Source organism: Lotus japonicus, chromosome 1 (assembly GCF_012489685.1).
Source record: "Lotus japonicus ecotype B-129 chromosome 1, LjGifu_v1.2".
Lineage (NCBI taxonomy): Eukaryota > Viridiplantae > Streptophyta > Magnoliopsida > Fabales > Fabaceae > Lotus > Lotus japonicus.
In genome coordinates this window covers 35,483,006-35,627,184 of record NC_080041.1, presented here as the reverse complement: position 1 = coordinate 35,627,184, position 144,179 = coordinate 35,483,006, and the positions used below count along the sequence as shown (strand labels likewise).

Here is a 144,179-nt window from a genome sequence, read left to right as displayed (position 1 = left end):
TACGGTGAATTTGAAATCTCAGTTTTCAAATTATCCGCAGATAACTTGAAAAGGACTTGAAACTTCCACATTATTCACGAATAACTCGGCGAATCAGGATGTGGTGAATCTAGATTCAAGTTTCACAAAGGTTTCTAGTAAATAAAAGCGAGTTATCCGGCTATAACTTAGGTAATCGAGGTTCTAGTGACTCGTTTTTCAAAATAGAGTTCTAAAATTGAATTAGCAAGCGAAAAAGAGAAAGACTTATGATAAAAATGCATCAACAAAAAAAGCAGTAAAAAATCACAAAATGAATAAACAAGGAAAAAAGTTATATTAAATAACTGAAAGAAATATACATCAACTCTGTGTAGTCGTTTGTCTATGTGATCCACGTGTGGGCGTTTGAGAGTTTTAGTATCTAGTGTCCAACCCCTTTCTCAAATTACATTGGTCTTATTTATAGTTATAAAAATCAGAATAACAAATTAATCCTACAAGCAAGATTAACATAAAAGAAAACGGGCTAATCTAAGTCGTTCTCTCGGCATACCCACTCGAGCTGGTACTTCGAGCTTGGTTTTGAGCATCAACTTGGTCTGCCTCTTTCACATTCTGATAACAGCCTCCAACGTGGAAGCGTGTCACTTGGTGTGCGAAGTTTCAGGATTCCAAGATAGGGTTCTAGGAGCGGAATATCTTGGTTGTGGCCCTAGACTTCGAATTCCCCAGTGCTGGGAGGTCTATTTTTGTTTTTCTTAACTTAGGAAAAAATTCACCTAAGTGTTTAAGCATATTTTGCTAAGTCCTTCTCAGAATGTGTTGACAACTTCAACATACCTCATCGGACCTAGCTCTCTCGACGCTCCTTTTACACTTAGCTACTTTATAATTTTCTTATGATCCTTGCTTTTCATCCATCTTCGAGATACTTAGGGTATGTTTAATTACAGCTTTTAAAAATTGTGTTTAAAAACTATTTTTAAAAACTGTTAAAAGGAAAGCTGTTTGAATGAGCGGTTTTTCAATATTAAAGAAACTGTAATTTAAAAACTAAAAAAAAAACAGAAAATAATTTTTAGCTGTCCTCGTATTTTAATTTTTAAAACTGAAAATTACAACTGTTTTTAAAAACAATTTATGAAAACAGGGTGATAAACAGGTTTTTTAAATTTTTTAACTTTTAAAAACAGAAAAGATTTACAAAATTGCAATCAAACATACCCTTAAAATTTGATAGTAACACTTAGCCAACTCATCCTACTTGAATTTTGCCATTTTACTCTATACGTGCTCGAATACAATTTGAACAAAAGTGATCACTTCCGTAGTTTTCAATACTAAACCATTTTTTAGAAAACTTCAAGGTTCATTTACAATAAGAATCACTCTTTTAAAACTTAGACATTTTAATTTTTCAGTACCAACATAGGCAAATAAATAATTTCTTTTAAACAATTTTACTTATGAGGTAAATCATTTTTTTTAACCACAAGTATTGAAGTAATTTTCTACGACCTGAGGATACTGAAACTACGGGCCTGTTTGATAACCCTTTTAAAAAACTGTTTTCAGTTTTTAAAAATTAAAAAACTGAAAAACTTGCTTAGGTAGTAAAAAATCTGTTTTCAATTCTAAAATCTGTTCTCAATTTTGCTTTCTAAAAACTGAAAAATGGAAACAGGTAAAAGTAGTTTTGTTTTTCTCTCTCCAAAACAGAAAACACACTGCCTCTTTTCAGTAATGGCAAAGTTGTAAATAACTAAATATTATCAAACAGAGAAAACACTTATATGTTCACTCAAATAGGGGATTTGGGTTTAACACCCACCCCTTAGGCTCCCCGCCCCACTTAAAGTGGGGAAATTACCGGAACACCCTCCTGATTAAAACGGTAAATGATAAACTGTTCCCATAACGGGAAATCATTTGCCGTTTGCTATTTAAACTTATAACAACGACAGAGGGGTTTTGAAACCCATATGTTCAAAACCCATTTCCCTACCCAAATCGCTCCTTCTCCAAATCTCTCCCTCCCCAAATCTCTCCCAAACTTGCATTCCATACTGTAATCTCCCTCAAAGCTCCGGTCTCATCATCATCAAAGCTCCCTCAAAGATCCAGAACTCCCATTCCATTACATTCAAAAGGTAAGTTTTGATTTTCATTGATTCTCACATTTTAAGATTAAATTAGGTGAATGTTGAACACTAGGGTAGTTGATTGATGATTAGAGGTAGGTTTTGTTGACTGATATTGCATGAAACGAGTATGGGCACGAGTGGGGCACGAGTGGGTTTCTGTAAATTCGAAAAACCATTTTCCGTTTTGATAATGGAAAATGATTTTCCGTTTTGTTAATGGAAAATGATTTTCCGTTTTTCATTAAGCCAGATTTTATTTTCAAATTGCTTAGTTGTTTGTTCATTAAGCCAGATAATGGAAAATGATTTTGTTTATGGGTTTGTTCAAGTTGATTTTGATAATGGAAAATGATTTATAGGGTTGTTTGTTCAAGTTGCTATATGAGCGATGTTTGTTCAAGTTGTAATTGTTCAAGTTGTTCAAAGCTAATGGGAATTAACTGTTTTGAGAATTCGGAGCTTATTAGATAGTTGAATATTGAATAGTTCATATTGAAATAATTGATAAAATTTGATGTTAATGCTACTAAATTTGTTTGCTTTGCGTAGGTAGCGAGAATGAAGGGCGGGACGAGGTCTCGATCTTCTACTAGTGAGGATGCAGAGGATCGACATCAGCGCTTGCATGCTTCTACCCGGCGCGGCGACCATTGTGCAGCCACTCAGGCGGTAGAGTCTTCAGCTCCGGGTGCTACTATGCCGTCGCCCATGGTAGATTCTTCAGCTTCGGCTGCGGCTGCTACTGTGGCGTCTACGAGGGGAGAGTCTTCTGATGCTACGCTGGATCCTTCTCTACCGTCTCCGATGATTGAGTTATGTCCTCATACCACTCCTCAGCAGCCTTCCAGGGAGGAGACATCTGGCGATGAGTCTTCTGCATCTAGCGATGAGACATCTAGTGAGGAGGAGCTTATTCTTCAGGAGGAGCTTGATGCTGCTGATGTCGTGCCAGAGGAGGTGGCACAGGGGCGGTGTTGATGACCTCATCCAGAGGGTGGCACCGTTTCCAGGGGGCCTGATGACTTGTCGCTTATGGCGCATTATGCCGATCACAAGGCTCCCTGGACGTGGCAGTCACTCCTACGCACAGACCCACGGTACGAGGACCGTCGAACATTGAGGGTGGCCACTGTTGGGGGGAAGGTATGGAACCTCCCCTGTGATGGCGATTCAGAGGGCCATATACATGTTCGACAGGTGCTGCAGCAGACGGGTTTGTATCACCTACCTTGGTGCGGATACTCGGAGACAGACCCACCTCTCATATTGGCCCTTGTTGAGAGATGGCATGAGGAGACAAGTAGCTTCCACATGCCCGTTCGGGGAGATGACTATCACCCTAGACGACGTGTCGGCTCTTCTCCATCTCCCCATGGGGTCGAGGTTCTACACGCCGGGCAGGGGGGAGCGAGATGAGTGTGCAGCGCTCTGCGCCCAGCTGATGGGAGGATCCACCACTGATTATCTTGTGGAGTTTGATGCGACAAATGGCCAGACTATTCGGTTCTTTACGTTGCAGGCCATGTATGATTCTGCTTTGACGGGTATGTCTTAATCATTACTTTATTAAGTTGTATTTATTTTGAGCGTATTATTATAAACTATTAACTTAATTCATTTCATTGTAGAGCACCGGTATGCGGATGCTGCCCGGATTTGGCTGGTGAACCAGCATGGTGCGACGTTCTTTGCCAGCAAGAGCGGGGGATACCACACGACTGTCTACTGGATTGGGATGCTGGAGGACCTTGGTCGAGTGTCAGAGTACGCGTGGGGCGCGATTGTGCTGGCTACGTTGTACGACCAGCTTAGTCGTGCATCCCGCAGGAAGACAGCCCAGATGGGAGGGTTCACCTCGCTCTTGCTGTCATGGGCATATGAGTACATATCCGACCGCGTCATTATCAGGAGGGAGGTACCGGACTACTGACAGGACCAGCCTAAGGCGCAGCAGTGGTCCACGTCTCGGATCAGGCATGCCGGACTAGATGAGAGACGAGTCATGCTCGATGAGCTTACAGTGGATGACATCATATGGACCCCATTTGAGGACCATCGGGCTCATCGACCGCGGGATCCCAGGGCCCTCTATTCTGGCTACATCAGAACACCTTACGGCCGGTCTGTGAGCCGACATCTACCAGAGAGGGTTATGCGCCAGTTTGGCTCCATACAGGATATCCCTCGACACCCCTCTGAGATCCAGACAACGGGGTCCCTTGCTGAGACCGCAGATGCTGCCTATGCTGACTTTGAGCCGCACCTACGCCCTCAGGGGATCCCTGCTACATATCCGGGAGAGGCGGTGGAGGGTTACATGAGGTGGTATAGCAGAGTGTCACATCTGTTCATCATCCCTGACGATAGGAGGGAGGAGTTCAGTGTTGTGGTAAGTTTGGATTTGGATTCTAAACTTGTATATTATTTTTATCCATTCAATTGTGATTTTTGTTAATGACATTTTTTTGTATATTATTTTTTGCAGACTGTTGTCCGTAGGGGTGTGGAGTTGTTGGAGCAGTCACTGGAGGTGTCAGGTGCTCTTGCAGAAAGCACACAGGCCCGACTCCTCACTGATAGGGCGCACAAACTTTTTCGACGGAGTTCCTTCGTTGGTACCCAGGGAGTTGCCTTTGCTGCTGTTCGAGGAGCCGCAACTGCGGAAGGCAGAGCTCGTGGAGGCAGAGCTCGTGGAGGCAAACCCCGTGGAGCTCTAGCCCGTGGAGGCAGAGCTCGTGGAGAGGGTGATCCTGGAGAGGGTGCTCGTGGAGGTAGAGCTCGTGGACCTAGAGGAGGTCGTAGGGGTCGGGGTCGGGGAGAGTGATTTTATTACTCTTGTATATGAGACTCTTTATGTTATGAGACTCTTTATGTTATGACTCTTTTTATTTACATGTTTTCTATTTTTAGTCTTAATATTATGACTCTTATAATGAAAAAAACTGTAACAACTACGACATAAATAATCCGAAGCATGTAATGGTACATAAAAAATCCATGACAATCATTTAACAGGTTACACAACCAAATTAACCAGAAGCAACACGAAAAACAAAATTATTCCTCTGTGATATTTATGAAGTCATGGGGTCCGCAATCCTTTGGAAATACCTTGACTACGTTGGGCAATGTTATATTAAGATAACAAACAGATCCTCTAAGTGCAAACACAGCAACCTGCAACTAAAAAGCATACTTTAATCAAACCATGCATAGTTGTCCAAAATGAAGCAATTTTAATGTTTAGGTTCTAGAGGATAGACCTTTTTTAGAAAGAGAACAACAACAGTTATGTCATTCGCAAATTCACTGTGGGTAAAGGTCTTGCAATGGATGCTAGCATCAACAATACCCGTGGGGTCCTAAATTTTTACAATCGTTTGAGAAATAAATAGGAACGGTTAGAGAAGGGGGACAAAAGCATGGGGGACAAAAGCAAGGACAGGACATACCTTGTGGGTAACTTTCGTATCTCCGAAACCATTGGGAATGCAAGATTTGATAACAGCAACAACATTCTCCACCCTCTCAACGTTCGCTGTCAGAGAACCCAGCGGAGTGGCAAATCCCCACTCTTACAGGGCTGATAGCCAAGCATTTGAGTTGAAATCAGGATCGGTTTCGGTTGATCCGTGATCTAGCACACGCCTCACGATTTCCTGGGTCGGAATTAGTGGTGTGTTAGGGGTGGATCTACGGGCATACATGGCAGCCTGGATGGCGCTAGCCGGGCCAGGAATGAGAGGGCGAGAGCTGCCAGAATTGTTGCTTTGACGTTTGCAATGGCGGACGAATGGATTTGGGTCTTGTTCCATTGTCTGTTTTTTTTTGTCTAGGTTACAAGACAGGAAGAAGAGGATAAAGAGTAAGAAGAAGAGGCAAGACACAATAGAGATTTATAGCAGAATGGTCAGAAGATTTATGGTGTATTGGTGGATGGTAGAAGTGTGGTTGGGGTTGGTGATTGAGAGTAATGTCAGGGTTGGTGGTTGAGGGTAATGTCAGGGTTCTAGTTCATCTTGTAGTGGATGGAAATGACAAGACCTTCACAATGAAATGAAAATGACAAGACCTTGATAATGAAATGAAATGACAAATGAGCTATACTATTTAACGTACATCAAATTAACATTACCAAAAGCATCAAATGAAAATTAACATTACCAAAGTAACCTGTCAATCTATGATGATGTCTCCATAGTTATCCTTAACAACCTAAGGATAAGGGCCATCAAATTAATATTACAGAGAGTTTACTAATAAATATTACACAATAGAAGAACACTCAATCTGTGGTGATGTCCACATAGCTATCATGATGACCACTAAAATGCCCAAGCCAAGCTTTGAATTCTGCAGCGAACATGTCTAAACGTGGACCATATGGGTCGCGCCAGTGTCCGGAGGCAGCATCAGCATGCCATCACCACTGTGAGCAATAGGCGGCATAGGATGTCCAAGAGTTAAATGGAGCTACATTTTAGAGAATAACCATAAAATTAGATAACTTCCAAATACAAAAATTAATTGACATTTTAGTACGTAACTAAAATATTCGTGTATTTAATCAAAATATACCTGTATAAAGTGATTTATCACATGACCAATAGCTATAACAGGATACACATCTGGTGGACCGGCTCCTCTCAGTGGAAGGTATGTGTTACAACCCATAGCGGATAAGGTTACGAGAACCAATTGGAACCTTGTAGCCACAAGGTATCCCATCTCTGGCAGTTGCATCCATTTATCAAAGGTGGTCGGGTCACCATGAGGAAGAGTGAGTCGAGCATGTAAGACATCAACAATCTGCCTGGACCACATGTCAGTATACATGAAGCTATTGTTTTCAAGTTCTCCTATCAACTCTTCCCTAACCCAAGTCCAACCGTCCTCACCGGCGGAATGCCCAGTAATGCAGCAATGGATCTATAGCCACAGTTACCATCATCCTCAACATCTGTAACTATGTGAATATATGGATGGAGAAAGGATGGAAAATGACTCATGAAATGGCTTGTATCAGACTTCTTCGCACACTTCTTCCTCTTTGCTGGTTGTGAAGCCTTCTTTGCCGCTTTCATCTCCCTGTCAACAATCTCAAACCCTGATGGATCACGAGTCAAGGATCCTATTGCTCGACCCTTGGGTGGTTTGCTCCCCGTCAACTTAAGAGTGCGGTTGGGCTTTATCCGAACCTCAGGAGTACATAGTGAATTGCTTTCGGGACAATATATCGCCTGAAGCTTCCTCCTTACCATATTCTGCCCTCCAGTATCCAAAGATTGGAAATAAAGTTTCAGTGCCTCAACTTCTGGGTGCATTGCTCCATGGTCTAGTCCGCAAATATTTGAGCTGCCAGTATCTGCAACAGGTACATGCTCCCAACTTAGGCTCTTCTAGAATGGATGAATTGCTTCATACGGAATTCTTCCGTAACCTGCAAGTGCACAAACATGTCACATTCAATCACAAATATAAATAATTTGAACTAAGTTACAGGAGAGTGGTTGACCGGTAACCTGCAAGTTGACAACCGCAAGGTAGTCCATGAGTCTCTCTCAATAAGCAATCGCATCTGCCGCCGTAGGACTTCATTCTTGTCTGTTCAGCATCAATGAGTTTCAAGCATTTGTTTGACACAAATCCCCTAATATTTATGTAGAATGGGGTCTTGAAAATGTGATCAATTCTGTTAATACTGCGCTCAAACGATGCTACTATCTCAGTGTGACGATTGATGGTCAAACTATGCGACGCATCCCATGAAGTGGCTAGGTCACCCTTGCTGTTCCGCAACATCAACTTCAAGCTGGCATGTGCACCTTCAGCCCTGCATACCAACAACGCGCCTTATTACTTTAAATCTTAAAACATATAAGAATTAATACAGTAATAATCTATGAAATGAAAAACATATAACAAGTAATAACATTTTTTTTACCTGTTACTTGTTGTTGTTCCAAAATGCATCACATGATTTGTCCATGCCTTGGCAAATTTCTCCTTGTGGACCAACCCTGTAGTAGAACAATAAGTGCTAAACTTGCTGTATTTAGGCTTGCACATTTTAAACAATTCCATCTAATGCCCTTCAAATTCTGTAACTATTGGAGCATCTACCAAGTCGGCCCACTTCTCCATAACCTCTGCAGCAAAATTATCCGTGCCAACATACTCTTTGCACTTTGCCAAAACACACTTGTTGATGTGCCACAAGCATAATAAATGGGTAGTGGTGGGAAGGCTTTGTTTAGCAGCACTCAATAAGGCCAGATCTCGGTCAGTCACAATCACTGTAGGCAACCTGGATTGGTCGGAAATAAGAGACTTCATACACTCCAATGCCCAAATGTAGTCATCTGTGCCCTCACTACCAATGTAGCAGAATGCTATTGAGTATGTTTTATCCGTGGAGGTCAGGCCAACATTCTCGAGCAAGGGTAGTTTGTATTTGCTTATCTTGTATGTGCAATCCATGATCACTACATATGGGAATGTGTTGAAAAGTTTGACGGCATTCGGATGAGCCCAAAATACATCTCTAATCACTTCTGATCCGGGTTCATTTCTTTCAAAGTGAACATACTTCTCACCGTCCAACTTCTTCAGCAAGTATTGCATCTCTGTCAATGACCCACGAGCGGATTGTCTAAACCGCTTGCAAACACCATAAATTTGTTGGATGGTAGACAAGTTTGAAGAATTTTTCTCGGTGGACGCCAACATCTTTCTCAGTGCAACCCAAGTCTTAGCCTGATTTATCACGTCCTCCTTCTCCTCACTAGTCAGTCGACCAGCGCAATTGTGACCAAGTAGTGACCTAGCTGGTTGATGGATGTGTCTACCATCCATCACCTTCAACCACCATCCTCTACCATCTTTCGTACGTCGTCCTTTTAGCCTAAAAGGACAACCTGTCTTTTGTGTTGACGTTCCTTCAACAAGATTAGGATCTCTGTAGGAAACATACACACTATGCTTCTCACACCCCAGAATAACATATTATTTTCTTCCATTCACACCACTATCAGACTTTGTTGTCACCAAAACAAAATTATTTTCCATAGAAATGTCGCGAACCCATTTCATAAGATCATTTCTCAAAGGGAAACGTTGTTTCATGATAAACAAAGCATAAGGCATAAAACAAGGCATAAACAAAGCATAAACAAATCATGCAAAAATTTGTTCAATAAGTACCTGACTAGTCACATACAAATGGGAGACATCTATAGTTATAACTGGGGGTTCAAATGGTGATGGTTGCTCCTCTTTTAGCTCCTCTTGATTATCATTTTCCAATTCAGCAGCGTTTATCAATTGTGATTCACCAAAAACAAAAGAGTCCGTCATCCCTGGAAGTCAAAACGGTAAATCAATGTCTGACTACAAAACGGTAAATAAATATATGTCTATACATCGGTAAATCATTATCCGTCTCCAAAACGGTAAATCATTTTCCATTTCCACAACGGTAAATCATTTACCGAATGTGTTCGCGATACAGAGGCCTATATTACCAACTTAACTACCTAAACTAACTACTTAAACTAACAACTAACTACTTAAACTAACTATAAATAAAGTACTAAAAACTAACAACACTTACCAGGAGTTTAGAGCTTTCCCTTGGTGGTGGTGGTGTTGGTGGTGGTGGTGGTGATGGAAAGTGGAAATGTGGAGATGGTGGTGGTGGTGGGAAGGTGAAATGTGAGGGAGGAGTGGAGTAATGGTGGAATAAGGTTGTGTGGTCAAGTTATGGGGGGCTGGTGGGGGGTTGTTCATGGAGGAGTAATGGTGGAGGGGTTGGTGGAGGGAGGAGTAATGGTGAAAAGGTGATCAAACTGCCAAAAACCAAAACGGTTAATGATTAACCGTTTTCAATATACGATTCGGTTAATCATTAACTACATTTGTTCTTCGTGTACTGGGGTAATTGTGCAAAGGTGTTCATACTGGGGAAACAAAAAACGGTTAATGATTTACCGAATCGTATATTGAAAACGGTAAATCATTAACCGCATGGTACTTTTGGGATAAAAAAAAAAGATTGGGGCGCGGAGCCTAAAGGGTGGGGCGCCAAACCCAAATCCCCTAAAATAGGTTTTTTTTTTAGCAAACTCACGTTCTTCCCATTGAACTTCTGGAACGCTTTCACACCCACCTATCTGCGGTGCTGTGGATAATTGAAATCTAAGGTTGGTTTTTTTTTTTCCATTCTCTTGTAAATCTCAATTTGGTTTGATTTTTGTTGATTTTGATTCCTCTTGGTTACTCTGTCATCTTCAATTTCTCTAATCTCTATGGGTTTTGCTTTAGTTTTCATGCTTGAATATAGGGTTTTGGTTGGGTTCCTTGGGTGAGTTTTGTGGGGTTGTTGGTGGGTGAGGGGCTGTGGTTGGATTGTTAGAAGGCTTTGAAAGTTTGGTGGTGAGGTGGGGTTTTCGTTCATAGCGGTGTAGTGGAAAATAGAGATTTTTGATTTTTGGATTCATTAAATTCCAGTACCCATATGCTATTTGGTCCTTATCTCCTCTTAATTGTATCCTTAGCTGCTAGCTTGATGAGTGGATTGGAACTGTGAATAATTTTGTGGTGTGTGTGTGTGTGAGGAAATGGTTGGCTGGGCGTGGTTATACTATTTTGATTTCAGTAAGTGAGGCAAGTCCTCTACTAAGCTTCATTGAAAGACGTATTATGTTTCTAAGTGCATTGTGCCAAAGTTTCAGTAAATGATGGCTCAAAATTCTGATTTGAACCGTCGAGAATTTTCGGGCACATTGAATTAATTTTTTGTGAGATGATGTCTCAAAATTCTAAATGCATTTTGGAGTCTTGAAAAACAGGTTTCTTATTCTAAAGTTGATGACTTCATATAAATCTTGCAGGCAACGACTTATAGTAACAACATGTGCTATTCATAATTACATACGCAAGTGGAATTTGAATGATGAACTATTTAGGATGTGGGAAGAATTGGATCCCGCGGATAGCATGAATGAAGGTTCTAGCACTGCAGGAACAACCTCACATGATGACAATTTAGCAAGACTATCTGATGAAGGTGCAGCTGAAATGGCAATGCAAAGGGATCAAATTGCAGATTGGATGTGGGCACATCATGACATTGATAATTGACTCATTTTAACTTTGTATGATATTAGACCGCATTAGTTTTAAATATTATCACTTTGACTTTGTTATCAAGTTGTAATATGATAATATGACACTTTTCTTAGTTATTAGATTTTAATTGACTTTAACGTATGTAAGTGCTTTTTTTAGTTTAACTTATCTAACAAATGCATTAATATTCCCATGTTCATAAAATAAGACCAGTTCATGTTCCATTTAAATATGAAGTTCATTTAAATCTCATAAAAGAAAACAACACAATCATACAAGTTTTTAACTTTTTAGTTTTCAAAACAAGTTTTCAAAATGATTTTACCAAAAAAGTTTTATGTTTTATCATTTCAAAAACTGTTTTCAAAACTAGAATTATCAAACAAGTTTTTTCTCCAATCTCTCCGCAAAAACAATTTCCGAAAATTGATTCATAAAACTGTTTTGAGAACCCTTTTTAAAAAGGGTTAACAAACATGCCCTAAATATCTTCTTAAGAATGAGTCTTTGGAGGATCAAACTCTTTGATTATTCCTTATTTGTTTTAACGACAAGTATTGAAGCAATTTTGTTTCATTGATAAACACTTCACCTTAGTTATTAAGCATGTGTGTCTTAGGTTTAGGGGTTTGTGGACCTATTAGGCGATGTTCGAGAGACGTTGGTTGATGCAATAAAAAAAGACACGCTTATCGTTAATGCTTTTTTTTTTGAAAGTTTCTCCTTAATGCTTAAAGCTTGGTGTCATGGGGCTTGTGGACCGGTTGGGCGATCTCATTCTTGAGCGACTCAAACTCATTATTCAAGACGACATATCATTTAATGTACTTTTAGACGATCAATTGTATTTAGGATCACATTTTATGATTAAATAGGTCAAACACATGATCTCTACACTAGGACACTTGTAGTCATGTGATGATGAACGGTTACCAAGGACGGATCCACATTGGTCGCTTTGGGGGAAAATGCCCCCACAAATTTTTTATTATTCTCTAAATCTCATTTAAATACTATATATATTGTTTGTTTGTATAGCAAACTTTATTTGTATTATTTGGTCCCACTATTTTTTTATATGTGTTGAACTAAGATTATTAATGCTACGATTCTCGACACCGGTGTCGGAAAGATGGTTTCTCGACAGACGGGACCATGGTGAGGCCTGAGACTCGTCAGGTAACATCCTCCAAAGTCAAGGGAGTAAGGGAAAAATCGACAAACTCAGCGAAGGAAGCAGTTACCGAGTGATGGGTAGTTATCAGCACGTGCGTGTACCCACGATACCACGAATGGCGACGGTTACCCACGACTCAAGACCGCCCACGGTGCAATTAGATGATTAAAATCACGTGCTCAAAATCTCCGGCTGAACGTGGGGCAAGGCGCCAAAATTCAAACCCACGAAGTCCGCGTACACTGAAGAACAACCGCCAAGAACGTGGAGGAAGAGAGAACACTATAAATAGGAGAAGCATCATCAGAAAAGGGGTTCCAACTTAACTCTGAAAAATTCACTAAAATGCTCTCATGTCCGCCTCAATGAGACTCAAAGAGCAAGACGTGATGATGGAGGAGTACGTTGCAGGACCAACTGTTTATTTTTCTTGCGTTTAAGCCTGTTGTTTTGCTTGTTTGTTTCCCTGTCGAGATTCACTTCTCTTGTAGATTTCTCTTTACTGTGTTACGTTATGATCTTCATGTAATTAACCTGTGTTTAATAAAGTTCAGTTCCTTTTGAATCGTTCATCTTCGTCGAAGAATATCAACTCACACACAACACTTTGGCAAGGCGTTTTCCCAAAAAGGGCCCCGATTTTAAACTTCCCTTTAGTCGAACTAAGAGGATATTTGTTTACTAAAAATCACCGTGTATATGTGTATTTTGGCAAGAAATCGTCGATAGGTGATAGACGGTTACTATAGAAGTTTAAATTAATAAATTATGTATTTCCAAAACTTGTAAATTACAAAGCTGTTTAAATATATATATACATTTATAAGCTTAAGAAAGATTTTGGGCTGACCTGTAATGGCATAGAGGTAGCCAATTTGGCAAGGCAAAATTTCATTGTAGGTATGATTCACTACCAGGACTACAACTTTTGGCAAAGGACCTGCTGGATCTTGTCATCCAGGAGTCAGATGTGAGATCAAGCAATTGGAAATTAAGTGAGTTGACAACAGGCCAAATTAAATATGCTTGTATTAGTGCTTTTTTATCACTTAAGCTTGGCAAAATGTTAGCTTGATCATACTGTACAAGCAATTGCTTTGATTGATTCCATGTCATTTTTCCTGTCCAATTAGCAAGCAATCTAATTCTCATTCCCTTTTGTACTGTAACAACTCATATCAGCACTCTTTCCACTGCCCTACTTTCTCAGCATTATCAACATCTTAGCTTAATGATATCTAGATTCATCTTTCAATTTTCCTATGCTACTACTCGAACCAATTTCAGTCGGGTATTCAAGTAGCTTAACAGTTGAATTAGCTTGATAGTTTGGTCACTCTAAAAAGACACACTGCAACATTGATTTTACATATAAATAATACATTTAACCATCATCATGGATTTAAGATTGATATTGTGCAGCTAATGCTACATGGATCTGTCCACTTATTTAAGGATATATACAAGGAGGACAAAGAACCGTTTGGATGTAAACTAAATAGTACTTACTGGAACTTATTTAATAGCAGATAAGCTTCAATAACCCCGTGTGCAAACAAGCAGAAATTTGATTAGTACTCTACTTGGGAACCCAAAGAAGATGCCTCTCAGGTAAGACATGACACACTGGAACTGTTCCAGGCTTGACATTGAGGTCTTGGAACGATACATGATTTGGATCCCATTTCGACGTGTCTCTGTGGCACACAGCAACTGCTTTAACTCTAGCCCCATCTTCACCCTCCAAAGGAACAAAATATGCACTAGTTTTTACTAATTTATGACAAAAGAAAACAGCATAAGGGTAAGTCATGGGATGACAAACAGCAATACCATCATCAGCTAACTTCTTCACTCCATCTTTCACTAAAAAATTCTGTGATTGAGTTTCCTTTTCAAATTCCACTTCTGTTGAGATAGCAAGCACATTTTTCCCAAGCTTGGAAGCGATGAAATCCACCAAGGATTCCAATGAAGTAGCACACATTTGTTCTTCTCCTTCCATTGAAGGCAATTCACACCAACCAATTGTTTTCTCTACAATCTCAGTGTTCTTTGAGTCGGGTTTCACTACAAGTATCTCCAATATTTCTTTCAACTTTTCCAGTGAGAATGGTATCTGGTCTGCGATTTTGCGAGGCAAAATTGGGACTGCAGGTTTTCTCTTACTCAATTGCAAATCCAATTTGGTGCCTGGATGAAGGTTTTCTTCGAAGAAAAAAACACCGGCTTTTGTTTTTTCGTGCAGCAACTTGTGAAGACTAGCACCACTTTTATACCCATAAAGATTTGTGTCATCATGAAGTTGGATCTCTTTAGCGCCAATTTTATACCCATAAAGATTTGTGTCATAGCCAAGAAGTTGAGTCACATTAAACAAAAATGATCCTATCTCTTGTGGTGGAATCTCCTTAGAACCATGGAACATGTTTTGTGATTGAGTTTCGGCATCATTAACACTCTTCCCTCTGCTCACAATATCTCCTGCAAGTGCTTTTAAGAACAAAACTAAAATCATCTTTCTCAGGTTATTGTTCATCATATTTTTAAAGTTAAATATTTTCCAATTTGTCTCACAGTGATTTTAATTAACTGAATACTGAATATAATGTTTAAAATTTATGAATTCACCCATTTATTATGCTATATATAGGGAAGGGAAAATATATGAGTTTGTTCATTTCGCTTGATGGTCATTGAAGTCCACTTTTTCCGATTCCTACTTTCCTTTTTATTTTTGCAACACTTTCATCATAATCAATCCCTTGCCCCATAAAGTAAATGTTTTATTCACTTCACTTAGATAGTTCTTGAATGCTTTGTCTTGAAATTTGGAGAAGTAAGACTATAATAGACAATTGTATTTCAATATTCAGTATTTAGTATCAAATTTTCCAAGCATATGTCTTTAAATTTCTTACTGACCAAGGCTTAGTTGCTCTGTGATTGCTTTCGGAACCGGCGTAGTTGGAAGCATCATTTTCCAGTAAAGTTGAGGAGGTAAGGCAGCATAGGCTAACATCACCATCATCTACATCATGTGCAAAAACCCATCATTTCAGTTTCAAAGTTGATTACTAGGGAAAAAAAAAGTGAAGGAATCTAGCTTCACAATTTACAAAGTAAAAATGAGATGAAGCTCACACTGAGAGAAAATAATGTAGAAAGAAAATAAGGCTCCATAGCTGAACCAAAGTGCTAAGAGATGAGAAGGTGATATTGAGAGAAGAGAAACTGCAAATATTTATAGACCAGACTTAGAGGAAGAGTGAGATGTGACTCGTGTGACTTGATGCACCAATAGTTATTTAATAGGTAAGTCACTTTTAAATTTTAGGCTTAATCCAGTTTTTGGTCCCCAACCTTTGTCATAAATATGGCTTTAGTCCCTCGTCGGAGTAAAGGTGGGGATTGGTCCCCAGTTTTTTGCAAAATGATTGGTTTTGGTCCTTCCGGCCGATTGGGTCAACGCCGGAGCTCCGGCAGCTGATGTGGCCCTTGCCACGTCAATTAGTGAGGTCCAGATGGCTTTTTTTTTTCTTTTTCATTTTAAAAAAAACCTAATGAATTTAAAAAAAATAAAATTGAAAAAAATAAAAAATCTTAAGCAGAAACCCAATTTTATCTTCATCTTCAACATTTCTCAGATCAAGAAGCCCCACCCCAGATCATTCTCAGATCATTCTTCATCTGCAACTGAAACTCAACCTTCACCCCCTCCCCCAAACCGCAACTCCACCCCAACCCCTCACCTGCAACCAAAACCCCAACCCCCCACTCCTCATCTCCACCCTCTGTGGCAGATCAAGAAGCTGATCTTCGAACCTTCGATATGGTGGCTTGGTGATGCAAGCTTTGATCGAAGGAGAGATGAAGGTCGTGGTGGCTTGGTGCGGTGAGGGTTTGTCAAACGCGCACCACCGCCACGTTTGTGCTCTGAAATCGCGCCGCCACCATCATCTTCATGGAGGCCAGCCACCGTAGTGTCCAGATCTGGGTTGGGGCTTTAGGGATGGGGTTTCGATTGGATCTGGGTTGGGGCTTTGAGGATGCCATAGCCATGGTCTTTTGATAGTGAATAAAAGGTTGGATTTGTGGGAATGGGTTGTTAAAAGTTGCGATTTTGAGGAAGAATCAGTGGCTGTTGCTACCGGTCTTGTGGAATTTGATCACATTTACTCTTGGAGACATGCTTACATCTACGCACATCACTGTCTCTTCTTCTTCCTTCCTTCTAAAGTTCTCATCTTTTTTGAGTTTCATTATTTGGGTCTTCATCAATTTGCATAATCGTAGCAGTTTCTGGGATTCTTTTTCATTTTCATTTTTTTTAAAATCATGGGTATTCAGGTTTGGTTCATTAACTTTGAGGCCAAGTGCGTATTGGTAAATCATTTTGTTGTTGTATTGGAAAATCTTCACGTGGTTAGATTTATTCAGTGTAGTCCAACTGCTGTAATTTGCATCCAACTTCTTCAGTGTGCTGAAGCAACACAATTATTATTGAATCAACCTTCTGCATAGAAAAACAATTGCTTTTCTTTTTTATGTTGACCTAATTTCTAAATCAATTTAAAAAATGTATTAGTAAAATATTTATATTTAAAAAAATTAATGTTTTAATTTTTTTAAATGAAAATGAAAAAGAAAATCCAGCGAGGCTCATTAATTGACGTGGCAAGGGCCACATCAGTTGGCGGAGCTCCGGCATTGACCCAATCGGCCGGAAGGACCAAAACCAATCATTTTGCCAAAAATTGGGGATCAATCCCCACCTTTACTCCGGCGAGGGACTAAAGCTATATTTATGACAAAGGTTGGGGACCAAAAACTGGATTAAGCCTAAATTTTATACCGATCATTTCTTTTATACACAATTTCATTTTGTACCACTTCTTGATAAATAAAGAAAAAGGATATTCCAATACATTAACTCCTTATCTTATAGTCACAAAATAAAATAAATAAATTTTATGAAGAGAATATTATGTGTACCTACCACCTAGTCAGATTAAGTGACTTGCTCTCCAGCCAAGAAGCACCCCACTAGGATATTCGAGTTTGTTTGCCTCCCAACAATGTATTCACCCAGCTGGTCGGATCAAGGTGACATGCTCTTTGGCTAAAAGGTCCCCCATTATGGGTTTGTTGAGAGTTTGTTGAATTGGAGAGAGAAGATGATGTGGAGTGTTGGGAAGAGAAAAAATGGTGTTGAGAGGGGGTAAATTGTTGAAACCATTGTACATGGTCTTAGGTCATACAAGTTTCTTCGCTTTCCAAAGAGGCGTACTCTCCAGCCACCTGGTTTGATTAAGGGACGTGCTCTCCAGCCAAGATATTTCGATCGAACCCAAAGGAGGCTTATATATTCTCACAAGACCAATCAAGGGCTTTTCACCCTCTCATGACCCCTATGAAACAGTCGTGGGAACTACATGTGGCGATAAAGAAGAGGTAGATTCCGAAAACATAAGAGTCAGGAGTGACATGAAGTATAGTTTCATACGAAAAGAGAAACAATAATACATACAGAGAATGACATGAAAGGAGGAGTTGTGTAGTGGCTGCCATACCTTAAAGAAGAAATGGACAACAACATTAATAAAAGAGAAAATAAATGAGCAATTGGGCCTGAGCAAGAAAAATCCAACTAACAGAATAAAAGGAGCTAAGAAGAAAATGAGAAGATGTTAACTTGTTCACTGCATAGAGCCATAGACCATAATAACTCCACTTAGTCTTTCAGTCTATATGGTAATTAACCCTTTCAGAAAAATGCCCAAGCGATAATAGTTTTATAGTTTTAGTGAAATTAGGCTTAATTGCAACTTTGGTCCCTGACGTTTACCAATGCCACGATTTTGGTCCCCACCTAATTTAATTACATGGATGGTCCCCGACGTTGTAGGCCGTGTGCAACGTTAGTCCTACCGTTTATTTCTTAATGGAGGAGGCTTACGTGGACGTCTAGTTGGAGAGAAAAAGGAGATCTGAGGAGAGAGGGAAGCACGTGAGTATCACGTGAACTTTATATGAACCCATTATACCCAAATCTGAAACCCTAGGGATCTAAATTGCGTTACCTTCTTCGTTCCAGGGAGGTCAGCGGTTTGGGTATAATGGGTTCTGATAAGGGTCACGTGATACTCACGTGCTTCCCTCTCTCCTCATACCTCATTTCTCTCTCCAACTGGACGTCCACGTAAGCCTCCTCCATTAAGAAATAAACGGTTGGACTAACGTTGCACACGACCTACAACGTCAGGGACCATCCACATAATTAAATTAGGTGGGGGACCAAAATCGTGGCATTGGTAAACGTCGAGGACCAAAGTTGTAATTAAGCCGTGAAATTATTATATGCCTGCTGTCTTTTGGATTATTATTAATTTACTTTACTACAAAAGTAACATTAACAAAAAAATATTCAACAATAAGAATAGATGAATTTCTTGTATTCTGCTAAGAACTATTTTTAAGTTTTTAGGCATGAATTTAAGAAATGGGACTCAAAAGTACCATAATTTACGTAACTACCGGATTTTGAGAAAGTTGTAAATTAGCAGTGGGTTTCATTCCATGAAAAAGATTTGCGTCATAGTGCAGTGCAGTCGAGTCTCTTTAGTGTTGGAGCTTTGCAAGAAGAAGAAGAAGAAAATACTGCAACAGAACGAGAGAGAGCAAAGAGTTTTACCGTAACAGAAAATTTGTTATTTCACAATCTGAACTCAATACAATGAGATTCTGCTATTTATAATAGCTAATGCCAACTCAGCTTTTGAACTAGACTAACTAACGCCGTTAATTAGCAAGTAATACTAATTAACCACTTAATTTTTTTTTTGTACATCGGAAAGATAAATTGCACCCGCCATGAATCAATCCCTGGACCTTTCCTATTCAACCCACATATCCCCCAACTCCTACCACTTGAGCGATCATACGGGGGACAACCACTTAACTTTTAAATTACTATTTAACATTTAGCAGTATTATATCTAACGTGAAAAATCTTGAGATGGAACACCATCTAAAAAAATCTTCTTAAATATTAAATCCTTTTTAGACGGAAAAAAAACTTTTCAAAATTAAAAAAAAAATCAACAACATAGCCTTGCTCCCAAATCCCTCAGTTTCAGCATCAATTACAGACAAAAATGTTTTTGTCCCACTTTTTTCTCTTACAATCCTCAAACATCAATCCTTTTCTCCAAACCTTTTGAAGACATGGTCAGTCTAAAAGTTCATATGATCAACACATTCCAGTAAAGACCAGTTTGGCATTGCCAATTTTACAATCAGATAAATAAAATCTTATCTTAATCATTACAATAGTAATTTAATGGATGACATTACTGTTCTAGGCTTCTAGCAACAAGCCTTTGCAAGGGAAAAATAAAATACAAGTAAACTACATCCAAAATGATTAGATACCAGCTTTAGATGCCGCCTCACTTGTAGATTTTGGCTCAACGTTCTTCCTAAAAAAATTCAGACAATCTTTGACTAGTAGCATACCCTCGTTCTAGGCAACGAAGATAATCATCCACTGATTTTGTTTTTTGATAAGCCATATGAAATATATTGAAATGAAGTACCTTGTACTTCAACCCAACAAATCATCCACTGATATAGCACACTGTGTAACAGATGTGATGATTCCATGTGCCATGGGCTCGCTGCCCTCCTATGATGATCCCTCTGGTAGCACTGAAACATTTGTGTTTGGAAAATCGCTTTCTCCTCTTCTTGTTTAGTTGGGTCGAGTACAATACAACTATTATCTGCTACGGAACAACATGTTGCAACAGCAAGATGTTTTAGCGGGGTTTCAGCATCAATAAGTGCAGCGCATGCTGCATTTATCGCACACGGAAGAAGAGCACCGTCACCATGCTGCATTTGTTTGCAGTTCATGGCTCATGATTTTGGGTGATAAAATCTTAGTATGATGCCTCCCAGTAGTAATATTAAGATACTTGTTCAATTATTTTCCTATTTTAATTTTTTAATATAAAAAATAAATATGAAATTGCCTTTCTCAACCTGTTCTCTATTCAAATGAAACCGAGTTATTATGTTTTTACTCCTTCCATGAGAAATTGGGTTCTTAGCAAGATTTATGGTTGATTTGTCGTCAATCCTTAGCTTTATTGGTCTCTAAATCATCACTCCTAACTCATGTTAAACAGAATAAATCCAAACTGCTTGACAAGCTGCAAAACAGCCTAGTATGTATTCTGCCACGCATGATGAAAGCTCTACCACTGGTTGTTTCTTCAAGATCCAAGAGATTGGAGCTCTTTGAAACAAAAATACATAGCCAATAGTGCTCCTCCTATCAATTTTATCTTCACAAATTTGAGAAACCAACTAGCTCATCTTTATCTTGCTTCACTTCAGCTAGAAACCAAATATCATGCCTCAAAGTGCCTTTGACATATCTCAGTACGCAGCTCAGCAGCTAGAAGGTGTGATTTCTTTGGTTCAATCATGAATAAGCTGCTATAATGCTAATATCAGGCCTCCTGTTACAAAGATACCTCAAAGATCCAATAAGCTGCTTGAACTTAATTGTATTAACATTCCCTTCACTTATCAACCCTTCCAGGTTCAGGTTAGTTTTAGTGGGTGTTTTGGAGGGACTGCACAGTTTCATATTGAACTTACTACAGTCTCTAGTAATTAATAGATTATCAACATATAGGCACACCAATAGTCATCTTGTCATTTTCCCTTCTTACATAAACACCATACTCTACTGAGCATTTCCTGAAACCATGCTCCACAAAGAAGGAATCTCCAGGCACTTGGTGCCTGTTTAAGTCCATACAAAGCCTTGTTCAGCCTATACACCATATTTTCTTTACCTTTCGGCTTAAGCCCTGGTGGTTGAGTGACATATACCTCCTCTTCTAGAGGTCCATTTAGGAGTGCTTATTTTACATCAATGTGAAACAGAGACCAACCTCTTCTACAAGCTAGAGCAACAACCAGTCTTATAGTTTCAAGCTTGGCAACTGGTGCAAACACCTTAGAATAATCAAGTCCAAGTTTTTGTAAAAACCCTTTTGCCACTAGTTTGGCTTTATGCTTCACAAATTTCCCCTTGGGACTTAACTTAATAAACCTTGAAGATTGAAGACTCATTTAACATCAATAGACTTATTGTCATGAGGTAATTTTGACAGTTTCCAGGTTTGATTCTTTTCAATAGCTTTCAATTCTTCCACCATAGCATTCTTCCAAACTTGCTCTCTCAATGCTTCTTTATAGCTTATTGGTTTTGAATCTGCTACCATAGCAAAGTGAATTAGATCTACATCCTCATCTACTGCATTGTCTGAAGTTACTTGAAACTCATTCAATTTTGTAGGCAATATTCTCAGCCTAATTGGTCTTGGTTTTGTCTGAACTTGATCAATTTCTTCAACCCCAGAATTATTGCTTGTTGCGTCATCACCAGACTCATTGTTGATTGCACCATGGAGTGCATTTCATTTTCATCTTGAAATGGCCCAGGTTCATTAGTCCCTGGTTGATCATTTTCAATTCCAACTGGGAAAACTTGGCTGCTACTCACTCCCCATTTTCCAGTTCCATTCTTCAATTTCTCTTATGATCAAATCTTAGGGTACATGCGTAACACCTTTTCCACAATTGCTTGTTTAGACAATTCTTCATCATTGCTCTTCATTTGATTTCTTAGAGTCACCAATCTTGAAAAATATACTTTGCAATGGACTAACTAATCAACCTTCATTTGAAGCAATTCATATGCCTCCTTAAAGATTGAAGTCAAACCTTCTTTACCTTCGCATCGCCACCATAGTATTTCACCAGCAAATCCCATGTTTCTTTCGAAGTCTTCGCACCTGAGATCTTCTTCTCAAACACCTTTGAATCAACACAACGATGTATAAATAACAGGGCTTTCTAATCCTTCTTCTTCACCTCCTTATGAGTTGCGCGCTAAGCCTCAGTTGGATTTGATTAACACTGCTACCTTATATTTATATTTATAGTGCTAGGCTTAACACTTGTAGTTACACAACTAACTGGTTGTTATTTTAACCACCAATCTAACTATCACACATAGCTATCACACATAGCTAGATATATTTTTTTACATCGGAAAGATAAATTGCATCCGCTAAGGATTGATCCCTGGACTTCCCTCACTCAACCCATATGTATTCTAACTCCTACCACTTGAACTATCATTTCGAGGTCCTACCACTTGAACTATCATTCGAGTACAGCTGGATATATTTTTTGAATTAACTACAATATCCACTAAAAATGAAACATAATAAGAAATAAAAATATACAGCAGAAATTGCAAAGAATGAAACCAACACCAACCAACACACAAGAGTGAAATTCACTACTGAAATTGTCATAATATACATGCATATATATACATCGTTTTTTTTATTTTTGACTGAAGATATATCCATAGTTACATCCACATAAGTATCAATTTTTCTAAAATGCACTCTCAATTATTCTTTTTCTTTTTATAAAAAATGAAACAGATAAACATGACACTAGGTGACTACCTACCAGTACCACTCACGCTAACCTCGTGAAATCAGCCTCAACCAGAAACGACGACGTCTTGTCTCAAAGGAGGAGCCATAGCATAACGGGCGGAGAAATTCCGAAACCCATCAGAAACAACGTCATCTTCGAAATCCCCGTTTTGCCCCGGACCCTCATCGAAATTCAACGCGTAACTCAAGGGGTCGTATTGGTACTTTCCAGCGTGCCGTGAACTACTGCCGCTCCGGTTACGGCTGAACCGCCGGATGAACGTCTTCCAGCGTGGCCCCGCTACGATCTCCGACCACTCGCGCGCTCTCATGAACCCGCGTGACCACCACCGGTCACCGGCGCTCCAAGTCGTTGGATGTGACTCGGAGGAGCGAGATTCGGACCAGAATGACGTGGCCCGCACGCGCTCCCACCAGGAGGTGGTGGAGCGACGGGAGCCGAAGCAGCAGAGGGAGTTTGAGGTGTCTTGCCAGTTGCCGGTTGAATCAAGCTCCTCCATGATACTGATAGTGTTGTTAGAATGATGCAATTTTAGTGTAGTGAGTATTTTATATATGTGGAATATTGTGAATTGGGATTCTATCCTAACCCGAATCAATCATTCACATATATATGATATATGAGTGACTGAGTAAGCGCGAACAATAACGTTACGTACATCCTCCGGTCACATATATATATAAAAAAAAAAACACTTTTTAGGTAGATTCATTTAATGAAGGTATCTAGTTAAATGAATGACTAGATACATATCTAAAAAAAAAAATTTTTGCTTATACATGTGACCGGAGGGTGTATACGATACAGCTGTGGTTTTAATACTTCCAATGAATGGTGAATGATAATTTTGTGATTGGGTAGGCAAAGAGCATACTAGCCGTTCCAGAATATGCTGCACTGATTTGATGATTCTTTATTGTGTCGCTCTCATGGTCATGCATATCTATTTGGGATTTTAATATTTTATACATTTAAACAACCTTTTTTTTTTTTTTTGGTCAAAAACAACCTTTTATTTTAGATAAAATATTTTTTTATTTGAGACGGGCCGAAGCCCAACAAAAAGAACAGATTCATAAAAGTCAAACATAAAAGGGTGAATTGTTTTGGATCTGCAGAAGAAGCCTGTCTATTTCCCCAAGATTTTCAGTTTAGATAATTGACCCCTATTTGGTGCTGCTGGAGTCTCGTGTTGGGCTTCCGTAATAGCTGCACAATTTGGAACATCGGCAGAGTGGTTTATGCTGTCCATATGGGAGCGCGGTATAAAATGGAACAATCTTTCCCGCTCAGAACTCAATTAGCTATTCAGTTTAATTTGGGGGTTTTAGATGTTTTTGTTTGGCTCTTGAGGTTTTACTTCATGTTTTATGTTGTATGTGTCAATTTCATGCTTGAGTGTGTGTGTGTTTGTTCTTCGATTCCTTATGTATTTGTGTATTGTTGTAGCACTCTTTTAGGGTCTTGTATGTTATAAGTGTCGTTTGGCAACCTTTGAGTTCAATTCCATAAGATTCATTAACAAAAAAAAATAGATAGTCTTGTAAATAAATTTTATTGGGTTAGTTTATGAAGTTATGATTTATACACATTTTCACTCATTTTTCATCTTCATTTTCTATTTATTTTTCTTTTCTCTATCAATCAAATCACCTATTACATCTTTACTTTCTGTATCTTTTCTTCATATCTCTCTTTTTCTCTAACTTTTCACACCTCAAAAATGATTGCTCTCTAGTTTATATACTCTTTTAATATGAGAGGGTTAAGGAACCATTCAGTTCATTATTATAGTATAAAGGACTAAACTAAATTATAAATTATAAAAGTTTGTTGGAGAAAAAAATCATGACAAATTGAAGTTTTTTTCTAACTTACAAATTAAAGTTAAAGGATATGAAACTTCTCCAGTCTTATTTGAGTAGCTGAGAAATTGCCTAAATTTGATTCAGTTTAAACATAATTTTGTCGCTTAATTTGAATTACATATGTAATTTTAATGTTTTATTAGTAAGGGTAACCCTAAACTACAACCCATAAATCAGCGTGTTTGTATAATGATAGGAAAACTGAACCGGTAAGAATGATGACGTGAGTTTGAGCCCAAAAAAGTTAGTTGTTGGTAGGGAGTCTCATAAGACTAATCGTTTAATCCTAACTAATTTTTTTTATTACATTATCTTTTTTTGGTTACATAATCCTAACTAATTTGTGAATTGGTTAAAAGCAAATTATAATTATGAAAATAAAAGAAAGTATAATATTTTTATGTTTAATTTTCAATTTTTTTATATATCGAAAAAAAAATTACATTCTTGAAGGATTGACATTTCCCTCCTCAACTCATATGCCCTCGTCTCTTACTAGTTGAGCTATCATTCATTTTTTGCTCCATCGGAAAACGTTGAGCTATCATTCATGAACATTAATATTTAATTGGCTTAATAGCACTTTTGGTCCCCCACGTTTAAAAAATGTGCAATAATAATCCCCCACGTTTAAAAATAGCATAATAGTACCTCAACGTTTATCTCCGTTAGCAGTTTTGGTCCCCCGGCTCCTTTCCGTTAAAAACTTAACGTTTTTGTGTGACATGGCTTTTTTTTTCCTGATGTGGCACTCAGACTAGGAGAGAGAAAGGTTTTGGGGGGAAATCACATGCCCCTCACGTGAGAATCACCTTCTCTTTTATCATCTTCTTCCCTAAATCTGAAAATCACTAACCCTAATTCCTCTTCTTCTCCCTCAAATCCTAAAATCACCAAAACTAATTCCTCTTCTTCTCCCTCAAAACCCAAAATCGCGAGCCCTAATTCCTCTTCTTCTCCCTCAAAACCCAAAATCGCGAGCCCTAATTCCTCTTCTTCTCCCCCAAATCCCAATATCGCGAGCTCTAACCATGGGAGGATCTTCAGCCACACCTAATTGGAGGGATTTAGAAGCTGATTCGAGTCGCAGGGTACCTGAATCGCACAGAAGAAACGATGGTTCTCATGGGTTGTCTGGCTCTCGCGATGTTTCGACTGGTTCTGAGATGAGGCGACGAGTAGTGCTGTGTGAATGTGGGGTTGAAAGTCCATTGGTGACAACATGGACTGGGGTGAATCGTGGAAGGAGGTTTTATGGTTGTGGGCTGTTTGAGGTTTGTAAGATTATTGAGTTGTTGAATCAGTGGCTATTTTCTTCTTCCCTGATCTGTATAACTAACTTAAAATTACAGGTGCATCGTAAGAAGGTATGCAACTTCTTCCAATGGCATGATGCTGATGACAATTGTAATGCTAGGGAGAAGAAGTTGATTGTTGTCTTAACCAAGAAGAATGAAGACCTGAAGAAGAAAGAGAGGATCCTACTTGCCTTTTTGTTCATGTCAATAATTGTGATCCTTGTGTTGTTGGTAGCTTATGTAAGGAAGTAGGAATACTAGTTGGGGTAGTAGGAATATAAGGAAGTAGGAATGTATTTTGTAAGGAAGTAGGAATGTACTTCCATTAAGATGGGAAAAAAATCCTTTGAGAAAGTGAATGCACTTATGTACTTCCATTAGGATCCTTTGATGCAAGAAATGAAATTTGCCAATTGTGTTTCCATTGAGTTGAATTTTATGCAATTCTGTTTGAGGTTATATGTATCTTAAATTTGATGCAATTTTTTTCATGGCAGCTTGGATTGAATTCACTTGAATGTGTGAATGTATAAAATGCATGAATTGATCCTGTGAATGAGTGAATGTATAAAATGCATGAATTCAATAAGAATGGACTCATAATAGGCATTGACATAATATGCATGTATTCCTAATAGGAAGGAACATAGTTGTTACTTCAACAGAGTCTCATAAATAAGAAGGAATAGCCATAGTTGTTACATCAGCAAAATCCACCATCCAAAAAACCTACATAACCATCCAAAACATACTTGGTCCATACCAGATACATACACAACAAGACTAGGTTCATTACAAGACCTCAAAAAACACAGACTTAAAAACACCATCCACAGGACAATAGGTTCATAAAAATAGAATAACAGATCTAAAAACACTACTGAGTGCCACTAATTGCTTCTGCATTCCTCTTTCTTCCTCTCCTCCTTGGTGCATTTGGCTGAGATGTAGTGGCAGTAGGTGCAGGCTGAGAATATGCAGTAGCTATGTGCTGAGGCTGAGAAGATGGAGCACCAGTTTGTTGAGCCTGAGAATTTGCTGGAGCAGTGGGTGCAGGCTGAGAAGATTGAGCATCAGTTTGTTGAGCCTGTGAATTTGCTGGAGCAGAGGGTGCAGGCTGGTTATTTGCAGCACCTTGAGCTGAAGTTTCACCTGGTCCAGATTGAGCATTCCTCTTCTGACCTCTATTTCTAGTAGTCCTTCTCTGTTCAGGTTGAAGAACTTGAGTATTTGCCTGAAATCAAACACAATCCACTAAAGTAAATTCACAACTTTGACAAAATTTAATTGGTAAGCACAAGTAAATTCATTACCTCATTGCCTCCTACTAGGATTGTCCTATCAGCTGCAGTTTTACCTTTGCAGGTTCTCTTGTTGTGTCCAGGCTCTCCACACCTTCTACATCTCACAGTGGAACTAATCCTCCTCAGCCTATTAGGGTTGCTAGGCTCATCATTTGCCTTGTTCCTCTGTTTTTTTGGCCTTCCCGGGGCCCTCCTCACATAAGGGGGATTTAGAGGTGCTGCTTCCACATCTGGCCATAATTTGGGCCCATTGTTTGGGAGGATTATGTGGCTGTATGTATTCAGAAATGTGTGCCTCCTGAAAAACATAGAAACAAATTGTTAGTTTGTTAATCAACATAATGCATTATTACTTAAGAAAAATTATTTGCATTACCTGTATGCCATGTCCACATAATTCTCTGGCACATGGTTATTATACCACATACAGGCCACAGCGTGCACACAGGGAATCCCAGTCAGATCCCATCTCCTACAAGCGCATGTCCTTAGCTCTACATTGACAGCACACTTATCATTGTCCCTCTGTACTTCAAATAGTCCATGTGCAATATCACCATTCCAGTTAGGTCTCCACCTCTCTGAATGGTTCTTTATAATATCAAGCTTTTGCTGAATCATTGGACACAGCTGACTATTTCTCCACCTAAGCATTAGATCATTCTGCTTCACAATGCGATTAGTGAGATAAAATTTCAGCCCCTCAAGCAAAGTGATAATAGGCTTGTCTCTATGCTCCAAGATAGACCTATTAAATGCCTCACACATGTTGTTAACCTGGAGATCACAGTGTGTGTGTGGGCTGTAAGCTGATCTTGTCCACATCTTAGGAGGTACATGCATCATTTCCAGCCAAGCATCTTGATTCAATTCCTTCATGTTATCCATTGCAGTTTTCCATTGTGGTTCTGTGCTAGCCCTTGCAGCAGACCATAAAGCATTCTTCAACTCTTCTCCTGGGAACCTCTTCCTGAAATTACTGTATAAGTGTTTGACACACAATCTGTGTTCAACATCTGGACCCAATTCAGCAATAGCAGGAACCAATCTCTAACAATGCAATAGAGATGAATGTAACATTAGAGAAAAATAACATAATGTAAAATAAGACAAAGGGAAAAGTCTAAACATAATTACTTTTTGCTGGTCAGAGATGAATGCCCAATTTTGAGGTTTAACACTATTCAGATCATGTAGTAGAATGTTCAAGAACCAAGTCCAGGAATCCTTAGTTTCAGCTTCCACTACTGCAAATGCTACTGGAAACATTTGGTTGTTTCCATCTTTGCCTACGGCTGACAGAAGTTGACCACCATATAGTCTCTTAAGGAAGCAGCCATCCAACCCAATTAAGGGTCTACAGTGCTTGGCAAATGCAGTCTTAGTAGCTTGAAAGCAGATGTAGATCCTCTCAAAGACTGGGCCATGTACTCCCACTGCTGATTTTATAATGACTGTGGATCCAGGATTGCTTCTCAGCAATTCAGGAGCATACTGCCTCAGGTGACTGTATTGCTCCACACTTGCACCATGCAACATCTCTAGATTCTTGACCTTTGCCCTGTATGCCTTGTACCTCCCTATCACAATGCCCCACCTGACCCTTGCCTCCTCTATCAAGCCCCTCACTTTCAAATCTGGAGTGTGTTTCAGAATTTGCATAAATTTCTTAGCAAGCCAAAATGTCTTTGCCTGCCTATTACTGGCTGTCCTGCAGCAATTATGGTTGTTATGGAAGCTTACAATTTGCCAGATAGGCCTTGAAGGAGTCTTGCTGGCTCTCAGGTAGAATGGACACTCCTTAACACATTTAACCACCATCCTCTTTTTATCATTTTTGGTGATTGTCAGATTCTTCTTGGTTTGGATAGCAAAATCACTGACAGCATCCTTAAACTGATCTTTGTTGTTGAAAGTCAGACCTAACTCAAGATGAACCACCTCCCCATCTTCAGTAGGTTTGAACTTAGGATATTTCCTTCTACTTTTTCCTTCATCATCGCTTTCTGATGGACTTTCTAAGTCCTCAGAATCACCATCCTCATCTTCAAATTCCTCATATGTACTAGGCTCCAGGTTCCTTGACTCATTCACAGCTTGAGTATATTGATCAGTAGAACCTTCTGCAAAAGTGGGATCTGGATTGGCCTCAGCTATATTCAGCAGAGACTCTTTAGGAAGCACACATAGCCAATCCCAATCTTCTTCGTAGTCACTGTCATCCATTGAAAAATCAGAGGATGCCTCTTCATCATTTGGATCAAATTCAGCATCAGAATCCTCATCTTCATCACTGAGAAGAACCTCACTGGCCTTTCTTTTTCCCTTATCTACCCCCTTGTCATTTTCAGTTACTTCATCATTGTCATCCACATCACGAATCTGTTCCTAATTGACAACAAACTGATCAGCAATATAATTTTCATGATAACTTAAAGACCAACTTTAATTCACAACTTAAACAAGAAATTTTGCTTAACTCATTACCTCAGACTCAATAACAAATTAAACATTAAGTAACTGATCATTTAATTACCTCAGACTCAATTTCTTTTTCTTGCACTGACTCACCCTCCTTGTCTTGCTCTAACTCAGTACCTCTCCTCTGTCCATCATTGACAACAACCTGAAAACAAAACTAAGCATCAATATTTTTTTCATGGCAACTTAAATTATAGCATCAATTCACAAATTAAACATTAAGTAATAAACCCATTTAATTACCTCAGCCTCAAATTCTTTTTCATGCGCTTCTTCAGCCTCCTTGTCTTGCTCTAACTCAGCACTTCTCCTCTGTTCATCATTGACAACAATCTGAAAACAAAACTAAGCATCAATATTTTTTTCATGGAAACTTAAAGTGTAGCTTTAATTCACAAACTATTCATTATTTAATTACCTCAGCCTCACTTTCCTTTTCATGCCCTTCTTCAGCCTCCCTGTGTTGCTCTAACTCAGCACCTCTTCTCTGTTCAGGTTGGAGAACCTTTTGATTATCCAAAAACACAACTAAGCATAAATCTCTTTTTTCATGACAACTTAAAGGGTAACTTTATTTCAACTTACACAAAAATTAAATCATAATTTCATTACCTCAGCATCAATCTGAATTTCCTGCACACTTTGACCATCCTTGTCTTGCACTAACTCAGCCTCCTTGACTGTCTCAGTCTCACCCTCCCTGTCTTGCAATACCTCATCATCACTTTCAGAACCAACTTGCAATACCTCAGGAGTATCTTCAGCACTCTTGTAAGCAATTAGAGGAACAATATTTGGATCTTCCACTAGGTGTTCAACATAAATATCAACTTCAGCTACACCTTTAACATTTTCAAAGAATTCTCTAACATCTTCATCATTGGAAAGTGGACTAAAGCAGACAGACCCATCACTAGCCACATGCCTATACCACAAGCATTTGAAGCTGGGATATCCCAAGTACTTTACCAAATTACCCACCACAATGGATGAAATGTGATCCACATCCATATGTTCAAAGGATTGGCAGAGCCCACTTTCATAGGGCATATTTGGGTCAAATGTAATTTCACCCCTATGATGCACTTTCATGGTTATCACATGGGCAACAATAGGCCTGTAGAAAGACAATAGAATAAACTTTAAAGGAAATCTCATGGACCACATGCAAGCACAAACAAGACAGGGATTCAATTAAATAACATACCAAACAAACTTATCAATTAAATAACACACATCAATGCATTGAATGGACTAAGACATGACTAAAATAGGCAATAAAAGATGCAACCGACAACACTGAGACATGAATACAATAGGCAATAAAAAATTCAACCAAGATTCACAATACTTAGACATCATATGCAATAAAAAAAGGCACCTGGCAACATAGTGAGAGGGCACATCGGCTCCAAGGTTCCAATAGTCCAAGTTTGGAGGCCTTTTCTCTGGGACCATCTTCTCTGGGACCACCCTCTCTTTCTCTTTTGTCGGAGTGTTCTTCTTTTGCCTTGGAGGGGTCTTCTTTTGACTTGGAGAGGCAGTTGTCTTCTTTGACACACCATTCTTCTTCGAATCCTTCGCCATCTCTATCGCAATCGCAGGTCCTCACCACCGTCGACCTCGCTCGCAATCGCAGGTTCTCACCACCGTCGTCCTCGCTCGTAATCGTAGGTCCTCAGCACCACAATCGCAGCTCCTCAACACCACAATCGCACACCCTCACCGGCGTCGAGATGGGTATTGTAGATTTAGGGCAATTTTGGACCTAGGGTTACTAATTGGGGATTGGGGCTTGAATTAGGTCAGATAATGAGCACGTGATTCTCACGTGTTGTGATTTCCCCCCAAAACCTTTCTCTCTCCTAGTCTGAGTGCCACATCAGGAAAAAAAAAGCCATGTCACACAAAAACGTTAAGTTTTTAACGGAAAGGAGCCGGGGGACCAAAACTGCTAACGGAGATAAACGTTGAGGTACTATTATGCTATTTTTAAACGTGGGGGATTATTATTGCACATTTTTTAAACGTGGGGGACCAAAAGTGCTATTAAGCCTATTTAATTTGATACGTAAATAATACAATATTAAAATATAAGATTATTTTCTAGTACATACCTTTTAATTTTGAATTGTTGTGGACCAAATAAGGCGTACTTTGAGGTCCAATACCAGAAGTCTCAACCTAGTCCAACTCATTCAACTGCAAAGAGTCAATCATAAGTTCAAAAATTGACCAAAAAAAAAGTTGAAAGCCTGGATGCGATCTATTTGACCGAATCCAATTCAGGTGTTGAGACGTTCTATTCTGTTTACGTGATTCTCAAATGTTATTCAGAATCTTTGCTACGTGCCTACGTTCAACAAAGAATTGTGTATATCTTGCTACGAATTTCAGAAAACAAGCTTGTTGGTAATTTATTTCGTATGTAAATTTACATGAAGTTTTTGCATTTAAATCCACACGAAAAATATGTGGATGTTCGTAAAAAAATTAACATTTCTTGAGATTTTTCATTTTTCCATTGATTAAAATCCAGAAGAAAAAAATTAAAATCTGGGCAGAAAAATTCATAACAATAAAAAAAACTGCAGGAATGACCAGATTTTTAATAATGACTATAAAGAGGTTTAATATTATTACACTAACCTCCCCTCTAGTTTGCAAAATACATTAACCTCCCCTCCTGCATATATCAATTTGAAAAATAGAGGGGTGGTAAAAGGATAAATCTCAGGGGAGGTCAGTGTCATAGTGATAAACTTTAAGGGAGGTTAGTGCAATGTTTCCGTATAAAAAAGGGTGGTTAGTGTCTTGTTAGTTATTAGAGGCGAGGTCAGTGTGTGCAATAATGATTAACCTCAGGGGAGTTCTAATTATTTTGTCTAACTCCAAATTCTTTCTTTTGAAACTAGCTGGAATGCTCAAAGCTCCATTGTCCTAAATTATCTGAGAAGCATGGCGCATGACAAAGAAAGAAACCATAAGGTTCAGTTAAAAGTACATTGATTCTATACCATGATACATTTCTTTTCCATTCAACAATGGCACATAGAAATTAGAATACATTCTCCATTTATTCTTAACTTGCAGGTACTGTTATGTTATGTGATTTAGACAAAAATACTTACTTGAATCGCCTTCATTTCAGTTCTTTCCTAACTATTTCAGTTTACCATTTTCAACACCGAGGTCTCTATTCAAGTAATAAAGCTAAATAGTCATGACATGTGATGCTATGATCACTTGGTTGTTGGGCAATGCAGTTTTATATAGAAATGGATTCTATTGTTGTGTTGGATTTCAACAAAGGTGAATTCTGTAGTTTAGTTTCCCGATTGGTGCATAAGTCCGCTTCACTGCATTAGGCAATGATGTAGGTATTTATGCCGAATAGGGTTTAAAATTGCGGCCGCAATGTAAAGGGTTTTGGAGTTGGAGTCCCTGTTTGGGATGATAATTGCGGCCGCATAATCTGTTTCTGTCCGCAGTTCCGTAACGCAACTGCAATTTAAAACCCTGATGCCGAATGAGCTTCAGTATGATAAAACAACGGATTTTCATACAGCTAGAGTGCCTATACTCTGTAATCCATGAATATATCCAGCATCCTTTAATCGAAACCAAGAGAAACATCCACTTGACACCCCTGCCAACCAATAAAACCAATCATTTTTACCAGCTGCTTAGCTTCTAAACCTAAAGCTGCAACATTCTAAACAACCGAAACTACTCAGACTTAAAACTATCCTTAAAGCATGCATGCATGTCTACATCTTATAAAAACCATAAACCACTGAGTCTGTATCCTATGTAACTGGTACCTAAACAGAGAAAAGATGTAAATTTTAAACAGTTCTCTCAACGCAGAAGTTTGCTTTTTCAGAAGGGGCTTCTGTAGAAGATCTTGATTCAGACCCCAAAGCGGTAAGTAGCGCCATCACGTCCATGGTATCATCTAGGTAGTATCTTGCTTTGCTTGGTTTTTGGCCAACAGTGCAGGCAAAGATTTCTGGTGCTGAGGATGAAGTTGCACTGTCAGATTTGGTCAATATGCTCTCGAACATGTCCTCATCAGATCTATCATCTCCGATGCAAAGTATAAAATCCGGCGATTTTCCTTTCATGGTTGTTAGTCTAGACAGAACTTGCTGTACAACTAACCCTTTAGTAATCCCCTGCAATGTTGATTAGCCAATATCAGATTTTGAGAACAATCAGGGTTTCATATTCCGCAACCGCAATTTGAAACCCTGAGAACTTTAACAGGTTGAGATGTGGAAGGATAGGTATGTGTGTACCTGAGGCTTGACTTCAACAATATGCTGACCCTTTTTTACTACTACAGGTTCATTTGCGAGCACATTTTCAAGGTGATCCAAGAGCTCCCTGGCTTGCCATGATCCGAAATCAGGAGCAGCGTCATAGTAATGCCATACCAATGCACTCTCTTTGGTCTCTATGTAGGAGCCGTCTGTCGCCTCAGTATATGATCTCATAACGGGTTCAGCAATCCTTTTCCATGTAAAATCTGTGTCTGCATGACTCATTTCCCAGCTTGATTCTTTACCCCACCTGTGGCAATGATCAAATAATACCATCAGTTTTGAAGAATTTACCAGTAACATGACAGCTACTAGACCATAGGAAGCAAAAACTCTGATATAAACATGTACTAAAAGGACAATTCAAAATTTTACTGTGCAGAAAATAATAAGCCAATGATGCTGAAAGCCCAGGACAAAAACCACTATCTATTCATTTTCGTTCTTCAATTTCATCCTTTTTTTTTCCCCATATGATATGGGAGGTATTTAAGAGATGTCATTATGATTAACAGTTGAAATGCAGAACCAATTACAAAAACACTAACCTTGTAAAATAACCGTGCTCAGCCGCTATACCAAGGTTCTCACACTGATCAAGCCATTCACCCAGTGATGTTTTCCCCCGGCCGCTAACAATAAACACAGTATTGTTAGGGTCACTGCAGAGATTATTTAGCACAGATACAACTTCAGGACTTGGAGCTTTTACAATGGAAGCTTGAGGTACAATAGTACCATCATAATCCAAAAAGATTGCCCTGCAATCTGCCCTTTTATATGCAGAGCCAATTTGATGTGTGCACAGCTTCCTAAAACTCGGAGAGAGGGCCAAAACTCTGAAATTCAGGCCAAAGCCAAGGCCCCAGAAACATTTCGCGTAGTGATCCTTGCAAGAGAAAACTAGATCTTGCTCGAAATGCCGGGCCCAGTAAGCCACATCATGAGAACTAACATACTTATAGTGCTTCTCATGCCGGAATTTCTTCTCTTTATCGTACATCATAATAGCTGATCTTAGTGCTTCAGCTACATCATTGATATCCCACGGATTTACCCTGATTGCTCCACTAAGAGATGGGGAGCAACCTATGAACTCAGAAACAACAAGCGCGCTTCTTCGAGGGGAGTCATAAGATATTTCCAAGGCTTCATCCGTTTTCGCACTCCCCTGCCTGCAGACAATGTATTGGTATGGAATCAAATTCATACCATCCCGTACAGCGTTCACAATGCAACATTCTGCCAAAGTATAATAGGCTGCCTTCTCATAAAAAGGAACATGATGATCAATGATAACGATAGGAGCGTAACCTGGAAAACCATACTTCTCATTTATCATTTCCGCAGTAATGTTGGCCTCCTCCATTACTTCCTCAGCATCTTTACTGGCACTATTTGGGGGATTTAGAATTTGGACTAGTACTATTTCACCCCGCAGTTCTGGATATTCCTTCAGAAGTTTTTCTATGGCCAAGAACTTTAAACTTACACCTTTAAATACATCCATATCATCAACACCGATAATAAGTTTTCTCCCCTCCAATTCTCTGCAGATTTCTAAAACTTTCATAGAACAGGAAGGGTGACTTAGGGCCGATTCAATGCGACCCATATGAATCCCAGCAGGCAATATTTTAATGAATACTGTACGGCCGAAGTATTCAATTCCAAGGTAACCCTTTTTGTTTTCATATTCCAAGTCAAGGATTCGTCTGCAGCAGGACAGAAAGTGGCGAGCATAATCGAATGTGTGAAAACCAATTAAATCTGTATTGAGCAGTGCTTTCAGAATTTCACTTCTCACAGGCAGGGATCGATAAATCTCAGATGAAGGAAATGGACTATGGAGGAAAAAGCCTAGCTTGACACGACTGTGCCGCCTCCGGAGAATTGTCGGAAGAACCATGAGATGATAATCATGTATCCAAACATAATCAACTTCGGGATTAATGACCTCCATGACTTTATCAGCAAATATCCTATTAGCAGAAACATAAGCCTGCCACAGTGACCTATCAAAGAGTTCGCAAGAACCTGGATACATGGGCAACATGCTATGAAGTAGAGGCCACAAGTATTGCTTGCAGAATCCATCATAAAACTGTTTCTGGATGTCAGAAGGAATAAAAGTAGGCACACAACTGAATTCCTTAAGCAACTGAAGAGAAACTTCCTCTTGCTCACTCTCATGAACATTAACTTTCAAAGATCCCACATAAACAACATCTGTATCAGCACAGAGGCCATCCTTTAGCTGCCAAAAAATTGAATCTTCATCATAAGTAAAGCACCATCTGCCAGAGGTCTCATCCTTTTCAGCATTGAGAGGAAGAAAATTTGATACAATAATCATCCTGTGACGTTGTTCTGATGCGAAGGAATTTAAATCATCATCGTTACTCTGTTTACCATCTACATCAGACATGATTCCAGGAACAGTCATAACTCGCGGAAGAGCTCTGGCAGTTTGAGGGAAATTTAAAAAATCCCCTGTGACCAAGTCCACCAAATTCACGCATGATCTTGCCACCATTTTTCTTTGAATCCCCGATTTTCAAAGATTCTCAGAAGTGAAGTGATCTTCAAGAATTAGTATCCACAGCTCAAACAATGTTGAATAAATAACCTAAAGAAAAGCAAGAACCTGTGAAGACAGAAGAGAAATTGTTAAAACTATATAATGCAGAAGTATAGGACAAGTACATAACTAAGTCAGTTATGTCTGATAATTTATAATGCACTGTGCTGGAAGTATAGCAATATGGTTTTCAGATTCCTAGCAACCAACCAATTAATTTAGTGAAAGAAAACAGTAATCATTAACCATTTATATATTACTTCCGACAGAGAAAACATGCACTTTCTTCCCAGTTACTAATCAGAAGAATCAAGTTGTCCAAGGTAATACTTTGCTCAAATTGTATGTCACTATCGAAAGGTAAAGAAGAAAACAAGGCTCACAGCTATCAGCACTGAGTAATATGTGTTCTACGCAAGTTATCAGGTTCAGGCACATCCTGGTTAGGAAGCCTAAATAAAACAGGCATTAAGAAATAAAATCCTTCTCCATCCCTAAATCACATGAATAACCATTTCCTAGACTTATCAGTGGGATTATGTGGGAATCACCCTCTCTATCCCCTTGATCTAGTACCCGTCTCCTATATGAAAAGGGTTAAAAATACATGCTCTGAAGTACTTGATATCGGAGCAACCTCTAACTTGAGTGTCGGAGTGGCTTTCGTAGAGACACTCCCACACGCTTGTGCTGCACAAAGAGCATTATGACCTTTAATTTTAGTCGAATCAGGGATGCGCCTACCACTGATTCTAAGACAATACTCATGATACTCCTGAGCATAAATTTTCTTTCAAACCTCCTAACATTTTAATTAAAACAAATTGGATTTTTCTCTCTCAAAGATTAGGAAGAGAATCATAGATATTTAAACATATTCAATGGGAAATCCAAACCATAATCACAAAACAAAAGCAATAAAAAAACTATTAGAGATGAAACGACATATAAGAAGACTCACACAAATTAACTTGGATTAAGCTCAAACTCATGCAGCTAATCTCATGAATCTGTCTTTATACCAGATCTGTGAATCACCATTAATCAAAAAGCTTATAAGAAAATGCCTAAAGCCGCAAGGATATCTAGATTGAACTCATCCATGAACATCTCTTTTAAATCACTGCCCGTTCACGCGTTTTCTGATTGAGTATCATATGAAGCCTGTGATCGAGAAGGCGTTACACTCAATGCCAGCTAGGTACAATACTGCTTCAGAGTTAGGATATGTACTGATTAATTGTTTTTCTCATTTAGGAAACTTAATAAACTGATTAAGTTTAACTAATATTTAAGTAAAACTCAGCCAAATACATCGAAACATGAAAGGAAATTTAAACAAAATCTAAATTAATCGTTTCGTTAATGGACAAAAGACAGCTAATCCCCATTATTCTAAAAACTTTTGAAGCTGTTTTCAACGCAAATCATGTAAGGAAGTTGGAAGAAAAAACATGCTAACGCGTGTTTTGTAGCGCTCGGGAACACGTGATGAGGCATGGTGCTTGTGAAGCTAAAACATGGAGCTTATGCGCGTACATGGTTTTATTGGTTGGAAACATTTTAATGCTATCAGCATCCAAACACGCTGTTACTCTTTAGTTGCAGCTAAGTAAAATCATTTGAAACACTTAGCTCTTTACTGCATGACAGACAGTTCACACATTGCGATCCCCGTTTTTGTTTGCTTATAAGATTCTCCGGATTTCCGCTTATTTATTGTCCACATACATGCATGCAGCCTAGGATACCATGTCCAGACCACCTTCAGCCATATGTAGCATACTAACATTTGTTCTGGACTGCATAATGGGCCGCAAAAGTGACAAAACCTATATATATCCCTTGCGCAATATCTGATCAAATTATAAGAGAATCTCTAAATCCACTATTCTATTAAAAGTTGAATTTTTCATAAGATACTTTCCTACAATAGTTTCTACTACAGCACTTATTTTTCTTTATATTTCACTTTATCACGTCAATCTCGCACTAGTCTCTCTTATCTTCCTTTCTATCTTTGTTGTACAAAGAATTGCACAAAACTATTGCGCAAAAGTAATGTACAACAACAACTTGTCATTCCAATAAACAAATGAAAGGAATCTGTTGCATGAACACACCATGCAGCTAAAACCACTCACTTAAGAAGCTACATTCTCAACAGTAAGGAGATGATGGCACAATTGATGTATGATATCTTTACTTTTAATCCATCTAAATCTAAATTATGCTCAAATACTAACTTTAGCATCAATGTTCCTTTTGCCCATGCATTATGTGATGAATCACCATTGTTCTTCATCATCTATCTTCTTAGAATTTAGGTTAGGCCTAACTCTACCCCAAAATCTATCTTAGAATTGATGATTGCTCTACCCTCAATAGGGACTATTTTGGCCTTATTTCTAGTCAATGTAGGACCTTCACATACCTACCACCTAAAAAATCGAGCAATTCATCCGTTTTGATCACTCTAACCGTAACATATCTACCGCGCAAAAGTCGAGCAATCCATTCGTTTTGATCACTCTAACCAATACAACATTCATGTGCACGCAAAGCAATAATCTGGTTTCAGACATTTCATTTCTCTCTGAACAAGACATTCACTCCCAAAACAAACAGCTCCAAATGCAAATATGAATAGAATCCGGAAGACCGAAATAGCAAGAAAGACAGAGGACAATAGCAGGCAATTTACCTTTAGAAGATTAACACCCGATCACTGCACAAAAAACTTCACCCTGCTTGGAAGATAAAATCAAACAGAGACAAATTAGAAAATCATCACCATGCATCAAAAACTCATCTTTGATCTTCCCCTGATCGGAGAGGAAGCAATGGAAATGAAAAAGAAAAAGAAAAAGCTCTTATCCATTACAGAAGACAATTCAAAGTTGAAAGCAAAAGCAACAAAAACTAGTCAATGAAATCTCTCAAGTAGAGTCCTTCTTTTACCTTGCATTTCGCTGCCTCAACAACCAACAAGACCCTTTTGTCAACGAATATATATATGTATATATACAGAAATAATGAAAATAAAAATGGAAGTATAATTAATGTTTGATGGTATAAAAATGTGGGTACGATGAACTATCAACAGATTTCAGGGAAAAAATCGTCAGTATTGTTTTTCAGATAAACATCAAGTAGTATAGGATAAGTGTGTTAGGTTCAAAGCTGGTGAAGATTTGAGGAATCAAAACCGACCAGAAATAAAGAATATTTGATAATAAATACGAGTTATGAAGGCGTGAAATGAAACCAATATTAGTATGTTGTGATTTTTTCTTTGTTTTCCGAGGTTGCTTTGTTTTTGTTCTGTTCTGTTCAACGATGGGCTGCGGAGACTCACACACGCTAGAAACGTAGAAAGTCAAAAAAGACTTTAAAAGAGAAACAAAGATTTTTTTTGGATATAATTTCTTTCTTAATTTATTCTTTGTTGGAGAGAGAAAAAAAAAAAAAAAAAACAACCCAGTTGGATTGCAATGAATCTATGTGTCAATCTTCTAGACACTGACATTGCTTCCACAATTGCCCTTTTACTCAACTCCTTTTCATGACCTTTTGTGGAAGCTGCTAATTATACATTATCCGCAATTTGTGAGCAAATATGGCAAACACATAACACTTCATTTTTTTTGGAATGAAAAGATATTTTATATATCATGAAAATTATGAGAACATCTCTATCAAATTAGGATCAAATTAAATCTCCACCATTTATAGTGCATCAATCTATATAACACCAAATCAATTACGCACCAATTATTTTTTGATAGGATAATGATAAAAAGCACGAGAGATTTTGAGACGAAATGAGAAATTGTTAATTTGCGCCGTAATATTCACAATACATTAAGTTTTTCAAGCAATGATTTTAAAATTTGAAAATTCATTATTTGCGTCATCTCGAAAGTGTGCTATTGACCTTCGTACATAATGATAAAATATTGCTCTTTATCCTATAAAAAATTAGTGCCTGATTGATTTGGTGTAATATAAGATTGACCTTCAATACCGGTTAAAGAGCATCAATCTTATATTACACCAAATCAATCAGGCACTAATTTTTTATAGGATAAAGAGCAATATTTTTTTTGTCAATTTCTGCCGTCGGATTCATAATACACTATATTTGGTTTTTCAAGCAATGATTTTAAAAAATTAAAAATACAGTATTTGTGTGAGTATTTCCGATGTATCAAAAAAAAAGTATTTGCGTTGGTGGTGTATTATTGACCTTCGTGCCAAATAACAAATCTCTTTCTCATAATAAACATTCACTAAAGATCAGGAGATGTCAAAATTAAAGACCCCAACTAAAGCCCATAATCGTGTTAAAACAAATTGTCCCAGCAACAATAATAACCTACCAAAAGAATTAAGTTCTATACCTTAGGCTAACTTTAAACATGAGCTTTTTTGGAAGCTGCTAATATGGCATACATATCATATCATACACTTCATTTTTTCGGAAAGAAAAATAAAATAAAATATATGTCAAAGAAAGGAAAAATATTTTATATGTTTCATAAAAATTTGAGAACATCTCTCTCAAATTAGGATCAAATAACTGTCAAAGAAAAACTTAGGATCAAATTAAATCAACACTTAGGATCAAATTATAGAGCATCAATCTTATATAACACCGTACCAAATCAATCAGCACCAATTTTTGATAGGATATGCATGATCATAAAGAGCAAGACAACCTTGGAGAAGAAATAAAATGACGTTAATTTCTACTATAAGATTCACAATACACTATGTTAAATATTTCAAGCAAGTAAGCAACTCATGTTAGGGGTGTGTTACTAACCTTCGTGCCAAATAGCAATATAATTCTCAAACCTTCTAAAAAAATGAGATGTCAAAATCAAAACCCCGAGCTAAAGCCATAAATCTTGTTAAGGCAAACTGTCCCAGCTCTTTACTTAACAACAATATCAACCTACCAAGAGAATTAAGTTCCATGCACTAAGCTAAGTTTATACATAATTAATACAAACATTTAATTATACCAATAAGGTAGGTGGATCATAATTGATAGATAATTGATCTAATTAAGCATTTATTCCAGTGTTCGACCCTTGAATGGAGCGTATGAAAAAATATTTTTTGAGGGAAGGCTACCCAATTAATGTGATCTCTGAAATTCGGGTATGGTTGCCAGTTGTGGATGTTCTCTTCTCTCTTATTAGAAAAAAATTATTTTATAAAGAAATATTTCAAATGGATGAACAAAATAGCTTAAATGTATTTTAAAAAAGGGTAAGAGAAAAAATATTACTCCAATAGTTAAAATATTTGCTAAGATGGGTAAAATAGACATTGTCACAATTCAAGGCTATATAAACATGTCTTATTGGACGACTTAGCCTAAAATAGCTTATATCATGTGCATATCATGTTGGAAGTAAGCCTTTATTTTGACATTATCAGATAAATAACTAGTTACAAAGGAATAGCAATTCATTGTTCACATTGCTTTATAAAAACGTTTTACTTGCAACTCTTTGATTTTGAATTGATTCGTTCCTTAATTTTGTAAAGAACATCTTGCTAATCACTATCTTGAATATATTAATTATTTTTTAAATTATAAAGAATACATGATATAATATATAAATAATTTTAATATTATTTTTTATTTTTCATTTGTTATCCAGTTATTTTTCTTTGTTTTGATCAGGAAATATTACTATCAAGTTATGGAATCCACGTCAAGAATTGGCGTCAGAGCACCTAAAGACAAAATTATTGGAAGCAATTTTCAACAAGCCAAACTCCTACGTTTCAAAATTTGAAGCAATGTCTTTGCATGCGGATAAACATAGACATGTCCCTCAAAGTCATGGCATTAAGTACAGCTCGGTTTCCACGTAGCCATGTAGATTATTGCCTCAATGTTCCTTTATCCGCTTGAGTTCTGTCACACATAATTGTGAGTAAGATTAAAATGAAAATAACTAGAATTAGTAACAAATATGTACAAATATATTTGACAAACACATTAGATTTCACATTTTTACCACATGATTAATTAAAATTTTAAAATAAATAAGATTTCAAAATATGATTAGAGACCGACAACTTGTAGCTAGCACACCCATTTAACGTGATCTCAAAACCTTAGGGTTAGTCTCATAGTTGTCGGTGGTGGATACCCTCAAAAAAAATGATTAAATGTATATACAAAACTTTTTACACGAGTCAGAAGATTGACACAAATGAAGAGCATGAATTGAGGGATCGATATCTCCGTAGCGATGCAGATGGGGTGAATCTAGACACTTTGACATTTAAAGAGAAATTTAAATTGAAGGTCGCTGTAAAATTTTCTCATTGCAATAGGTCCTTGAAAAAATATTTTATTTAAATCGGTCCAGTTGATGTCTCTTGCGTACAAAACATCAATATTGCTCAGTCACAAGGCTATGTGGTGAGTCTGGTCAGTTGAGGGGTGACCACATGGAGTTTTCGTATCAGGTTTAATCCCTCTAAAATTTTCAATAACTTCCAACCTCACATCCAAAGAAAAAGAGGGACGGTGATGACGCCAGCTTGAGGTTGTTGGTCACACATGCCAGTAGGAAGAAGAAGACTAGGTTCATGACTAATCTCTTTTATATGGGAATGCAATCTTTAAGTTTTGAACTAACGTTTGGGTTGAGTTAAGCCTCCCAAATTATAATATAGTGTCAGAGCCATATCTAGATTCGTTTAGTGGAGACTACTCGTATATGGGTCACCCACAAATGTTCATTCTTGCATATTACACTTTAGATGTTCAGTCTTGGGCATGAAGAGTAAGTTCAAAAGTCTCACAATGACTAGAGATATGACCAAGATATCTATTATATATGGAAAGACAATCCTCATCTCTTGAGCTAGTGTTTGGTTTGAGTTAGGCCTCCTAAGTTCTAATATGGTATCAAAGCCTATCCTAGATACGTTTGATGGAGACCACCTTTATATGCGCTACACGCAAATGTTCATTCGTGCATATCACGCTCCAAATGTCCAGCCTTGGGCGCAGAGGCAAATATACACATAAGTGGGGGGGGGGGGGATGAACCCCCTGAACAAAAAAAATTGCACTTAATTTCCTATATAAGTTTTTTTGAACCTCCTGAAAATTTTAAATTATACTAGTAGACTAAGTTTTACACCTATTTGCACCAAAAACCCACTTATTTGCACAATTATGACTTGTATAGTTTATGATGTAAAAACATATTAAACTTGTTTTTAATTATATTTTTACTGATGTGTTCATTTGAAAAATTTGAACCCCCTGACCCCGGGTCCTGGATCCGCCACTGCCTGGGCGTGAGGAGGTTGTGTTGAAAAGACTTACATTGACTAGAACTATCGTAACATCTAATAGCATGTGGCGTTTCTTGGGTAGATAGGGTTTGAAGTTGGGGTGTGTGTTGAAAAGTCTCACACTGACTAGAGATATTGTCAAGATAACTTTTATATATGGGAAGACAGTCCTCAACTTTGCAGCTAATTTTTGAGTTAAGTTAGACCCCCCAAATTTTAATAGGAGGTGGTGTTGTCTTAGTTAGATGGGGTTTGGAATTAGGCGTTAAATGTTTTCTAGGAAAAAAATGAAAAAAGGAGGGGTTGGATGAGAGATTTGGTAACCAACGAGGGTCGGTCTTTACGGATAAATGAGGGAAAATGGATTTGAGAGTATGAAGTTGAGTGATTATGATCCATGCATTTTCCGATTGTGGCAGGGAGGAGGTGTGGTTTTGGAGTTCTAGTGTGGTAGTTATGAAGGAAGAGGAAGAAGGGAGAAGAGGATGACTAAAAGTGATTAAAAGATTTTTGAGAAACCAAAACATTGATGTACAAATTTCATGTGGTCACCTCTCAATTGACTAAACTCATGTGAACTGGTAACTGAGCAAAATTTGTCCTCAAGTTTGGAAGACACTCTGGAAACTTCGTGTGTTGCCACACCAAGCTCATTTCATGGGGCGAGTCCATGTGAAATGCAGTTCCATTCCGAAGAAGCTATGGAACCTTGGTGTTTCAGCTCCATTTTCTTGCCCTGAACACTCCAGAATTCATGGATCATGCTTTGTGGGATTGCCCCTTGTAAGACCCCGAAATAAATAACTAGTTAATTTATCTATTTCCGTTGTATTAAATGATTGAGTGTTTATACTCTATGTTATTTTCCTTACTCAAACCCTATTGCGAGTCATGAATATTATTTATATGATAATTAGATTCACAGTATGTTTAAGGATGACACTATAGTCATTTTGTTTGATAGCACGAGCCATATTCGCACCCGACTAAGGTCGAGAGTGTCCAAAAAAGGCTATATCCGCTCCTAGAGCACTGTATAAGCGCAATTTAAAATCTTCAGAGGAATATAAGAATTTCTCTTTATCCTTCCCATGACAAGTGTTTCAACACGAAACTCTGGAATGTACGCACGATCGATTTCAGTTCTCTGTGCTCAAAGTTTTGTGCTTTTTGTAAAACTGTCCAAATAACTTGATTTCTCTATCAAAACCTCTTCTCTACTATCCCAAGAGCATGAATATCCGGTTGTTATTCGCCGATTCTCGCCGGATCGTCTTAGGAATTCAAAAACTCCTCAAATACTCATTTTTATGCTGAGGTTCCACTTTTTGGATCGAAAACTCTCGACTGAGCTTAGTGTCAGTAGGATTAGTTGTCATAAACATTGTTGGTATCAACCTCATCCAATTTATTTTTCAAAATTCCAACTTTGAATTTCCGAGTTAAAAATACTGACCAAAATATTCCTGTGTTAGTTTTCGACATGATAATTTTTCTGAGAGTTTCCCTGGCCTAGATATCGCCTAAGAATACCTAGGAATTTAACTGGATCGAAGAAAAAGTTCGACAAACCCTATTTTTCGCTATGGCCGAAACTTGTTGATGTGGCACCGTGTCCAAAAATAATTTTTGGGTCTGTATGGCTTGAGCTATAGCGTAGCTCTTTCGATTGTTGAAAGTTTTGCTTTGGTTTCGTGTCATTCCGAGTTCTGTAGCTCGAGTTATGCACGTTTTAGCGATCGAAGTCTCTGTTGTCCATTCGTGCTCAAGTGTCGAACTCTGAAGCTGTAAAAGCTTTCTTTCGGTCTTGTTTAGTGTTATTGGGTTGTATTGTTTCTTAATGACTAAGAAATGATATTGTTCTTAAGGTTCGGAGCGAGTTGAGCTGAGGAAAGAGGTTTGGAACAAGCTGTGAGGTTTCACAACGGAGAAAGACGCACCAGGGGACTTGCTGAGTTCAGGAGTTTGACTTTGGATCTGACTGTGATATCGAGCTAGGAAGGAGAATAAAATGTAAGGGTAACTCAGTTTTAGCGCGTCTTTGAGTGTTGTTTTCATCGCACTGCATGCGTTTGAGATGAATATGTTTAAATTGATTGGCATTTGATTTTGATTATTATGCTGAACTGGGAAAATGTTTTCTGGCGGCTTCGGCCGAGTGAACTTATTGAGACGTGTGTCTCCGTTTTCTGAGAGGCTTCGGTCGTTTACTGGTTTCTGTCATTACTGCTCTCTTGTGGATGTTTCGATTGTTGTCGTGGTTGATGTTGGGATGGATCGGATACTAAGTATGTGCTAAGTAGTTATATGCTGTGTTAATATTTGCGCATAGGCATTATTGGATTATATTGTGGAGCCTGTGTGGCATATTGTGGAGCCCGTGTGGCATATTGTGGGGCCTTCGTGGCATATTGTGGAGTCTGTGTGGTGACTGTCCCGTCTTGCGAGACGTTTTTGATTTAACATGTCTTGGTAATAACATCTAGTTCTACTACAGGGCACTTATATTGGTTTGGTTGATATCTGCTTCGATGTTATATTGTTGAGGTTGTTGATATCTGATTTGATGTTATATTATTGAGGTTGTTGATATTTGATTTGATGTTATAGTGTTGAGGTTATTGCTATCTGATTTAAATCTGTTATTATGTTGCTGATATCTTATTAAATCTATGTTGTTGATATCTGATTTGATTTTATGTTGTTGGATATATGTCGTCATCTATATGGAATTAAGTTGCTAGCTTATGTGCCATGTTATGCACTTAACTTTAATAGCATGCTTTTCTCTTTTATACGTGGTAATTGTATGGAGCTAACTCTTTCTATTTGCTACTTGTTATTTGGGCGCTAACGCTATTAGGCGATGGAGAACCCTCGATGAAGCTTGACCTTTGTACGAGTCGGAGATGAGGACTTGAAGATTAGTGAAAGACTTGAAGAGTAGAGTCGGGTTTAAGGCTAGAACCTTGGGTTAGAGAGCTTACCGTTATTGGTTTAAGCTTACCTAATGATCTTTAGGAATATATATTTGAGTTTCCGGGTAGGTTCTGATGCTTTACTTTCCTGCGGTTCCCCGATGTGGAGATCGTATGGAGTATGTCGGATTTATGGTGTCATTGCATAATATGTTTTTTATTGAGTTGTTTCTATTGGTTAAGTTTTGTAGTTGGGAGTATGCATGACATGTTTTAGAGACACTTTGAAAAACAAATTATACTCATGTTTATAAATCATTTTGGAAAACATTGTATATTTATTTCATCAGGTTACTATATCTATCCTTTGACATATTTATTGGATGGGTCGGAGGCCATTGATTGTATTTCTAGATGTAGTTTATCGGATATTCTTCTGATTATTTTTTAATGAAGTTCCTTTTTTTTTAAAAAAAATTGTTTTTATTCCTCGATTAATATTCTTTAAATGTTAAATAGGTGAACTATCAGGTTCAAAAAATAAAAAGGTGAACTATGAGCTTCTTGATCTTTCATTCCTATATAAAGCTATTGATTTTCTTATAGCCTTCATTCCCGATGGATAGAATCAATTCTTAAAAAATGAGGACGGGGGAGTAAATAAATAGATAATGGATTTTTGAAAAACACTTAACTCAAAGATATTGGTTTTTTTAAAGACAATTAACTTAGAGAGAGAAATTCATGAGTAATTTAGGAAAATTAATGAAAAAAATTACAATTTTGTTGCAACTAACTACTTTTTTTTGAACGTTAACTACTTTTCTTAATCCTAGAGAATTAGATAAAAGTGACTTATAAATGAGGAGAGATGAAGTAAATAAATAGATATTAGAGCATTTCCAATTGTAGGTTCTTAATTCTTAGTTCTTAGCACTATTCAGGTGGGCCCGTACTGCCACATGTGCTTAAGCAACTCTTTGCAGATTTTGCTCCAACCATAAGTTCTTAGCAATGTTTTGAAAATTGGACCGGTCATCAAACCGGTCAATGCACATGTTCAAGGTTCAAAGGTCGAATCAGGGTCAAACTAGGGTTCGACCATGGTAATATAAATAATACATTACATATATATTAATATCAGTGTTCTGAAAACCGGACCTGTAACACCTCGATTTCCGGGTGTCACTTTAGTAACTAAAAATAAACTTTACGCGGAAAACAGGTAATTTTTTTTTTCCGATTCCTTTAAATATAAAACGGTATAAAATAAAGACATAACCCAACAACTAAACTAACCGATATACAATATATACACATGTACAGCCTCGGCTGCACTCCCACGTCACGCGCACTCGCAGTTACTCCAAAGTAGTATGCCCGTAGGCAAATATATACAAACCAGTACTGTAAGTAAAAGTATCAAAAGTACAGTCATCCAAGAGAAAGTCGGCTCCCAAAATGGCCTGAACAAAAGACCCCTATAACCCGACAGACTCTCTGTGATTCCTCATCAAAAGAACCACACAAAAAGCCACACATCAGGAACCTACCCTGTCCCAAAGTAAGACGAATCAGAGCTCTAACAAAATATGACGCTGCCTAACCTACCCTCCCAGCTCATAGCTCCTCCTCCGCTCCCTCATCGCTCGGCGAGTAAGTGTCCCCACTGCTGTCGGAGTCCGAGTCTGAATCCACCGTAATTATCTCGGTGTCTAAGTCCACGACCTCCCTCCTCATTGTCCTGCGCACCGTCCTAGTCAAGCCCGTCTCAACATCCACCTCTCCAGTAAGAATATCCTCCTTCACCACCCGAACCAGGGGATCCACACGGTAGCCGTGCGGTGGAGTACAAGGAAAGCGACGTGAGGCAGATGGAACAACAGACTCCCTCTTCGGCTGCACAAGCCTCGAGGACGACGCCACGTCGGTAGGATCAATGGCAGTAGCAAGAGGTGGCGCAACAGGTGTAGCAACATCAGCCTCGATCTCAGCTGGGTCCTCGTCATCAGAAGAAGATGAAGTCGGAGGTGGTGCAGGTGGTCCTCGACCAGTGCCAGGTCCACAGCGAACTGTAGGCGGCAAGTCAAAGCTCAGCTCCATACGTCGTAGCACTCCTCTCGTCAAGCGTCCACGCTCATCAGTCCGGTCCTCCATGACCCTTCCCCGGTACGTCGCTCGGTGACCCGCAACATCGATCACCCAAGCGGTGGGGGCATCACGATCCACCAACTCATACCTGATCCCCCCGAGGGAGAGACCATCGAAAACCAGTCGGCCATCGACATCTGGCAGCAGGCCGACCGCCCAAACACAAACATGAAACCAAAGCCAAAGCGCTAGGGTCAACTCACGGAAATAAGTAGATATACACTCAACATGTGACAGGGGTATAGATATATATGTTGTTATGTATATACAAATAGACAATCCTAGCATGTTATTGGCTCTAACAATGCTTCAATAAATCAAACAGCATACAATTCCAGTCAGAGTGAATGTATGCGTGAAATGCAATCAATATAATCCGGATAGTGAAGCATTCCCGTTCTTCACTAGTGAAACATTCCCGTTCTTCACTCTTGGTGAAGCATTCCCGTTCTTCACCGCATGATGAAGCATTCCCGTTCTTCACCGAATGATGAAGCATTCCCGTTCTTCATCGAATGATGCATTGGTGAAGCATTCCCGTTCCTCACCAAATGATGCATGATGCAATATGGTTAGCCAAACATCGAATCGTCCTCCCAACGTAAGTGTTTAGCTCAAAACCCAATCTCAAAAACCCAAGAGTTAGTGTCGGTCAATACAACACAACTCCAATAACAAGAGAACCCAAGGGTTTAGTGTCGGTCAATACAACACAACCCCCAACAACAAGAGTACGTAAAGTACTCGGTGACTTTCAATCATCACCGTGGCTTACCCCCGAGGTGTCCACAAAATCTCCAAAACCCACATCAAAAGTCGACTTTTCCCCGCCTTTCACAATTATTTTCCCCTTCAGTTTTCCTATGTTTAATCGTTAATAAAAATTGTTTTAATTCAAATTAGTCAAGTTATGAGTTTATTTCTCGAAGTCTAAGTTTCCCAAGTCTCTAGTTTTCAAAATCTATATCATTCTAAGTTTTTCCACAAAAACCCACCAAAAGCAATTCCCGGGGAAAGTCTAAGCATACAAACAAATGGCTAAGTCTCAAACCCCTCGTTTGAACTTGCCTAGGATTGTTTCCCCAACCCGAAATATCAAAGATCATCAGTTCAATGATTCCCCACTCCGAAGTTGAGTCACAACGCACAATTCAACAACATCTCAATATCATAAGTTATGGAAAACATCATATCATTAACTCATCATCATAATCAATATCAAAGTAAAGCATAAGTCGAATTCATCGACGCCTATCATGCAGTCATAGCTACAAGGTAAGTTGCCCTAACCTCGAGCTGCTCCAGCTTCGTGGTCTAAATCCTCTTCACACGAATGCTCTGAAAAACCCAAAGTTCCTTCAACTGAACCTCGGAGAAAACAAAGCAGAAATCCAAACAAAATCGATTAGCTCGATCACAATACAACTCATTAACGATAGACAAAGCATTAAAGCTTCAGAATACAACAATCAGGTACGAAAAGACAAGTTTTCGAAAACGAAAAACTCCCCCCCTCACTACATAGCTCTCGGCCATAAAGGGAAAAGAGCTCCGGCTCTTTTTCTTCGATCTAATATGTTTACAAGGTAGTTTTAGGGTAAAACTAAGGCAAAGAAACTGTCGGAAAAATTTTCGGACGATCGGATCGAAATACAGCTATCCAGGGGCGTTTTGGTCCAAAATAAAAGCTCAAAACCTCAAAGTTAAAACTTCGGAAAACAAATTTGACAGCGATGTTCCTAACGACATCCGTAGCAACTAATCCTAAAGGCACGAAGTCAGATTACGACTTTTCGACAATAAAGTTTCGAAATGTGCGCAAAAAGGGTTTTGAAACAGTTTTTCAGATCCTTGACAACTCGATCAAAATCGGCGAATATCGGCGAAGGTTCTAGGCTCTTGGGCACGAATTTCCCAAGAATTTGAAATCTCACTTAAACGTTGCTTTAAGAGCGAAATTAGCCTATTCTGTACACTCTCGCCATAAGGCAGGTGTGCAGACGACTCGCACTGACTCCTAACACAACTAGAAAACAATCCTCAAGCAATTCCTGAACTTTCTTCTTCATTAAACTTTCTCGAACAGCGAACTCCTGTCACGCTTACACTGATTCAACGCGTGAGTCGGAAAAATACTAGTTCCGCAAATCCAGGTCTTACAGGACCGACTGGTCGGACCGGTTCAGCCGAAAACCGGACCATTGGCAGGTTCGGTCTGGGTAATTAATCCGGAGATTACTGAGTCGGCGAACCGGTCAAGAACCGGGAAAACAGATATAAACTGGTCGGTCAACCGATCTAAATCGGATGTCAACGGTTTGAGAAAAAATTATTTTCAGAATAAATTTTGTCCTCACAATGGGTTGAACCTCGGACCTTGGAGTTCCAAAAAGGTCTGTATACCACTAGGCCACAAGTTCTATTGGGATAAATTGTGTGTATTTTTATATTTATTATAAGTACACAGTGATTGAGGAAACAAATCTTGCATTCAAGGCACATATTTAACTTAAGTAACAATTTTTAATAATATATGCATATTACTTAACATATATTTGTTTTTATTTATCAAACATTAATATATATTTTATATTATGTTTTAATTTATTATTATATAGAAGAAAAATAAATTTACAAGTATGTACATGTTAATGACATAAATTTATTTACTCAAATTATTACTTATTCCCGGTTGAACCGGTCCGGTTCGATTTTCAGAACACTGGTTCTTAGTTCTTAGCACTATTTATCTGATCCCACAATACCATTATATTACTAATATTTTTTTATTTTCATATAATTTTGATTTAAATTTAAATGTTAATTCAATACTTAAATTAAATGAGTCGATGAATGAGAGAGAGAAAATTAATTTTTAAAGCTAAGAACTCAAAAAGTAAAACTTCTTATATAAGAACTAGTTCTTATTTTTAAGAACTAAGAACTCTACGTCAGCCCCCTCCAATGGTTAAGAACTCAGTTCTAAGTTCTTAGCTCAGAATTAAGAACTAAGAACTTTGCATTAAAGATGCTCTAAGTTGATTGTTTTTCTAATAGTAAAATAAATGATTAGTCTAACCGTTATTAGCTGTCTCACAATAGTGGTGACAAAAAATATAACAAAGTTGAGTTACAAATATTTCAACTTTATTAACACAAAAATTATTTTAACATTCTAAAATTAAATATAATTTAAATTTAATACTATATATAATTACTAATTAATTACAAAATCTTATTATTTAATGTTGAAATTAATAATGATCAAATTAATAATTTGATTAATTTTTTATATAAAAATCTAAACGCATAACATAGCATATGGAAATGACACCCAACGGTTGCCTGTGACAGTGGTAAAAAGTGGTTCTTTAAACTCTAGATTGAGAGTTCGATTTCAATGAGCCGCATTATTGGGGAGAAATTTAGTCTTTACCACACACTAGTTTGAATTGTAAGAGCAATAAAAAAAACATATGGTGATGACACGGTACCATGAGAAATGAGAGTATGAAGTAGTTTATGAGTTCCAATAATTAATAACTTAATTTTAATATTTTTTAAAGATATATATTTTTTTTATATATAAAGTAATGTCAAAAACAATCTCTCTCAATTAGGGTACAGTAATTCGAGCTAGCAAAAAACTGGCAAAAACTTCTAAAAATCTAGCCACTACAACAAAGACTCGCCAAAAAACCTCTAAAAATCCCGCAAGCAAACAAACCCTAACGTTTACACCACTAAGATTCCTATCAAAAACAAATGATAGGTACAAACAACCTCTCAGTCGCACGATACTTGCCACAGTCATCCACCGAAGTCGTGCAAATCAAAAGACCGGCAACGCCATAGAGCTGAGACCCAAATATGAAAGACCCAGAAGCAGAAAAAAGATAAAAACTTGGAAAAAAACAAAATACCAGGCAAGCAAGCAAGAACATCAACTACAACATTTCCTTCGGAACTTCACCAAGCTCAAGTTGTCGACCTCAAGGAGAAACATCAACTAAACCTGCTGGAAGCAAAACATATAGGTCAGAAAGTAATCGTAGCCTCAGTGGCCTTCAAGAGGAAAAAAGATCTATCACAAGAGACTAGCCCCAACACCTAGCAGCAATCGCCGAAAGCGATAGCCTCACCCTACGAACAACACTTCGGATAACAAAAACAACAGCAACCCACGAACCAAAAATCATGAGACATCCACCGCAATGGCACGCCAAGTAGATCCACCCACATATCTGGTCTTAGAGCCCTGAAATGAATGTCGTCAAAAGAGTTGGATGAGAGGCGGGTTGCCGGAAGAAACGCCTTGCACCACCACGATGGAGGACATCAAAGACGTGAAGGTATGAAAAAAACTAGAAAGGGGAGGGGGTTTGAATAGGGTTTTGCAATAAAAAAAATTTCTTTAAGATTTCACGCAAATCTCTCGGTATCAAAGAATAAACGTGCAAAGGATAAAGAGAGAAGGACACAATAATTTTATCCTGGTTCACTTGAACAAATCCTCAAGCTACCTCCAGTCCACCCGTTAAGGTGATTTCTTCCTTCGTTGAATGAAGGTAATCCACTAATCAAAGGTTGTTACAACTGCACTAGCACAACTTGCTACGTGACTAAGGCTATGTTTGGATTGATGGAACATAATGGAGCGGAGCGGAATGGAATATAATGGAACGGAATGGAGCGGAGCGGAATGAAATAAAAATTTCATTCCATTGTTTGGATATTTTATGACGGAGCGGAACAAAGTTACCACTACATTGTTTGGATAATGGACGAAGCGGAATGAGTTATAATTTTTGTTATTCCTATATTACCCTTATTTTAAAATAAAAGACAAGCTGAAAAAGCAATTGAAAATTGGTAGCCAATATTCAATATCTTATGATCTGGTGTGTCTAACAACTGAAACATGAATGCTCCTATATTCCCATCGAGTATTGAAGACATTGAGCATACCAAGTACCAACAAGTTTCAAATTTACATTATGCAGAACTCAACATCTTTACAAACTATGACAATCTGGTGTCTGGCTTTGTTAAAGCCAGAGGAAAAACTTGAAATGGAAAAAGAGTTGTCCATGTGCCCAAGAAGATCTGCAGCATGTGTGGTTTTATTTAAATGAAAACTGGTTGGTTTGTACTTGCATTCGCATGATATTTTCGAAATTGACTGCTTTTCTTAGCTATGGCCTATGGATTTTGTACTCGTTTTACAATTTTGGAGAAAATGAATGTTACTAATTTTAGATTTTACCAAAAAAAAATCGTGTATAGAAAGATTTCCTACAAAATATTTGATACAGGAAGAATCAAAAGATTCAATCTTCAATGACAAAAGCAAAGCAAAGGAGAAAGCCAGATTGTTACGTGATGGTAGAAAATTAGGGCCACCAATTAGGAGAAGTTATGTATGAAGGTTACCATGGGTAGAATAGTATTTTCATAATTTAATTAAGTGATTAGTTTTTCTTTCCATTCCTTTCCATCCAATTTTGGGGGGAGCAAATATGAAGGAAAGCAATGGAGCATGATGGATCTTGGACCACTACTTATCACTCCCCTCCATCATATTTTAAATAAAACAAACAATGGATCATTCCCTCCTTCCTCACCACTCCACTCCACTCCATCCCCCTCCCCCAATCCAAACAAAGCCTAACACACCTTAGAACTAGCAACCACTGAGACACACAAGTCTTAGTCTTCTCAAGGATTCTGACCTAACCGGTACCTTAAGGAATTACAAACAGTATGATCAAAGTTTGGGTTTACAAAGAATGCTTCTAAACAAGCAAGGTGTAAACAGATTTAGAACAATGAAGAAATAGATTGCTAAGGTATTCGCTGAGAGTATTTTGATTGAAATAAGTTTCTTAGCCATTTCTTCGTTTCTTCAACCTTTATATACTCCAAGCCTTGAGTGATATTTCCGTTGTGAAATTCTATCCGTTGGAGGGCAATTCTGGAAATTCCAGAACCTGCTATGGCTGATCCTCGTTAGGTAGGCGGTCATAATAGTACACTGCGCTTGTACTTTTGATAGTGACCCTTGCCTTTTGCTTTTGACTTCTGATCTTCAGAGGCGCTTCATATTAGAACTTGTGAAGCTTCTAATCAGAGTCACGAGGTTGCTTGGATCTTCAGAACTTCAAGTCTTCAGCATCTGGACCGTTTACTTCAGAACTTCTGGTCATCAGAGTAGAAGCACTTGGTTTTCAGAACCAGCTTTATTTGAGTCTTCAGAATCTTCAAGTCTTCAGAGTCTTTGACCGTTCACTCAGAACTTCTGGTCTTCAGAGTCTTCAGCACTTGACCTTCAAAACCCAACATCAGAGCCTCATCTTCAGAACTTGAAGGAATAGTTTTCCGTTCATCAGAACGTAGAGAGTGCAGAAGCGGATTAACGGTCAACCTTTAGTCTTTGACTTCTGATGAATTCATCTTTCAATCAGAATCAGAACCTGTTTGTCAAACACATAAAAAACAAACGTTAGAGTAGCAAAGTTTTTCATACACAAATATATACTTGTTATCATCAAAACCTAGAGATGTACAACAGAACCAAATCTTGGTCTTACAAGACGTTGTCGCACCTGAAAAGGAGAATAAGGAGAAAAGCATCTCCTTACTGTGAGCCCACGACCCTATCCCCCTCTCCAAACACGAAGGGCCCCTCGCAACATCTTTGGTGAAACATGATTCCCCTTTCGAAAGCAACATCTTTGGAAGCAAACCCAAAGAACCAAAAACCATCACACATAAACCATCACAGATTTGAGACAACCTGAGTAAAAAGTCAACAGAGCACCCTTGGGGGAAGGGAAAAGGAGAGCGAGGAAGGACAACCAAAATGGTGCGAGAGCTGGAAGGTGAAACACCCCGGTTTCTCAAATGAGGAGTCACATTAGTAACCTAACAACGTCTAAGGACTAATCTGCAATCCCTAAAACCAAGGGAATTTTTTTTCGGAAAAACAACTAAACACTTCGACTAAAAGGTTGGAAACATAACATAACTTTATTTAAATAACCTGTTTCCCGATATACTCTAATAATAGTTTACAACACCATAAGTAAGGTTCAGGCTTTAATAACAGAGTTCTCATATAGTAAGGGAGACTCAAACATAATCCATAAAGGAGAAGCAAAGCTGCTTCTCACACCTCTACTCCACCGCCCACGACCCCATCTCCAACTCGAGCAGCTAAGCTTCGGCGGAAGGATCTCCATCGCCTAATAGCTTTAAGCGCCCAAACAACAAGTAGCAAATAGAAAGGGTTAACTCCATGCAATTACCATGTATAAAAGAGAAAATCATGCTATTCAAATTTAATTACCTAGCATGGTAAATGAACTAGCAACATAACTCAACTCATATATCAACAACTTATCATAGATTAACTCAGATAATAATAACCTCAACAATGTAACATCAATTCAGATATCAATAAACGAATAACATAGGGTCAGGTGTTAGTTCCCTATAATGCAACTATATGCTGCTACCAAAATGGATCGATCGGCAACGTCTCTCAAGACGGGACAGACGTGGAATGACAACCACTGAATGCCACTTAATAACGCCTCAAAAGACGGGACAACCATGTGGAACGACAACCACTGGATGCCACTTAATAACGCCTCGAAAGACGGGACAACCATGTGGAACGACAACCATTGGATGCCACCTAATAACGCCTCAAAAGACGGGACAGGCATGTGGAACGACAACCACTGGATGCCACTTAATAACGCCTCGAAAGACGGGACAGGCATGTGGAACGACAACCACTGCACTGCCACTAAGTTCAGCCCTATATGCCAAAATGAATCAACAATAATCACGTCTTATCCACTTGAAAGCAGTAATGACGGAAACCAATAAACGGCCGAAGCCTCTCAGAAAACGGAGACACAAGTCTCAATAAGTTTACTCGGCCGAAGCCTTCAGAAAACATTTGGCACAAGCCTCAGAAACAGTCAACATAAGCAAGCATACAACATTACAAGCATAAAAATCATAATCCAGTGCCAATCAATATAAACATCTTCATCTCAAACGCAGGCAGTGCGATAAAAACAGGCAAAACTCAAATGACGCTCTAAAACTGAGTTACCCTTACCTTCGTGAGTAGAAGTTGTACATGGAAGTTGTGAACCTAGAACAAGGAAACATAATCATCAACACAAGCCTCACTAGGAGCAACACAATCTAATAATACTAATCGAAATCGTGAAGAAGGCTTTTAAAGCTTCAGAGTTCACTTTTTGGCACGAATGGACAACAAGGACTTCGTTTGCTAAAACGAGCATAACTTGAGCTACAGAACTCGGAATGACACGAAACCGGAGCCAAAATTTCGACAATCAAAAGAGCTACGCTATAGCTCAGGTCATAGAGACCTAAAAATTATTTTTGGACACGGTACCCTAACAAATAGGTTTCGGCCACTCTCAAAAATAGGGTTTCCGAACTTTTTCTTCGATCTAATTTAATTCCTAGGTATTCTTAGGCGATATCTAGGCCAGGGAAACTCTCAGAAAAATTATCGGATCGAAAACTAGAACAAGGGTATTTTGGTCAAGATTTTTAGCTCAGAAACTCAAAATCAGAATTTCGAAAAACAAATTAGATGGGGTCGATACCAACGACGATTAGGACGACTAATCCTACTAACGCTAAGCTTAGTCGAGAGTTTTCAGTCCAAAGGATGAAACTTTAGCTAAAAATGGGTTTTCCAAGCAGAATTGAAACTCGGCGGCATTTCGGCGACATTCGGCAAAATGTAATCCGCGTAGAGAAAAGCGACAGAATTTACGATCAGAGGTAAGGAAAAGCATCAGTACCTCGAGGCCTACGCGTAGCAACGAACAGAGCGACGATCAGACAAGAATCAGCGAAAATCAAATCTCCTCCTTCCTCCTTGAAACCCCACGGCCGTGTGTGTGTGTGTTGGTGGTGATGTTTTTTTTTTGTTTTTTTTCATTTTTCAAACTATTTATATGAAAATGGAAAACGCGGGAAAAAGAATATTTCGCGATTCCGATTTTTCCTGCACATTCCTCCGTGAATTCTAAGATAGGCTATGGCGACAGAATTCCAGAACTCAAAACAGGTTTCTCAGAATTAAAGCAAACGATCCAAAGTCGGTGTAAATCTATTTTACCCGAAAAACTACTTTTTGCAGTTGATGTCAGATGAGAAAACTTCTTTCTGATGAAAGATTAGAAACATCGAAGGAAATAGGTGTACGCGTGTGGAATCTTCGTTTGAAGCTCCGAATAGAAAAAGTCTTCATCAACCGTTTATTCTAGGTTTCTTGAGCTATCAGGGTTTTAGTTTCGGCAAACCTCCGAGAACTAGAATCGGACGTTCGTACATTCTAGGGTTTCGTATCGAAACGCTTGTCATGGAAGGATTAAGAGAAGTTCTAACATTTCTCTGAAGATTTTTGGAATTAGTTTCCATCGCGTCTTTAAGTGAATTAGTTGTTTACTGACGCTCTCGTCCTAGGTATAAGCGAATGAAACTCGTGCTATAACCTATAGCGATTATATAACTATTCTTAACCATTTCCTGAACTTTCTTCTTCATAGCGCTAATCCAAACATTAAACACGAGTCAAGTTCCTCTCACGCTTACACATAATCCTATGCGTGAGTTGGAAATTAATTATTTATTTAATTCTAAAATCTTGGGTCTTACAGAAGGCTTGTGTACGACAGGTCAATCTGGCGACCACTACATCAGGGGAAAGAGGCAAGAGACATCATAAGAGTCCTTTGGATGCACCACCCTTAGAAAAACACATAAGTAAAGAAGGAAAGACCAGGAAATTATTGACACAAAGGCGAGAAGGGAGTTTCCTTCACCTAAGGAGGCGGTGCGACGGCCACCCAGGTAAACCTTAATTCAAGAGAGAGCTTAATCTTAATTTTAATATGTTAAGCTATAGATTATTTAAAAAAAATTAATATATAGATAAATTTTAATTAATGTGACAGATTAATTCTTTTTGGTACGTTGAAAAGTTAAACTACAATTTTTCAAGGTTGATCCCTAGATCTCCCCTCCCAACCCATATGTCCACAATCTCTTACCACTTGAGCTGTCATTCGGGGATGATTGATGTAGCAATGCTGGCTGCGTGTTTCGACGACCTCGCTCGTCGGATGAACCCGGTAAGATTTTCGGCGTCCGATTAACTATTATTATATGTTTCCGAGAAGGGAACGATCCATCAACTCAAGATTTTTCATTGAAGTCAAAAGGTTTGGTTTTTTAGCCCATCCGGGTTCGCTTCAAGCTCAAAAAACAACACTTTAGTATTTTAGTAATTTATTTATTTTCGGTTAGGATTTTATTTATTGTCGGTTAGGATCTTATTTATTTTTAGTTTGTATCTTATTTATTTTCCTATTTAAGAAATTGTAAAGCATAGTCATAAGACAATTTTCATTATAACAAAGTTTAAAGTTTTCTCATTTGGAGGATTGAAGAGTTTGTACTTAGGGTTTGCGCTAGTTAATCCTTATTATGCTTCCAACTGCATCAACGAACCCATGAGCTATTTATCAATTTAAATTCAATATACACCGAGAACTTCAGTTGGTAAGGATGAAGTACATTGTATAAGAAGGTTGTGTGTTCGATTTTCACAGCCGATGTAAGAGTTATGTTGGTGTGAAATCTACAAATAACTCTATAACCGACCCGTGATCTCTAAAGCATGTTTTATCCCATGATGGTGACCGAAATTGAACTCACATTAACTTAAGGGCCTGTTTCGTACACCATATTAGGCATGATAGTATAAACTTATATAATACATTATGGACTTATCCATTGTTTGGTGCTCACAATGTATTGTATAAGTTTATACATCAATCTCCTTTTAAACATTAAAATGATGGATTATTTAATCCACCTATAGATGATGGATAAGAAATGATAAGAGTGTGATGTATAAACTACTTGAATATATTTAATCAACTGCCACCACCACCACCCTCCACAACCATTGCTGCCACCATTATCACCACCACTGTCGCCGCCCCTAGCACCACCACCATCGCCGCCGCCGTCACCACCACCATCGCTGCCACATCCACCACGCTCGACCATTGCCACCATCGTAACCATCATCTTTATCCCCACTTCTACCACCACCACCACAACCACCACCGCCACCGCCCTCCTCCACCGCCACCTCAACCACTGCCGTTGCCAGCACCGCCATCGTCGCGCCACCACCACTACACTCCATCACTGCCACCATCGTTGATATCGTCATCGTTATCTCCAATATCACCACTGCCGCCGCCACCACACCCTCCACCACCACTGGCGCCACCACCCTCCACCACTGCCACCATCGCCGCTACCGCCACTACTACTACCACTGCCGCCACCACCACCATCCACCACTACCACCACCGATGACCTTCCAATACCACCACTATTATCCATAAAATTATATAGTGTATGACCAAACGTTGTATAGTATTAAAATTTTATTAGACCTTATTCTATCAGACCTAATACAATAACGGTTAATACAATCAGATCTTATATTATTAGGCCTTATACTCCCTCCGTTCCTAAATAACTGATACTAATTCTGACTGAATTTTGTTCCTAATTATCTGCCACTTTACAAAGTTTAAGAGAGCATTAATTATACTTTACCAATTGTACCCTTCATTTATTGGTGGTAGAAAAATTGAAAAGTTAGAATTAATAAGAGAGATAAAGGGTATAATATGGAGTTAGACGATAATTTTAATAAAACAAGAACATTAATTGTTACTCCCTCCGTTCTTTTTTAAGTGTCGTTTTAGCATAAAGCTCTCCAACCAAGATAGTGGATTATTAGAGTTGTTTTTCTCATTCTACGCTCTCACATCCCAGTCATAAAGTCATATAGCTCTCCAACCAAGATAATGGATTGTTAGTTTTTTTCCACTCTCTCATATCATTAAACCATCTACCACTTTCACCCAATCATAAAGTCATAAAGGTCTTCATAGTTATTAAAGAAAGGAGAATTTTATGGAAAATGTGAAGTGAAGTTATTGAAAAAGTAAGGATATAATTGACAAAATGAAAACTAAAACATCAAAACGACAGTTAAATAGGAACAAAAAAATTATTCTAAAACGATACTTAAAAAGGAACGGAGTGAGTATTTCTTAATACTTATGCAACAACCTTAAAATATCAGTTATTTAGGAACGGAAGGAGTACTATACAACATATTAAACGGGCCCTAAACAACCAAAAATTTAGATTTAATTTGAAAAACAGCGGTGGTAATAAATATTGGTGTTTTTAAGTGTGGTGGGACGTAATAATTGATACAGGTGAGGTAAAGACTTTTACTTTGTGATTGACAATAGTCAATAGGTGTTGTTAATGTAAATTCAAAAAAAGAGATTAGGAGAGAGAGGAGTGACCGACAGTGCTAGTGGGATTTGGGTTTGGCACCCCACCTATTGGGTTTGGCACCCCATGTATTTAATACGGAAATTTAATTTCCGTTTTCAAAACGGAATTTAAAATTCCGATTTGTTTTTTATATGCAATGAACGGTTGAAAATGTGCCACATATGCTAAAATACATAACGGTTTTTTAATTTCCGTTTTTTTCGTATTAAAATCGGAATTTAAATTCCCGTTTTTAATAAAGTGGGGTGCGAAACCCAATAGGTGGGGTGCCAAACCAAATGTTTCTTTCCGTTGTTCTGCTTGTCTGTCATCCAGATTTATCCTGTTTTGGATAATGGAAATTAATAGTTTCTTTTTTTTGAACGTAATGGAAATTAATAGTTGATGTCGATGGACATAGGCGTTGTGGTTTAAAAATAAAAATAAAAGTGTTTAATTAATCTGTATGCATCGATAATATAAATAATTTTAAACAATATTCCACTACATCTTTTTATTTTATATTTTAAAAGATTTTAATTAATAAATTTGTAAAACTTCTGTATACCGTCCTTGACAGTCATAATCTCTTAATAAAAATGAATATTTTTCCAAAATGTAAAAAAGTCCAGAGTTTAATCTGCATATCAATAAATTACTTTTAAAAAATACATTAAATATGTCTCAAATTGTCATTATTGTTTTGTCTAATTTCACCTGCTTCATTTTCATGTTTTCATTCTTTTTAACCAGACATCCACGTCTTCGGTGAATTTTTTCAAATTAAATCTAAAATAGGAGTGGAGAGGTGACCTCATTACCTGCTATGAGGATCGAATTATTCTCTTAAGCTAGACTAGCCGGTGGACAAAATTGAAGAAAAAATGTTATGATATCCTACAAGTAATTTTTATGGATATCTACTAGAATTTAAAACACTTAACAGATATAATAAAATAATGTAAATAGCGTTACCTTTAGAACGTATTTTGAAGTCACTACTTATTTGTTAGGTTGAAGAGGTTGTGAAGAATACTTAAATCGGTGTAAGATAAGGTTTTTTGTGAATTGGGGGTAGCACTAGCTAGCTAGTGAGCTGGATAAACTAGGATGAGTATCTTGACACCTGATCAAAGAGCCCTTGATGAAATTAATTCGTTCAAGTGAGCTGACATGGAAGTGTTCTCTGTATACCTCAAACTTATAAAACAATTGTAATTCAATTAATTGTTCCCTGACTTATAGTATATAAAGACTCAATCTTCTCCCATAAGGTTTTGGCATGTGAATTAAAATATTGTCTTATACAAATTACTGAACAATACTACACACCTCCTAATGCTTAAAGTTACAATATTCTTCATGAAACATGGAATCCAACTTGTTAGTAGCAAAGATGTAAAGAAGTATTTTCTTCACAAATAACAAATCTTCCATCTTCTGTAAGTGATAATTAATTAGTTCCATTATATTAAACTAATCAGCAAAGATGTAAAGTTTCAAAATATAGCTAGGCAGCAAATGAATTATTTTTAAGATCTTAAGGCCCGTTTGGTGATAAGGATAGGATATGATATATGAACAGGATAGTAACAGGATATGATAAGAGTATATCATGTATTTGAGGTGCACATGCATAATAAGGACAAGATATGATAAAAAAAATGTATCAAATTTATATTTTATTAAGCAGGATATGCTTTTGTATTTGATCATTCTATTAAATTTAACTTTTTATACATTTTCATGAATGAGTCTATATTTTTTTTTGATACATCGAAAAATGACAAAACGAGAAAACAAAACTACCCAACACCTAGGGCATCCTTTAGAAGGATGACTTCCAACGCAGGGGGAGGTGACTTGATCAGACAGAAGTGTTGGTCCTGGAGACGAGAAGCCTTCTTAAAATAACTAAAATTAATATAAATTTTATTAATTAGTCTATTTTATTGTTTTGAAGATAGCCTATATTTTAAATAAAATTATGCAATTAACCAATTGGTTTTCACTTAGTTGTGACACGTGATAATTAACAATAAAAGTTAACTAAATTAAGAATATTATTATTTCAAAAGTACTTTATATTTCAATTATAAACTATTATATAAGTAGATACATAATTTTAAATAATAGGAGATGAAAATAGAAAATTAGTCTATTACTAGTAAAAAATCAATATTTGTAACCAATTGGTTTTCACTTAATTGTGACACGTGATAAATAAGAAAAATTAACTAAATTAAAATATTATTATTTTAAAATTAATTTATATTTAAATTATTATATAAGTTGATAAATAATTTTAAATAATAGAAGATGAAAATATTAAATATAGCCCAGCGGGAATGGAAAAGCAAAAGAAAACACAAAACCACCCAAAGAACAAAAACACACACCCAAAAGAGACAGCTCAAAAAACCTAACGTATAGAACTAGAAGGAAAATTTTCTTTATTATAAATTATATAATATTAAAATAAATTAATTTGGAGTTAGGATAGAGAAAGAAAATATATAACTGATATCTTATCATGTTCTATCTTAGCTCCCCCTTCTGAATAACTTTTACTGGGGATGGCAATTTTGCCCAAACCCATGGGTACCTGCCCGAACCCGATCCGATTTGACGGGCAAAATCCGAGTTGACTGGATTTGGGTTTGGGTTTGGGTTTGGATTTTGCCCGTTACTGTAGCCATTTATGGGATTGGATTTGGTATTAGTTAAATCCGTGCCCATACCCGCCCAAACCCGAACCCAAAGATACCCGAAACATAAAATTACAAAAAAACCCTCTTACATATATATATTTATAAACTTTGTTCTTAGTGTTTGATGATTAATTGTACTTTTGTATGTTTGAGAAAGTAAACTTTAAACTACTGTTGTCTCACTTTAGTGATGGATGAGGATGATGAATAGTATTTGTTTTTTTTTTCTTTATATGAATTTCAATTTTTTTTTTTATATGAAAGTAAGTTCTGGATTGAGTTGCTCCGTAACTAATGAGTTTGGGTTTGAGTTTCGGGTAAATTCGAAACCCAATGGATTTGGGCATGGATTTCATTTTATCGCCCATAAGAATTTGTATTTGGGTTTGGGTTCTGGGATTTGGGTTTGGGTTTGGTAATTGTAAAACCCGTGCCCGATCCTACCCGTTGTCATCCCTAACTTTTACACATGATGGACAAGATAGGATAGGAGACAGGATAGTCTTATCCTATATCCTGCTGGCGCAACAAACAAGTGAACAACAGATAACAACAAGATATGATTACTATCCTATTATATCTTATCTTGTCCTGACAACCAAACGAGCCCTAAGTGATCTATAAAATTAAGTTCCATTCCCTATTACCATAAGCGCTTGCTAAATATTTACAGTAATTAACTTATATAATTAGATAGGTTATAAGCTATGTTTTTTTTCTATATAGGCAAATGTTAGTGGTTAGTTGTTAGTAATTACTAATGCTCATCCTCAGGATTCAAACCCTGGACCTCCATCTCCAGCACCTATTTCTACTCTTAGCTCAACCAAGTGAGCTACCCCTCCCACCCAGGTTATAAGCTATGTATAAGTTATTTTTAAGCTTATTTTTATAAGTTGTCCAAATTAGTTTATGCAAGAACTTATACTTGTCCAAAAGCTTTTTTTTATTATAAATGTTAAATTAAGTTGTTTACCTAAACACATCCTATGACTACACATATAAAAGAATAAAAATAATATTAATTCCTGATTTATTTTAAAAAGTCATTAAGTATTTTTTGAATATCCAAGTAAAAATTTATATTCAAAAATTGAAATTCGTTAATAAATATTTCTTATATAAAGGTGATGGTATATAAATAACTAAAAATGTATATTGAACTACTTGCTATTTAGTTTTATATTTGCTTGTGCTTGAGGATAATATATCCTCATAAATAACTAATTAAAATAAATTAAATCTTAAACTACCTTTTAAGGTGTGCTTGACTGACGTGAACATTTTCTTCCCTGTTGCATATACCAATAATTATTTATGGCAAGACAAGTTTTTTGTGTTTGAATATTGTTTTGTTAGGGAGACAGGAATTGACTAAAAGAGTAAAAGTAAGCACACATTTATAGAATTTGATATTCATATGTATGGATAAGAAGAAACAGGGGAGGCAAAGGGTATGGAATTGGATTGGAATACGGAAACCCTGGGATTGAGGCAGTGAGTTTGCAACCAATATGGTGTGGATTATCCCGTAGGCACCCTATAATAATATAAACATTGCAAGAAAGGGTGTCCACCAAGGAAATGAAAAGAGGATGAGGATCATCATGGTAATAGGAAAGAAAAATGAAATTCCTTATTATTTGTTTACAGTATTATTCACATAAAACAGCATGTTGGAGTTAAAAATATCTACATTCAAGTGAGATTGATTTACTTTTTTAATAGTTTTTTTTTTTACACAAGCCTTTCTAAATCTTGCATAATTAAATATATATCATTTGAATCAACAACTCACTAACGGTGAAGTAATACTTTATCATCATATTTATTTATGGATTTCATTTCATAAGAATATGTATACTTTATATTGTGGTTAGATTGAAAGAAACTGCAAAGTTTAAAGTGCAATCTTCACGGTCTTTATCCATTAAAAGGTGGTCATAGAACAAAATATTCTTACGTTTCACACTTATCTATTTTCATTTACTTTCAATTTAGAAGTTAGAACTAATAGCCAAACAACGGGTTGTTGCATTTACCATTTTTCTCCCTTATCTCAATTTAAAAGGTGGTCATAGAACAACATATTCTTACGTTTCACACTTATCTATTTTCATTTACTTTCAACTTAGAAGTTAGAACTAATAGCCAAACAACGGGTTGTTGCATTTACCATTTTTCTCCCTTATCTCAATTTAGTTTGGACAAAAAAAAACTTGAATTAGTTCAATCACTAATTATTTAATTATGTTTTAACAAAATATAGGGGGATATTGTTATGGCTTTTAAAAAAATATTGTGGTCGATTGTGGCTTTTCAATTGTTTTTGGTCAACGTGGGTTTTCAATTTGTTCGACCATATTCTTCTTCATTATGACCTCTGATCTAGTCCAATAATAGTTTTGACCAATTCAGTGATATAGGTCCATGTCCAAAAGCTCTTATTAGATCTGATTAAGACTACTCAAATATTTTGAAACAAAAAAAGACTACTCAAATATGAATACTAATCAATACAATTAGGTTTTTTAAATTTAATTTTATAGTAATGGTATCACTGTAATACTTATTTTATTTGTACAATGGAGTATTGAGTGCTAACTAGTACTAGTAGTGAATTTTTTTTGGTTTGGTTGGAAAATAATTTTTTAATTTGAGAATAGAAAATATTAGATAGGAAAAGATATTATCTAAATAGAACTTCATTATATTGTTGTTCTAATTTTTTTTGTTACAGTTCTAAAATTCTTGTCAATGTATTTCACTAAACTAATTTTTTATGTAGTAGAAATATTACAAATTTTAATGTCTTATAAGTATCTTCTCATGTGGATTGTAATGTTTTAGCCTTGAGCAAAATATTGCCTAAGTGAACTTTACTTATTTGTTCGACTTGGCCCTTCTCAAATTGTGATGCATTTCAGATGCATTCAATCTCATATTTAATGCTTTTTCGAATCACCACACCGATTTGTATAATATATATTCCACTATAAGATTACGGAGCCTAAACTCTATAGACTATAGTTGAGCTCAAGTTTAAGGGTATTGAATGGTATTTGGTTAAGTTGATTTATCCCTCATACCGGGGTCCTTCTTATAGGATCTTTCTCAAGTCTCTTCAGTTTGCTTGCCATTATGGCCTCTGGTATAACGTCGATAAACGTCGTTGATGCCCTCTCAATGTCCATCCTATATGAGCAGCTCATACTCCTCATTAATAGATCGTTTCGAGCTTTATTGTCATTAAAACCCTGATTGATAGCATTAAAGGGACTCTCAAGCGTCTATTGCATTTGTGTGGGCATGTCACACCGGTATCCCATTATCAGGGATTGGGATTTGATTGATACTCCTTCCTGGACCCTCTTAAGTACTATATGTAATGGGATCTTGTTTGGGTTTTATGGGGATCATAACCCTCCAAGCTCATAAGCGTGAGCGCTTCATGGGCTATACTTAAGTCCTAGGGGCCATTAGCGTGAGCATTTCATGGGCTTTAGTTAATTCCCAGGGGAGATCAATATGTTGTGTCTTTGGATCACACTTTAATCTTGACTGAAATGAACCATAGTGTTCTTCCCTTAGAGTCTCTTGATTTGAATGAAATTCTTGATTCTTCTTAATATTTAGGAGTAACTCTATGATAAAAAATTTATATTTTCCTTTTCTTGATAACACGTCTTCTCTTTTCTTTACTTGAATTCAAGATTTTGACATTAATAGATGCCCAAAAAAATATCGTTTCTCAAGCGAAATGAGAGAGATAACATTTTGTCATTTTCTTTAGGTTTATAATTTCAAATCAAACTCATTTCGAATGACGAACACTCTCAAAGTCCCTTAACATTCATCGACTCAACACTTATCATTAAAACTAAGTTTAAAAATAAATGATTAGCCTTAAATGACTATCATTAGCATGCGTAGCACACCCTCTAATTCATAACTGATAACATCAAAGGCTTAATATTCAGGGAATGAGGCTTGTCATTGCAGCTCTTTGCGTTATTGTGCTATTTTCTTATGGAGGTGAGATAATAAGTTATCCTCTTTGATGCTTTTGTTTCATTTTCACTTGCATTTTTTATTTTGCTTGTAGCGTTTTCACTATTGCATACATATTCAACTAATTTGTTGATGTTTTCTGGTTAACTGCCTATGGTCCTTTGGATCCTAACGGAAACATAAAAATCAAATGGGATGTTGTGTCTTGGACACCAGATGGCTATGTGGTATGTAAAAACTGCATTGTTATTGGTTTTACCCGGTCCTAAGCCCGGATAAAGGAGAAATGAGCTGTTAGACTTGTGACAACGTAAAACTGGTTGTATCTTTAACATGAATCATGTGATTCATATAATCGATCTCACTTGATGGGTTAAGACTTTTGTTTGGATGAAGATCCTCTGTCCTTTTTTGATATCTTCTTCTGCCTCACCAATTTAATTGTGTTATGTAGGTATGAGTATGGCAATTACAACCATACATGTGCGGTTTTTAAATGACATGACATAATTTAATTGGTATGGGCAGGAAAGGAGACAACAAATGATTACAAAATATTTCAGTCCTTTTTGTTTATGTAATAAAACTCCAACATAAACTACGACAAAAATTAAAAAACACAAATAGATAGAATGTCACTGTAATGTCACCTTGATAGGAACTATGGCCCAACAAGAGGCCCAACCGAGGCATTGATCCATCAGAGCAAGGCTGGACCTAAAGAGTGGATAGTTATTCTAGAAGGGGCAAGGGGGTCATTCCTAAGTAACTAACTAACAGCTGGTAATAGTGAGTGATTGTAAGCATCTCATGATATAAGGGAATTAGAGAGAGGTAGAGAGGCATCTTTGGATATTGTTAGTGCTAGAATGGGTAGGAAGCTCTGAAGCTTCCTATAGGAGCTTAGCTCTAGTCAGACTGAGGAAACCATTCCTTCTGTGTAATTTGCCATTGACATCAATAAGCAATCAGTTTTCCTTTTCATTTGTTCTTGATCTTTCTTTACTGCATTCAGGCTAGTTGGGTTCCCAACAAATTGGTCCGACCTACTGGATACGAGCGACGAAGCCAGTGAATGCCGGTCAAGAAATCGAAACAAACGGCGATCCAGATGGAGTCCAAGATCGCCGCGTTAGAGAGCGAGCTTGCGGAGGTGCGCTCGTTGTTGGCCACGGTAACAACCGCTGTCAAAGATCTCCCAACTTCGTTGGTAGCGATGTTAGAGTGATCGATGGGGAAATCCCTGCAGATCGATGACGCTAGTGTCAATCACGGGAAGGGCGAGCAATTGGGAGCGAAAACCCCAGAAAACTCAGGGAGCGGCAAAGTAAGGAGCAGACCGCAGCTCCTGCGAGGCGATGCACTGACGGAGTTTCGACAATCTGTGAGGAAGGTGGAGCTGCCACTCTTCGATGGGAAGAATCCAGCGGGATGGATTTCCCGGGCGGAGTTGTATTTACGGGTTCAAGAGACCTAACCGGAAGTTAAAGTGGGTCTCGCGCAGCTGAGCATGGAAGGATCTACGTTCCATTACTACAATGCTCTTCTCAAAGCTGACGAAGAGTTGACATGGGAGAAGCTACGGGAAGCTTTCCTTGAACGCTATGGAGGCAACAACGATGGAGATGGTTACGAACAGCTCACTGAGTTACGCCAGAAGGGAACTGTGGAAGAATATATAACAGAATTCAAGCATCTGACTGCACAAATCCCTAAATTACCAAACAAACAGTACCAAGGGTACTTCTTGCATGGATTGAAAGAGGAGATTCGTGGCAAGGTGCATAGCTTGGTGGCGGTGGGGGGCGTGAATCGTTCTAAGCTCTTGGTGTTAGCACGAGCTGTGAGAAAGAAGTGAAAGGGGAAAGCGGGTCAGGATTTCCCGAACTCCTCGGGCTGGAGGATCCGGATTCAGATCCGGGTTGGGTGGGTCGAACCGAACCGGAGGAACCGATTGGGTGAGAGTAAAGGGTCAGAAGGACAATGGGGCCGGGCCCAAGCAAGTTTTTGGCGGACAAAAAGGTGAGTAAAAGGCCCAACCAGAAGCAAGGCGAGTGGGACCACGTGACCGCGGGTTTGCCCACCTCACTTACCCAGAGCTATTGGATCGAAGGCAAAAGGGCATCTATTTTAAATGTGGCGGCCCATTTCACCCAATGCACCAGTGTCCAGATAGACAACTAAGGGTGCTGTTAGTCGAGGAAGGGGACGAAGACGCCGGAGAAGGGAAGGTGCTCGCAGTAGAAATGGAAGAGCTCGAAGATGTGAACGCCGGCGAGATGAGCGTTATGAGCCTCTACAACCTTAAGGAAAAGCAGAAGGAGCGGCCTCACACCATGAAGATCCAAGGGATGATTCACGGGGTTCCGGTACTCATTCTCGTGGATAGTGGTGCAACCCACAATTTTATCGACCAGAGGTTGGTGCAAAAGATGGGCTGGGATGTAGAGGATACACCTCTGATGACAATCAAACTGGGTGATGGTTTCCAATCGCAGGCCCGGGGCCGCTGTCGGCTAATCGACTTGTCAATTGGGGAATACCAATTAACGTGTTCTCCGCAGCTATTTGACTTGGGAGGGCCTGATGTAGTGCTGGGAATTGAATGGCTCAAGACGCTAGGGGATACCATGGTTAATTGGGCTTTGCAAACTATGAGATTTTGGAGTGGTACGAAATGGGTTAAGTTGCAGGGCCTAGGAGAAGAAATCAATTCTTTCTCCTCGCTACAGAGTGTGGTAAGCAAAACACGGGGAGGAGGAGAAGGGGGTTCAAGACCCTGGATTTATCTCGACAAGTCAAGGAAAAGGGACCAAGTATAACCCATGAACAACAAGCTAGTCTACAGGAACTTCTGACCAAGTATGGGAGCGTATTTGAGGCTAGCAGTGGGTTACCACCTAGCAGGGGACACGAGCACTGCATCAACATCAAGGAGGGTCACGGTCCGGTGAACGTTCGACCTATCGATACCCACACTTGCACAAAAAATGAGATTGAAAAGAAAGTGAAAGAAATGTTGGAAGCGGGAATCATACGACCCAGCTCGAGTGCCTATTCCAGCCCGGTTATATTAGTAAAGAAGAAAGACCAATCTTGGAGAGTGTGTATTGACTACCGGGCTCTAAACAAGGTCACAGTACCTGACAAGTTCCCAATTACGGTGATTGAGGAGCTCTTAGACGAGCTACATGGTGCCAAGTACTTTTCCAAGCTCGATTTAAAGGCAGGATACCACCAAGTGCGAGTGAAAGCTGAGAATGTCCATAAAACCGCATTTCGGACCCATGAAGGGCACTACGAGTTCATGTTCATGCCCTTCGGGCTTATGAACGCCCCATCTACTTTTCAGAGCCTCATGAATGACGTCTTCCGACCTATGCTCCTGAAAGGAGTTCTTGTGATTTTTGATGATATTCTTGTTTACAGTCAGGATTGGAGCACACACTTGCAGCGCTTAAAAGCGGTCCTCCAAACTCTCCAACACCAAAGCCTGACCGCGAATCTAAACAAGTGCCCTTTGCTCAAGTTTATGTTGAATACTTGGGGCACATAATCTCAGAAGCGGGAGTTGTAGTCGATCCCAGCAATGTCACAAGTGTTGAGAATTGGCCCGTGCCAAGGAATGTCAAGGGTGTTCGTGGGTTCTTGGGTTTGACGGGCTACTACCGGAAATTCATTCGGGATTACGGGAAGATTGCCAAGCCCTTAACGGAGTTGACCAAGAAGGACGCTTTCCAATGGGGAGCAGCACCCCAGCAAGCTTTTAATGAGCTAAAGAAGACGCTCACTTCTGCCCCTGTCTTAGCGCTACCTGACTTCAATCGTGAGTTTCTGATTGAGTGTGATGCTTCGGGGAGTGGACTCGGAGCAATTCTGATTCAGGAAAAGAACCCGATAGCTTACTTCAGTAAAGCTTTGGGAGAACGGAATTTGGCCAAATCCACATATGAGAAGGAACTCATGGTGGTGGCTCTAGCCATACAAATTGGCGGCCCTACTTTCTTGGTCGTAAATTTGTGGTCTCTACAGGTCAGAAAAGTTTGAAGGAGCTACTCCACCAGAAAATAGTCACCGGAGGACAACAAAATTGGGCAGCCAAGCTCTTGGGCTATAATTTTGAAATTGTATACAAGACTGGCAAGTTGAAAAGGGGAGCTGACGCACTCTCTAGAGTATCTGAGTTCGGTGAGATGAAGACTATGAGCACTTACCCAGTATGGGCAGATCAACAACGGGTGATTACTGAAGTCCACGACGACCCCAAGCTCAAAGCCATCATAACCAAGTTGCAGGCAGATCCTAGTTCCCATCCTGATTTTAGTTATCAGCGCGGGGTTCTCCTCTACAAGGGTAGGTTGGTTCTATCCAAAACTTCTTCCCTCATCCCACTAATGTTACAAGAATTTCACACAACCCCTCATGGGGGACACTCGGGTTTCCTCCGTACATATCGCAGGCTTGCATCAAATCTTTATTGGGTGGGAATGAAAGCTACAGTGCAAGCTTTTGTTCGCAGCTGCGACACATGCCAGCGCCAAAAGTATTCAGCCTCTTCACCAGCAGGACTTTTGCAGCCTCTTCCCATACCCGAGCAAATTTGGGAGGATTTTTCCCTCGACTTCATCACGGGACTACCAAAATCCAAGGGATTCTAGGCAGTAATGGTTGTGGTTGACCGTTTGTCGAAGTGCTGCCATTTTGTGCCATTAAAACACCCATACTCTACTCAGAGCCTTGCTGAGATTTTTGCCAAAGAGATCATCCGATTGCATGGTGTTCCCTCCTCCGTTGCCAGCGACAGAGATCCTGACTTCATGAGCCATTTCTGGCAAGAATTGTTCCGGCTACAGGGCACCCAACTCAAGATGAGCACCGCCTACCACCCCGAGTCTGATGGCCAGACCGAGGTGTTCAATCGCTGTTTGGAAACATACTTGAGGTGTTTCTCAGCGGATCAGCCAAAGACGCGGCACTACAACATTTTTTGCCTTCCACCGCGGACGAAAAACTGCGGGCTCATGTTAAAAAACCGTGGTTGAAAGCTTACGCTGCGGTTTTGCCACGGTTTTCGTGTCGCAGTGTATGTGGCCGTGGCCAAGCTCAAGTGCCACGGTTTTGTCAATTTAAAGCCACGGTTTGCTCAAAACCTTAATGCCACGGTTTACATAATGCCGCATTTGGAAAACCGTGGCTTTGGAAATTTCAACCACGGTTTTTTGACAAGTTTATGCCACGGTTTCTTGTGCCTTAAATGCCACGGTTTACTAATGCCTTTTTTACCACAGTTTTTAAACCGTGGCCATCATAGTGGTTTTTTTTTGAAATTCAATTACTTTTTAGAACCTTTTAAGCTACTTCCCCCCCCCCCGCGCTTGCAATCTAACATTCAAAATTTGGGTACCCCATGTCCTACCCATTATATTCAAAATTCATGGAATTTCAACAATTGTTTATCACGATTGTTTATCTTCTAACAACGATAACTTAGATCAATTTCAAAAAAAAAAACGATAACTTTGATCACCTCAAATAACATGTAAGTTAAAATAACTATAAGAATGAATAACTACAGTGGATACGTTAAAAAAAAACTACAGTGGATAACATCTCGAGTATTTATAAAGTTAACATCTCTGACAAACCATCTCAAGATTCAAATCCACATGTAACTTAAGTGGACAACTTTACTAATGAATAAGAGTAAACAATGCAATAATACATCACATATGGAACACACAATCAATAGCTACAAGCAGTTGGACTTGGACCTGATCAAAAATAAAAACCTTCTGATCTTCAGGATTGGAGTGAAAGTTGACAGCATAAAAATCCTACTTAACAGCAGCAAAGAACATGATAAATTAGTATAGTCAACATAATAAAGATAGAAATGTGTCAAATAGCGAAATGTCAAATAGCGAAATGTCATATGCATTATAAAATAATAAACGTCACAAACTGCTTCTACTCTAACCTGGTAAACAAATGAATCAAGGCTTTTCTCTGAACCATTAGAATCATAGCTTCCCTCACAAGAATCTTCTGTTACTTCAATAGATGCTTTCTTATAAACACTCTCAAAGAGGAGACAAATGTGACTCTAAGCTCTAGCTAGTCCAATCTCAAGTTCACTGTTCAAAACACTGCATGTAATAACATCCCATGCAACAAGCAACCAAAATTAAAACATTATTGAGAAAAGTTTTTATTAGAATACTAATTTTCAATGAAATTCTTTTATACAATTCATAGCAGACCTCCATAGGTGAAATATCAGCAAAATGATTCCATTTCACATGACAAAGCTAATTCTTTTATTTAGCAAACCAAACATGACATCACGAACTAATAACCTTGACTACACCAAAAAATAAAGGAGATAAGTCATGCAGAGTTATAAAGCTAAAAGACCAGCTTTACATAAATTAAAGAATTGGCTATATAAATGTAAGATAAACCATAAATCCATAATTATATTCATATATTAAGTTTAAGCAAAGAGTATTGTTCATAGGTGACCAGTTCATATACGGTATACCAATCTTATCCAGGGAATAGATAAGCACATATTCAAATACATACTCTAACAAAACCAAAAGGACTAGATGACTACAGCCATCTAAGTTTTTTTTTATTCCAATCAGAGTAATTCTCTTAAAATGCCCAATGCGGTAATGCACATCAACAAAACTAGATGTGCCAAATGAACCTGCAAATTGGGAACAACTTATCCTAACTCCTAAGATTGTCACAAACCGAAGGAATTGGGTTAATTAGACACGAACAAAAACTAAAATTTACCAGCCAATTGGGAGGACATTTCTTCAATATTATCCCAAGAAGCATCTTACACATATTTGAGCTTCTTTCTCACCACCGAAACCAAAATTACAACATTTATCTTATGAATCGATTTGGAAAGAAAGAGGCAGCTGAATTTTATTTTCATACCTAAATAAAGGACTTCCAAACCCCTAAATCCCTTGGTGCAACCTAAGTCCCTAAATCACTTGGTCTAACCCCAAATTACCTCATCTCCACAAAGCGGTGCGATGTGGGAGCGGTGGTATGTGTGACCTCTGGTGGCGCGGCCCACAGCACCTTGTTGTCATTCTCAAAGTTTCGAGGGGGTGCGATGCTGGAGAAGGCGCTAGTTGTTGAGGTTGTTTCGGAGAGGCACGATAATCGGTGGAGGTTGCGTTCATCGATTTCGTCCTCATCTTGGGTGCTGTCGCTGCGTCAGTGCCTCTCCTGTGTGATGGATGTTATCGAACAGAAAGGGGAAGATTACACGGCCGAGCTAGCGCACGAGGGTCGCGCATGCGAAGAAGAAGGAAGACGATCCACACTGGAGCGGCACAAGGACAAGGGTTCTATCTGTATGTCGACTCTGTACATGTTTTATTTTATCTTTAGTTTTTTGTTTATGACTTTTTTTAAGAAAAAATAACATTTATTTGTGAAAATTTAAAAGACAAAACGTGACTAACACTAAAATTTTTGGCGGACAGATATTTTATGGGCTCCATAATGTAAATCTATATACCACAGTTAGAAATTAGTGGGATAATGTTGCCACGGTTTGAAACACTGGCCATAAAATTTCCACAGTTCCACATCCGTGGCTTAAAATGCCGAGGCCACGGTTTATTGTGTTCGTGCTTAAGATTTATTCAAAACTGTTTACACTTATGAAACCGTGGCATATAGTTGAAGGTATGAAAAACGGTAGAAAGGGGGGGGGGTTTGAATAACGTTTTCAGTATAAAACTTCCACCTTAATGATTTTGACAAATCTTTCGAGAACTTAAGTGCAAAAGATAAGAGATAGAAAAGCACACAAGGATTTTATCCTGGTTCACTTGATAAATCACTCAAGCTACTCCAGTCCACCCGTTAAGGTGATTTCTTCCTTCTTAGAATGAAGGCAATCCACTAATCAGGTAAGAGTTACAACTGCACTTGAAACCTACAAGTGACTAACAATTACACTGACTTAGCTCACACTAAGATTCACTCTCTTAGTCTTCTCTAGGATCCGATCAACCTTGATCTCCTAAAGGAACTAAACAAACTGTTTATCAAAGAATCGTTTACAAGAGATTTGCTTCTAAAAAGCTAATAGTAAACTCAATGAATTTCAGATGAAAGAAAACTTAGAAGATTTTGAATATGTCTTGTGTATGTGAATGCTTCTAGCTTCTAGCCGTTTCTTTCAGTCTTCAGCCTCTTTATATACTCCAAGGATTAGGGTTGAGCGATGCATGGGAAATGCTACCGTTGGAGGGCAGTTCTGGAAAATCCAGCTTCTGCTGTGGCTGAGAACGTTAGGTAGGTCGTCAGGAAGGTACAGTTGCTTTTGTACTTGGATAGCGACGCGACCTTTAAACTTAGGAGACTTCTGATCAGAGGAATGCTTCGTATTGGAACTTGTGAAGCCGGTTGATCAGAGTCAGAGGGAAAGCACAGATCCTCTGACCATTGTATCTTCTGATTCTGAACTCAGAGGGAAGAACATGGCCTTCAGAGTTTCTTGCTTCTGGACTTCAGAGTTTCCACTATTCAGCTTCTGGATCTTCAGAGTCTTCTACACCATCAGAACATCTGAACCTTCAGTGTTTCTTGGTTATCAGAACTTCTGGATCTTCAGAGCTTCTAGCGACTGAGTCCACATCAGAGTTTGTATAGCTTCAGAACTTCTGAAGCTTTTCCACTGTTCATACTGAACATGATGAATGCGAAAGCGTTGCTTGGGTCACTCTTTATACACAGTGCTTCTGATTTGTGTGAGATTGAGTTGAGGTCAGAACCTGCAAATAGCACACTCAGAAAAACACGTTAGAGTACCACAATTGTTCATATCAAAAGGTTAACTTGTAATCATCAAAACATAGAGTTGTACTACTAGATCAAAACTTGATCTTACAATCTCCCCCTTTTTGATGATGACAAAACTAAGATTTTTGATGAACAATTCTTAAACATTAAACTGAATTCACTCAGAGTTTAGAGATATAGAATAATGCTTATCCTGATGTGAATAGTTTATCTTGCTCATTCTGAATTCAAGTCACTGCTTGATTCTGAGCTTAGCTCCCCCTGAATCTAATACTTGATGAAAACGTTAGTAAAGTCTAGATTCTGAGCTAAATAATATAAGAGTTCAGAGTGAAAAACTTATGACATAGATGAAAATCGAGTAATCAGAGCGCATAAGTAATCAGAGTCATGGACAAGGTATCAGAGTCTTGGGTATCAGAGTCAACTTATAATCACTTCAGAAGAAGTGAAATGTATTCCTTGTATTTGCCCAGTGACACATCTATGGTCATGAAGGTGGAACTCTTAAAATCTCCAAAAGAAAAATAAATCACACTAACACATCTTACACATCAAAAACTGGGTTTACTCCCCCTTTTTGTCATAAGCAAAAAGCTTGGGGTGTGAAAAACTTAGCTTGAAGTACAAGGTACTCCCCCTTAGAGAAGGTCTAAGTTTAAAGAAAAAGAAAAAGATGCAAGAATCAGAGTTAGGCGAAATAAATGGAAGAGTTAATGCAAGAGAAGAACGTTTACCACCGGTCAAGTGAGTAAAGAGAAGGGTCAGTTACCAAGAACTTAACCTCGAGAAACCGTAGGAGCATTAACTTTCAGAGAGAAAGTGAAGCCTATATAAAGCGTTGGAGAGAAGGGTAAGCTTCACACCTCGAACAATTTTCAGTAAAGAAAAAAAATGGCATCATACATCGTAGCACTAGAAGAGCTGAGGAAGAAGGCCTTTGAAGAGGACTTGTTCCTGAACATCAGGCATCCAGAGGGTACAACTACCATCGCGGAGCTGACACGGACACTGCTGGAAGAGGACCTGCGTCCAGAGTTGGAGAGAGACCTGAAGGAATTTCTTGCCTTCGTGGAGGAGGTGCAAGAACTCAGCCGGCTTGAACTCAAGCTGCTGGAAGAAAAAGAAAGATTGGAAGAGGAGCTCAATACTGCAGAAGAGATTCTGGAGAGGGATGAGCTAAAGGACAGGCTCAGCAACATCCAGCATGTACTGGAGCGTCTGGAGAAAGATAGGTCAGAGCAGCGCCAGGAGTGCAGAAGAATGAGGAGGGATCCTCCATTCTAGATTTTATGATGTAAAGAAATATGATGTAAACATAGAAATATGATGAATAAAAAAGATTTTTGCAAACATATGTGACACAAATATATATATATATAGATATGCATATAGAATCACAAACGAATAAAATAGAATAAGTAAATAAAAAGAAACAGAGTTTAAATAAAACAACGTTAAATAAAAAGAAAGAAAATGAAGAGATCCTAAAACTAAGGTTTGTCAGATCGTCGCAGAAGTTCCATCATCATGTGCTTCATCTCAATCAGCATGGATTCATGAATGTCAAGACGCTGTTCCATGATGTCGAGTCTGGATGAGCTTGTCTGAGTAGAACTGGAAGGAACATTCTGAGCAGCTTGAGGATCTGGAATGGAAGCAGAAGCAGCAGGAGTAAACACAACTGGTGCAAGTGTTTGGCATCTAAGAGCTTCAGCCTCAGCTTCAAGTCGCTCTGCCTCAAGTCTGGCTTGTTCAGCTTGAGCTGCTGCTAGACGTGCAGCTTCTTCTGCTTGAGCCTTCTTTCTCTTGGCTTCTTCAATGGCTTCAAGAAGCTTATTTCTCTGTTCTTGTTCATGAAGAGCCACCCTTCGAGCAAACCTTTGCTTTGCAGCCTCAATGCTCTGACTTCCCTCTGCATGCAGGAGCTGCATCATAATTGGAACTTGAGCCACTAGCCAAGTGCCCAGATTGTTCCACTCATCAGCCACACATTCAGCATTCTCACTGAGGTCAGTCTGACCGTGCACATTGCGGAGCCTCAAAGAGGCTTCATGATAGAAAATATTGATGCACTCAGAGAGAGATGTGGGTAAGAGGTGAGTATAGGGAATTATGGAGAGGTTGGTTTCAGGAGAGGCTGGGTGATTGCTGCTATGAGCTTCAGAGGCACCTTGTGGAGAACCAATGTTAATCAGTTGAGCATTGGGTTTAGAGGTTCCAAGGTGAGGGTCTGAAGTTTCAACCAGAGGATGGGGTGATCTAACCGAGGATTGGTTAGACACTGAATGTTCGGGTTCAGGTTCTGGTTGAATAGGCTCTTGTTGGTCAGGGACAGGGTGAGCTTGTTGAGCCAAAGGGTCTGCCTCTTGGATAGGATTGGCCAAGATAGGTTCATCTGGGTCAACTAGACGTTCAGGTCTAGGGCCAGGATATCTCCTAGGGCTTGGACAAGTAAGGTAATATTCCTCTAAGGTAGACACCTTTTCTTTTCTAACCTCCATGAATTTTCTAATGGATTCAGAGTTATGGGAGGGAGAAGAATCAGCAACATTGGTTGGGAAGGATACAGGTGTAAAGGCTGTTGAAGAGTCTGTATCCGTGGTTCTGTTTGGTTTGGCTCTGGTTGTTCATGGATGATTGGCTCAGAAGATAATGGGTCGTACGGAATGGTGAGGAGAGAGGTTGGTTCTTCTGACCTAGAGGGTTGATTCTGAAGCAAATTCCAGAGAGGTGCTTCAGTAGGGGAAGGTTGAAAGAAAGAAGATCTTGGGGAATGTGGTGGAGTGGTGGTTTGTGCGGCTGGTTGGGATTCAGGAATAGGAGTGAGGGGATTTGAGGAGTGTTGGAGCAAGACAGAAATAGGGAGTGCATCAAATAAATTCAAATCATCATCAGAAGCAAGTGCAGGCTTACTTGAATGTGCTGATGATCGAGTCACTCTGGCAGGAGGTCCAGTCCTTCTGACCACTTCAGCAGCTGGTTCCACCCGAGTAGGCTTCACCACGATTCTGACCTTCTTCTTCTTCTTCTTTGGAGGACCATCCTCATTGTCACTATCATCACCATCATCAGGCTTTCTCTTCGTCTTCTTGACCAGAGGGACATCGGATTCCTCAGAAGATTCGTCCAGTAGCATCTTCCTCTGAGCTTTCTTCTTGGGAGGAGAAGGAAACTCTGGAGCTGGCGGTAGTCTGCTGACGAAATCATCAAGGTCAATTTCGAATCCTTGAGCCCTGAGGTCTTCAACATAGCATCTGATGGCGTCAGGATTGTCTACCTGAGTCCACAGAGGGTAGTCATTCAGAGGCATCCTTCTACCTCTGATCTCAGAAGATGTGTCTTCATGAGCAGGAGCAATCTTCTTCTGGACCAAACCCATCTTCTTCAGAGAGTTTGCAGTGAAGACATCACTGACAATTGTGCTCAGATCCTCTACACATCCAGCATTAACCAGATCTTGCACCAGGTTGCTTTCAATGAGAAAGTCTGAGAGCAGCCTCCCAAAAGGGATATATTTGATTGCAGACTTGATGGAGGCAGTGGTGCGAGACTTCCGGATGCATTCCTTCAAGTAGGAGAACAGGAAGTAGGGAAGGCAGATCTTCTTCTGATCTTGGATGAAGAATAACATCACCTTCTGGTTGAAGTTGATGTAGTCTGGAGAACTGCCCTTCGGTCTCTGGTTTATGCAGTGGAGCAGGATCTTGTGCCAGATCCTGAGTTTGGGGTGAAGATCCATCACCTTGTAACTCGTCTTGCCCGGTTTGAAAGTGATGTACAGGGCCTGGTTGATTGTGTCCTTGGTGCTGGGTTTCAGCTTCGATTCCGTCAGTTGGAAACGATACCCATAAGCAGTATCTGCACCCAGCAAGTTCACGAAGGACTTCTCCGTGATGATGATCTTTCTGCCAAGAATATGAGATACCACCTGAGTATCATCGCAGTCGGCGTGCTTCCAGAATTCCTTGACCAATCTATCATATACCGGTCCTCGAAGTCTGTTGAAGTAATTTCCCCAACCTTGAGCTTGGACTTCAGGACGAAGATCATACCCATTTGTAGCCAAGTTGTCGAGGTTGAATCTCCATTCTGCCAGGACTTGGAGTTCCTCAGGAGGATATACACAGTGAACGGCACAGCCCCGTTCTGCAATTGGAACACCCTGTTCTTGAGCTTGAACTTGATCTTGAGTTGGATTCTCAGGGCCCCTTTGACCCGTTGCCAGACCAACTACCATGTGAGGGAACTGAGGTGCATCTGCAGTAGATCTTCTGGTTTGTCTCACCATTTTTGAAGAGGTTGAAGGTTTGAGGTAGAAGATGAAGGTTGGAAGATGAAGAAAGATCGAGAGAGAAATCGAGAAGAGCGGTTTTGAAAAGCAGAGAGAGCGAGAGCAAAAACCGGAAGTGAAAGAGAACGTGTGTGTATAGTGGGTTTTATCAAATAACCGTTGTTGATTCAAAAAGCACTTTAAGATCAACGGTTGAAAATTAAAGATAGATAGTAACAGTAAAATACACAATCACACACAGGAGAGAAGCACATCTACACGCAATCATAACAGACTGTCACACGGGCACAAGGAACTATGCATCAGAAAAACTGACACACGCGTTGTTGTCTTAGCTTCAGAGTCAGTACCAGTGGGCACACACACTCTGATTGAGTTACCTTCTGGACTAGACATCTTCTGATCAAGAAGTATCATAGTCAGAGGTTCTGATCCATCTTCACTCTGGACAAAAGTCCATGTTTAGATTTTTCAGAATAAAATTAAATCTATCCTCTGCTAAGGGCTTTGTAAAGATATCTGCCCATTGATGGTCAGTATCAACAAACTTCAGAAGAAGTACGCCCTTCTGTACATAATCTCTAATAAAGTGATACTTTACCTCAATGTGCTTTGCCCTTGAATGCAAGATAGGATTCTTACTCAATGAGATTGCAGCAGTGTTATCACAATAGATTGGGATATTGCTCTCAAGGATCTGATAATCCTCCAGCTGATGTTTCATCCAGAGCATCTGAGTGCTGCATATTGCTGCTGAGATATATTCTGCTTCTGCAGTTGATAGTGCAATGGTTGATTGCCTCTTGCTTGCCCATGAGACTAGATTGCTTCCCAGAAATTGACAATTTCCAGAAGTACTTTTTCTCTCTGTTCTATCTCCAGCATAATCAGCATCACAATAACCTGAAAGCTTATACTCTGATGTTTTCTTATACATCAAGCCAAGGTTAGTGGTGCCTTTCAGATACCTTAGGATCCTCTTAACAGCAGTTAAGTGGGTTTCCCTTGGATCTGATTGGAAACGAGCACATAAGTGAACACTAAATAATATGTCTGGCCTAGATGCAGTTAAGTATAGAAGTGAACCTATCATGCCACGATAGAGCTTCTGACATACTTTACCACTTTTATCTTCTTTCTCCAGAATGCATGTAGGATGCATTGGAGTCTTGGCCACTGTAGATTCCAGCATATTGAACTTCTTCAGAAGTTCTTTAGTGTACTTGCTCTGATGGATATATGTTCCTTCTGGTGTTTGATCAACTTGTATTCCCAGAAAGTACTTTAATTCTCCCATCATACTCATCTCAAATTCAGCCTGCATCATCTCAGAAAATTCTTTGCATAGAGATTGATTAGCAGAACCAAATATAATATCATCAACATAGATTTGCACAATTAAGATATCATCTTTATAAGTCTTGCAAAAAAGAGTTGTATCTACTTTACCCCTTACAAACTCATTCTCCAGAAGGAATGAGCTAAGTCTCTCATACCATGCTCTGGGAGCTTGCTTCAGACCGTAGAGTGATTTCTTCAATTTGAACACATGGTCTGGTTTCTTCTCATCTTCAAAACCTGGGGGTTGATGAACATAGACTTCCTCTGAGATATAACCATTTAGGAAGGCACTCTTTACGTCCATCTGATGTAGAACTATGTTGTGATTTACTGAGAAAGAGATCAACAGTCTGATTGCCTCCAGTCTTGCTACTGGAGCAAATGTTTCAGTGTAGTCTATTCCTTCTTGCTGGCTGTAGCCTTGAGCAACTAGCCTTGCCTTGTTTCTGACTACATCTCCTTTCTCATTCAGCTTGTTTCTGAATACCCACTTCGTTCCAATAACATGGACACTCTCAGGCTTCTTCACTAAGCTCCAAACATCGTTCTTGGAAAATTGATTCAGTTCTTCTTCCATGGCCAGAATCCAATCCTTGTCCTGAAGAGCTTCATCTATGGACTTGGGTTCAATTAAGGACACCAATCCTTTCAGACTGAGCAAGGTCTCTTCAGAAGGTCTGAAGGCAGATCTGGTTCTGACTGGTTCGTCTTTGTTGCCCAGAATCAATTCCTTAGGGTGAGCTGCAGTGATTCTGCTCTTCTTTAGAGTTTGTGAGTTAGAGGGACCAGCTTCTTCCTCTGGTTCATCTTCCTCTGGCTCATCTTCCTCTGGAGCTTTGCCTTTGTCAGAAACATTAATGCTTAAATCTGCAAACTTTTCAACTAGCTTTGACTGGTCAGAGTCAAGCTTATCGTCAAATCTAACATGAATAGATTCTTCAATAGTCTTAGCATCAGTATTATAAAATCTAAAACCTTTAGATCTCTCAGAGTAACCGAGTAATAGACACTTAGAAGACTTAGCATCAAATTTATGCAATCTATCCTTCGTATTGAGAACATAACAAACACAGCCAAAAGGATGAAAATAAGAAATGTTGGGTTTTATGTTCTTCCACAATTCATAAGGAGTCTTATTCAGAATTGGTCTCACAGAGATTCTGTTCTGAATGTAACATGCTGTATTTACTGCCTCTGCCCAAAAGTGCTTAGCCATGCCAGTTTCTTGGAGCATGGTTCTAGCCATCTCCTGAAGAGTTCTGTTCTTCCTCTCAACAACACCATTTTGTTGAGGAGTTCTGGGACAAGAGAAATCATGTGCAATTCCATAGGAATCAAACAGACTCTCAAACTTATCATTCTCAAACTCTCCACCATGGTCACTTCTGACACGCACAATCCTACAAGCCTTCTCGTTTTGCACTTGAGCAATGAAGGTAGAGAACACAGCATGTGACTCATCCTTGAGGGTTAGAAACTTTACCCATGTCCAGCGGCTATAGTCATCAACGATAACCATCCCATATCTCTTGCCACCTATAGACTCAGTTTTCACTGGTCCAAAAAGGTCGATATGCAGAAGTTCCAACGGCCTTGAGGTTGAGACAACATTCTTTGCCTTGAAAGGGACTTTTGTGAATTTGCCTTTCTGACATGCTTCACAAAGAGCGTCTGAAGCGAACTTCAGATTGGGTAAGCCCCTGACAAGGTTTAGCTTGCTCAGCTGAGAAATCTTTCTCATACTGGCATGCCCTAACCGTCTATGCCATACCCACTGCTCTTCATTAACAGACAGAAGGCACTTCACATTCTGAGCCTCCAACTCAGATAATCTGATCTTATAAATGTTGTTCTTCCTCTTGCTGTTAAACAGAACAGAGCCATCGATCTGACTTACAGCCCGGCAGGACTTTTGATTGAATATAACATCATAACCCTTGTCAGCTAATTGACTTATAGACAATAAGTTATGTGTTAAGCCGTCTACCAATAACACATTATCAATGCATGGACTACTATCTACACAAATAGTACCAGTACCAACAATTTTACCCTTTTCATTTCCTCCAAAGCCAACTTCGCCTCCAGGCTTAAGTTTCAGCTCTCGGAACATACGCCTTTCTCCCGTCATGTGACGCGAGCATCCACTGTCCAGATACCATGATTGGTGTTTCAGTGGAGCTATCAAGGATATCTGCAACATAGATAATCTTGTCCTTAGGTACCCACTTTCTGGGTCCTCTCTTGTTAGTTACCCCAGAGGTTCTGATCACCTTGGGTGTCTCAACATGATATTTTAAAGGAATATTTGCATGATATTTAGTCATAGAGAAAGATCCCTTTTTAAGAGGGTGTTTAGCAACTTCAGCAGGTAAAGGATCAGGCAATATGGTACCAGAGGGAACAAAGCATTCATACAAGGATTTAGCTTTAGATACAGAGGGCTCATTTCTAATTGGTTTAGAATAGCCAATGCCATGCATTCCATTTCTGCTTACGCCATAGATCATTGAAGCCATTAAGCTTCTATCCACGCTTTTAGCTAGGAATCTTTGAAAAGACTTTTCATACTTAGATTCATTTCTACAATCAGAGGCATCACAGGCAACAATTTCTTCTAACTTAGCAATCTGATTCTTAAGCACAGAGTTAGAATTGATCAAAGCATGATTATCATTTTTCAAATCAGAAATAATTTTCTCATGTTCGGAAGGAGTTTTGGAAACAGCAGATAAGTTCTTTTTCAGCTTCTTATGCTTAGACAATAAGGAGTTATACTTATCCATGATATCAGACAATGCATGTTTCAGTTCAGAGGTAGAGAAAGAAGCGAATACCTCGTTTTCATCGTCTGAGTTAGGATCTCCTTCTGATTCTGAGTCAGAGTCAACAGCTTCCTTTGACTCTGCTTCCTTGTCTTTGACAATTGCCATGAGTCCTTGGACTTCACCATCAGAGTCAACATCCTCTGACTCTGATTCATCAAATGTCACCATCAGACTCTTCTTCGTCTTGAAGTGCTTCTTTGGCTTCTTGTCTTTCTTCAACTTTGGACAATCACTTTTGTAGTGCCCAGATTCTTTGCACTCAAAACATGTGACTTCCTTGATTGAAGACTTCTTCTGGCCTGAGGACTCATACTTTCCTTTTGCCTTTCCAGAGCCTTTGAACTTGCTCTGCCTGTGCTTCCAGATGCGGTTGAGTCTCTTGGAGATCAGAGTCAGCTCATCTTCATCAGAATCTTCTGATGCTTCTTCAGATTCCTCTTCTTCAGCTTGAAGAGCCTTTGACTTCTCAACCTTAGCCTTTTCAGATTTGGATTTCAAGGCTATGGACTTTTTCCTCAGATCTTGCATCTCTGAGCGCTTCAGCTCATGGCATTTCAAAATGCTGATGAGTTCTTCTAAACTCATATTCTCAACGTCTCTCGTGAGCTCTATTGAAGTCACCAAAGGCATCCAACTTTCAGGAAGACACCTGATGACCCTTATGACATGATCTTTTGTTGTGTAGCTCTTGTTGAGAGGTCGTATGCCAGCTACAAGCAACTGAAATCTGGAGAACATTTCTTCAATGGACTCATTTGGCTCCATGATGAAGGATTCATACTTTTGGATCAAAGACAATGCCTTTGATTCTTTGACTTTCTTGTTTCCTTCATGAGACATCTTCAGAGATTCGAAAATGCCTTTTGCAAACTCACGATCTGTAATCTTCTGGTACTCTTCATAGGAAATAGCACTTAGAAGAATTGCTCTTGCTTTGTGATGTTGTGAGTACAGCTTCTTTTGATCTGCAGTCATCTCTGACCTTGGGATCTTCTTGCCATCTGCATCAACTGGACGCTCGTAGCCATCCACAATAATATCCTAGAGATCTGCATCGAAACCCAGAAGGAAACTTTCCAGTCTATCTTTCCAATATTCGAACCTTTGACCGTCGAACATAGGAGGCTTTGCATTGTAACCATCTCTTTGAGTTTCACTGGTGGTGGCAGCCATTGTTTTTCACACCGGCCCGGATCACTGAACACTGTTAGGTGTGGTAATCAGAACTTGCGCTCTGATACCAATTGAAGGTATGAAAAACGGTAGAAAGGGGGGGTTTGAATAACGTTTTCAGTATAAAACTTCCACCTTAAAGATTTTGACAAATCTTTCGAGAACTTAAGTGCAAAAGATAAGAGATAGAAAAGCACACAAGGATTTTATCCTGGTTCACTTGATAAATCACTCAAGCTACTCCAGTCCACCCGTTAAGGTGATTTCTTCCTTCTTAGAATGAAGGCAATCCACTAATCAGGTAAGAGTTACAACTGCACTTGAAACCTACAAGTGACTAACAATTACACTGACTTAGCTCACACTAAGATTCACTCTCTTAGTCTTCTCTAGGATCCGATCAACCTTGATCTCCTAAAGGAACTAAACAAACTGTTTATCAAAGAATCGTTTACAAGAGATTTGCTTCTAAAAAGCTAATAGTAAACTCAATGAATTTCAGATGAAAGAAAACTTAGAAGATTTTGAATATGTCTTGTGTATGTGAATGCTTCTAGCTTCTAGCCGTTTCTTTCAGTCTTCAGCCTCTTTATATACTCCAAGGATTAGGGTTGAGCGATGCATGGGAAATGCTACCGTTGGAGGGCAGTTCTGGAAAATCCAGCTTCTGCTGTGGCTGAGAACGTTAGGTAGGTCGTCAGGAAGGTACAGTTGCTTTTGTACTTGGATAGCGACGCGACCTTTAAACTTAGGAGACTTCTGATCAGAGGAATGCTTCGTATTGGAACTTGTGAAGCCGGTTGATCAGAGTCAGAGGGAAAGCACAGATCCTCTGACCATTGTATCTTCTGATTCTGAACTCAGAGGGAAGAACATGGCCTTCAGAGTTTCTTGCTTCTGGACTTCAGAGTTTCCACTATTCAGCTTCTGGATCTTCAGAGTCTTCTACACCATCAGAACATCTGAACCTTCAGTGTTTCTTGGTTATCAGAACTTCTGGATCTTCAGAGCTTCTAGCGACTGAGTCCACATCAGAGTTTGTATAGCTTCAGAACTTCTGAAGTTTTTCCACTGTTCATACTGAACATGATGAATGCGAAAGCGTTGCTTGGGTCACTCTTTATACACAGTGCTTCTGATTTGTGTGAGATTGAGTTGAGGTCAGAACCTGCAAATAGCACACTCAGAAAAACACGTTAGAGTACCACAATTGTTCATATCAAAAGGTTAACTTGTAATCATCAAAACATAGAGTTGTACTACTAGATCAAAACTTGATCTTACAATAGTATCTTTAGGCCTCGGTTTTCTGTCCGTTGAAAAATGCACCGTGGTCTAAAGTGAAAAATGCTGTAGTGGTTCATTGGATTCATTGGGCTGAATTTTGGTTCAACAGTATGTTTCACTCTGCAACGCAAAAGACTCTGTTTGAGGTGGTTTATGGTCGCAAACCACCGGTGATCACACGATGGGGACTTGGTGAAACTCGAGTCGACGCTGTGCAGCGGGAGCTTCTCGACAGGGATGAGGCCCTTTGCCAATTAAAGTCCCATTTACTCCGGGCCCAGAACGAATGAAGGTTCAGGCTAATGTCAAACGTGTAGACAAGTCTTTTTTTATCGGGGAATGGGTATTTGTGAAACTTAGAGCTCACCGACAACAATCCGTCGTGACCCGTGTCCATGCTAAGCTTGCAGCTCGCTACGTTGGGCCTTACCCCATTGTTGCCCGTGTTGGAGCTATGGCATATCGTTTGAAATTGCCCAAGGGTTCCCGTGTGCACCCAGTCTTCCATGTATCGCTCCTCAAGAAGGTTGTGGGTGATTACAATGTGGAGATTGAGCTTCCTGATAACTTAGAAGGGGAGCTCGTTGATGTGTTAACACCAGCCACCGTGTTAGCCACTCGTGTGGTGAAGTTACATGGCGGAAATGCCACGCAACTCCTAGTTCAGTGGCAGGGCAAAACAGCTGAAGAGGCCACCTGGGAAGATGCTGTTACGATTCATAGCCAATTTCCCACCTTCAACCTTGAGGACAAGGTTGCAGTTCCAGATCCGGGTATTGATAGGAACTATGGCCCAACCGAGGCATTGATCCATCAGAGCAAGGCTGGACCTAAAGAGTGGATAGTGTATTCTAGAAGGGGCAAGGGGGTCATTCCTAAGTAACTAACTAACAACTGGTAATAGTGAGTGATTGTAAGCATCCCATGATATAAGGGAATTAGAGAGAGGTAGAGAGGCATCTTTGGATATTGCTAGTGGTAGAATGGGTAGGAAGCTCTGAAGCTTCTTATCACAACATCTTCGGATAATGAAAAGGAAGCCATTCCTTCTCTGTAATTTGCCATTGACATCAATAAGCAATCGGTTTTCCTTTTCATTTGTGCTTGATCTTTCTTTACTGCATTCAGGCTAGTTGGGTTCCCAACACACCTAGCATTGGAATTTATTGCACTTTGAGTAAAGTGCAACAATTCATGTAATGAAATCACCTGTTTCTGTCAACCAGGCAGTGGTAACAATGAGTAATTTCCAAAAGTTCAGACACATCATGAACCCTGGATGGACATTGGGATGGTCATGGGCTAAGAAAGATGTTATATGGTCCATGGTAGGAGCTCAAACCACAGAGCAAGGAGACTGCTCAAAGTTCAAAGGCAATGTACCTCACTGCTGCAAGGGTTGAGTGGTTGCAGCATGGGGCCAAGACCCTAAAGCAGCTGTCTCATCCTTCCAAATCAGTGTGGGGCAAGCTGGTACTTCAAACATGAAAGTTAAACTCCCCAAGAACTTCACATTCTCAGCTCCAGGACCAGGCTACACTTGTGGCCATGCCAAGATTGTTCCTTCCACCACTTTCCTCACAGCCGACAAGCGTCGCAAGACTCAAGCACTTAGTAAGTTCTCAACCTTCTCATTATCATATGAAAAATTATTCGTAGACATTCGACATTCGCATAAGGCAGACACAATTATAAAGGAAGAGAAAAGAGAGTAATAATAGATATGATGTATGATGGATGTGATAAGAAGAGAGAGATAGAGAGAAAAAGAAGTATTTGTAGGGTGTCTGCACTGTTTAGATGTCTTACTATCTAAGTATCATTACTGCTATCAATTCCCTCACCCACTTCCCCATTTAACAATTCTTGAAGTTTAATTTGTTCTGTTTGTTTTATGAAGTGACATGGAACGTTACCTGCACATATTCTCAATTTCTGGCAAGAAAGAACCCAGGTTGTTGTGTATCTTTGTCATCCTTCTACAATGAGACCATTAGCCCTTGTCCGTCTTGTGCCTGTGGCTGCCAAAACAAGAAGAATTGTGTCAAGTAAAGTGTGATCTTTCAGAACAATTAATGACCTCTTCATATCTAACAGCTACACAACCAAGGAGAATTGCCAAAATATTTCTCACATTTTGGTATGGAATGCAGGAATGAATCTAAATTTCTCAGCAAGGCTGGGGTTCACACTCCAAAGAAAGACAGTGACCCACTGCTGCAGTGCACTCATCATATTTGCCCTATCAGGGTACATTGGCATGTGAAGGTCAACTACAAAGACTATTAGCGAGTCAAGATCATTGTAACAAATTTCAATTACAGGATGAATTACTCTCTCTGGACTCTTGCAGTCAGCATCCAAATCTTAAACATGTAACTCAAGTTTTCAGCTTTGATTACAAGCCTTTCCTTCCTTATGAGTCCATAAGTAAGTGCTAGCAAATAGATCTTCTAAATATGTTTCATAAGTCCATAACCTTAAGAATAACTACTTAATCATATTCCAATTTTATATACAGATGATACTGGCATGTTCTTTGGCATGAAACACTTTCATGATCTCTTAATGGAAGCTGGACCAAGTGGGAATGTTCAATCAGAAGTGCTTCTTTAGAAGGACATGGATACGTTCACACTCAGCAAGGGTTGGCATTTCCTCGCAAGATCTACTTTAATGGCGAAGAATGCATGATGCCGTCACCTGACACCTACCCATTCCTCCCTAATTCTGCCTCTATAAATGTTCTTGTTAGATATAAATAGACCTAAGATCCTATAGGATATTCCTTTATTATTATTTGTTGTAATATGCCTCAGAATATTCCTTAGTATATTCTGTACTTTTCTATTATAAATAATATTGTCTACCTCACACACAATTTGTGGTGAGAGTATCCAATCTTACATGGTATCAGGTTTTAGGTTGAAACCCTGGCCTCTAAACCCTTATGTGCCGCCACCTTTCTTCCTTCCTACTGTTGCTTTGCTTTCTTGTGTTTTGTGCGCCAGATTTTGTTTTCCGCGCTGCTGTGCAGCTTTCCACGCGCCAGCCTCTTTGACGACTTGTCTCCTGTCCAGCCGCCAGACTTTTCTGCCACCGACACAGCCCTCTCGTGCTTCGCGCCGCCAGCAACCTTGTCTCTTGTTTTTTTCCGCGCTGCTAGACAAGCATCTGCACTGTCCAGCCTCGTGCTTCGTGTGGTACCCTTGTGCATGTGCCCCTGCTACAGCCGACAACATCCTCTACCAAATATCAGCAGTCCCACGTGCCTTTTTCGGTGCTAGTTTTGCGGCATCCACGTGCCTTTGTCTTTAGTGCACCGTCGCCAGCACACGTTTTGTGCTTCCTCCCACGCGCTGTCTGTTTGCAGCATTAAATTATGCGCCATTGCTGGCTGCCCGATCTAGTCAGCACTTGACCAACCCCTAATTTCTTTTTGGTTCGGTTTGCCTTGACTCTTTTGGTAGTGGTTGATTTTTTCTTGACAGATTGATATTTCTCACATGGCTTCTGATGCTACTCCTCCGACTTTTTCCATGAACACTTTGGTGCTTTTTTTTTTTGGTCCATGAACACTTTGGTGCATATGCTTACGGTGAAACTTAAACCGGATAATTTTCTTCTCTGGCGTAAACAAGTTACTGCTCTTCTTTAGAATCAGAACTTGTATGATATTGTTGACCCTACCGTCGATCCTCCGCCAGAATTTACTCAACAGACATTTGCACAAACTGTTTCTCAACCACTACGTAATGGTGCTCCTTCTCCAAACCCTATTTATGCTGAGTGGCAGGCTCGAGATTGTAATGTCAACAGTCTGCTTCTTTCCTCCCTCACTTAGGAGGCCTTATCTGAGACTCTAAGTGAACCACTGCTCGTGATGTTTGGGCTGCTTTACACTCTGCTTATGCCTCACGCAGCAAGGCACGTGAACTACATCTCTGTGATGAACTTCAACTCATGCGTCGTGGTTCTCTATCAGTGATCAGCTGACTACTATTGGTGCACCTGTGCCTAACGATGATAAAGTTCACTGGTTCCTTCGTGGTCTTGGCCCCTCATATGCAAATTTTTCCATGGATCAGCTTGATCAGGTACCCTACCTTTCTTTACTGACATTCTTTGTAAGATTGAGAGCCATGCTATTTTTCAGGCTTCTCTTGAAGAATCAGTGACCCCTCCGCCTGCTGCCTTCCATGCGAGCAATAAGCCCCGCTCTTCTGGGACTCAGTCTTCCACTAGTGGCAACCGTGGAAATTCCGGTGGCGGTTCTCGTGGTGGAAATCGTGGAAACTCTAATGGTGGATCTCGCCAGCGTCGCAATAATGGTGGCTCTGGTCGCCGTGGCTCTTACACTCCTCGCTGTCAAATTTGTCGTGAGCAGGGTCACTATGTTGATAAGTGTCTGGTTCGCTGGGATCGTTCTTCTGAGTCTGCTAATTTGGCACAATCATTTGTTGCGGGTTGTTCGTTGGACAACTCAAACTGTTCCGACTGGTATATGGATACAGGTGCCACTTCACATATGACTCCTTCTCTATCTCAGCTGACGGACTCTCAGGCCTACTATGGTAATGATCGTGTTCTTGTTGGTAATGGGGCTGGTTTACATATTACTCATATTGGTTCTCGTTCTGTCACACATTCTGTTCCTTTATCTAATGTTTTGGTTGTGCCTCAGTTAACTAAAAATCTTGTCTCTGTTAGCAAATTGACCCGTAACCATAATGCTAAAGTTATTTTTCTGGATGATTCTTTTGTTATTCAGAACTGACAGACAGGAGCAGTTATGGGAAGGGGCCGATGTGATAAAGGACTTTATGTGCTTGGCCAAGGATCGCAGGCGCTGCTTACTACTAGTTCTCCATTACCTCGTGCCTCCTTTGAATTGTGGCACTCACGATTAGGACATGTTAATTTTGAAATTATTCAACAATTGCATAAACTTGGTTGTTTCAATGTTTCCTCTATTTTGCCTAAGCCTATATGTTGTACTTCTTGTCAGATGGCTAAGAGTAAACGTCTAGTCTTTTATGATAATAATAAAAGAGCTTCTGCAGTTTTAGACCTTATCCATTGTGATTTGTTGGGACCATCTCATGTTGCTTCTGTTGATGATTTTTCGTACTTTGTTATTTTTATGGATGATTTTTCCCGGTTTACTTGGTTTTATCCATTGAAGCGCAAGTATGATTTTTATGATGTTCTTGTTCGCTTCAAAGCATTTGTGGAAAATCAATTCTCCCGGTCGATCAAAGTTTTCCAAAGTGATAATGGCACCGAGTTCACTAATAACAGAGTCCAAACTTTATTTGCTTCCTCAGGTGTGCTTCATCGGTTTTCATGCCCTCATACTCAGGCACAGAATGGATGGGTTGAACGGAAACACAGACATGTTCTTGAGCTTGGTTTTGCTATGTTGTATCACTCACATGTCCCTACTCGCTATTGGGTTGATGCTTTCAGTACTACAGTATATATTATTAATTGTGTCCCTTCTAAGGTGCTCTCTAATCAGATTCCATTTCAGCTCATGTTTCATGTTGCGCCTAGGTATGCTAATTTTCATCCTTTTGGATGTCGGTGTTCTCGTGCTTGCGTCCATACATGGAAAATAAATTTAGCCCTCGGAGTACTCCTTGAGTATTTTTGGGATATAGCAGTCACCACAAGGGATTTAAATGCTTCGGTGCGGCTATTTCTCGGACTTATGGGTCCCGTCATGCTCAATTTGATGAATTTTGCTTCCCTTTTTCAGGTTCTCACTCTTCCCCTCACGACTTGGTGGTCTCTACATTTTATGAACCGGTTGTCGGACAGCCTATTCTTCCTGTTGTTCCGGAGAGTTCACCGCCTATTGGTTCTCTGTCTTGTCCATCTTGTGATGACTCAGATGCCCTACCTGCTCTGCCGGTTCCTCCTGATGATGCACCACTTTCGTCGGCTCCTCCTTCCCCAGCACCGTCGGCCACCCCTCCTGTTGGGACTCAGGCTCCGCCTGCTTCACGCCGGCTACTCCCTCTGCTGTGGCTAAGGTTCCCCTTGCTCCTATTTTTAAGCCGAATCCGCGTTATGCCTTGGTTCATGCTCAACCTACTGGTATTCTCACTGCTTTGCATACTGTTACTGAGCCTAAGATATTCAAATCTGCTATGAAGCATCCTCAATGGTTGGCAGCCATGGAGGATGAACTTTCTGCCCTTCATAAGAATTGTACTTGGACTTTGGTCCCTCACCTTTCCACTACCAATGTGGTTGGAAGTAAATGGGTTTTTCGCACTAAATTCCATAGTGACGGCACTGTTGAGCGCTTAAAAGCATGTTTGGTGGCTCAGGGTTTCACACAGATTCCAGGGTTCGATTACTCGCTTACTTTCAGTCCTGTTGTCAAAACTACTATTGTACGCCTTATTTTATCTCTTGTCGTGCTTAATGATTGGCAACTTCATCAGTTGGATGTAAAAAATGCTTTCCTTCATGGTCATCTTACTGAAACTGTTTATATGGAGCAGCCTCCTGGATTTGTTGATCCTCGTGTCCCCACTCATGTGTGTAGGTTAAACAAGGCCCTCTACGGCCTCAAACAGGCGCATCGTGCTTGGTTTCAGCACTTAAGCTCTTTTCTGTTGCGTAATGGTTTTTCGTGTAGTCGGGCTGATCCATCCTTGTTCTTTTTCTACAATAGAAATACTACGCTTTATCTTCTTGTGTATGTGGATGACATCATTCTTACTGGTAGTGATCCCTCTCTTCTGACTCAATTTATTGCTCGCCTTAATGCTGTGTTCGCCATTAATTATCTAGATAAGCTTGGCTACTTCCTTGGTTTTGAGATCACTTATACTCTTGATGGTTTGTTCTTGGGACAGGCCAAATATGCACATGATTTGCTTTCTCGAGCTATGATGCTTGAGGTCAGTCATGTTTCGACGCCCATGGCTGCTGGTTCCCATCTTGTCAGTTCTGGTGAGGCTTACTCAGATCCTACGCATTATCGCTCTTTGGTTGGGGCCTTGCAGTACTTGAATATGACTCGTCCTGATTTGTCATATGTTGTTAACACGGCTAGTTAGTTTCTTCAGGCTCCGACTGTTGATCATTTTTAGGCTGTCAAACGCATTCTTCGTTATGTCTGTGGCACGCAACATTTTGGTCTTACGTTTCGTCGTACCTCTTCCCCCGTTGTTCTTCGATATAGTGATGCTGATTGGGCTCGCTGCACAGACACTCGCCGCTCTACTTATGGCTACGCTATTTTTCTTGGTGATAATCTATTGTCTTGGAGTGCCAAGAAACAACCCACTGTTGCTCGCTCTAGTTGTGAATCTGAGTACCGAGCTATGGCTAATACTACTTCCGAGCTCGTTTGGTTGCTTAATCTTCTCCATGAGCTTCGTGTTCGGTTATCAGCGACTCCTCTTCTACTCAGTGACAACCAAAGCGCCTTGTTTATGGCTCAGAATCCTGTTGCTCATAAGCATGCCAAACACATTGACTTGGATTGTCACTTCGTTCGTGAGATGGTTGCTTTTGGCCGTTTAGATGTTCGTCATATGCCTACTTCTCTCCAGCTTGCTGATATTTTCACTAAGGCATTGCATCGTCCGTTGTTTGAGCTTTTTTGATCCAAGCTTCGAGTTGGTCTCAATCCAACGCTAAGCTTGAGGGGGGTGTTAGAGATAAATAGACATAATATCCTACAGGATATTCCTTTATTATTATTTGTTGTAGTATGCCTCAGAATATTCCTTAATATATTATGTACTTTTCTATTATAAATAATATTGTCTACCTCACACACAATTTGTGGTGAGAGTATCCAATCTTCAAGTTCTAAACTTCCCAGGATTCATTTTCTCATTGATTGTGCTGCTAGCTGCTTGGTGAACTGATGAATATACGAGTTCGGATTGTTTTGTGAAACTTTGAAGCGAAACTTTGAAGCCAAGTTGTGTTGCACCTGGATAGCGTGACAAAGGTATGAAGACTAAAAGGCATTCTTTGAAAACACCAAGCTAGACTCATGAATGTGTGTGTTGTGATAACTACCAGCAATGATTTTGTCTCAATCATGTAAATACTTGTATTGCAATGCTCTACTGAACACTTCTCTCTCTCACTCATACACAATATTGAGCATTTAGAAAGCCATTAACATTTCAAATGCACATATGATTAAGTGATTTTAATGTGATACGTTGCTATATATATATATATATTCATTAGAATTACAGTTAAACTATGATAAGGATTCACACATTACTGCATTACAAGTACAACAGACACAAATAATAATACAGTAGCAAAGTCTACCACAAACATGCTGAATCCTTGGTAACACAAATCATGGGGCACGTGACCTAATCCTGTATTGGCCCCGGATGTCATCCTCTCACTCGCTTCAAATATCAAATTGACATCACAAGTCACAAATGAGTCAAAACTGGTCTGGCAGAAAATTTTCTATCACAAGGCTGAGTGTGGCACAGGTTGAAACTTTATGCCTGTGCGAAACATAATACCACAGCTACCAAAGAGGCCATCACTAAAGCAAACAAGGAAACCTCTTGCCGAGAACCAGCATTAGGTAACCATGGATAAGCATCGGGCGAGGGCATAACACAGTTGTCACCATTGAAGTAGATCCTCCGAGGAAAAGCCCAGCCCTTCTCAAAAGTAAAAGTTGATTTGTCCTTTCGGAAGAGTATCTCTGACTGAACATTACCACTAGGGCCAGCTTCATTGAGAAAATCATTATAGAACTTCACTCCCCAAAGCAATGCTGTATCATCTGTTAAAAGCAACTTATATCAGTAATCACCTTATTTCTAGTAAACAAATTTAAAAGCTTAAGAAAAATTGGTTTCACAGTATTGAAGACATATTATTCCAGAAACTTGAAAACCTAAGTTAGGATCACACTTACTTATTGAACCATAAGGAGTTAATGACTTGTAGTTGAAACTGAATAACTGAGTTAGATTGTCGAAGTTCGGGTGTTGAGCAACCAAGTTCCACTCAGAATAGTTCATTTTGTAATTAAAATTAGTAATAGGACCTTCACACGCCAGTACTCTTTGTAGTTAACCTTAACATGCCAATGTATTCGGACGGGGCACATATGCCTAGTGCATTGAACCAAAGGTGTATTCTTTCCAGAACCGGCAACAACCGATGCTAAATGTGGTGTATCTGCCCTGTAACCATAGAGAAAAGAAAAAATATGAGTGTGCAACTACAACTCAGTATCTAGAAGGAAATCAAAACAATCTGAGCGAAAGAAACGCACTCTATACAGCTCCCTGATCGAGATGAGTTACTCTGGCAACCACAAGCACATGTTGGGCAGGGTACGATGGTATCATTATAAAAAGATGAGAGGGAGACACAGCAAGTGGGAGTTTTCTGAGCTAGAAATTGTGAATACGTGCATGTCACATTCCATGTCACTGCGATTGATCAGAGTAATGTTAAGAGCAATCAAAATAAATTGCTGAAATTTGTGAATAGTTACTGGACTGGGCGGGACATAAAGAAGATTATGTCCCGCCCAAAATGAACAATAAACCATTGACGATAGCCAAGGCGGGAAAGGCAACATGACGGGCTTCATTGCCCTCCCTTAGGTGATGGACCCACAAGCCAGCTGGAAGATTCCTTTGGATTTGTCTTATATGTACGGGGATTTGGGCCCTGATTGTCAGGCCCAAATATAGGAAAGATCCATATCATGACCACCCCCTCTATAAAAGGGGAGGTCATCCACTTGTACGAGACCAACTTTTTCAGCATTAATGAGAATATTCCTTTTATGGTAGCTTTGCTATTTTAGTGCTCTGCTAGGGTTTACTTTTTGTCTTTCTCTTACGTAAGCTTGCCCTAGTACAGAACATTGGCGCCGTCTGTGGGGAGGACTTAGCTCTTCCGGTGACAGAAGGAGGAATCGCGAGCCATGGAGACTCGTTCATGCGGCGTAGGTCGGCGCGATCATCGCCGGCGCGGTGGTGGTCGACACGGCGGTCGCGCCGGCGGACGAAACAACAACCGTCCCGTACTGGACGACCAAGAGCAGGAAGCTTCCTCGGAGGGGGTCCACTCAGTGGCGCCGTCGCCGGCGTCATTGGTGAATGCAGTTCCGGGAAGACCTTCAGATCTGATCGCTAAATCAGATCCAGGTGTTCGGCGGCGTTCAACGCCGCCTGACTACGTGAATTTGGAAGATCTTAAAACAACTGCTCCACGGAGAGCGCAAGAGGCAGTAACAGGTATCACGCCTGCGGCTTTGCAACAAATGTTAGATACCTTGCAGAGGGTGCAGTCCCAAAACGAGCAATTGCAAGCCCAAGTTGAGTATCTTACTCAGCGGCAGGATTTTAAGCAAGAACAACGCTTGGAGGCGGAGGATGTAGTTGAATTCCAACCTTTTGTTCCAGCCATCACTAGGGTGGACATTCCAAAGCACCTGCAAACCATGGCATTAGACGCCTTTTCGGGCGAATCTGATCCTATGGAGCATCTTAGATACTTCAATACTAAAATGGTGATCGGCGGGGCGACGGATGCGGTAAAATGTCGATTATTGCCTTCCACGTTCAAGGGCATGGCGATGCAGTGGTTCATTCGACAACCGCCCTTCTCCATTGATAATTTCACTGATCTGTCCACTAAGTTTCTGACTCAATTTTCCGCCAATAAAACCACAAAAGCAACAATGTTTGATCTTATCAGCATACATCAGCAACCAGGCGAGAAATTAAAAACCTACATGGCACGCTTCAGCAAGATGGCGGTGCAGTTGGAGGATGAAAATCCAGATGTCTGTTTGGCGTCATTCAAAAATGGCCTTCGGGCGGGAGATTTGAATAGAGACTTAACAAGGCGACCGGCGAAGGATATGATGGATCTTCGCGCTCGTGTTCAAGAGTTCATATTGATTGAGCAAGATGACCAGAAGAAACAAGAAAGAGAGGAAGGACGTAAGCAGTCTCAATCTGGCGGTGTTTCACAAGACAAATCTAAGGCGGGGAAGGAAACCAGGATAGCGCAAACCCCCCGTGTACCAAGACCGGGACCATACCAAAACTCTAAACCTGGCTTTCAAAATACATGGCACAGAAATTCACAAGGTCCCGCTGCTGCCACAGCTGGTCAGCCTGGTGCTTCGCCAACGCCAATCCCACTTACTAAGTTGAATGCACCCTTAAGTACCATTTTAAGGGCGGTTGGACAGACCAACGTTGTGCAGTACCCACCACCCCCACGGCGGCCGCCAGCTAACGTGGACACCAATAGGTGGTGCGAGTACCACAGAGCGTTGGGGCATACGACAGATAATTGCTGGAATTTAAGGCGGGAAATTGATCGCTTGATTAAAGCTGGCCATTTGGCAAACTTTGTCAAAGACACAGCAGCGCCGGAGGTAGCTAAAATCACTCAAGGGGACAAAGGTAAAGGTAAAGAGATAGTTGAAGAGTTGGGCGATCCTGTTGGGGAATGCTCATCTATTGCAGGAGGATTTGGCGGGGGTGCAATTTCAAGTAAGGCTAGAAAACGCTACGTGGCGGCAGTACACTCAGTACAGGAGTCGAACGAAGGCGAGTGTTGGGTGAATCATTCCCCTATTATATTCACCCCTCAGGATTTTGCGCATGTAATTCCCCATGACAACGATCCAATTGTGGTAACAATTAGGGTTAACAATTATGTGACAAAGAAAGTATTCTTAGACCAGGGATCTTCGGCAGATATCATCTATGGAGACGCCTTTGATCGCCTGGGACTAAAGGAATCAGATTTGAAACCATACAGGGGAACTTTGGTGGGATTCACAGGAGACCGTGTCAGTGTGCGGGGATACGTCGAAATTCCGACTGCCTTTGGAGAAGGAGAGTTTGTCAAGAAGTTTCAAGTAAAGTACTTAGTATTGGCGTGTAGAGCCAATTACAACGTACTCTTGGGGCGAGACACCCTCAACAAGGTCTGCGCGGTCATCTCAACTGCTCATTTAACTGTTAAATATCCCGCCTGCAACGGGAAGGTCGGGATATTGCGTGTAGACCAGAATGCAGCAAGGGAATGCTATTTGAGGAGCGTGGCGCTCTATGGGCGGAGGGCCGCCAAGGAGAGCCACCGAATTACAGAAATCTTCCCACAAGAAGGATTTAGCTTGGACCCAAGAGATGATGCTGATGATTTTCGCCCACAACCGCTGGAAGAAACCAAGCAGGTGCAAGTCAAGGACAAGTTCCTAAAGATTGGCAGTGGTTTGACAACAGAACAAGAGGACAGACTAATCACCCTTCTGGGTGATAATCTAGATCTCTTCGCATGGACCATCAATGATGTACCAGGGATTGATCCCAAGGTGATCACTCACAAACTAGCCATACGACCAGGGGCGACCCCGGTCATCCAACCAAGGCGAAGAATGAGTGAAGAAAAGAACAAGGCTGTACAAGTAGAGACTGAAAAATTGATCAAGGCCCGCTTCATCCGTGAGGTACAGTACCCAACGTGGCTCGCCAATGTTGTAATGGTCAAGAAGGCCAATGGGAAATGGCGAATGTGCACGGACTACACGAGCCTGAACAAAGTGTGTCCCAAAGATTCGTACCCACTTCCCAATGTTGACAAGCTTGTGGATGGAGCTTCAGGGAATGAACTTTTAAGTCTCATGGACGCTTATTCGGGCTATAATCAGATTATGATGCATCCCTCGGATGAGGAAAGTACAGCATTCATGAATGCAGGAGCTACGTACCAACGGCTCATGGACAAAATTTTTTCAAAGCAAGTAGGCAGGAATATGGAGGTGTATGTGGATGACATGATTGTAAAATCCGCCAGGGCTAGTGATCATGGCGGCGACCTTAAAGAAGCGTTTGATCAGTTAAGAACATATCAAATGAAGTTAAACCCTGAGAAGTGTTCTTTTGGGATCCAGGGAGGAAAATTCTTGGGATTTATGTTAACATCAAGAGGAATAGAAGTAAACCCAGATAAGGGAAGGGCGATCTTGGAAATGAAAAGCCCAACAAGTGTAAAGGAGGTTCAGCGCTTGACAGGGCGAATGGCCGCCTTGTCACGTTTCTTGCCAATGGCGGGTGACAAAGCGGCCCCGTTCTTCACATGTTTAAAAAAGAATTCAAAGTTTCAGTGGACAGAGGAATGCGAACAAGCTTTTACCAAATTGAAAGAAACATTGGCCACATTACCGGTACTCTCCCAGCCAACACCAGGCGTTCCATTAGTGCTCTATTTGGCGGTTACTGACAAGGCGGTAAGTACGGTTTTGCTCCAGGAAGAAGGAAAAAAGCAGAAAGTTATATATTTCGTGAGCCATACTTTACAGGGGGCAGAATTGCGGTACCAAAAAATTGAAAAGGCGGCTTTGGCGATTCTGAAAACTGCAAGGCGCCTCAGACCTTACTTCCAAAGTTTCCAAGTCAAAATTAAAACTGATGTTCCCTTAAGGCAAGTACTTCAGAAGCCTGATTTATCAGGGCGATTGGTTAGCTGGTCAGTTGAGCTGTCAGAGTATGACTTACAATATGAGCCAAGGGGCCAAGTCACAGTCCAGAGTTTAATTGACTTCGTGGCGGAATTAACACCCACTGAAGGAGAGAAGACTCAAGGAGAATGGGTCCTGTCTGTGGATGGATCCTCTAATAACACTGGAAGTGGGGCGGGAATAACAATCGAAAGTCCAGATAAAATGATCATTGAACAGTCTCTCAAGTTCGAGTTCAAGGCGAGCAATAATCAATCTGAGTACGAGGCTCTGATTGCCGGCTTAAGGTTGGCCATTGAATTGGGAGTCCAGAAGTTATTTATCAAAGGAGATTCGCAGTTAGTGGTTAAACAAGTGAAAGGAGAGTACCAGGTGAAGGATCCGCAACTGTCCAAATATTTGGAAGTGGTGCGCAGATTGATGATGGAGGTCAAAGAAATCAAAATAGAACATGTCCCGAGGGGACAAAATGAGAGGGCTGATGTGTTGGCGAAGTTGGCAAGCACAGGGAAATTGGGCAACTACCAGACAGTCATTCAAGAAACCCTGCCTCGCCCGAGCATTGATTTGGTAGAAATAAAGTTGAAAGCTGTAAAGTCAGTCAGTGAGAGCGAGATATCTTGGATGGAATCGATTAAAACCTTCTTAGAGAACCCACCAAAGGAGGATGATTTGAACACGAGAGCAAAACGAAGGGAAGCCAGTTTTTACACACTGGTTGGTGGAGAGTTGTATCGGCGAGGAATCATGTCTCCTATGCTCAAATGTGTCGATATCAAGGACGCCCTCGGAATAATGGCGGAAGTCCACGAAGGCGTGTGTTCTAGTCATATTGGCGGGCGATCCTTGGCAGTTAAGGTGATAAGAGCAGGATTCTATTGGCCAACGATGAAGAAGGATTGTTTGGAGTATGTTAAGAAATGTGAAAAATGTCAAGTCTTTTCTGACCTACACAAGGCTCCACCAGAAGAATTAACAACCATGATGTCGCCTTGGCCGTTCGCCATGTGGGGGACCGATATCTTAGGACCATTCCCTGTGGCGAAGGCACAAATGAAGTACATCATCGTGGCGGTTGATTACTTCACTAAGTGGATAGAGGCTGAGGCAGTAGCAACTATCACGGCCGCCAAGGTCAGGAGCTTCTTGTGGCGAAGGATTATTTGTAGATTTGGGGTTCCCAGGGCATTAGTAATGGATAACGGAACACAATTCACAAGTAGTGTTACCCGAGAATTTTGTACAGAAATGGGAATCGAGATGCGATTTGCCTCTGTAGAACATCCACAGACCAATGGGCAGGCTGAATCGGCTAACAAAGTTATCCTGAAGGGTTTAAAGAAGAAACTGGATGAAGCAAAAGGGCTTTGGGCGGAGGAACTACCAGGCGTTCTTTGGGCATACAACACCACGGAGCAGTCAAGCACAAAGGAAACCCCGTATCGTCTAACTTATGGAACTGACGCCATGCTCCCAGTGGAAATTGAAAACCAAAATTGGCGAGTGGCTCGGTTTAATGAAAATGACAACGGAGAAAACTTAATAGCAAATCTAATTATGCTGCCCGAGGAACAACGAGAGGCCCACATAAGAAATGAGGCGGGAAAAGTGAAGGTGGCAAGAAAGTTCTCAACAAAAGTGGTGCCAAGAAAAATGAGGGTAGGAGACTTAGTGCTCCGAAAAAATACAATACCCGATAAACACAACAAACTCTCACCCAACTGGGGGGGGCCTTACAGGATTATTGGCGATGTTGGAGGAGGAGCTTATAAGTTGGAACAACTAAGCGGTCAAAAGGTTCCACGAACATGGAACGCCTCTCATCTAAAGCAGTATTTTAGTTAGTAGAAACAACAAATGTAAATGAAGTCGCACTCTTTTTCCCTTTCTTTGGAAAGGTTTTTAATGAGGCGACAATTGTAATGAAGGGACAATTGTTCCCATACGAAAGAAAATTAATGAAAAGATCATTTCAACAGAATCGTATATGTTTTTTGAATTTTTATTACGAGTTCATGCAATGCAAATCGTATCAAGGTATGCAATACCGCGAGTAAACCTTTCGGAATAAGAAAGTATCGCCTTCAAAAGTTAAAAGCCTTGGCAATTCTAGTGGCCACTAGAAACCAAGCCTCGTCGAAAAATCGGCTAAGGTATATAACAACGAAAGTTGGGAACAACTAAAACAACGAATGAACTTAAGATGATATCCATTTAAAGTAGAGAAAAGGGGGCGATGCCCATACATGATTTGGAATGAAAATAAAACAGGGCAATGCCCAAAGAAAAATTTCAACTTCATAGAATAAAAACAAATTCAAGCCAGGTTCTCGTTGTTGGCGTTGTTGCCCTGGCTTGTCCCAGCTTGAGGATCTTCCTTCCCTTGATCCTCATTCCTGTGCTGCTCATTCCCACCCTCGCCATCTTCTTCAGGCTCACTCTCATCATTGAATTGGGGAAGGAGATCGAGGCTAATGTCATCATCACCAACTACTTGACCATCCTTGATCTCCTTCAGCCACCCAATGCGGGAAAGATCAAAGCCTGGCTCAACTACACTGATCTGCTCTTTAGCCGCCAGAAAGCCTTGAGCATATTGGAGAGAAGCACGCCCTAGGATGGAAGCATTCAGGCGATCATGTTTCTTCTCCAACTTTTGATATTTGGCTTGAATGGCAGTGTGCTTGTCATTTATGGCTTCTTTAAGAGACTTGGTCTTTTGAAGAAGCAGGTCCGAAGCAGCCAAGTCTTCAGTTAATTTAGCACACTTCTCCTCAGCAGATTTCAGCTTGTTGTTGGCGGTCTCAGCATCAGTTTTAGCCCGTTCATAGGCTGTCTTGTAATCAGCTGCCTTCTTCTCAAAACGGTTTTTGGCTGAGATCAACTCTTTCACACACTGAGCCATTCCCGCTACAGTACTGGCGGCAGAAAGCGCGTGATGGATCGCCATGGAAGCAATGTTGGGGGGACCCTGACCGGAAATGTCCTTGTGAATCCGGTTGTCAAAAGTACGGGTCATGAATTCCAGCCCATTGAAGTGAGGATCCGACAAGCTCAGCAAGGGGGGAGGAGCTTCGCCACCAATGGCTGAACTAGGGCCAGCCTGGCCAAATGGAGTTGATGGGCGGTTGATCAGCGTGCTTGAATCTTGTTGAGGGGGCGGGACATTGTCATGTCCCTTCTTTTTCTCAGCTGGATGACTTTTTGAATCAAGAGTTGATTGGTGGAGAGGCTTACCACCAGCAGCACCTGAAGTTTTTTGACGTTTAGGGTCCCTGACGTTGTCAGAGCCCGAGGTACCTTCATTCTTCTTCTTCTGCTCAGTTTCGGCGGCCCTCTTCTTCGCCGCCGCAGCAGACTGGGCGAGGTACTCCTTCATCTTGAGTGGGTTCGCGTCAACCTTGCCTTTTCCCATCGTAGCTGTACGGAAAACATCAATTAGACGAGATACATGAACAAAAAGAAAAAGAAGTTACGTACAAAGATTGTAAACTTACTAAAAAATTGATTTAAAGTGCCGGATTTCGACGCCTCAATCAAGTCGTGACCGGAAATTACTGGTAGTGTGCGGAGGTAATCGGCGACGCCTTGTTCAGATTCATCCAAGGCGTCGTATGAAACAGATATTTTTCGGCGAGGGTTCTTCGTCCAGTAAAAAGGGAAGAGGGGGTTATTGTCAGAATCTCGGAACAAGTTCTTTATTTCGGGCGACTCCACAACTTTAAAGTATTTCTTCTGCCATACTTTGTAATGGCTTTTAAGGGCGGTAAATCGACTCATGTTCTTACGGGCTAATAGCGGAACCCATTTCACAGAAGTAGGTTTAGTGGTGACTGATTTATAGAAAAGGAAGAACAAGGGATAGGTTGGAGTGAAACTCAAGTGTTCACAAAGAATTTCAAAGCAGCGGAGGAAACCCCAGGCGTTGGGCTGGAGTTGGCAAGGCGCCACATTCAGAAAAGAAAGAACGTGACATATAAACGGCGAGAAAGGAAGTTTAATGTTTAAATCTAAGAAGAAATAGCCATAAACAAAGAAAAAATCGGGCGATCCATCGTCTGGTTCTTTACGCAACAGAACACAGTCATCTTCGCCACATGGGAGGACATTCAACAGATGATCTTCATTATTCGAGGTGGCGGGATCTATCTTCGTGAACCCTTGAGCAGAAATTCGAAGCGAACTAATGCTCCCAACGCTGCTCCAGATAGAATGCAACAGACATTTATCTTCAACTAAATGCACGTCAGAGCGCCATTCAGGTGAAGACAAATCTCCATTAGAGGAGAGAATTGAGTCTACAGAGCCGGCGGGACCGGAATCATCATGGGTAGAAGGCGAGGAATGAATTTCAATTATAGAGGGGGCGACAACTTCCTCCTCCGTGGAGGGTGAAGAAAGTTCTAGGGAAGAAAGGCTAGCGTTTGGTAAAGACATGCGAGGCAGTTTCATAAAAAGAAGATGAACAGAGTTAAAAGTAAAAAGAAGATGAACAGAGTTAAAAGAAGAAAGAAGATGAACAGAGTCAGAGAAAAAAGAAGTAAACGAAGAGTCTCAAGAAAGAGAAAAACTAACCAGAGGGAGAACCGTGAATTTGAGAAAGGAGAACGTCGGCGATAGGGGAGCACCGCGCAATGACGACGGCCGGAGGAAGAAAAGGTTCACCGGAGTTCAAAGAAGAGAATGAAAGCTGCGGTGAAAAGGGTTTTCAGAGCAAAAGTTTTAAGAAAGTGAAAAATGAAAAGTGAAAAGGGGATTTTATAGAGAGAAAGGAAGAGAGAGAATGAGTGGGGGAAGATCGTGGGATCGTGGGATTTGAAATTCGAAAAGTTAGGAAGCGAAAAGACATTACTCCTCGAGACGCGCAACTGAAGATTGCATTTATAACAAATGATGACGAAATCCCGGAAAATAAGGATACGTGCGTCAGTTGAAAAGACGTGGTTGACGGTTATGATTAATGGCGACATATCTTTGAAACGGCAACAAAGGTGGCGAAGCGTGAAAATGGCGATGTAACAACGAAGGTAAAATGGCGATGAACGAATAAACAATAGAGGCGAACTACTAGGTAACATGATGAAGACATTTCGACTCTTTACTCGAGTCTCATGTCTTGGGGGCATGTGGACTGGGCGGGACATAAAGAAGATTATGTCCCGCCCAAAATGAACAATAAACCATTGACGATAGCCAAGGCGGGAAAGGCAACATGACGGGCTTCATTGCCCTCCCTTAGGTGATGGACCCACAAGCCAGCTGGAAGATTCCTTTGGATTTGTCTTATATGTACGGGGATTTGGGCCCTGATTGTCAGGCCCAAATATAGGAAAGATCCATATCATGACCACCCCCTCTATAAAAGGGGAGGTCATCCACTTGTACGAGACCAACTTTTTCAGCATTAATGAGAATATTCCTTTTATGGTAGCTTTGCTATTTTAGTGCTCTGCTAGGGTTTACTTTTTGTCTTTCTCTTACGTAAGCTTGCCCTAGTACAGAACAGTTACTAATAACAATTGCAAACCTAGAACAATTTTAAATCTAGCCAGATTAAGGGTACAACTCCTTTAACTTACTGAGTGCTTGAGTCACCCTCCTTTTATCTGGTTGAATGAATTTAGTGGGTGTCACAATTTTTGCTGGCCCACATGTATAACCTGGTCCTGGTGCTTTCAAAGTGAAGTTTTTGGGGACTTTGACAGTTTTATTTGTTGTTCCAGCTCTACCAACACTGACTTGAAATGATGCTACTGCATTGGTTGGATCTTGTGCCCATGAACTAAGCACCCCACCTTTGCAGCAATTTGAGAATTGCATATTGTAAGGTGTTCCGGGAAGTAAATCTACTACTGTGGGGTCCTTTTTACAGCAATGTGGAATCGATCCCTTAAATTTTGAACAATCCCCTTGTTCAGTGGTCTGCCCCCCCACCATGCTCCATATTACCTCCTTTTTGGCCCATGTCCATCCTAATGACCAGCCAGGTGCAGTGATATGACGATATTGTTGGAAGTTGTTCATTGTAACAACCGCCTGGCCATTCAAATGTTTCATGGATATCTAAATAACTGATGGAACAAAAATAAACTGAATTCATTCTTAAAGGCTATAGCCGCAAATTTCCTTAAACTCATTAATAAACTTGAGTTTATCAACTTCAATCAATAATTTTAAAACTCAAAAAGTAATTTAGTAAATGCACAGTCAATTTTTTTTAACATGCCTTGGAACAAAATGATTTTGTCCTTTCAAAATTTTCAGGTAGTTATATTATCCAAGTAAGAGTGATATATTATCACATATGAGATGCAGCTGACGTGAACATGCAGATCCATAAGAAAGATGTGTCAAACCAGGAGAAAGAAAAGAAGCCAACAACATATTACACCATGCATAACGCACAACAAATGGTTTGTTTCCCATATAATAGGTGATACTATGAAAGAATAAACTTACAACATAACCATCTGATGCCAGGTTGTAATATCCCATTTGATTGTGATATTCCCATTAGGATCAAGCGGATCATAAGCATCTGCAAGATAAACCAGCAGCAGCAGGTGTAAAGTAATTAAAAGGAAAGGGGAAAATAAGTAAATGTTGAACCTTGAAAATATTCCAATAGCATAAAAAGATAGCAAACAGGAAAGCATACTACTATTCAAGTCAGTGGCTGGTGTATAACATTAGAGTTTTTCTGCTTCACATATTTAACTTCTATGGGGAAGTTGATTCATAATTCCATCCCTTACACCCTAGATGCCCCTGATAACCTCCCTCCATTTGAATACAATCACATCCTATACTAATGATAAAGAACTGGAAGGTGTCCAGAATCTAATCATTGTGAGGACATTTAGATATGAAATATTCCACTCACAACCAAAACTGATCACAAATTCTGAGTAAGAAATCATAATGAAAACATACTCCAAACACCAAAAGGTAAAAAAAAAAAAGTGCACATACTTATTTTTCACTTGACCCAGCAAAAATCAAAATGCCCATTTCAATTCTTGTAGAAAAGATTGTGAGAAGTGAGAACACAAATTTCATCCATTTATTTGCTCCAAATGTAAATCTTAGTAGCAACAAGGAAACTTAAGAAAACCAAGAGCCATATCAACAAGAAATGTTGCAAAATTTGAAGAAACCCCTTCTTTTCTTTATCAAATTTAAGGAACAAAGATTGCAGCTTTCACAATCATTCATTCCAAAACTCAAAAGGGTAGGCGTAAGATCTACGAAGCATAAATAAAGGTTTTGCGGATAAAGAAAGCTGAACAACCCAAAGAAAACAGAGAATGTTAATTAAGACTAGTAATTGGGTGAACCTGTTGAAGTGAAGCAAGTGCAAGAGAGTAGAAACAAGAACAAAATGCAAGTACTTGCTGCTGTTGAAGACAAAGAGAAGCCCATTTTTCCTTGCTGCAAAATGCAAATGGGGTTTCTGGTGCTTTCAGTTCTTGCCTAAAAGTGGAGCTGAGGGGTAAGATGGGAAATATAGAAATTTGAAGAGAGAGAGAGAGTAAACGGCAGAAAGTCAGAAACTAAGGGCCCGTTTGGTGGTCAGGATAGGATATGATATGTGAATAGGATATCAACAGGATAGGATAAGAGCAGGATAGACTCTTATTATATCCTGTGTTTGAGGTGCACATGATAAGAACAGGATATGATAAGGAAAAATGTATCAGATTTATATTTGAATAAAAAATACATTTAAAATTGATCATTCTATTAAATTTAATTTCTTTACATTTTCGTGAATGAGTTTATATTTTAAAAGAAATAAAATTAATTTAAATTTTATTAATTAGCCTATTTTATTGTTTTGAAGATGCCCTATATGTTAAATAAAATTATGCAGTTAACCGATTGGTTTTCACTTAGTTGTGACACGTGATAATTAACAATAAAAGTTAACTAAATTAAGAATATTATTATTTCAAAAGTACTTTATATTTGAATTATAAATTATTATATAAGTAGATAAGTAGTTTTAAATAATAGGAGATGAAAATAAAAAATTAATCTATTACTATTAAAAAATCAATATTTGTAATCAATGTTTTTCACTTAGTTGTGACACGTGATAAACAATAAAAATTAACTAAATTAAAAATATTATTATTTCAAAAATACTTTATATTTAAATTATTATATAAGTAGATAAATAATTTTTAGATAATAGGATATGAAAATATTAAATTAATCTATTATTATTAATAAATCAATATTTGTAAGTGAGTAGTCTATTTTACTATTTATGAATAATAATTTTATTTATTTTTATTTTAGTTAAATTAATATTTTTATATTTATTAATTAATATTATTATAAATTATAAATTATATAATATTAAAATAAATTAATTTGGAGTTATGATACTGAAAGAAAATATATAACTGGTATCCTATCCTGCTCTATCCTAGCTCCTCCCTCAGGATAACTTTTACACATGATTGACAGGATAGGATAGGAGACAGGATAGTGTTATCATATCCTGCTGGCGCAACAAACAACAGATAACAACAGGATATGATTATTATCCTGTCTTATCCTATCCTGTCCTGGTCACCAAACGGGCCCTAACTGACTTGTATCAATGTGTCTGTCCCAGCTGAGTTTGCTCCTCAGTATAAGAAAGGTATATATGATTAGAGGAATGTTGCAATATATTCTATTTCCAACATTTTCTTTTTTCTATTGGTGAAAATTAGGTTGACTAAATTGGGTATCACTACTAATTTAATAGGAGTTAATTGAATTTTAGTGCTGAGAAGAGTGTTAAAAAAAATGTCGTTAGCATACATTATATGATTAAATTCAAAATAATTTTTTAATATTGATAGTCATTCACTTTTTGCAAAAATTCTTTTGATATTCAAATTTTTGAGAATTTTAAACTGCTACAAAATATTATAAAGTTTAAAAACCGTCACAAATACACATGAATAAAGAATCTCAGTAAAAAAAGTGCAGGTCATAATTTATAGTATTCTATCAGAAAAAAAAAGCTACTATTTTCATATACTATATCAATGCTACTCATCTATCTCTTAGTGTGGTTGATTAACTTGTAAATTTAAGTTTGAAAATCAATTTTAAAGCATAAAAAATTAAAAATACATATAAGGTACTGTAGTTTGTAGATGAAAATGTATTAGTTTTTGTGTTCACCACTCAACAGCTAATTACACCCGTCTCAATTTCATTTTTGAAACAAATTATGCCTCTTCTAGAATTGTGATGATAAGTTCATTCCTGATAATTTTATAGGTAAAGCAGACTGGGTGTTGATTATTTCCTAGCAAAACAACGGCAAAATAAAAAGGAAGGGAAAGGTGGTTGTGGAATTTGGCCAGCTGGAAAAATTGTGATAAAAGTCGTATGAGTAGTATTAGTATTATAATGACAAAGATTTGTATCTCAAAGAATTTTATAAGTAATATTATAAGAATGTGACTCTCACACTTGATATTTTAAATATTTCATTTGGTATATGCCATAAAATATATGCAATTTTTTGTTTGCATCAAATTATTTTATAATAATTTGTGTGCATTATCCCTTTAAGACCAAGTGACAATAATATAGTAGGTAACTTCTAACATACCTTTCCAATATGTGATAATATTATATGGGTCCCCCTATGGTGCACAAGTGTACACAAGCCAAATCTGACCTAGAGTAGGGGGTTTCCCCGGTTTTTACATTTTTTATTTAAAAAAAATATAGATTTTCACTTTTTCCCGACTAATACTAATAATATCTAGTTTAGGTCAGCATTTTTCCAAAATTATATTTTTCCCACAGCCTCCTCTCTCTCCCTCACAATCTCCTTCCAGCCACTGTCCTCTAGCTCCCATCTGCCATTTTTCCCGGCGAGGAGCTTGGCTCAGCCACCGTCCTCTTCACCGTCTTCCATAGATCCATAGATCTCGGAAAACCGTTCGTGCTGTCACTGGAAGAGAACTTCTGGTTACAAGATGAGACTTTAGAAGATGAAGTCACTCGCTCCATGTTTCTTCAACTACAACACTACAACCTTCATCATCATTCCTATGCAATTGATTCTGGGTATCTTCAAGTTCTCTTATTTTCCTTGTTGACCAACCGAAAATCTAGTGAAGTTGATGATATGCCTAAATTGAAATTATGGGGATCTTCAAGTTCTCTTATCTTCCTCGTTGTCTGTTGTTAACTTGGAATCCAAAGCTTAAATCTCATATGGGTTGGTCTGAAAATGCAGAGAAACAGTTTGGAGAAAGATTTAATTTTAGCATAATTTCATAATGCTAGGTTAGGAGGAAGAAGATGAAGGTTGAGGATGGAGGAGGAGGAAGATGAATGTTGGGAGAGGCTGCGGTTGAGAGGAGGTGGAGAGGCTGTGGTGGGTTTTGGGTGATGGTTTCAGGTTGGTGATGGTGGTGGGTTCTGAGATTGTGTGACTAAATTTAGATTTTTTTAATTTGGGACCTGAATCAAATATTAATAAAATTGGGCCATAGTACAATATGCTAAAGTAATGTGGAAGTTTAAGGGTAAAATTTTGGTTGTGTAACTTTACACAAGCAAACGGTAGACAAACTCATATTATATGATAATGCACATAACTTGCCATGTAGTTAGTTTGTCGTCACTTTTCTAATCTGCATGCTTGACTTTATCGCTAACCCGAATTTAGTGCTGAATGCTAATCATATTTTTTTCATTTTTTATCTATCTAATTTTAGTTTATTATAATGTGCAAATATGATAATTGAATATATGTGGAAAGAAAACTCCACATATATCCGACGTGTAACGATGAAAGGAAGGTTGTGTCTCCATCACGAGCCTAGAGCAAGCAAAGAACTAGAGGACACATCCACATGTCAAAAGCGCCACTGCTAACAAATCTCCAAGTCATGAAGGATCGCAAGCAACTCCGCATGAAGGCAATTTGTGACACCAATGTGCCTTGCATACCCAACCAGCCAAGACCCATTTCCAAAGCCAACCGTGAAACACAGAAACCAAAACCCGACAGACCCTGATTCCCGAAAGAACTACCATCAATATTCAATGAAACCTCCCCGTGGGAGCTGCTAGCGGACCCAGCGAGTAGGATGTTCATGAGCCAACAACGGATACACATTGCCATTAATCAACTCTCAATGGGCACAAATTTCACGGACCACGCAATGAACAACCTGTAGATCCCCGCGAAATAGAATCTATAGTGTTGATTCCACACCAGCTAGGCGGTGGCCAAAACGACAACCAAGCAAAGCCCTGAAGCATGTCTAGCCTGGCGCAAAACTTCGTCTGTGTGAAGAACTGGTTTTGCAGAATGAAGCCAATAGCCCACTAGGCCCTCGCGATCAGAGGGCAATCATGAATGCATTGCATTAGAGTTCTCGATGTTGCATTGCACCGCTTGCAAACATCGTTATTAGCGGCCACATAATGCGGGGTAATTTCTTTTAGAAACAGTAATTACTTCAGGTATTTAATGATTAAAATACAATTCATTCTCTCATTCTGTAATAAATCATTCTCTCTCCTATGGGACTCGAAAAAAAATCATCAATGCTTTGTATGAGTTGTTTATAAATTTCTCAAAGTCATATGTGACATTTGAAACCACAATAGTAGTGTTAAACAACTTATATAAACTACATGCATTGTGGACTTATCAACCACACTACATGTTGGTTCAGCTGGTAAGGATGTTTCGACTCCCACTACTGATGTAAGAGTTATATTAGTGCACGGTTTGTAAGTATCTTTGTAAGCGACCTACGATCCCAAAATCATGCTCTAATATGTGATGATAACTGAACTAATCTCACCCGAACATTTCTTTAGTAAACAAAAACTAGCATATCAGCCTCAGTCTGTTTGAGTTTTTTTTTTTTTTCAATGTTGAGTTTTTTTTATTTAAATATTCATTTATCCTTTTAAATATAAAGTGTGTTTCAGATTTTAGTTTCTTGATTTCTTCTATGTTTGTTTACCTTTTCTAACCCCTAACTAATAAAACCACACAATTTAGTTAATATAAGGATTAAACTATAGAGTTTTAGAATATTAGGGATATAAGATGAAAAAAATTCGAGGAACTAATTAAAATAAAATGATTTAATATCTGTTCAATGTCGCTACAAAAATTCTTCATAGAGACATTTATATGTTTTATGTTAGATTAGAAAATAATTTTAAATTTAATTAAATATTAAAATAAAAAGAATGTAATCATCATTTGTGATGATTTAATGTATGTGGCCTCTATCCCACATCATGCATAAATCTTATTCTACCTTCCTTGATTTTTTGAGCTTATTACGTGGCCATGTAGGCTAACTCGTACAAAACTTCTAAAAGCGTAAAACAATTTACACTTTCGAAACTTGAATTTCCACAATCAAAAATTTTACAAGTATAAAAAAAATCCATTTTAAAAATTAACTTCCTCAAGAATTAAATAGGAATACTTGGGTAAAACATATTATGAGGTGTGCAAATATTAGTCATAGGATGTGCAAATGCAAAAAAGATTGGTAAACCACGCTACAGTTAAAACTTAAAACACCTCTAGACACCGACATTTGTAGATGTTTAAAACCGCCACAAAATTGCGAAACTGTCAATAAATGCATTCTTTTCAAGGTTACAACTTTGTGGGGTCTTAAACCACCATAAAAATGGGTGTATGGACACCTTTTGGTAGTCCACGAATCACCACGGATGCAAATGCAAGGGGGCGTTTGTTACAAATTATGAAAAATGATACCCGGGTAAGAGGATTCCCAGGAATATTAGGATATGAATGTTATGCCTTGGAATCATTAAAAAATGTGTTTGGTTAACAAATTTAATTCCTGAGAATTTTTTTTTATATCTGGGAATAATTATTAAACACGGTTGGTTAGAAATGCTTATTCCCAGGAATAGGTAATGAAATTACTAAGTTATCCTTACGGTAAATTATGTACATATTTTAAATGAACTTATTAAAAATTGAATAAAAATAAAAATAACGTGATTATTATGTTTATATTATGAATATTATTTATAAAACATTATTCATACATTGGTTTCGTAGTAAAAAAACATTGGTTAATATTACACTAATATTATATGGGTTGAACTACTAAAATGATATGCTTGTATGGCACCCATTCATGAATAATGCCATTTTGGTTCACATTCTTTTTAAGCTTACAGTGGATAAACAGGACAATGTACTAGTTAAGTTTCTAGATCTAACAAACAAGGACGGGTTTTAATTGTATGATTGATTATGATATTGTCAATGGTGAAAAATATATATCCTGTCAAAAAAAAATAAAGCATCCTCTTCTCTGTTGGGCTGCCAAGATGTGAAAAAATTGAGGGAACGTGGGTTGACGGAATGTGGGTTAATAGAAGGGTAAATATGAAATTTCAGTCCTAAATTTACTCAACCACTTTAACAACCTTCCCAAGAATCTTGCATACCCACCCATGTAACAAACACCCCTCAATGCATGGAGAACTCATTTCAATGGTAATAAATAAAGTGAAAATAAAAATAAAATATTGCGATCCTGGAGGAGAAAAATTAGTGTTCTTTCATTAGAAGGTAGGAGCCATTTCTTTCTCCGCATTTTTTGGAATCAAATTTTTTTCTCTAGTGATGAGAGAACAAGAAGAAGAAGACAATAGCGGAAGACGACGACGTCAACAACGATGATGCACCCAGACCTCCACCGTTTCGGCGTCTCATCCCATTTCCGAAGCCACTTCCCCGCCTCATTCTCCCTCCGTAAGAAGGTTCCATGGTGGTACCAAATCCTCGACCCTCGGTCCAAATTCGTCGCACAATGGAACCGCACGTTCCTCTACTCTTGCATCGCCGCTTTGTTCCTCGACCCTCTCTATTTCTATTTCCCTATCACCGGCGATAAGGCTTGCATGCAAACCGATTTGGTCCTCGGCGTCTTCGTCACGTTCTCTCGCACCGTCGCTGATTTGTTCTTCTTTTTTCACATTGTTCTCAAGTTTCGCACCGCATTCGTTTCCCCTAAAGATCGTGTTTATGGCCACAAGGAACTTGTTACTGATCCCTACCAAATTGCGTCGCGCTACTTCAAGTCTGATTTCGTCGTTGATTTCCTCGCCACACTTCCTCTTCCACAGGTACGCACGTAGTCTCTATTCTTTTTGAAATTCGCTTTCATTCAATCAAGAGTAAACCACATACGCAAGTACATCATCATCCTGGATGATAGAGGAAAACTCCTGAAGAGCCTCTTCAATCCAAACGTAAAAACCACAACGAAAACCAATTTTAGCTAGAGTGTCCGCCGCACTTAAAATGATTGATTGTTGTTTAAGGCGGTTATGCACACAGAGCTCGTTAATTGATATATAATTACACTAAAACACCCGGTTACGCACATTATATGCGTGATTGCTCAATTTCTTTTAGGTAATGAAGTCGCTCTGTTAAACAATTTGGATTTTTTTTTTCAATTACATGGATACAATTTTCATTTTTTATTCAAATATTTCAATGTTTAGGAAGAACTTTGCCGTGGTTGTGAACATGATTGACTTAGTAGAAGATACATTTTATTTAAAAAATTGAAGGATGAGATAAAATTTAAATAATGTCAGAAGCAGGAATTTACATAAATTTAGTGAAAATTTGATAGATTTTAAATGAAGTTGTAGAATGTGAGATGAAAGTTTAAAGAAAGAAAAATTCCACACTTTTTATTTTGAGTTCAGTGCTTAAATTTTTGAAGATTATGATTACAAAATTAGAATTTAAGAAATTTAAGTGAATAAAAATTATGAAGGACTTCATGTAAGCATCACAAAAGTTAAGGGGTATAACTTGTTCAAAACTTTATTAAGATATAATAGTGGAACTGAAAATGCTGTTAAATTATGATCTTAATAATATTGTTGATTTTAAACTGTCGAAATGATCACTAGTGTGTTACCATACTTAGAATTGGAACAAATGTGACTGATCCAGCTGCAATTGAGTGGCAATGTGATTGCAGTACTTGGAAATATTTAATATTATTGCTTCTGTTGTCAATTTAAAACTATGTGATGCATTGTGGACCTCAATTTAAAAGACTTACTATTCAATGTCTATATGATGGAAGGATACAACTTTGTTTTTTGGTGCGAAACAATTATTAAGCGCCTGCAATACTACAATTTATTTTTACTCTTTTTTAATTGTTGTATGCAATTGCAGATAGTGGTTTGGTTTGTGATTCCGGCAATTAAAGATTCAACGGTGGCTCATGTAAACCACACCTTGTCTCTGATTGTACTCATTCAGTACATTCCTCGGCTGTTTCAAATTTTTCCCCTGCAACGGCGAATCTTGAAGACTAGCGGGCTTATAGCCAAAACTGCCTTGGCAGGGGCGTTGTACAATCTTGGTTTCTATATGTTGGCCAGTCATGTAATTCTTCTGTTCATTGAAAACAGTTCCAAGTGTCAAATTTTAAAAATTTGTAACAATTCCAAAAATATTGATAAATTGTGTTTCCAATATTGTGTTGTCAGTGCAGATTTTAGGAGCTTCCTGGTATGTTGCTTCCATTCAGCGCCAATTTGAGTGCTGGAGAATAACTTGCAGGAAGGAGATGAATAGAACACACTCTCCATCTTGTAATCCTTTGTTTCTAGATTGTGCTAGCATGACCAACCCTGAGCGCCAAGCTTGGTTTAGACACACTAAAGTCCTTACTGATTGTGATGCCCTCAATAATAAAAACCACTTTCAGTTTGGAATGTTTGCTGATGCTTTTACAGATCATGTCTCTTCCTCAAGATTCTTCCAGAAATATTTTTATTGTCTCTGGTGGGGTTTGAAAAATCTAAGGTACATCAGTTTCAGTTTATCATACTCAATTGATAGAATAATGTGATTAATTTGATCATCTCCATCCTCTTTCCATCCAAGATTAGAGCCGTCAATTTTACATCCAATGGTCTAAAAAAACTCATAGTCCGAAGTTCACTTCGTGGTCAGAGTTTCGAGCTCTTTTAGACTGTTACATATAAAATTAATGGCTCCAATGTTAGATCTCAAATGGAGATATGATGGAGAGAAGTTGAATGTCTTTTCAAGTTCGGATTGAAGACATAAGTGCACGAAATTTATATCCATAGTGAGCACTCACTTTTTAAGGTTCCCTAATAGGTTCTAAACTCTTTTGTTTTATGTAGTTCATATGGACAAAATATTCAAACAAGTACTTACAGTGCTGAAACGTTATTTTCAAGTTTCATATGCATTGCGGGCCTTATCCTATTTGCGCATCTCATTGGTAACATGCAGGTAATGTAAAAGTAGTCCTATTCTCTAGTCATCATTTGGATGCAGAACATCAAATTAATTAAAAGGCCTCTTTATTAAAGAAATGACAGTGTCCTAAAAGTCATAACAATGTCTCTTGATTTTTCCTTTTTTTTTGAAAAAGAATTATCTACAATCTTCAACAGCAAGACTTGAGGAGTGGAGGCTTAGACAAAAGGATACAGAAGAGTGGATGAATCATCGGCAACTTCCACAAGAACTGCAAGAACGTGTTCGCAGGTTTGTTCAATATAAATGGCTAGCCACTAGAGGTGTGGATGAAGAAGCTATTTTACGCTCTTTGCCCGTAGACCTTCGGCGCGAGATTCAGAGGCATCTTTGTCTTGATATTGTCCGACGAGTAAGCTTTTTTTTATTAGTTGAATACACACCTTAAACTCTTGATAAGACATGCAGAAGACTATCTGAGACATATCTGAGTTTGGTTCATCAGATAGTCACTTTAAATGGTAAAGTAAATAATTCCAACAATTGATTGAGAAATTAATTGTTGAGCTTCTGATTATGTATATGACAAACTATAGAGCTCTTTAACTTTTAACCTTGAATTTTCAATCAAGAGTTGATGTGACTTACTTTAGTCTTCAAAATGTCTATTGTCTACCTCATCTCAGAGGAGCTAAATTTGATATGTTTCCAATTTTATTGCATAGGAATTTGTTGGGGAATCTTTAGACTTGTACTTTATTATAGGTCCAACCAGTTAATATAACATAGATTTCTTTCTAATTCTTGTTATATTCAGGTTCCTTTTTTTGGCCAAATGGATGATCAGCTTCTAGATGCTATATGCGAACGTCTTGTTTCATCCCTTAACACAAAAGACTCACACATTGTTCGAGAAGGTGATCCAGTAAGAGAAATGCTTTTCATCATTAGAGGACAAGTAGAGAGCTCCACAACTGACGGTGGTAGATCAGGATTCTTCAACTCCATCACCCTCAAACCCGGTGACTTCTGTGGTGAAGAATTGCTAACGTGGGCTCTTGTGCCAGCCTCGAGTCTTAACCTTCCATCTTCGACTCGAACGGTGAAGACTCTCACTGAAGTTGAAGCATTTGCACTCAGAGCAGAGGACCTCAAATATGTCTCAAACCAGTTTAAGCGCCTCCACAGCAAGAGACTCCAACATGCTTTCCGGTACTATTCCCACCAGTGGAGAGCTTGGGGGTCTTGCTTTATACAAGCTGCTTGGAGGCGTCATCGCAAGAGACAATTGACAATGGAGTTGATGGAGAAAGAAAACTTGTATTATTCAAATGTGATGGAGCTAGAAGATGATGAAGAAAATGGTGCAGAAGAAGGTTTAGTTGGGGACAATGCAAGCCATGGTCAAAATCTTGGGGCTACAGTTTTGGCTTCAAAATTTGCTAAGAAAACTAAAGGGGCGGTTAAGAGAATACCCATCCCTGAGAGTAGCAGTTTAAAGATGCCCAAGATGTTCAAGCCAACAGAGCCTGATTTCTCAAGATTCCATGATGATTAGTGTAAGTCTCATGAGATAACAACATAACAATGTTACATCTCGCAATTTAAATTTAATGTTATACATAAATTTGTAAAGTGTCTGGGTTCAATATATCACTAGTGTATGTTAGTAGTACCCAAGAAACAAAGTGGCTTAGAGCAATGTTTACGTGTAAGATTATATACAATACGACAATGACAACTACTTATTATTCAATCACAATTTTAACAACTAAATTTATATAATTTTGGTTCAATACTTTAGTCTCTCCCAAAAACCTTTTCATTGTTCCACTTTGATTCTTTAAATAAATTAAACAACTATATAATCTTTAAAGCTATTTCAGATGTGTAGATGTTAACATACATACCTTGAGGTTAGGGGCCTATCCGGGGATGACCATTTAGTACATGTTTGTTTATCCGTTTCAACCCAATTTTATTGTCTTTGAATTTGGCTTCCTATGGTCTAAAATGTAAAAGGAGCTTACAGAATGGATTGGCATTAAAAAGGATTTAGGAGAAACGCAAATACATGTTTACCTTTTCATTCAAAATTCAAACGAGATTAATTTCTATGCACCGACGGTGTAAGTGAATTTTACACAATCATTCAATTACATCCCTTCATTTTGATAATTTTCATAATTAATTTTGAATTTAATAATATTTAAAATAAAAAATAGAAGGTTGTGACTGAATGATTATGTAAAACTTTTTACACCATCAATGCATAGAAATTAATCTAAATTAAAAAAGCTACTATGCCTGATTCTGTCAACTCCACTATTCATTTATCAATTGAAGGGACAATGCCTTTTCTTTCTTCCTTCATTCCTTTATCTTAATTTGAATCTTTGTCTGCTAACATATTTTCGGATATCACATAGTAATTAGATGTTATATTGTGATGTAGGATGGAAATGCTTTAGTGTGTGTCTAGATTAAAGTTTACGAAACTAAGTTTATGTGAACTAAGTTTAGAAAATTGAGTTTGATTTAAAGTGATGTATTGTAATGTGATCTAGCCCATGTAAAGCATCTAAAGTAACATGGAAAAAATTAGGATATCATTTGTTCATATATACTTGGAAAAATGGAAAAATGGTTTCGAAACCCTAAACTAAATTGAAAATGGTACACTCTTTACAACTTTAAATTAAATTACTCTAACAGTAATTGGTTATGGGTTTTCTCACTGAGAACATTGTCTTTTGTGGTTATTATATCTTAACTAGTGGTGATTAATGCATACCAACTTTTAAGAGATACTCACAACACTTATAGTTTGTGAAGGTTTCTGATAGCTACAAATTGCAGGGTTATTTTTCTTATAAACTTTACAGTTTGTAGCGGTCAGAAACCAACACAAACTAAGTTTCAGGTGTTCATGGAGTTCACCTAACTTTAGCATTACTTAGTTTCAAGCTCATAAAGATGTCTTCATTGCCTTCTAATGTAGATAGGTATGTTGACCAACAATGTTACATATTACATCTGTTTTATTAGACTCTTCAATAGGTAAGAAGTTGAACTAACAATACTTACACAATCCCACCAACTCACCATGCATAGTGCACACCCATGTTTGAGTTACACAATTTTCGCCTATAAAATCCCCACATAACATTATCATACAACACTCACAAAGCATACAAAAATCATTTGCAGAGAGCTCCAACTCCTATTGATCCTCCTGAAGTTCTTGTCACCATGGCTCCCAACAGTTTGTTCATTTTTCCATTGTTGTTTGCAACTTTATTGTCATCAAACAGCAACACGGTGGTTTCAAGCGCACGCATTCTTTTAGAGTCAACATTGCCAGAGCCACAAGTACCTCAGCTTCCCAACCCTAAGTTTCCCTCTCTACTAAAGCATGTCTTACCTTAAATCCTTGAATTGCCTAAGCCAGAGTTTCCTAAGATCCCAGAATTGCCAAAACCAGAGCTTCCTAAAGTCCCTGAATTGCCAAAGCCTGAACTACCTAAACTTAATGTCCCTGAGCTGCCAAAGTCTGAGTCACCTAAGGTTAATGTACTTGAATTGCCAAAGCCTGAGCTACCAAAGTTTAATGTTCCTGAATTGCCAAAACCTGAGTTGCCTAAGGTTAATGTACCTGAATTGCCAAAACCTGAGCTACCAAAGGTTAATGTCCCAGAATTGCCAAAACCTGAGTTGCCAAAGGTTGTTCCTGAATTGCCAAAACCTGAGCTTCCTAAAGTCCCTGAATTGCCAAAGCCTGAACTACCTAAAGTTAATGCCCCTGAGCTTCCGAAGTCTGAACTACCAAAGGTTAATGTTCCTGAATTGCCAAAACCTGAGCTACCAAAGGTTAATAATGTCCCAGAATTACCAAAACCTGAAATGCCTAAAGTCCCTGAGTTTCCTAAGGTCCCTGAAATGCCTAAAGTTCCTGAAATTCCTAAATCCATTCCAACCACTAGTCCTTAAGTTGGAAGTTATCCGGTGCCTAGCTAGCCCATGCTGTTTGATGGGTGTGATGTGATTTATGTTACTTTTCAATTCTGTTTAATTTGTTATAGGCCATAGCTACATGAGAGAGTGTTTGTCATTGTTTTGTATGTACCTTATTAAAGTATAATTTACATGTTATGTTTATTTTGAGATTGTTTATATCGATTATATAAGACTTCTTTTTGAATATTGATTGTGATATCTTTCATGTATAATGGTTGTGTAATCACATACCATGAATAATGGGAAATAGTTTAAAAAAATTTGATATGCATCATTATAAACACATCATTAAAAAGAAGTTGAAGATGACACATTTATGATAGACATGGGTTTTGACTTAACTTTGTCATGGCCCTAAACCCAAATCGTGTGACAGATACGTATACCAAGTCAACTGATACTACACTTCGTTTGACAAATCTAACAATTATCACAAATATTTGGCGAAATAATTTGTCAAAAACTTATACTTAAACAGTTTTTTTTTTTCAATACAAATACTTAAACAGTTAAACTCATATATTGCATGTAGATAAATTAAAAAAAAAATTAAGAAATTGTAATAGATTTTAGTTAATTAATATGGTGCAATGTAACAATAATCAAATGTATCTCTTCAACTCACTCCTGATAGAGTACAATTGAACTAGAGCTTCTTCTCCTTTGAGAAGGGATCTCTCAGTGTAAAGAAGTCCTTAACTCAGAAGCACAAATCTAAAGATTCCCTCTTAAAGCAGTTATCTGAAATGCATAGAAAGCAATTGGAGAAGAGAGCTTTTTCCAAGAAAGGGTCATTTTAGCGTTAGAAATTAGTGTCACCCTGACAACGATGCTAAAATTGATTCTAATGGCTAAAATAATGATTTCTCAACTCAAAATATAATGTCAGCTAGACCGATGCTACGTAGGTCGGCCTAGCTGATGCTACTTTGGTAAGTTGGACCCTCTTTAATACCAATTAAGACCTCCTCTACAGATATGGACAATTAGTGTCGGCTCTGACCAACTCTAATTAGGAGGCCTAGGTCGTTGGTCTAAAGATTAGCATCCACAACCAGGAAAATGCTACAAAAACTGACGCTACAATCGATTTAGCGTTGGCATTGATGTATATATTAAAAATTTTGAAGCTAACTTGTAGAGATGACCCAATTATCATAAATGATTGTTAACGTCAGTTTAACCGATGCAACACGCCAGAGATGTTGGCCAACGCTAATATCAACTGTCCACAAATGATCGTGACGTACACAATATAAAGGATTGTAATTTGATCGCTCTCAACTGAGCCAAAAACTACCCCTAACAAGTTTTTTTTTTTGAAAATAAAATATATTATTAAAAATAACACAACATGAGAACAAACCCTCTCATGAAATGGGCAAAATAGACATGACAAGTCTCCCCCACTTTGGTGACCAAACAGAAACTTGAGAATGAACCTCATTAAAATCTTCATAGAACTACCCCTAATAAGTTTCTATGTTAGTATCTTCAAATAAGTGTAGTTTTTGGCCTGCTTGAGGGAAAAATTTATTATGGACCACTTTTGTGTGGTCCAAAGTTGCACCACCTCCTTTTGACTTACAATAGCTGGTTTTTTAAAAACAAATCAAAAAACATATTTTTTAATCTTTAATTAATTATGAGATTAATTGAATTTGCTTTTAACCTAAATGGTCAAACACATTAATCAAGGCTACAAGCTGCAATTCAATTTTCCTTAGAGACATTCAATTCATCGCCTAGTTTTCAACCCAACACCCACCCACCTGCTTCACCTTCTTCCCATCGTGACTAACCCAGAAAAACAAAACCCATTTCTTAAAAAACACCAACCAGCCATAACCCTTAACGTTAACAGAAACCCAACACGAAACAACCTCAAACCCAAAACCATAACCAACAAAGCAAAGCCTTCTGAAATCAGCAACCGAGAAGTCACAACAACAGTTAACACCGAGCAATGAAATCAAATTGAACGGGGAACAAAGGGGTTTTGTTCTTTCAGCAATAAAACCTTCTACAGTTGCATTCCCATGGAACAATTGACCCAAATCATCAATTCCCATTTTCAGATCTAAGGTAGAGAATGAATAGAGTAGAACCGTGATGGAGAGGGAGGTACATGAAGCACAACCCCTTTATGAGATCTGCGTTACCAAGTTTATGGCTTCTTCTTCTTCCGATCTGGTTGTTGCAGGCCTTGTTTCATCAACCACCACCGCGATTTTCTTTCTCCAATCCCGGCCAAACCACGAGCCATATGAAGGAACCACTACCAACATCATGCTCCCCTCGTCGTCCGCAACAAAACCCCCAAGTCAGATCGACGTTTCACCACCGCCACCTGTAAATGGCTTTTTCAGCCGATTCTTTTGTTCTTTGAAGAAACGAACACCACCACGATGATCCCCACCACGAGGAGAAGAGGTACCAGCCCTCGGTTCTTCTTCGGCGACTTCGCCGCCGTTCGCCGGTGGTGGTGCCAAGAAAAAATTGAAGGTCTGGTCATGAAGAAGAAGAGGTTAAAACTAATTAATAAATATTTCAAATTAATTTTTGTGATTAATAAATATATATATATATATTTTTTTTTTATTTTTAAAAAAGACCGGAAAACCTTCAATAGCAGGTCAAAAGGGGGGTGGTGCAACTATAGACCACAAAAAAGTGGTCCATATTAAACGCCTCCCTGCTTGAGAGCACCATTGTATTGTAATGTATTTTTCCTATTTTTAATAATATAATTTTTTGTATTTATTGCCAACAGAATAGAAAATTCATGTATTTTTTTTGATACATCGGAAAATTAACAAAGACAAAGAAAACTAACTAAAGAATGGACAACGAGTCCTTCAAGAGAAGGTACTCAACATCCGGGTCAGGAGACTCAATGACCCAAGCCCCAGAAGATCTTGCTGCTGCACCTCTCCTGGCAAGGTAGTCTGCTACAATATTGCTCTCTCGATGCACACAATTGATCCTGACGTTCCACTCTCGTGCTAGAAGCTGACGAATAGAACCAAGCACAAGAAACTCTGCATGTCTTTGAGAAGCTGCTTCATCTGTTATTATGGAGGCCAGCTCTGCACAATCAACATCACAGATCACTCGCCTAAACCCCTTCTCCCAGGCTAACTGGAGAACATCTCGCATCGCCACGGCTTCTGCTCTGAACGCACTATCTCCAGCCTCCCCGGAGTAGCAGCCCACCACCCAACGGCCAAGGTGATCCCTGATAATTCCACCGCCACCAATCCGCTGATTACTATCACAGAAACTCCCATCAGAATTGCACTTCACCATGTTGGTTGGAGGAGGAGACCATGCGTTACACAGCAAAAGATCAACCTCTTGACTGCTACGAATCCAATCATCGTGATCATGAGAGAGCCGACGCCAAGCCACTTCGAAAGGCCACGGATGAGCGTCCAACAGCAAGTTGCAGCGCCATTTCCAAGCAGCCCATAACCCAGCCAAGAAACGCACACCATGAACACCACGAGACAGGGAGGTCACCCATCGCTCGAGCTCAGAGCAGCGAAAATTAGCCCAATTTGTTGCCCCCAAACGCTGCCAAAGATCCCAGGATTGCGGGCAATCCCGCAGGCAATGAAGAGCATCTTCTATGCTGTTCGAACACCGCGTACAGGTAGCATCCGCAGCCATATGACAACGGGCTCTCAATTGATTAACCTGGATCGCATTATGTAAAACTAACCAAACAAACACTCTAACCTTTTCGGGCACTTTAAGCTTCCAAACCCAGTCAATCTTACGATCTCCCTGCTGGTCATGAGCACAACCATTGAGCCACGCATAACCATCCCGAACCGTGTACTGACCCTTATTACCAACATTCCACACCCACCCATCACTCCTCGCCACACAGACAGTAGGCTGTAAGTCTGTGAGTTTCTGCTGCACTGAGAGCGGGATCATAGTGTATAAACGATTGAGATCCCAAACATTACCCTGGATAATATCCTTCAACTGCAAATGAACATCAGCGATATTTACGAAGGGCAATTGATGAGCAATTGGACCTGTACCGCTCCAATCCTTGTACCACAGCGACGTCTCTCCATTCCCAATCCTGAAAACCATTTGCTGCCCCACTTGATCTCTAGCCCGAAGGATGCCCTTCCAGAGCGGCGAATCCTTCTGCCTGGGTTGAACACTGAGGATAGACGAGTCCTTGATATATTTCTGGTCAAGAACTTTCACCCAAAGCTTATTTGGTTTCTGGACCAATTGCCAAACAGCTTTCCCTAGAAGCGCCGTATTAAACCTGTTCATCTCTTTGATCCCAAGACCACCACAATCTTTATCTCTGGTTAGGGTGTCCCAATTCACCAAATGCCAGCCGCGATTACCACCATGACGGGACCAAATAAAATTTCTAACCAGCTGGTTTATTCTTTCGTTAAGCCATCTAGGAAGCCAGAAAACTTGCATGGAATAAGTTGGGATAGCAGCTAGAACTGACTTCGCCAAACAAACTCTACCTGCAAAATTCAACATGTTAGTTTTCCAAGAAGCCAATTTCCTTTGGATATTATCCAGAAGGTATTGGAAAGCATTTCTGTCTCTCCGTCCACCATGCAGCGGAAAGCCCAAGTATTTGCCCAAGTTATGAACAAAAGGAATAGGAGCAATATTGCGAACTTCATTGCGGATTGCCTGGCTGACTCCCCTGGAAGCAATGGCTTTGGACTTGGCCATATTAATTCTAAGACCCGAGCTATCGCAGAACAATTTCAAAGCTTCTGCAACCAACTGCACCTGAGCTCCCGACGCTTTGCAAAACAGGAGAACGTCATCAGCAAAGAAAAGATGAGAAATAGGAGGTCCATCAGGGGAAAGACGGACAGGCTGCCAACTATTTTCCTCAACAAGAGATTGAATATACACAGAGAGTCGTTCCATACATAGCACAAACAGATAGGGAGACAAAGGATCTCCTTGTCTCAAGCCTCTACCTGGGTGGAAAGCAGGCAAACGCTCACCATTCCAAAGAATTGAGAGCGAGGAGGAGGACACACAACACATAATCAACTGGATGATACGGGGAGGGAATCCAAAGAGAGTCAGTGTCTCCTCCAAAAAAGTCCAAGATACGCTATCATAAGCTTTTTCCAAATCGATCTTGAATGCCAAACTACCCTTCTTTACCCGCGAATTATTCATATGATGAATAATTTCTTGAGCAAGAAAAGCATTATCCATAGTTCCACGCCCGGGAAGAAAACTATTCTGCATTGGACTGATAATCCCATCCAGGAAGGGTCTAATTCTCCCCACCATAACTTTGGTGATTAATTTATAAACAACGTTACAAAGACTGATTGGTCTAAACTCCTTAATAGTAGCCGGATGATCCACTTTAGGGATCAGAACAATCAAAGTCTCCATAATACTGGCATCCACTGTACCTGTAGCAAAAGCATCCCGAACTAACCTCCACACATCCTCTCCTACCAAGTCCCAATATTTTTTGAAAAATACTGGTTGAAACCCATCCGGTCCTGGAGCCGTAAATGATTTCATAGACATCAGTGCCTGACGGACCTCTTCCTTATCAACAGTGTCCCCCAAACAAGTGGCAGCTGCCTCTGAGAGCCTAGGGAACCTCAAATGGTTCAAGACCGCCCCATTCATGTCAATTCGAGCCCCAAATAACGACTGAAAGTAGTTCAACACCTCTGCCCGCAACCTATTCCCATCAGAACACCATTCTCCATTGTCAAGCTTCAGTCTGTGGATCGTGTTCCGCTTGCGACGAATCATTGTTTGAGCATGGAAGTAGGCAGTGTTACGATCCCCAAACTTCACTCTATTATCTCTAGATTTTTGAAACCAGAGAAGTTCCTCCTGTTTGAGAATACTCTTGTACTCTCTTTGCATGTCAGCCTCGAACATAACAAGATCAGAAGTGACTCTAACATTTAGTTCACGTTGTGCACCTTTCAAGCGGGCTTCAATTCTCCTTTTCCTCCTAAATATATCACCAAAGACATCTTTATTAAAGGCTATAGAATCAACTTGAACGGAACTCAACTTACTTTGGACATTGTCACTGCCTCTATTCCAAGCATTTGACACCAACGACCTGTAATTCTCATGCTCCATCCATGCCGCCATGAACCTGAACGGGCGAGGATAGGAACCATGCAACGACGATCCACAATGAATCATGAGCGGAGTATGGTCGGAATGGATGCGGTTTAGAACTTCGACATTAGCACCTGGGAACGCAACTTGCCAATCTGTATCGCACAAGGCTCTATCTAATTTTTTTGATAAAATCAGCACATGGTTTACCTTCCGGAACCAGGTAAAATTCCCTCCTGCCATCCCAAGATCAACCAGATTACAATCCTCAAGCGCAGAAGCAAAACGGAGAGCACGATTAGGCAGAAAGTCCCCACCACGAACTTCATGAGGGTGGAGAACTTCATTCCAATCCCCCACAAGCAACCAAGGGAGGGAGATGTTCCCCCGTAATCCTGCTAGATGCTGCCATAAAACCTCCCTGTTAGTCGGAATGGGAGAAGCATACACCGCACTACAAATCCAGGAAAAATTTGCCCGCCAAATTTCAAAAGACACAATCTGAGAGTGCATGTCCCAGAGGCGAAAGGAAAGGTTAGAAGCCTCATTAGACAACACCCAGATTCCACCACTAAAGCCTGTCGCTTCAGAAATAAATTGCAATGTGAAACCCAAAGACGTCCAGAAGGAACGAACACGGTTAAACTGACAACGTGGTTCAACAATGATGATAATATCAGGTTTCCTGTAACGAACGGTATCTTTAACAAACCGTCTTCCATCCTCATTCATAGCACCTCTAATGTTCCAAGACATTATTTTTACATCATCAAATCCAATCATTAAAACAATTGATGATGGGGGAAAGGCCATCCCCAGGCTTAGGTATTCCATGTTCAACATTTATCTGGAGGTTTTCCTTGGAATAAACCCCCATGATAACTGCTCCCCTCAATGCGGCTGAGCTCTTTCATAAACTCAGGAGTTCCAATGGCTACTGCAACTGACGGAGATGCCATTCCAGAACCGCTCGCACCAGCAGCAGTCGCGGTGGTCGACGGTGCACACCTACTAGTTTTCAAGGCTGGCTTACCCGCAGGGGGCACCATACCAGAACTCGAAGAATAGCTTCCTCCCTGTCCACGTCCAGCTTTCTTAGTACTGACGTCTTCATTCTTCCTGCGTTTTTTGGAATTACCAGCACCTTCTATTTTTCCCATATTGAAATTACCTACGGGAGGTTTAAATCCCTTGTGGGCCCCGTCTCCAAACTTATTGGAAACATTGCTCTGATTCTTTTTCTTTTTATATTTGACAGTTAGCCAATCCCCAGCAGCATCTAGAATCTTGGGATCCTCAATAATAATAGCCTTATTAATTGCTTCCCTGTTATTTTCACCAGAGATCACAGTTTGCGAAATTCCCTCCTGAATTTCCGCAGTTGCCAATCCTGGTGGTACCTGATGCGTGGCTCCTAGGGTTTGGGATACGCTTGGCGGCGCCCCACCTTGCTCCTGCTCTGCTAGGTTTTGAGTGACCTGCATGCTTGGTGATGAAGCTTGAGCTAGCCGAGAGCAGTCACGAGTGTGATGACCATAACACCCACAGCCACCACATATGATATGTAGACCCTCATACACGACCTTGAACCAGTTACCTTCAAACCAGAACTTGCCCAACACAGGTTTTGTAAGATCCAGTTCAACGCAAATTCGTGCAAATTTACCTCGTTCCGCATTCAGAGTATTCATATCGACCCTCACCGGTTTGCCAATAAGTTTAGCCGCCGACATAAGAAAGCTTGCGTCATAGTACGTCGCATTCAATCCAGGTATTCTAATCCAAACCAACGTCGTTGAAACTGTTGCCGTAGGCGCAATGAACTCCCTCGTCCATATCGTCACCGCAAGATAGTGATCAAATATCATCCATGGACCTCCCTCCATCACTTTCTTTCTATCCTCAGCCAAGTCAAACTTAACCAAAAAGAATCCATTATCAACATCTAAGAGTTCAAAATCAGCGGAGAGCTTCCATAGCGCACACAGTTTAGTTTTCATAAGACGATAGCCTAGTTTCTTTCCCAGGAGGCTAACCACCAATGCATCTTTCCAGCGCGAGCACATCTTGTCCTTTACAGATTCATCCACGTAAAGCATGGGCAATTGTTTATTACCATTCACATAATCAACTTTCATCTTCCCAGTGCTCCATAGGTCTTCCAGGTCCACCTGAGGAGCCTTCTCTGACCCACCCATGAGCGTGTCTCGAAAGGATGTTCGATGCCGCTGTTGCGGTTATTTGAGTGCACTATATTCATTTTTTTGCTTCGACGGAAAACAGTGCACTATATTCATTACGCAGGGGTAAAAGCCTAAAAAATACTAGTACATAAAAAAAATAAAGGCAATTGGGTTGGTTAATGAACTTCAGTAATTAAAATTTATGGTTTTATATAAAATAAGGATTTTTTTTTTGTACATATAAAAAATAAGGAGTTAATTAGTACTCCTTATGCACTAATAATAATAATGTAGTTTCAAAAAAAATTTAATAATGTAAATAATTTAAATCAAGTATTTGAATTTTTATTTAATTAATAAAGATATAATAATGATCTCAGTTCTCAGTGTTGATTTTTTTTTCCTTTGATTTAAAAAACATAAGAAAATGGTGAAAGAATAATAATAATAATAAGAAGAAGAAGAAGAAGAAGAAGGACAATCTCCATAGCAAAAAAGGGGCGAGAAACTTGAAGTATTTCTTTGATTGCAAATTCTCAATTCTATCAAATTTCTGGCGGTTTGGTTTGTTTGATTGCGCACCTTATTCCCTTTTCTCAAAATTAGGGTTTTCTAAATCACCGGATTTCTCTAAATTAACTGCAGATTCAGATTCATCCATGGCGACCGAACCCAAGGCAGCCACCGAGGACGTCAAGATCGATCTCTTCGAAGACGATGATGAGTTTGAGGAGTTTGAAATCAACGAAGGTAAACAAACTCTCATTCTTTCAACTCTTTTTACTTCTGTTTCAATTTCACTTGTTCGTTGTGAGTGCTGCTACTGATTAATTTTAGGGTTTGATTTATCAAATTTATTTAAGCATCAATGATTGTTGTTTTGAATTTGATGAATCTCTGTGAAGTTGGTTTGTCAATGCTATTTTCAAATTCTTTACTAGTGATTTTCAGTAGTTTGCTTGTATGGAAAATTATTATCGTTTAGTGTTCCTGAATCGACTTCCCGACTAAGAACATGAAAGACTTGGAATTGTATTGAGTGGAAAAGTGAACCTGATTTGTACATTGTGGACTCCCATTATATAGTTGGTGAGCCTCAAACCCTAATAAATTGTCCCCGGGTGGTTAACCGAGTAAACTAAGTTACATTAAGTGTGGAGAGAATCAAGGGATTCGTTAAACTAATTAGGGGATGTATCTGGGAGACTGATCTTCTAGCTGGTTAAGTGAATTGGGTCTACTCCAGATATCTCACTCTCCCGGCGTGGGCCGAGTTTGGTTTGGATCCCTTCTGGCCTACTCCAGGTCCACACCCGGTGGTACATTTAACAAATTAGGCATTTCATTATGCACGTTCTAGTGTGGGTGCTTGGTATCCGATTAATTATGAGAAATAATCACTTTTTTCCCTGTAATTTTTTCTTTCTTTCAGAAGCCGTATCTGAAAATTGATACAAAGTTATCATATTTATAAAGTATGCCAATCCAAACATGTATTTAGTACATCCAAGTCAGACATTTTTCTGCCATGACTTAGATTTTCACTGTGTTAATCCTGTTTCTCATTAGTCCCAAAAACTTTTAGGGGGGAGATAATGGGGTGTTGCTTGGATTTCTTATAATTTTAGTTCCAGGTGCTAATGATGTTATTTGAAAGTTCTTTGGATCACGGTTGTCAATTGCGCGCTATAGCGGCCAAGGGCCGCTCCTAGTTGTTGTGTAGCGGTGCAGTTCCCTGTAGCTGGCTGCCGCTAAAGCGGAGGTAATAGCAGATAAATACCCAAAAGCAACCCACAAACAGTTCATGTTAGGGCATTTTGGGGAGGTATTTCAGGGTGGGGAAACATACTGTAAATTGCCTAGTTTTAGGAGGATAAGGAGGAAGTGATATCAAACTTTCATGTTTTTAGGCAGTTTAGTTTGGGAATTAGAGACTTAAACTTCTTGCTTACCTTGACTTTTATTGTTACTAGAATGTTTTGTTGAGGACAATTATGACTTTTTAATGTTAATTATGGTGTCATGAATTTCGAGTATTTTTTATAATTCATATGTATATAGTTATAGTATATACACTATACAAAAAAATTAGCAAAGCGACCATCCCGCTATGCGCTATACCACTATAGTGTTTTTGGGGTCGGCTGCTACGCTCTGCCATTCGGGATTGACAACACTGCTTTGGATAGACTGCTTATCCAACTTGATTGTTTTGGGGACTTGAAATTTGTTGCTTTTGGATTTTCATCTTTCACGCATGTGCTCATATTCTGATGCTTTGCCCTTACGATGTTTTTTTTGTACTAATATTGTTTTACAACTTACAGAATGGGATGACAAGGAGGAAGGGCAAGATGTGACTCAGCAGTGGGAAGATGATTGGGATGATGATGATGTTAGCGATGATTTCTCTCTTCAGCTCAGAAGGGAATTGGAGAGCAACATTGATAAGAATTAAACCATCTGCTAGTAAATACTGCTGGTTTTTTTTTTTATCTTGCCTGCAAATCAAATGGAAAACTATCCCTTGTTAGGAAGGAAATGTGAGACAATTAGAGCAGAACGTATGGACATAATTCTTCTGCTCTTCCTTAAAGAATATCTGCCTAGTAGTTATTGATCACGTGTACTTTTAACTGAGTTTTATTTACTTGGTATCTAGCTTTAGCATTTGGTTCGTGTTGTGAAATTATTGTGTTCTTTTCATTCGGGGGTTCGGTGGGCGAGTTTTTTTTTATGATTGAATCTGAATATCTGATAAGTACTGCGTTGTGAAGGGATGAGCCAATGCAATGAAATGAGCATACTAAGGATTACCCAAATACTGTCTTTGCCTTGGGATTTAGATCATCACAATGGTTCATGGAATTGTTAATAACATGAGAGCGAGTGATTAATAGTGAAATGAGGACCACAAAGAAACAGAGATGAGTGTTCATAGTAGATTACCCTCTAAAATTTTGAGATTGCTAAACAAACAAGCACAATGCATAGAATCTGCTTATCAATCAAGTCAAAATCAAACAAGGTAGTAATGAGCAACAAGAAGATATTTCACTAACGTACAAATTTGTACAAATTAATAGGATAATGTTGATAATTAATAAGATAATGGTTGTACAAATTTGTTTAAAATACAAATCTTTTCTCAGTTAAAGTGTAAATTACGGTATATTCTAGAGGGGGCAATGCTAATTGAATTGATTTTTCTTTAATAATGGTTGATAATTAATAAGATAATGGTAGTACAAATTTGTCTAAATTACAAATCTCTTCTCAGTTAAAGTGTAAATTACGGTTTTCTAAAGGGGGCAATGCTAATTTAATTGATTTTCCTTAATAATGGTTGATAATTAATCATGGTATATTTGCTGTGCCTGAATTTACAACTATTACTGCTTTTGGGCGGCATTTCTATTGCCTAAAAATTCTGATTGTATCTTGCTATTAATGGTAAGCAAAAATGAATATATTAGAATAGCAATGTGCTTGATGCTGAACACAGTTGAGTTTGATACTGGTTTAGATCAGTACATTGTAATCCAGAGATTGATAGAGAGGACACAGCATTTGTTCACTACGATTGAAATAAACACTAGCCCTCCCACATTACAAATCCCCACCGATCCAAACTAAGATAACAGCAACAATTGAAATACTCCTCCAAAGCATAATAATTATTTCACATCAGTTCCTCTGCATTCATTACCAGTAAGTTCAAGCTCAGCGTATAAATCACCTTGCATATATCCGTTAGCACCATCCATATCAGCAAGGCGCACAGAATATAGCTTCATTCACCCATTCCGATACTTCACCTTCATGTCACAGACAGCATAGATCCTGTCAGCTAAATTCCTTCCAAGCAAATAATTGGATTTGAAATCCTTTCATATATAGATGGATTAAAGCTCTGCAATTTTGCTGTTAGCTTTTTCACGCCCTTACTTTTACCAACTCAGACACTTCTTCTGATTACTGACATTGAAAGAAAATTACTTGCCCTGGTGTGCCAAAGGGTAAGTTTTTTATATCTACTGAATGCAAACTGGTTTAATTTTATTTCTAGCTAGACATGATTTGGTAATTGAAGAGCTCTCCGGTGAATGCTTTTTAAGCTTTTCCAATTAGTTATGAGATAAAAGCATGAATCTAACTAGTTATAATTGGCCTAGTAACTTGAGGCCCATCACCATTATGCAAATTTCGATTGTTCTAAAATAATAATAACTAGTTATAACTGCCCACTAATATGTATTGTGATAAATTCAAGGTTTAACTATTTTACACGACTCAATATATAGAGCACCACCAACGCACGACCAGTGTAAGTAATGGCAATTTCATATTTTTTAAGTGACCACTGTATTAGACTTAAGTCTCTTATCTTATGTCATACTCTGTTGCTGTTGCTGCTTCATATGTATTTTGTTTTTTTGGAGTCTTTACTTGTTATTAGTTACATTAATTTTGCTTGCTGGCTTAACTAATTAATGAAAAAGATAAAATGGACAAGGATGGAACTATTGATAAAATAAAATGGAAAATGGATGCGACCCTATATGGTCGTGATTCTTATTGACGATTAAGTAGTGAAGTATACTCTTTTACTCCAATAATTTTGTTTTTAATTTTAAATCTTAAAATTCTAATATTATTTTATATTTTTTTTTCAGGAATATGTCTAGCTCAGCCAGCCATCATCCTGATGTTGATTCTATACATCGACATGACAGTACTCTCGCTATAACTCTCGTTATAGCGAGAGTACTATTTGCACTTGTGTTTATTTTTATTTTCATTTGCATTTATTACCTAAAAAGAATAAATGCAAATGAAGGAGGTGTACGTACACCTCCTACTACCCCAAGTGAACGGGTATCTTCATCTCTTTCTGAAAGAGATGCGATCGAGTTGACCGAGTGGTCTTACAACTCACGAAACTCGATTCCATTCGACCAAAGAAGTTGTCTAATATGTTTAGACAACTTTGAAGTGGATGAAGAATTATTTAGTTTTGCATGTGGACATGTATTTCATAGGAGTTGTTTATTTACAGCTATTTTATATGGACATGAAGCATGTCCACAGTGTAGGGGGACCTAAACTTTATTTGTAACCTTGTATTTAAATTTAAATAATAATAAAATATTGTATTTCCTTTCATTGTAAATGTTGATTCAATTTTTCACTGCTCATGGGAGCCATTTTTTTTGTTACCGTGTTGTTACTGTTGGGCCTATTGCATTGTTGCAAGCCAGAGGCCTGCTGACCAAGGTTTAGTTCGAAAAAATGTGAAAAATCTCTTGTAGGAAGGACAATAATTGATAAAAGAACAAATACATGGTTTTACTAATAGTGGTGGTCTTCCGTTTTGTGGAGTGGGATGGTTTTACAAAAACAGAGTAGAAAGTGGCAAATTGAAAGAACAATAGAATTTAACCAAAGTAGATAATAGGTAGAAAATGTCAAATTGGCAAATTGAAAGAACAATAGAATTTAACCAATGGAGATAATAGGTAGAAAATGTCAAATTCAATCTTCTGTCATTGAGTGTTGGTAAGATCAAATTCATATTTGTTATTTTCTATTGTAGAGATAGATTTACGTGAATGGCAATGGCAGAGATCTGAGTGGAAATAGGAGTTCCTGGAAATTTTGCCTTTTTTTCTCTTTTGAGAGATAAATGTGCTATAGCTTTTTGTGAAACTGCTCAGAACTCTATATCCTATTTCGAAATAATATGAAAAATTTCTTGTAGGGAAGGTAGTATTGAATAAAAAACAATATTCACTACAAATAAAAATTACACAGCATAATTAGAATTAAAATTAGTATATACACAAAAATAGTAGCTTCAAAGTAATAATAGATAGATGTAACAAAAAAAAGTAATACTAGATATCATAAACAATATTTATAATTCAAGATTCCAAAAAGACTAACATAACAAATATTATCAACTGTCATAAGTGTTTTTAAAACTTTAAATGATATATTACTTAAAGATAAAATAATACTATATCTATAACATAAACAAATTAAAATTCAAAAGCTAATTGTCTTTCAAAAACCAAAACACAACCAATTTTAATCAACCCAAAAAAGAATATCTACTAGCTACTTTTTTTTTTTTAAATCTTGCATTGATATATAACTATAACGATTTGTTTGTTAAAAAAATATATTACGTAACAACCTAAACTCCTAAAGTACTTAAAGTTCTAATAAACAAATTAAAATACTAAGAGTGGCCAAAGTTTGGTAACCTTGAAAAAAAAAATAGAAGAACGTAAGCAGAGTTGGAAAAATGGAACAAGATTCTATTGGGTGAAGGTAAATAATTGTAAAAGCCCAATTCAAACAACTAAAGCCCAATAGAATGTTAAAACCCTATTACACTCTTTTATACTTTCAATCAGTTCTCCCAAACCATTGAGCAGCCGCTGCTGCTGTTGTTCAAAAGACAGGAAACCAACAAGGAAGAACATCAAGCATTTGGATGCCGCATCGACAAAGGCTTGGATTAATTAGCCACTGGAATGACTTCTGTGCTTCTGTATGATGTTTCACCTTCTAAACTCAGTGTCATTATTGCTGTTCACGGTTAAAATTGCTTAATTCTTCTGTTTGTGATCTCTTTTCTCAGTTCTCAGTATCAAAAATAGACTCAAAAATATTATTTTTTTCGGAACCGCCCAAACCGTTCGAACCGCCGGTTTTGACCAGTTCAAGCGGTTCGACACCGGTTTTATCTATCCCCGGTTTTGTGGTTGTTCCGGACCGATGATATGTCCGGTTCCCGGTCTCTCCGGTCGAACCGGCCGGTCCGGTTTTAATAACCATGGGTTTTACAAAAAGTAGAAAGTTGCAAATTGAAAGAACAATAGAATTTAACCAATGTAGATAATAGGTAGAAAATGTCAAATTCAATCTTGTTATTTCTTCTGTCATTGAGTGTTGGTAAGATCAAACTCATATTTGTTCTTTTCTATTGTAGAGATAGATTCACGTGAATGGCAATGGCAGAGATCTGAGTGGAAATAGGAGTTCCTGGAAATTTTGCCTTTTTTCTCTTTTGAGAGATAACTGTGCTATACTTCAAACTAGCTTGTTTACTGTGTGTCCAGCTTTTTGTGAAACTGTTTTTTATCCTTTGTTAGGTTGTTAATAAGCACAGGGGTTTAAGGTTTTCAAAATTTCCATCAATCCCAACATAAATAACAGTACAAACAGTTTTTATTTTAGCTTGGAGCACATTTTGTTATAGTGAATTAGGCTAGCTAATGAACTGCAGAATGGTATGTTCTTGCATTATGATGTCTTTTCAACTTGTGTGAACTCTTATTCCTTGTCCCTGCTCTCTTTCTCTCCATAAGATTTCAAATAAAGGAGCCCATTGTCTTGGTGGGCACTTAGGCGATATATACACTTTTGAAGCAATGGTTGCAATTTCTAATTTCATTCTGTTTGATCATGAATTTGTAACTTCCTTTTACATTTCCAGGTTACAATATCTTCTTTCAAGTGCAGGTTTAAGTGCAAATCACACTATGTATATAACTGTTTGATTTAGTTCTTCAATCTGAATTGTGAAAGAAAAAATATAGATCATATGGATATCTAATATCTATCGATGTGTTGTTCCTAAAATGTATCTCTGAGAATTTATGATACCACTGCAACAATTAGAAAGCTTATCAAAAGTTATTAATTTCTACTTGATGTATGATTCTTTGAACATCTAGCTTACATTTCAGTGGAGTTTTTTTAAAAATAGTGCAAGTAACCTCAATCATCTATTGTATAGGAATTTCTGACCATATATAACTTGTTTGCTTAAATTGTGTATAGAAAATGATTTTACTTCTATTATAAAGAATGTGAGTGTGTCTGTGTGTGTGTGTATGTGAGAGAGAGAGGCTCTTTGAATGGTCTTTGAATTCTTTATCTGAAATTTGGTTTCTCAGACGCAAATCGGGTTGAATCGCATGATGTTTATCTTTTCCTGATACCTATAAGCCTTTATATGAGAATATTATTAAGAATTGGGTGAGAAATTATATAGAAGATGAATAATAAAATGATTAGAGGTCCTCGTGAATATTATTAAGAGTTGGATGCGTTTATGGAACAGTGGCAGGCATGTGGGGCTTCTAGAAAGGAAGAAAACATTTAGTGCGTGGAAGGGACTGTGGGCAGTGTGGAATCCTTACTGTTTGGTCTGGTTTGCTTGCACAGGATAAGATCCAGCATAGGAGAGTATTTATTGGCTTCAACTTTGACTCTGGTTGGTTTGGAAATTTATTTTGGTCTCTACTGCAAGTTATATATGTTGTTTTAGCTTGGTTAAGTGGTCATTAGTGGGGTGGAAGTTGTTATGAGCTTTGCCTTACGGCTGATGTTATTATTCTGACAGGTATTCTCAATTGGCATCTCTTGATGGGTCTACTGCATAATGAAGGAAGTGAGTTGCTGGGCAGCTGTCTCAATTTCGTGGGGTTGGGAACTTAATCTCTTGGGCTTGCTTTGTGGATTCCTCTCCAATTTGAGGGGTAAAATTTTCCCAGTTCCTGCTGTCTTCAAAGGTTCTGTAGTGTATCAATTAACATAAGTTAGAGTTTATCAAAAAGAAAAATTAACATAAGTTAGAATGGGGGTCCGTAGAATGTATTGTTATACAATTAATGCTCTGTGCTGAACTGGGAAGCAGGTACTTTGCTGCATGTGTTTCTACTAATAATATGTTTCCACTTATATCTAAATCTATGCATGAATTGATGTTTTGTCACTTTTGTGCTTATATAGATTTATGTGGTGGTTTTTATTGTGAAATAAGTGTTTATTGTCAAGAGATTGGGAGTACATATTATAAGATCCTTATTATGAGCCTAGGGTTGATACTTTCTATTTCCAGAAAAGGGACAAAGGAGCCTAGGGTCTAATAAAAGGTAGTAAGTTCTCAGAATAACTTTGATCCTTGTTATGCAGTTAATGAGTCAACTATATGGAATTAGTATTTTCTTCAATATATTATTTGTGCTTTTCTTTCCTTGAAACAAATGATTGTTTATTTGTTAGGAACTGAAGGTGAACAATGACTACTTCAGAGGATCATGATTGTTTATTTGTTAGGAACTGAAGGTGAACAATGACTACTTCAGAGGATCCACTGTCAGTTCTCTGATCAATTGCTTGGAGGAGCTCAATCTCTGTTTATGTAGTTAAGAAGACACTTGGGTAAGGGTAGATGTATTTAATACCCTGAAATGTTTGTTCCTGTGTGATTTCCTTTTAAACTAAGTTCTCATAAACAAGTTTTTTGCTAAATGAATTATATCATCTTCTGTTTTCAGTTGTATTTAACCCCATATGAGTTTATCTAACCCTCCTTTCACTTTTCACTTGTTGCTTTATTTCAAAGTTGGTTAAGGAAAGTGCGACAAGAATCACACTTCAGAAGCATGTTTAACTAAAATTATCATGTTTGAAAGATGCATCCTTTTTTTTCTTTGTATCTGAACTAGAGGCTTGATCCCAGTACCTCCAATTTAGCTGGATCACTCATCACTAGCTAATCTACGCTCTTAGTGGTATAGATATGTCTATTTAAGTAAATATGAATCATTTGATTAGTATAACAATCTTTATCTTTGTTAATTGTAATGACTTTACCACTTGATGTGATGGAAGCTAATGTGATATTTCATTTCGTTAATGGCTACGTGCATGAATGTAATGTGTTAATTGTGTTGTTTCAACAGTTCATCACGAGTAGAAATCTCTTTTTCTTAGTGGGATTGCACCAATTTTTTTATATCTTCACTGGGGAATTGTTATTATATGTGGTTTGATCACTGTTTTATTTATCAGGCAGTGACACTGCTCTGGTTTCTCTGATTATTATGTTGGTTTTGATGGGGATTTATGATATTGAAGAACAAGTATTTGAGGAGATAAGGAGATTGCTGTCTATTATGGAAATCTATGAGTGGCAAGTGGTGGACTTGGATTGAAGGTTTTGCATAATTCAACTTTTATGTAGGGAAGATAAAGTCTATAGTCACAACGACTGTCATGACATCGTGTATCAATCGAAAGAGAGAAATCATTGCAGTAGTGTGGATGTTAGGGAAAGAGGGAAAAGATTATATATGCAACATGAAGAGACTTGAAGGGATCTTTTTATATAATTTGTCTTTTTAAGATAATGAATTCCTTTTATGTCACTTCTCCTTAAGTGTATGTTACTACTTTTTTATGTTGGTTATATTATTTCAAGATTTTGTTTGAAAAACATATTATAGAAGATCAGTGGAAGGTAGTTTATGCACTACTGCTGAGGTGTTTTTGTAAATTTTATATATATTGCACAACAGCAGCTTTATGTTCAATTAGGTCTTATATTGCGATCATATCTGCAACTATAATAGATGTATTAGTTCTGTCTTGTGAAAATAAATGAGTTTCATGCTTCTACAAGATAATGAGGGACCCTGTACACATGTTTTCCTGTCTGATCCAATATGCTCAAGTTACCTTCGAAGTGACAAATCTCTACTATTCTTAATGTTCTGAAGTTTAAGCTTTTTTGGAATCTCTGTATTGCCGTGTAAATACGGTTCCAAATTGTGGAGTTGTTACTTCTGCTCTAAAATTAAATGACAGATGTTGCTAACAGAATCAATTCTAAACTAGGACTGATGAAGCTAATGTATGTTTGGTTTTGATTTCTAATTTAATTCATCCTGATTTATGTATACCATACCAGCAAAAATAACCATAAACTCTTTTTTTTAGCTCTACAAAAAATGTATCAGCTTGCCATATGGGTTAAGACCCCTTGTGCTTAACTAAATTTTTTGCTTATAAAACTACAATGTTAGGTAGTGCTTGAGACTTAAAATTTAAATTTATCATATATTAAGTTAGTTATGTATACGGAAGAGTTGTCCTGAGCTCTATTTATATGTAACTAGTGTATATAATTGATGTCTTGTATCAATTTTTAAGATTTAGGGATTAAATAAGCAAATTGGCCAATTGGGTGATGATAAAGAAGTTATGGATCTCCATTGTCAATTACATTACAATCTTCTGCATAATAAAAGTTAGAGCTGTTTCGTGTTGGTAGAACTTAGAACTTTATATAGTGTTCTCATGTAATTAATGTTTCTCCAACAATTTTAATCCAAAATTTTAATCTTAATACATTATTAATGTTTTATCAAGATTATGTGAAAGAGTAATTTAATTTGTCTGTTTTTAAACAGTTAATGTAATATAACTCCTAGTTAATCAAATGTATTACTCCCTCCCTCCGTTACTAATTATAAGATTTAATACAAAAAATTACGCTTATTAAGAAAGCATTAAATGCGTCTAATTAGTGTATTGATTTTTTAAAAATACATACATTCTTCCATGTTTACCCTTTGTCATTTTCTCTCACTAATTAATGGTAGGTGGTAATTAAAACTTTAGAATTGAAAACACACAATTAATATGAGGGGTATATATAGAAGAGTAGAATACGTTTTGCTAGATTATTGTAAAAAGTCTTATACTCCCTCCGTTCCTATATAACTTACACTTTAAGGTTGTTGCACAAGTATTAAGAAATATCAATTAATGTTCTTGTTTTATTAAAATTACTATGTAACTTCCTATTATAACCCTTTATCTCTCTTATTAATTCTAACTTTTCAAGTTTCCAATCACCAATAAATGAAGGGTACAATTGGTAAAGTATAATTAATGCTCTCTTGAACTTTGTACAATGACAGATAATTAGGAACAAAATTCAGCTAAAAATAATGTCATTTATTTTGGAACGGAGGGAGTATTTATGAACATGAAAAATCTAAAACTTGTTCTTATGTCAAGTGAAAACTTTAATAGCTTGAGCCAATGATGCGTTAATTTGGTGCAAAGGACGGTGACAAGCAGCAATAACAAACAGGGCATGATAAACAGATTCAGGTTCCATTCCACAAACAAGGCAAATTGCATCGGGAGTTTTGCCACGCCCAAGCCGTAACAGATTCGTCTTCACCGGGAGGATATGTAAGAGTGTAGTATGATTTCAATGGGTGCCTTTCTCATGGATAGCAATAGTCAATATACAAAAGTCAAACTATTTCCTATTTTGCCTAGCTTAATTACAGGAATACAATCAATATAATTTTAGGAATAAATCATATTCTATCACACCCCCGCAGTCAAAGCGGAGGTTCACGGACGCTGAGACTGGTCCGAAAATCATTAAAAAGAACCTGAGGAAGGCCTTTGGTGCAGATATCAGCTATCTGATGGCGGGAAGGGACAGGAAGAACTCGAGCCTGGCCGCGTGTGACCCTTTCCCGAACAAAGTGGATATCCATCTCAATATGTTTGGTACGCTGATGCTGCACAGGATTTCCAGATAGATATATAGCACTTACATTATCGCAGTACACCAAAGTAGCATGAGAAAGAGGAAAATGAAGCTCCAGCAGGAGATTGCATAGCCAACAAGATTCCGAAACAACATTAGCAACACCTCTGTACTCAGCCTCTGCACTAGAACGAGAGAGAGTAGGCTGGCGCTTGGACGACCAGGAGATGAAGTTGTCACCAAGAAAGACACAATAACCAGAAGTGGAGCGTTTGGTGTCAGGACATCCACCCCAATCAACATCAGTATAAGAAAGAAGCTTCTCAACAGGGGTCGGATATAGGTGCAAGCCAAAGTGCAAGGTACCCTGAACATAGCGCAGAATGCGCTTTAGTGCCAACATGTGCTCAGTGCAAGGAGCATGCATGTGAAGACAAACCTGCTGAACAACATATGAAATGTCAGGGCGAGTAAAGGTGAGATACTGGAGAGCACCTGCAAGACTACGGTACATAGTTGGATCCTCATATGGAGTGCCGGAGGATGTACTGAGCTTCTGCTTGGTGTTAACCGGAGTAACAGAAGTGTTGCATGAAGTCATGCCGGTATGTGCAAGTCAACCGGAGTAGCAGAAGAGTAGCCTGAGTCTATTGCCACCTACTAGCTGACAAACATTACATTTTCGGTTAAAGGATAGACTTGATTCTGAGCATGCATTCAATGAAGCTACCAACCGAAGCCATTTGAATCAACGGATGAATTTCATCTCACAACGACTAGAACAACAGTCAGATCATGACTCACAACGGCTACAACACTAGCAAGCGTGTATTTAAGGCACTCATGAAGAATGAAGAAAAAGAGAATTAACTTTGCAAGACAAGAACTCAAAACATTCATTTCAACTTTCATCAAAGCATTCAAAGCTCAAAGCAGAAAATTTCTTAAGTGTCAAATCCAAGTCACTACTTCTGCAAAGAGAGAACCTCGTACCTTAAAAGAGTCAAATCTCTTTGTTTCCTTCTCTCTTAGATCCATAACTCTCAAGTGAACCAAAGTCAAATCTGAACCCAAACACTTCGAGTTTCAGTTATATAAATTCTCTACCTATACTCTTGTACAAAAGAGAAACCTTGTAAAGATTGTGGGAGAAGTCCTAAACAATACTTGTAGGCGAGGAGTCCCGTAGAATACTTGGAGAAGTCCGTGATAATAATTGTTGGAGAAGTCCTTGAGAATACTTGTATCGAAGAAGTCCTTGATACTTGCTAGTGAAAATCTTGGTGGTGGTCAAGTACTGGACGTAGCCTAATCGTTTAGGGTGAATCAGTATAAATCTATGTGTGTTGATCGTCTGCCTTTACTTGCTTATATTTCCGCTGCACTAAACGGTTTACGAAAAGTTTTACTAAACGTTTTCAAGAACTAATATTCTTTTCACAAACCTAAGTTTTAAAAAGCAATTTTTCAAGTACAAAATTCAA

General features: G+C 38.8%; 8 protein-coding genes, 2 long non-coding RNA genes and 3 pseudogenes across 18 annotated transcripts; 7 read left to right on the top strand and 6 right to left on the bottom strand.

Moving 5' to 3' along the window:
* The first annotated feature begins 10,233 nt into the window (after window positions 1-10,233).
* Window positions 10,234-11,396, top strand: LOC130731816 (uncharacterized). The gene is made up of 2 exons (XR_009016834.1): window positions 10,234-10,327; window positions 11,018-11,396. It is a non-coding gene; the product is annotated as an uncharacterized LOC130731816 (long non-coding RNA).
* A 2,419-nt stretch (window positions 11,397-13,815) lies between these two features.
* On the bottom strand, window positions 13,816-15,703 carry LOC130734543 (BURP domain protein RD22-like). 2 transcript variants are annotated; one of them, XM_057587005.1, is made up of 3 exons: window positions 15,577-15,703; window positions 15,358-15,463; window positions 13,816-14,925 (listed from the first exon to the last, which is right to left on the bottom strand). In XM_057587005.1, exons 1-3 carry the CDS (start codon window positions 15,613-15,615, stop codon window positions 14,012-14,014), a joined length of 1,059 nt encoding a protein of 352 aa, XP_057442988.1. In that variant the 5' UTR covers window positions 15,616-15,703; the 3' UTR covers window positions 13,816-14,011. The 2 variants fall into 2 exon arrangements, with proteins under 2 accessions (XP_057442988.1, XP_057442989.1); XM_057587006.1 differs by having other exon boundaries at window positions 13,816-14,916.
* A 9,731-nt stretch (window positions 15,704-25,434) lies between these two features.
* Window positions 25,435-26,460, top strand: LOC130734542 (uncharacterized). Its single transcript, XM_057587004.1, has 2 exons — window positions 25,435-26,131; window positions 26,210-26,460. The coding sequence occupies exons 1-2, from the start codon at window positions 25,889-25,891 to the stop codon at window positions 26,405-26,407; spliced, it is 441 nt and encodes a 146-aa protein (XP_057442987.1). The 5' UTR covers window positions 25,435-25,888; the 3' UTR covers window positions 26,408-26,460.
* A 303-nt stretch (window positions 26,461-26,763) lies between these two features.
* On the bottom strand, window positions 26,764-30,966 carry LOC130734541 (uncharacterized). 2 transcript variants are annotated; one of them, XM_057587002.1, is made up of 8 exons: window positions 30,553-30,966; window positions 30,359-30,445; window positions 30,184-30,273; window positions 29,996-30,085; window positions 28,597-29,847; window positions 27,836-28,509; window positions 27,469-27,757; window positions 26,764-27,389 (listed from the first exon to the last, which is right to left on the bottom strand). In XM_057587002.1, the coding sequence occupies exons 1-8, from the start codon at window positions 30,949-30,951 to the stop codon at window positions 27,033-27,035; spliced, it is 3,237 nt and encodes a 1,078-aa protein (XP_057442985.1). In that variant the 5' UTR covers window positions 30,952-30,966; the 3' UTR covers window positions 26,764-27,032. The 2 variants fall into 2 exon arrangements, with proteins under 2 accessions (XP_057442985.1, XP_057442986.1); XM_057587003.1 differs by having other exon boundaries at window positions 28,597-29,841.
* Window positions 30,967-33,463: 2,497 nt separating this feature from the next.
* Window positions 33,464-40,175, bottom strand: LOC130734540 (probable alpha,alpha-trehalose-phosphate synthase [UDP-forming] 9). 2 transcript variants are annotated; one of them, XM_057587000.1, is made up of 5 exons: window positions 39,808-40,175; window positions 39,551-39,593; window positions 34,814-36,912; window positions 34,242-34,515; window positions 33,464-34,118 (listed from the first exon to the last, which is right to left on the bottom strand). In XM_057587000.1, the coding sequence occupies exons 3-5, from the start codon at window positions 36,799-36,801 to the stop codon at window positions 33,789-33,791; spliced, it is 2,592 nt and encodes an 863-aa protein (XP_057442983.1). In that variant the 5' UTR covers window positions 36,802-36,912; window positions 39,551-39,593; window positions 39,808-40,175; the 3' UTR covers window positions 33,464-33,788. The 2 variants fall into 2 exon arrangements, with proteins under 2 accessions (XP_057442983.1, XP_057442984.1); XM_057587001.1 differs by lacking the exons at window positions 39,551-39,593; window positions 39,808-40,175 and adding an exon at window positions 37,808-37,948.
* Window positions 40,176-68,385: 28,210 nt separating this feature from the next.
* Window positions 68,386-96,067, top strand: LOC130734539 (COBRA-like protein 4; annotated as a pseudogene).
* Window positions 96,068-96,355: 288 nt separating this feature from the next.
* LOC130734538 (protein COBRA-like) lies at window positions 96,356-109,213 on the bottom strand (annotated as a pseudogene).
* Window positions 109,214-115,260: 6,047 nt separating this feature from the next.
* LOC130734537 (probable cyclic nucleotide-gated ion channel 16) lies at window positions 115,261-119,764 on the top strand. The gene is made up of 6 exons (XM_057586998.1): window positions 115,261-115,862; window positions 116,941-117,153; window positions 117,263-117,576; window positions 117,924-118,035; window positions 118,178-118,414; window positions 118,820-119,764. The coding sequence occupies exons 1-6, from the start codon at window positions 115,413-115,415 to the stop codon at window positions 119,558-119,560; spliced, it is 2,067 nt and encodes a 688-aa protein (XP_057442981.1). The 5' UTR covers window positions 115,261-115,412; the 3' UTR covers window positions 119,561-119,764.
* A 1,419-nt stretch (window positions 119,765-121,183) lies between these two features.
* On the top strand, window positions 121,184-122,163 carry LOC130731815 (protein PELPK1-like; annotated as a pseudogene).
* A 2,691-nt stretch (window positions 122,164-124,854) lies between these two features.
* Window positions 124,855-128,949, bottom strand: LOC130734042 (uncharacterized). The gene has a single exon (XM_057586340.1). It carries the CDS (start codon window positions 128,947-128,949, stop codon window positions 124,855-124,857), a length of 4,095 nt encoding a protein of 1,364 aa, XP_057442323.1.
* A 23-nt stretch (window positions 128,950-128,972) lies between these two features.
* LOC130734026 (uncharacterized) lies at window positions 128,973-130,334 on the bottom strand. Its single transcript, XM_057586317.1, has one exon. The coding sequence runs from the start codon at window positions 130,332-130,334 to the stop codon at window positions 128,973-128,975; it is 1,362 nt and encodes a 453-aa protein (XP_057442300.1).
* A 375-nt stretch (window positions 130,335-130,709) lies between these two features.
* On the top strand, window positions 130,710-133,008 carry LOC130734535 (protein DSS1 HOMOLOG ON CHROMOSOME V-like). 3 transcript variants are annotated; one of them, XM_057586995.1, is made up of 3 exons: window positions 130,710-130,833; window positions 130,965-131,069; window positions 132,647-133,008. In XM_057586995.1, the coding sequence occupies exons 2-3, from the start codon at window positions 130,979-130,981 to the stop codon at window positions 132,775-132,777; spliced, it is 222 nt and encodes a 73-aa protein (XP_057442978.1). In that variant the 5' UTR covers window positions 130,710-130,833; window positions 130,965-130,978; the 3' UTR covers window positions 132,778-133,008. The 3 variants fall into 3 exon arrangements, with proteins under 3 accessions (XP_057442978.1, XP_057442979.1, XP_057442980.1); XM_057586996.1 differs by having other exon boundaries at window positions 130,738-130,883; XM_057586997.1 differs by having other exon boundaries at window positions 130,747-130,878.
* Window positions 133,009-136,742: 3,734 nt separating this feature from the next.
* LOC130734534 (uncharacterized) lies at window positions 136,743-140,806 on the top strand. 4 transcript variants are annotated; one of them, XR_009017987.1, is made up of 6 exons: window positions 136,743-136,878; window positions 137,320-137,620; window positions 138,457-138,609; window positions 138,739-138,874; window positions 139,401-139,559; window positions 140,193-140,806. It is a non-coding gene; the product is annotated as an uncharacterized LOC130734534 (long non-coding RNA). The 4 variants fall into 4 exon arrangements; XR_009017986.1 differs by lacking the exon at window positions 137,320-137,620; XR_009017985.1 differs by having other exon boundaries at window positions 137,320-138,609.
* Window positions 140,807-144,179: the final 3,373 nt, after the last annotated feature.

Coding starts and splice junctions, on each gene's coding strand:
- LOC130734543 (XM_057587005.1), bottom strand. CDS start 15,615: ATGGAGCCTTATTTTCTTTCTACATTATTTTCTCTCAGT. Junction 15,464..15,576: donor CTACATTATTTTCTCTCAGT/GTGAGCTTCATC, acceptor CACATGATGTAG/ATGATGGTGATGTTAGCCTA. Junction 14,926..15,357: donor CACAGAGCAACTAAGCCTTG/GTCAGTAAGAAA, acceptor TGTTCTTAAAAG/CACTTGCAGGAGATATTGTG.
- LOC130734542 (XM_057587004.1), top strand. CDS start 25,889: ATGGGAGGATCTTCAGCCACACCTAATTGGAGGGATTTAGAAGCTGAT. Junction 26,132..26,209: donor ATGGTTGTGGGCTGTTTGAG/GTTTGTAAGATT, acceptor TTAAAATTACAG/GTGCATCGTAAGAAGGTATG.
- LOC130734541 (XM_057587002.1), bottom strand. CDS start 30,951: ATGGATGTGGATCACATTTCATCCATTGTGGTGGGTAATTTGGTAAAG. Junction 29,848..29,995: donor AAAAAGAAATTGAGTCTGAG/GTAATTAAATGA, acceptor GTTGTCAATTAG/GAACAGATTCGTGATGTGGA. Junction 27,390..27,468: donor TCCTAGTAGGAGGCAATGAG/GTAATGAATTTA, acceptor GTTTGATTTCAG/GCAAATACTCAAGTTCTTCA.
- LOC130734540 (XM_057587000.1), bottom strand. CDS start 36,801: ATGGTGGCAAGATCATGCGTGAATTTGGTGGACTTGGTCACAGGGGAT. Junction 34,516..34,813: donor GAGCACGGTTATTTTACAAG/GTTAGTGTTTTT, acceptor TCATTGCCACAG/GTGGGGTAAAGAATCAAGCT. Junction 34,119..34,241: donor TTGTTGAAGTCAAGCCTCAG/GTACACACATAC, acceptor TCAACATTGCAG/GGGATTACTAAAGGGTTAGT.
- LOC130734537 (XM_057586998.1), top strand. CDS start 115,413: ATGATGCACCCAGACCTCCACCGTTTCGGCGTCTCATCCCATTTCCGA. Junction 115,863..116,940: donor CCACACTTCCTCTTCCACAG/GTACGCACGTAG, acceptor ATGCAATTGCAG/ATAGTGGTTTGGTTTGTGAT. Junction 118,415..118,819: donor GTCTTGATATTGTCCGACGA/GTAAGCTTTTTT, acceptor TGTTATATTCAG/GTTCCTTTTTTTGGCCAAAT.
- LOC130734042 (XM_057586340.1), bottom strand. CDS start 128,949: ATGGCCTTTCCCCCATCATCAATTGTTTTAATGATTGGATTTGATGAT.
- LOC130734026 (XM_057586317.1), bottom strand. CDS start 130,334: ATGGGTGGGTCAGAGAAGGCTCCTCAGGTGGACCTGGAAGACCTATGG.
- LOC130734535 (XM_057586995.1), top strand. CDS start 130,979: ATGGCGACCGAACCCAAGGCAGCCACCGAGGACGTCAAGATCGATCTC. Junction 131,070..132,646: donor GGAGTTTGAAATCAACGAAG/GTAAACAAACTC, acceptor TACAACTTACAG/AATGGGATGACAAGGAGGAA.